At 43.5% G+C, this 144179-nt stretch overlaps 2 protein-coding genes across 2 annotated transcripts; both read right to left on the bottom strand.

The window, feature by feature from the left end:
• Positions 1–44291: 44291 nt before the first annotated feature.
• Positions 44292–103964, bottom strand: BSDC1 (BSD domain containing 1). The gene is made up of 11 exons (XM_044286496.1): positions 103902–103964; positions 103336–103396; positions 95969–96085; positions 88946–89113; positions 75275–75329; positions 74373–74488; positions 73462–73530; positions 71605–71686; positions 55618–56040; positions 47560–47657; positions 44292–45399 (listed from the first exon to the last, which is right to left on the bottom strand). The coding sequence occupies exons 1-11, from the start codon at positions 103910–103912 to the stop codon at positions 45367–45369; spliced, it is 1233 nt and encodes a 410-aa protein (XP_044142431.1). The 5' UTR covers positions 103913–103964; the 3' UTR covers positions 44292–45366.
• A 16783-nt stretch (positions 103965–120747) lies between these two features.
• LOC122930245 (oligodendrocyte transcription factor 3-like) lies at positions 120748–121533 on the bottom strand. The gene has a single exon (XM_044283461.1). It carries the CDS (start codon positions 121439–121441, stop codon positions 120812–120814), a length of 630 nt encoding a protein of 209 aa, XP_044139396.1. The 5' UTR covers positions 121442–121533; the 3' UTR covers positions 120748–120811.
• Positions 121534–144179: the final 22646 nt, after the last annotated feature.

Here is a 144179-nt window from a genome sequence, read left to right as displayed (position 1 = left end):
ACCAGAGGCACCCAAGGTAGGCGGAGACAGGCTCCCCTGTAGGATACCTAGGAAAAGAAAAAAAAAAAAAGGCAGAATTAAAGAACATGATAACCATCTTATAACATTATGGTCAATACTGGGAGACTCCAGTAAGGAGTCTAGCCTGTCCTGGAGTCCACAGGACAATAAAAAAGCAACCCCGTCCAGTTGGGGCCGGGTTATATGGGGTAGGGGCTTAATTAGCTAATTGTTAATTAGGATACTTAGGCAGAAATTTTTTTTCATTAAAATTCCGCCTGTCCTGACCAGCTTCACAGGGGCAAATACCCCACTTGTGCTGCTGGTTAGGACGTAAGGGAACCAACAATTACCTGATCTACATAGCGTAGTAAACAGTGTATGAAAATGTAGTGGAATAACAACATTTCAAAAAGTCTAGTTTTTCAGTTTAAAAGTCTTACTTGAGCAAGGCCCAGTACTGTTAAAAGTGCTTCAGGCATCTGCTTTTGCGTTTGTGAACGGTCATATTTTCTCGTTGCAAAAACCAGCAGTAGTCCCCCATCATGTTGGGATTCCAGCGGCCTTGATACCTGTTCTCCATTGTAGAAATATCTTTATGGAACCGCTCTCCATGTTCGCAGCACGGGGACCTGATGGGGAGGTAGCCTCTCTCAACACAGCCAGTACATGCCATGGTCAGTACTGACTGCTCCGTTGAGGAGCAGGAGAACGGAAAGGACGGATTCTGCAGATAACTGAGACCTAACTGAGCATAACGAAGCCTAAAAATCCCTAAAGGAGAAACGGTGATGTGAACGAGGCCTTAAACTAAGCATCAGCATCGGTGTATTCACAGCACGGGCTCAGCTGTCAGGAACAGTCAGGTCCCTGCTGCTGATTGGGCAGACACAGCTCCTGCACCCGCTTGATCAACGCACTGTACCTGTAAGGAAATTTACTTCCTGCTGCGCCATACATGTACGGCAGATGTCGGAAAGGGGTTAATTGTAAGAAGTCATCTAAGCCTTATTTTAAGATTGCCCACTGTTTCTGCCATGACCTGAGGTAGACTCTTCCACAGATTTACAGTTCTCACAGTGAAGAAGCCTTGACGACTCTGTAGACTGAACTTTTTCTTCTCCAGGCGCAGGCAGTGCCCCCTTGTCTTTTGAGGAGATTTACATGGAACAGCTTTTCACCCTATTTTTTGTATGGCCCATTTATATATTTGTATAGGCTAATCATGTCCCCCCTTAGACGTCTCTTCTCAAGACTAAATAAATGTAATTCTTTTAAGATCCTTCACCTTTTTCACTTTCTGCTTTCTATGATGTACTGCATCACCTATCTGTCTTTTATATTGTTATAAATGTGTGATAAAAATAACGGGTTGACTTCAGGACTCATGGTTTACACAGAAGTTCATGGACTTTTTTCTCTCTCTCATACAACAAAGAAATATTGCACCTGTTCAACCACCAACTTGCCTACTGACACACAGTATTTGTCTGCATATCATCTGTGTCATCCTTCCTGTTACAAAAAGACATAATAAAAATAACAATATCCATACTTAAAGGGAACCTTTCTGCAGATTCAGGCTCCCTCATTAGCTGTTTCAAGATCCGGGAACAGGGAGAAGTGTCCACGGGGCGGTTCCCCTCTGGCTTCTCCCCATCCAGCTGATCTTGATTGACAGCTCTCTCCCTATGTGTAGATGGAGAAAGACCTGTCAATCGAACAGAGAGAGCTAGGTGCAGAAATGGGGAGACCACCAAGCTGACACGTCCCCCCATGCCCAGCTCCTTTTATACTATGGTTTCTCTGCAACAGTGCTTCATTTCAGATTAAGGGCTCATGCACACAAACGTATTTTCTTTCCGCTTACGTCCCGTTTTTTTTGCGGACCGTATGCAAAACTATTAACTTCAATGGGGCTGTAGAAAATACAGAAGATACTCCATGTGCATTCCGCATAGCCGTTCCGCAAAAAAGTAGTGCTTATCTAATTATTGTCCGCAAATCACGGTCCGATGCCCCTTTCAAGTCAATGGGTCAGCAAAAAATACAGAACGCACACGGAAAACATCCGTATTTCATATATTCATATATTAGCCGTATATTACGGATCCATACAGTAGAAATGCTATGCCCAGCCCATATTGCTCATGTGTTTGGTGATTAATAAGTTACTGTTTCTGTATACGATCCGCAAAAAACTGATTAAATACGGAAACCATATGGATATGTTTTGTGCAATAACGGAACAGAGGAGGACTTAAATTAGAGAAACAAAAAACCTCAGATACGGAACAACGGATCCGTAAAAAACGGATCGCAAAACAACAACGGTCGTATGCATGAGCCCTAATATGTAGTTTTTTGTTAACAAGGAAGCCTGTTGGTAAGTCTGCTAAAAGGAGTATATGGGTTCTAAAACTGAAATAGGTAGTCAACCATTTTTATTATTTACTAAAGATATAGTTTTTTATTATGGCACTGTTCTAAAGTAGTAGACTGTTTTGGCTGTTGACTAGCGAAAAAAAGGGTTCAACCCAAGAGTGACAAAGATGGAAAGGCACCCTCACCTACATAAGGGTCAAGTGCCTCTAATCCTGGCTGACAGCAAGAGAAAGGGTTCATTGTTGTCACCTGCATAGAGATCAAGTGCCTTTGATCCTGGCCACCAGCCAGAACAAATTGGTGGTGGGCACTCAGCACTGAGGGAAATAAATCTTTATTTTTTCTTTAAGCACAATAGGTGCCTCCGTGAGAGACTGGCAGGAGACAGAATTGAGGTACTGTTGCTGCTGGAGTCCATTGGTTTGGTGGTGGTGGTGGTGGGGGGCACAATATGTATGCCGTTCTGCTTGGAAGAAACAGAACAAATCTCTGCTCTCTCAATCCTCCAATGACAAGACTCTTCGCACAGTGTTAGACCCCCTACTTGGTCACCACTACCCGGTACAGGCCTGAAAGTGGAGAATTTATTTTAAAAGAGAGTAACAAATTAAAGTATACATTTACTTTTAAGAATAAAAAGTATCACATGCAGTCCAATCTTAGCTAAAAGTGCACCAAAGGAGCCTGTGGCAGTCTCAATAATTATAATAGAAAACTTTTTGCTGCACTTCCTTTTTTCCTCCCACCAGTCACTCCTTTTGATAACAGCTATCTCTCCATTTTCCTGTCATAATCCTCCTCTTCGTCCTGGCTGCCTTTTCGACCAGGAATTAAGTTCATGAGTCACACGTTTTATGTTTCCCTTTTGTCCCTTAGGTGCCACTCGTCCGCTTAGTACCTGTGTGACATCATATCCTGGGACAGTAAGGGCACTGGTGTGACTCATTGACTGGGACATGACAGTTACATATTACACTGCTATACTTTTTAAAGGGTGGAGGCCCGATAAATCTGGAATATGGGCAAGACATTCGCATGAGCAAAGAGGTCCAGGATTATCAATGTGTGAAAAGTGAAAAGAAATTGTGTAAGAAATTCATGGAAACTGTCATGTGTAATGAAATTACAAGGGTTTGATGGGCATGGTGGTCTTCACAACTTTTCCATTAATATGTTTATCAACTGAGTTTTATCTTATAAAAGTGAAATAAATGCCATGTCAGACCTCAGAAAGAACTTGTGCTTGGCTTATAATAGTTTTTAGCATGCGAAACGCAGTGAATTTATCTTGAGGCATGCAGAGGAAAATGTATTTTCTGGGAGTTTTTTATGGATGACCTATCCTCTGGATAGGACATCAGAATCTGATCGTGGGGTCCGACTTCTAGGGCTGGCCATCTCGCTGCAAACCAAGCATTGCACTGTACATTGTACATTGGCTGTGCTTACTATCGCACCTCAGCCCCATTCACTTCAATCTAGAACAAATTTATATAGAAAGTGCTAGAACGTGTTTATCAAAAGGGGCATAGCTCTTAATAAATTAAATCAAATCTATTCCAGCCAGGAGCTGGATTAGATTTCTGGCATAATGTGCACTAGTTTTCTAGAACACATGTTGTCCAAGGACTGCAGAGTTCCTTCCCATTGCCCCCCTCCTCCAGGCTCCTTTTTTGGAAAATTGGTCAGAAAGGTTAAAAAGTAACAAATTTTGTTGAAAAATGCTAACATTTCGAGTTTTCTTTCCCAGAAAACTGGCATAGTCTTAATAAAGCTCTTTAAAGGGTTTTTCTTTTTTTTTTTTAAATTGATGAGCTATCCTCAGGATAGGTTATCAATATCAGATCAGTGGGGGTCCAACACCCGGCACCCCCGCCGATCAGATGGTTGAAAAGAAGCAATCCTATTCACTTCAATGAGACGGCTCCTTCCAATTCAAGGGTGTAAGAGTGAGCCGTCCCATTGAAGTGAATGGGACGGCTTGTAATTACACCTGCTCGCTGCTGCGGGTATTTAAAGGATTTTAGCATATGTTACTGCTGCAGCAGCATTATGCATGAAGCAATCTTTAGTTTCTTTACATGCCACTGTTTTCCTTGAGTTTTCCCCTTAGATACGGCTGTTTTAAATCCTACATTATGAGGATCTTCTAAAGATGGCTCCTCTGCCAGTTCTCTGAGGCCAAAACTGCATTCCCTCAGGTCACATACACACTTGCTGTAGCCAGCAGCTCCCTGCCAGCCAATCAGATTGGATTACTGAGAGACACGCCTCCTCACTCTGAAGCCTAACGCAGGCATGCAGTGTTAAGGACCGCCCCTCCGTCTTCCTAGCCGGAGACAGATGAGCCATAGCAACGGTCTTTTAAGGGAGAAGTGGAAAGGGACAGGAGACATTAATGAAAGCTGTCATAAGGTAATTACAGATATTTTGGCAATCATTGACAGACTAACTCAGGTATACATGCCTAGCTCTAATAAACTAGCAAATAAAATTAAAAAAGCATCTGTATAGCGACACCTGCTGTTTGCTTTTTTTCTTATTTCTTTGTCCGGCTCACTGAGATGACCGCACATGCTCAGTTTAATTGTTCATCTGCCTCGTGATAGGGAGAGAGCTCCAGGAGAATGGACACGTCCCCTGAGTAGCAGCAGAAAAAGACCCTCCCCTTGAGATGTCGGCTTGATATAAATCTAGCAGAGCAATGAACGGGGAGATCTCTGGATCCATGTGAGGTACAGGGCTGGTTCTAGTTGTGTTAGAAAGAGGTTGTCATGTACTATATGATGTCTGATTTTGATTGTTTTACATTAGTCAGGGGATAACCCCCTTAAATCCACTCAAGGGAGACTCCGGTATCAACATAAGACGTTACATAACTAGAGTATGTTGAATGGCTTGCAATCTGCTTTTCAAAGACAAAAGTGTTTTAGGTGCCATAAAGAATCACGTATCCCATGTGACGTCATCATGCCGGCTGTGCTTGAATTCCCTATAATTGGTCAGTGCTCCTGCTCACTAAGGAGATGGGACACTGCCGTCGCTGCCAGCCAGTGACCGTCAGCATCCCAAGTATCACAGAAGAGCACCAAAGAAGCCACTTCTCTCCAAGGAAAACATCAAGGACAGACTGACATTCTGCAGAAGTACAGGGATTGGACTGCAAAGGACTAGCATAAAGTTATTTTCTCTGATAAAGCCCCGTTCAGACTGCTTTGGACATTTGGAAAAATAATTGTCCAGAGAAGAAAAAGTGAGCACTACTATGAGTCCTGTGTCATGCCAACAGTAAAGCATCCTGAGACCATCTATGTGTGGGGTTGCTTCCCATCCTAGGGAGTGAGCTCACAATTCTGCCTAGGAATAATGACATGAATAAAAAATGGTATCAAAACATCCTCCAACAGCAACGTCTCCCAATGATCCAGGAGCAATTTGGTGACGAATAACGCTTTTTCCAGCATGATGGAGCACCATATCACAAGTAAAAAATGAACAAAAGATTTAAATTTTGGGCATACTCTCCAGATATGAGAACCTGTGGTCCATCCTCAAAGCGCAGGTTAAAAAACAAAAACACAGAAATTGTGGTAAACTCCAAGCACTGATTAAGCAAGGATGGGTTGCCTTCAGTCAAGATAATGCCCATAAGCTGATATCCAGCATGCTAGGGCAAATTGCAGAAGTCTTAAAAAGAAGGGTCAACAAAGTAAATATTGATTGTAAGCTTTTGTGTCTATTAATAGATTTATGCCTATTGTATGTTATGTAGGTATACCTCCTCTGGAATAAACCCAATGGAATTAACGGCACTTTCAAATAAATAATAATATTAAAGGGGTTTTCCGGGATTTTGAGATTGGCAGGGGGTCCAACACCCGTCACCTCCGCCGATCAGCTGGTTAAAGAGAAGACCACGCGCCGTGCCAGGGCAGCCTTCCCTTCATTGCTTACTTGCTCGCCATCGACATCATAGCGATGAGCAGGTATAAATAGAAGAAGCCGTCCCATTCACTTCTTTTTCACGGCTCCTTGTAGTTAGACCTGCTCACCGCTGTGATGTCGAGAGCGAGCAAGCAAACATGGCCGAGAGCGTGGCCTTCTCTTTAACCAGCTGATCGGTGGGGATGCCGAGGATAGGTCATCAATATTAAAATACTGGAAAACCCCTTTACGGCAACTTTCACATTAGCGGCAGCCTTCTCCACCATGTTGTAGTTTTATTCCGGCTGCCTTTCGGCATGTTTGCCGTGCTGCGGCCGGACCGTCTCAAAACTTTGGGCCACGACTGTACACCGTTCCCCCTGCGATGTGCTCCTTACCCTCAGGGCACACGTATAACAGGATCAAAAACCGCAGTGCACATACACATGTAAAGTTGGCTGAATCTGCCATATAGACAGGTCTAGTCAACTACCTTATATTTGGGGTATGCTGACTCTCAACCGACAGATGATGCAAGGGACTTTCAACACCCAACCCTTTTGTTGATGAGTCTGAAAGCAGCTTACTCCTGACACCCCACTGACAACACTTGCATGCTTGGCAGAGCTGGCCATAGATGTGTATGTGGGAGTTGGGAAGAATAGCTGCCAGCCATATGAGCATTCAGGTCATTGAAGGTGTATGAGCACCTTTGGTTTAAAATTCAATGTTCAGTAGGTTGTAAGTAGAGATCTATTCATCTATGCATGTTACCTGTGTGGTTCTAGAAGTAGTGAGTTCAACAAGAAGACTTATGGCAAAAGTACAAAAAAATGACAAGCAGTGAGCTAATAACAGTAGAGAGGGCTCTTAGCACTGAATTTGTTTGAAGGGTGTAATTCTATGTATATATTCTTATCTTGTTTGCTCTGCATGTTAGCAGTATTAACCTAAATCAGTCGGCATACAATGTAACCATGTAACAATAGTCATGACATTTTGGGTGTGCGCTTTGTATCTCTAATGTTACCCATATGTGACCTTCCCAGAAAAACATTCCTTGAGATTGAAATCACATGTAGGGTCAAATTTTATTTACAGTAGGTGCTTCCCTAGGGTCTTAGGAATTAGCAATTGTGCAATCTACGTGGGCTTGCCTCTTTCTTAGCATCCCATCCTCCATTTTTGCAAGGAAACTTGAGAAGTATTAAGACTAAATTGTAAAAATTAAGACAAAAAAAAGGACAAAACATAAACTAAGGGGGGTATATTTATCACTTAGTTTGCACCAGAAAATTGGCGTAAAAAAAAGTCTCAAGCTGCGTGTTTGCAACTTTTTGAATGCGACTTTTGAAAAAATAGTCCCAAATTAGCGTTTTTTACGCCATCCACGCCACTTTTCCAAAAGGGGCCTTGGGAAGGTCAGCGGGAATGGCCAGTTTTCTGGAGCAAAAGAAGCCAGAAATCTAAAGCAGCTCAGACCAGCTCTAGATTTCGGTTTAGCCGCACGAACTGCTGGAGGATGCGGCTAATTAATGACAAGGGCTGAGCCTCATCATATATAAGGTGCATCCTCCGGCAGCAAAGCGGAAATCAGCTGCCAGATACTTTTGATGGCTGGTTAATCATGTATTCATTTCCCTCGATCCGTCTCTCCTCTTATATCATGTTTCGTGGGAGAGTCAGGAGCTATCGGCTGAACCTGCCATTCTCAGTGGATTGAGCTGACAGTACACTAATATGTATGTGGGCCTTTAGGAGTATGCACATTAGCTGCCCCTACTGAAGGTGGCACCTCAGACAGCCTGTATAGCAGTATTAATTAAACATTGTATAGCAATGCTATTAGAGCATGATGTATTTGGAGCTGTTATTTGGGCATTGGTATTATTTGAGCACTGTATGGTGGCATTTTCTACAAAGGATCCAAATACGGTAATCCTAGCAAATCAAACAATATGTATGGTGAAATTGGTCAGCAATCTTTAAGAAATTAGAGCACAGGAGTACCGTATATATTTCACTAAGGAAGAAGGAAGTCTGTTATGTCTTTAATATAAACCATTTCCTTCCACTTTGCAACAGAGCTGACAATCCTGTTTGTATTTGCATACACGCACCAGAAATGCTTCTGTCTACATTTGTCTTGTAATTTACAGTTTATATACTTCTACACCCAGATGATTCCCACTCCTATACTTGCAATGACTGTGGTTAAAACTGCTCCTCCATGGGGGTGGGAGCAGGAAACCTAAGGAATTCCAAGGTCAAAAGGAAGCGGAGAGAGGGGAATCAGAGGTTTAGGAAAAGGATGTGATTAATGAAGGGGCACAATATGTGGGTGACTGTCACTGCCGTGGAGGTATGGTATATGAGAGGAGAAGGAATGCGTGAGACTACGAGACAAAGCCAAAGCAAATTAGGAAATATGATTTACGTTAAATATTGTGGATGATCAGAAAGTAAAAGTCGACCCATTCCTTTCTTATATACTGATCACTGTTCTTGTGAGTCAAGTCACATAGTTTCTGCTACTCATACTCCTATGACATGGCTTTCTCCTACTGTAGCACCACAGACTATCCTGACACTGTATAGTGCATTCAGAAAGTCTTCAGACCCTTTCACTTTTTTCACATTTTGTTATGTCGAGGCCTTGTGCTAAAATAAAAGAAAAAAACGTTTTTATTCCCCATCAATCGGCATTCAATACCCCATAATGAGAAAAACTGAATGCTCAAAATCTTTGCTAATTTATTGAAAAGGAAAAACTAAAATCTTGTATTGACACAAGTGACTTAGTTGAAGCACATCTGGCAGTGATTACAGCTTCCATTCTTCTTGGGTATGATGCTACAAGGTTTGCCCACCTGGATTCACGGATTTCTGGCCATTCTTCTCTGCAGATCCTCTCAAGCTCCCCAGGGCTGGATGGGGACTGTCAGTAGACAGCCATTTTCAGAGAAATTCGATTGGGTTCAAATCAGGGCTCTGACTGGGCCACTCAAGGACATTACAGAGTTGTCCCTAAGCCACTGCTGTGTTGTCCCGGCTGTATGCTTAGGGTCGTTGTCTTGCTGGAATTGAACCTTCAGCCCATTCTGGGATCCAAAGCCCTCTGAATCAGGTTTTCATTAAGAATATGTCTGCACTTTGCTCCATTCGACTTTCCCTCAACCCTGACCAATCTTCCCCTCCCAGACGCTGAGAAACACCCTACAGCATGATGCTGCCACCACCATGCTTCACTGTAGGGATGGTACTGGGCAGTGCCTGGTTTCCTCCAAATATGACACGTAGAATTGAGACCAAGAAGTTCAATCTTGGTTTCATCAGACCAGAGAATCTTGTTTCTCAGTGTGAGAGCCCTTTAAGTGTTTTTTTTTTTTTTGTTTTGTTTTTGCAAACTTTAATTTGTCTTTTACTGAGGAGAGGTTTCTTTCTGGCCACTGTGCAATAAAGCCAGAACGAAACCTCTCCTCTGTAACCTGTAAGATTCTCCCATCTGCACACAGGATCTCTGAAGCTCTATCCTTTCCCCTGCATCGCTGCAGTATGTATATATGAATGGCCATCTTTGTAAGACAAAGACAACTCAAGTCTGCCAGAGCAAAAATCAGTGCTGGCTACTGGCTGTCTGCTCTGGTTTACATCGGTTGTCCAAACAGGGGAGGCCCCTCTGTGTTTCTACAGTATGTGTCCTAATAGAGGTTATGGACAGGTCTTCATGAGACAACCCCTTTAGTGGTCATTATTGTTCAGATTATTAAAGGGGTTTTCTGGACTACAGATATTGATGGCCCAATATAGGTCATCAATATCAGATTGGTGGGGGCCCCACTAATCAGCTGTTTTTGCCACCGACAATCCTGGAAACAAAACAGTGGTTGGAGCTAGAAGCAAAAGCTCAGTCCCCATTCACTTGATTGCAATATCCCAGCATGGCCACTACACAGTGTATGAAGCCGTCTACCTCCAGCTCTGAACTATTTTCCAGCGCCTCAACTGCCTAAGGCCTCTTTCCCACGGGAGTGTGCACCCCGTTGCGGATCCGCAATACACGGGTGCCGTTCCGTGGGCATGCGGAATGGTGCGTAACGGAAGCACGGAACGGAACCCTACAGAAGCACTACGGAGTGCTTCCGTGGGGTTTTGTCCGGAACGGAACCCTACAGAAGCACTACAGAGTGCTTCCGTGGGGTTTCGTCCCGTACTTCCGTTCCGAAAAAAAATAGAACATGTCCTATTTTTTTGCGGAACAGCCGGATCGCGGACCCATTCAAGTGAATGGGTCTGCGATCTGCTGCCCCACGGACTGTGCTCGTGCATTGCAGCCCGCATTTTGCGGGCCGCAGCACGACCACGGGGCGCACACGCCCGTGGGAAAGAGGCCTAAAGCAGCTGATCAGTGGGGGTGTCGCATCCCCACTAGTCTGATATTGATGACCTATCATCAATATCCATAGCCTGGCGACCTTTTTAACTTTGAATGTGGCTATGCATAATAGAATAATAATGTTACGCCCTCCTTGACTAATTTATAAACATGCATGCTTGGGTTGGCGGAACATGCAAGTTTATTGCTGTAGGGACTGGTAGATCAGCGCCTCCCAGACATCTCCAGCATCCCTTATTTTCCAGAGGAGCAAATATTGGCCGGTTAAAACTCCACATTCTCACGTACATATGTTGCCGAAGAATCAAAGATAAATTAATGGGATTGCTAACATTTATCTTATAGGTTATATTTACACAACAAAATACACGTTGGAAAAATCTGTATTTATCATATTTATTTTATGCACTTATATAGCGCTGCTATATTCCATAGCTCTTTACAGACATTAGCATCAAGCTGTCCCCAGTGGGGCTCACAATCTAAGTTCCCTATCAGTATGTCTTTGGAGTGTGGGAGGAAACCGGAGTACCTGGAGGAAACCCACGCAAACACGGGGAGAACATACAAACCCCATGCAGATGTCCTTGCTTGGATTCAAACCTAGGACCTCAGCGCTGCAAGGCACCAGTGCTAGCCACTGAGCGCATATGTACTTGTCATGGAACTTGAGACCGAAATCTGAGGCTGACGGATTTCTGATGCGGATTTGTAATTTGTCATGGGGAGGATCTGACAGCAGACTGCTGCAGAATCCACATGCAGACATCTGCTGCAGTTTCTGCACAGTGTCCACCCAGAACCTGCACCACCATACAGGTTGTATAAATTGCTCATGGAAAGACTGCGGCACCTAAAGTACGCCATGCATTGAAAGCATTCAGAGGCGAATTGAGAGTAGACTGTGTAGATTTCAGCATGAAATGCGCACCAAAATAAGTGGTGAACGTACCCTAAAACCAATGACTTCTAGCATGTTATTAACACCTTGTATTATTAAATGCATGATAAGCCTTGCAATTCACTATGCGTCCAAAAACATGCCATTGATCATTTCATTGCCATAAGTAACTAATCACAAGACTAATGCTAGATGCACACGACCGTATGTGTTTTGCGGTCCGCAAATTGTGGATCCGCAAAAAAAAACTGATGACATCCGTATGGCATCTTTTTTTTTTGCGGATCCATTGCTTATCCTTGTTCGCAAAATGAACCAGAATAGGACAGAACGGAACAACGGATGCGGACACATCTTTTGCGGCCCCATTGAAGTGAATGGGTCCGCACCAAAGCTGCAAAAAAATGCGGTTCGGATGCGGAACCAAACCACGTTCGTGTACATGTAGCCTAAAAAGCGATAATTATCAAGGGAGATTCGAGCATGATCACGCTATGTGAAACCACGCTTTTAGCTTAGTCTGGGTTCACATCTGCAACACATTTTCAGTTTTTTTTCTGTTTTTTTCTGTTTCAGAACAGAAAAGCGAAAAAAAATAAACATAAATCGCAGCACTGGATCCAGCATATGTCGGACACCACCAGTGCCTGACACACCCCATTGACTATGCATACAATGGTATTTTGTCCTGCTTTATGGGCATAATCTGTAATGGAGGCATATTACACAATCATTACCTTTCCGATTTTTCGAGTAAAAAAAATCGTGAATTTTCGAATTTGCAAATATTCGACAAATATTCGCGAAATATCGCAAATTCGAATATGACCCCTGCCGCTCATCACTACTAACAGAACCTCTGCCACAGATATAAACCATCAGCCAAAACTGCCACCAATAACAATGATTTTACTCTAAGTATACAGCTGTTTGGTAAGTTATCAATAACACATTACATGTGAATATGCCATATGAGGTCGTCACCTGATCCACAAATTATTCGAGGAAAATTCCAATTTCTGACGATTCAGGACTGCTTTTCTAAAGGCCCCCATACACATTAGTGTATTGTTGGTTGAACCCGCTGAGAACGGAGAGTTCGGCCACCAGTCTAATGTATATGGCGGAGCTCCTGACTCTCTCCGACAGATGATGGATCAGGTGAAGCGAGCATTTTCACCCGCTCCGTTTGTTCTCTCAGGAGATAAATTACCGTCAGAAGTGTATGGCAGTGGTTCTCTCCTCATTGAGTATGAGTATGAGGGAGTCAGGAAAAACAGATGACCAGGGAGTCTCACTTCAGCAAATGGCATTTATCATGTAGACAAAGTTAAAGGGGTTCTGCACTTTCAATTAACTGATGATCTATCCTCTGGATAGATCATCAGCTTCTGATCGGTCGGGGTCCGACACCCGGGACCCCCGCCGATCAGCTGTTTGAGAAGGCAGCGGCACTCCGGCAGCGCCGCGGCCTTCTCACTGTTTACCGCCGGGCTGCCCGCCCACTGACGTCACGACTTGTATCAAGTAGAGTGGGCTCGGCTAAGCTCCATTCAAGTGAACAGAGCTTAGTCGCGCCCACTCTAGTTGATTCAAGTCGTGACGTCAGTGGGCGGGCGGCCCGGCTGTAAACAGTGAGAAGGCCGCGGCGCTGCCGGAGCGCCGCTGCCTTCTCAAACAGCTGATCGGCGGGGGTCCCGGGTGTCGGACCCCGACCGATGAGAAGCTGCTGATCTATCCAAAGGATAGATCATCAGTTAATTGAAAGTGCAGAACCCCTTTAATACAAGGCTCTTACTAATGTATTCTTATTATCCATATTGCCTTCTTTGCTGGCTTGATTCATTTTTTTCATCACATTATACACTGCTCATAATCCACCCTGCAATCCAGCAGTGGATACCCTGGAACACTGGTGACCAGTGATGGTCAGTTCGCAGTGTTCGCCAGCGAATACATGCGGGCTGCCATCTTTAGTATGGTAGACTCGCCCTTACCTGTGCCTGTGACGGGAGCCGGTCTGAAATCAAATTCAGTCACGGGGAGCAGGCAGTTTCGAGAACAGCCGCCGGGGGCCTTCATCGGGAGGTTCTCTGAACTGCTGTTCCCAGTGACTGCATTTGATTTCAGACCGGCTCCCGGCACAGCCACAGGTAAGGGCTTACCTGTGCATCGCCGGACGGGTGAGTCTAACCTTACTAAAGATGGCAGCCCGCATGACCATCACTGCTGGTGACCTAGTCCAACTCTGGCTGTGCTTGCACCTGCGGTCCCAGCCACCAGAGATGGCGGTGCTTTTTCCTATACTATGCAAGCACGCCCAAAGTTGGACTGGCCCACCAGAGGATCCACCTGTGGTCCCAGGCTTTCATACTATAGTGGGCCACAAAGGTCCAGAAGAAAAAAAAAAAAAACATTTGGAGCGGACTTTGGAGCCAGACACTTGCCACAAAGGCCTACTTCTTGGATTCAAAACCTGTAATTGGTAATGTGGGGAGTGGGCCCCAGGAATAATTTCCTTTGCTTGGGCCCAAGGAACCCCAGTCGAACACTGAGCTTGGCCAATGCTGTTGGATCGCAGGCTGACCGTAACCCTAGATATGAGCAGTGTATAATGTGATGGAAAAATGAATCCAACCAGCGCAGGAAGCAATATGGACAATCACAATCCATTAGTAAGTGCCTGGCATTAACTTTCTCTACATGGTGAATGCCATTTGCTGAAGTGAGACAACCCATGTAAGGAGGAGTGAGAACATTATCGTGCAGACGCATTGATTAAATGAATTATAGTTGCATAAACAGCTTTCACTCCCTACATAGGACAGTGCCAAATGCACACAAGTGTACTATGAGACTTTCTAAGTATGTATGTTTGACAATTTGATTGTAATAAAGCCGTTTTCAATAAAATAAAAAAATGATACTTTGTAGAGAAACATATGGAGAGGCCGGGGTTGCACTTTCTGTGCATGGCCTGTAATGAGGCAAACAATGTGTAGAGGTGTGCCAGCATAGGCTACATTCACACGACCGTAGTGTTTTGCGGTCCGCACATGGCCGGCACTATGGTAGAAATGCCTATTCTTGTCAGCAATTGTGGACAAGAATAGGACATGCTCTCTCTTTTTTTGAGGGGCAGTGGAGGGGCAGTGGAACGAAACAACGGATGCGGACTGCTCACGGTGTGCTGTCCGCATCTTTTGCGGCCTCATTGAAATGAATGGGTCCGCATCCGAGCCGCATTATAATTGCAGAACGGATGCGGACCCATTCATACAGTCATCTGAATGAGCCCTTACAGTAAGGCCGCATTCACATGGCAGTATTTGGAAGCCAAAACCTGGTTTTGACTTAGAGACACCAAAACAAAATACTAGGCTCGTAGGCTTCACAATCTTGGTTAGAACAATCCAAGGAATGCACCAGTTCAGATTTCAGATTTCAGTTATGTTGTGTCTGTATCTGTATGTAAGGCCTGGCATGCTTTACTAAGGGAGTAGATGCAGATTTCCACCGTTCAGATAGGGTCATTATTTCTGATGGTCAGAAAGCATGTTTCTTATCAAAAACAGCAGGACTTTTTAACTCCCATAGCCCTGACAGGAGAAGACCTTGCCTCATGAGGAGGTACGTAAATGAATACACATTACTTGAGGTTCATGATGCAAATATATTAATATCCAGCTCATGTAAATCCCCTGTAATTAACAGAGTCACAAAAAGAAGGAAGGTAAGAAGCTCTGACACATGGTTTGTGTAATGCCATTATCAATGGTATGCATAGTAGGATTTCTTTAACCCTTTTGAAGCCTGAGTGCAGTTGCCCTGTGCAACTAATATTCATTGGCATTTGCAGGGCATTTATGTTCTTTTTTCAAGGGGCTTAGAGCACTCTCACACTTGCGGCAGAGGATTCCCGCAGGCAGTTCCGTCGCCGGAACTGCCTGCCAGGTCTGGCAATCCGGACGCAAACTGATGGTATTTGTCAGACGGATCCGGATGCGGATCCATTTGACAAATCCATTGAAATGCTGGATCTGTCTTTCCGGAAAAACAGATCTGGTATTTTTTGGCATTTTTAATGGTCTGTGCATGTGCAGACCGAAAAGCCGGATCCGTTTTGCCGGAACACCTAATGCCGGATCCGGCACTAATACACTTCAATGTAAATTAATGCCGGATCTGGCATTCCGGCAAGTGATCAGTATTTTTGGACAGAGAGAAAACTGCAGCATGCTGCGGTATTTTCTCCGTCCAAAAACGTAAGACGGACTGAACTGATGCATACTGAACGGAATGCTCTCCATTCAGAATGCTTTAGTATAAAACTGATCAGTTCTTTTCCGGTATTGAGCCCCTATGACGGAACTCAATACCGGAAAACAAAAACGCTAGTGTGAAAGTACCCTAAGCAGAAGAGTTCACCACTATCTACATAAAACTTCAATAGCCCCTCCAACAGATTTTGGCCCCTGATATATAGCAAAGCTTTGCTGCTGCTCCTCCGATACAGGAGTGAATGACATCAGAGACTGTCATGGTAACACAGATGCTGTTGCCATGGAAGTGCTTTAGGGGGAGAGCTTCGAGCCCCCCAATAACGGCATCATGTCTGTGTGATGGGAGAATTCTAAACACATGGATTGCTACAGGGAGGTGGGGAAGAGGATATATAGAAGGAATGAAGGGAAAGGGTAGGAAGTGGGGGTGGGGGAAAATAGGGAGGAGGGAGAGAGATCTGGAATGCAGGACAGAGGACATGAATTTTACAGACCGGGAAAGGAATGAGGGGGAAGGGTTGGAGAAAAAGGAAAAAGACTTCTACTAAGAGAGACAGAGGTGTCCTATAGGGAGGCAGGTAGGGGAGAGGGCAGGAGAAATTACAAGCTGGAGGAGGAGGGAGGCGAGGGGAGTATGAGGAGATGTGTACTGAGGATGCTCTGCTCCTGACCAGTCACCATAGCAACAGTTTTCTCTCTACAGCTCAATGAAATCAACTGTGCAAAATTCTTCGTGGTGAGGCGCAAAGTCACCATAGAAAAATGACATGCATATATTTCCCGCACTCGTCACATTACATTCCTCCATTTTGTCTGATCTTTGCCCGAGGGATATTGCACAGAAAAGGAAACCGAACGCGGCGATATGTATGATAGTAGACAAACATATGTATGTCCAGCTGATGTGTCAGAATGCGGAAGGATTTCCCGAGGGATGTGTGCACAGCTGTATCCTGGCTGCACTGGGACAGGATATCCCTCGACCCAGCCTGGGACAGATCCAAAGTGCCCCTTCCCACCCGCAGCAGGTCACGTCACACATGTCTGTACATACTCCCAATATTTCACATTTTGTCAGGGATGGTCTAAACATCCGCTGGACTCCAGCCTTATCCTAAAGCTGAGGGGTGTGTGCCTAGAAGGAGCCAGGGAATTTGGGCTGCACGTAAAACATGCCTGTCAATAAGTGATAATAAGACTGTGTATTATATTATGTACAGTTTGTACATAAGAAAGGCACCATGACAGCGGCTGTGTGAGGCAGAGGGGGGTAATGACACTGTAGCATCATGCTGGGAGCCATATACAAAAGAAGCAGAAATGGCCACTGAGGAAAAGGCCAGGAAATCTGAGACCCAACCTCAACGTGTTACATGCACATTTTGTGGAGGATTTGGCAATGGGATGCAAATGAGCTCTTACCAAGCTCTGCCTCTATTGCCACCAGATGTAAGGCAGCTATCCTATTAGTCAATGTTCAACCCTTTAAATAGGCCTAGAGACATGGATATTAAGTTAGCCAGCATCTCATCTGCAGGGTCACTGCCCCTCATCAGTGCAGAGCATGTCAGGACTGAGATCTGCGTCAAAATCTGGAAAACGAATATGGAGCGGTATAGAACACACTGCAGCACTTCATCAAACCTACGCACTTTTTTATTTGCGGTTTGGTAAGGCCACGTACTCTTTCAAGCCCCTTTCAGACGAGTGAGTTTTCCGCCCGGATCCAATGCGTGAAGTGATCGCATAGCACCCGCACTGAATCCTGACCTATTCATTTCAATGGGTCTGTGCACATGAGCGTTTTTTCCACTCATCATTTGTGCGTTGTGTGAGAATCGCAGCATGTTCTTTATTCTGCATTTTTCACGCAGCTCTGGCCCCATAGAAGTGAATCCAGATAATCCGGATGCAATGCGTTTTGCTAGGAGATGTTGTTTGTAAACCTTCAGTTTTTTTAATGCGCGTGAAAACCGCATCAAAACGGATTGCACCCGCGCGGGAATAAAAAGGAAACACGGAACGCAATTGCAGACAAAACTGACTGAACTTGCTTGGCGAAATGGTGCGAGTTTCACTGAACGCATCCGGACAAAATCCATATTGTTCGTGTGAAAGAGGCCTAACACACAACAAATCCGTTTTGTGGTCCGCAAATCGCAGATCTGCAAAATACAGATGCAGTCCGTGTGCCATCAGCATTTTTTTTTACAGACCTTTTGGCTTCAGTGGGTCTGTGGTCCACATTTTGCAGACATGTTCTTTTTGTGGAAAGGACATACTTATACGGAGAACACACGGATCATCCGTGTGCTTTCTGCATCAGTATGTCCATTTCACACACAAAAAAGAACATGTCCTGCACTTGGCCGCAAAATGCGAACCACAGACCTTTTGAAGTCAATGGGTCTGCAAAAAATGGATCTGCTATTTGTAGACTGCAACATACATATCTGCATGAGGCCTTATGCTGTGGATTTTTGGTGCAGAACTCATGAACATGGTCTTTAAGTCTGTAGTTATCTTAAATATTTCTTTAGGCCAAGTAAGGGAATGGTTTGAAAAAGAGGAGCCCCTACTCCCATAACTCCAGCACCACTGGTGCAGTGGACCTTCGCCAGTCTATGGCTTACATTACTGAAGTGGTGGTTGCTTCAGGCAATCACTAGCTGCTGCACCAGGGAGGGAAGGAGGGTTATTCTATTTAGTTTATTTTTTAAGCCCCCAAAATACCCTTAAATAGTTGAACATTTTAGCGTATTAATATTCTGTAAATATACATAATTATCTTAATTTGCTATAGGGGTAAGGTCAAAAGGTCAGGTTTCTGAATGCAGTTTTGGAAGCCAAAACCAGGAGTCAGTTCAGAAAACAGGAGACGTTGTATCTTGTCTTTTATACTTTCTCTCCTTTTATAATCCACTCCTGATTTTGGCTTTCAAAATTGCCTGCAGAAACCTGACTGTGTGATGGTACCCTTAGGTTCATGGCTCATTCTTCTATAATTCTGTGAATTTTCCATAAATGTATTATGCTGGGCATACAGTTCAATAGCTGTCGTTTGAATGTTTGGCCAACAGCTATGTCTCCCTACTGGCTTCTCCATTTAGTCCGGCCAAACCTTGTCTCCCTCAACATCATCTGTCCGAGGAGAGTCTGGAGCTCCCCACACACATTAGAAGGTTTCGGCCAACAAAAGTATAATGTGTATGGCTAGCGTTACACAGGAAAGAGGTTTATGTACATTCAGGAAACAGTAGTCCTGTCAGCATTTGATACATATAGATAGATACTAATTATTACAGTATCAAAAATAGATAAGTTCAAATACATAAATCACACGGAAACCAGTGTATGTGCTGAGTAAGCAGTATACCATATGAATAAGTTCCAGTGCTGGCACACAGATTAGTGTGCCATAAACAGACTCCCAGAAGATATACTGTATTTTTCACCCTATAAGACGCAGGTTTTTAGAGAACAATATAAAAAAAAAATATGTTTCATTAGACCTCAGATCAGACCACCAATCAGACCCCCAATGTTAATCAGACCTAAGCTCACAGCCCCAATCTGTCAAGGAACCATGAACCAGAAGTACAACAAGAGATACGTGGAAATAAGAAGGCTTTATTGCAAATCAAGCTGTAAGCAAAAGTCCAAACGGATGGCTAAACCGGAGCAGGGTCTTGCGAAGCCAGAGGTCAGGAACCAGAAGGGTAGTCAGACGAAGTCAGGATCAGGAACCAGAAGGGTAGTCAGACGAAGCCAGGATCAGGAACCAGCGGGGTAGTCAGACGAGGCCAGGATCAGGAACCAGAAGCAGCAGCAGTCTTAGAAGCATGTGCACACAGGAGGACCAAGCAAAGAACTGAAGCCACAGACCTCCTATATATGAGCTAGGCATCCAGCTCCTCCCAGTGGGAAGGAGAAGCCGCAGGGTGGGAGGCTACAAGAAACCCAGAAACCAAGATGGCCGCCAGCACATGTCAAACGAAGGAGAACAGCAAGAAGGTAAGACCATGACAGTACCTCCCCCTCAAGGGCCCCTCCTCCGCGGAGTAAGGAACGGTTTCTGAGGGAAGCGTGCGTGGAAGGCTCGGAGCAAGGCAGGAGCATGGACATCTGCGGAGGGAACCCAGGAACGCTCCTCTGGACCATAACCACGCCAATGGACCAAAAACTGCAACCGACCGCGGACCAGGCGTGAGTCCAGGATATTGCTCACCTCATACTCTTCACGATTGCCCACTTGGACCGGACGAGGCCGAGGAACCGAGGAAGTGAAACGATTACACACCAATGGCTTCAACAGGGAGACATGAAACACGTTGGAGATCCGCATGCCAGGAGGAAGCGCAAGGGCATAGGCTACCGGGTTTACCCTGCGAAGCACTCGGAAGGGACCAACAAAGCGAGTTGCCAGCTTGGGAGTGGGCACTCGAAGGTTGAGGTTGCGGGTGGACAACCATACACGGTCTCCGACCTGGTAGGAAGGAGCGGGCGCTCGTCTGCGATCAGCCTGGAGTCTCTGGCGCTGCGCAGAGACCTCAAGGGACCTCTGGATCTGTACCCAAGAAGCACGTAGGACGGAAAGGTGATCCTCCACAGCCGGAATATCCTGGGGAGAGAATACCTCCGGTAACACGGCAGGTTGGAACCCATAATTGGCCATGAAGGGAGACGTCCCAGAGGAAGAGTTCACCGCCGTGTTTCTGGCAAACTCAGCCCAAGGCAGGAGGTCAACCCAATTGTCTTGGTGATCGGAGACATAGCAACGAAGGAATTGCTCCAAGGCCTGATTGGATCGTTCTGCGGCCCCATTGGACTGAGGGTGGTAGGCCGAGGAGAAAGAGAGATGAATCCCCAACTGGGAGCAAAAGGCGCGCCAGAACCTGGACACAAACTGACTCCCCCGATCCGACACAATCTCCTTGGGCAAACCGTGCAACCGGAAGACCTCCCTGGCGAAAATCGTGGCCAACTCTTGTGCAGAGGGTAACTTCTTGAGAGGAACACAGTGGCACATTTTGGAAAACCGATCCACAATCATGAGAATGACCGTATGGCCTCGGGATGCAGGGATGTCCACAATGAAATCCATCCCCAGGTGTGACCATGGGCGCTCCCCGGTGGCTATGGGTTGCAAAAGGCCCAACGGAAGGTGCCGAGGGGACTTACTCTGGGCACAAACGGAGCATGCCGCTACATATGCGGCGATGTCGGAACGTAGAGAAGGCCACCAGAACAGACGTGAAACAGCCCAGGACAGCTGATTCTTTCCAGGATGCCCCGCGGCCTTGGAGTTATGGTAGGTTCGCAACAACCGAGTGCGCAACTCCTCAGGCACAAAACATCTGCCGTTGGGTCTCCCAGAGGGAGCACCAGATTGAGCCGCCAAAATCTGCTCACCCAGGGGAGAGGTCAGGCTGGTACGAATGGCGGCCAGGATCTGATTCGGAGGTATGACCGAAGTCGGAATCGACTCCTCCCCGGACAGCTCGGAGTACTGCCGTGATAAGGCATCCGCTCTGATGTTCTTGGAACCGGGTAGGTAGGAGACCACGTAATTAAAACGTGACAAGAACAGAGCCCATCTGGCCTGACGTGGTGTCAATCTCTTGGCCTCAGAAAGGAAGGTCAGATTCTTGTGGTCCGTCAGGATGAGAACCGGAACCACCGAACCCTCGAGCAAGTGCCTCCATTCTTTAAGGGCCTGCACGATGGCCAATAACTCCCTGTCACCAATCTGATAGTTGCACTCCGCGGAAGACAGTTTCCGGGAGTAAAACCCACAAGGAAGCAGAGGACCCTCTGGTGTTCTACGCTGAGACAGAAGGGCGCCTACTCCCGTCTCAGACGCGTCCACCTCGAGGACAAAGGGCAACCCAGGGTTGGGATGCGACAGAATCGGAGCCGACACAAAGGCGGACTTTAGAGCCTCAAAAGCTCGGATGGCCTCGAGCGGCCAGACCTGGAAATTACTGCCCTTCCTGGTCAGATCCGTGAGAGGCTTGGCTAGCATGGAAAAGTCCCTGATGAACTTCCGATAATAATTGGCGAAGCCCAAAAAGCGCTGCAGGGCACGGAGACCACTGGGCTGGGGCCACTGTAAGACAGCCGAAACCTTCTCAGGATCCATGGAGAACCCCTCAGCGGAAATGATGTAACCTAAGAAGGTTACCTGGGATCGGTGAAATTCGCATTTCTCAAGCTTACCGAACAGCCTATTCTCTCGTAACCGTTGCAACACTCGTCTGACATCCATAATGTGGGCCTCCATGGATTCAGAATATACCAAGATGTCATCCAAATAGACCACCACACACTGCTGCAACAGGTCACGGAAAACATCGTTGATGAATTCCTGGAAGACTGCGGGCGCATTGCACAACCCAAAGGGCATAACCAAGGATTCATAATGACCGGTCCTGGTGTTAAACGCGGTCTTCCACTCATCGCCCGCCTTGATCCTTACCAGGTTATATGCCGCCCTCAGGTCGAGTTTGGTAAAGACCGTGGCCCCTTTGAGGCGATCGAACAGCTCGGAAATCAAGGGTATCGGGTAAGCGTTCTTGATCGTGATGCGATTGAGACCCCTGTAATCGATGCAAGGCCTCAACTCACCGCCCTTCTTTTTCACAAAGAAAAATCCAGCCCCTGCCGGGGACGAGGATTTGCGGATGTGTCCGCGTGAAAGCGCCTCCCTCACGTACTCCTCCATGGCCTCATTCTCCGCTACCGACAGTGGATAGACCTTGCCACGAGGAGGAACGGCACCAGATTGTAACTCTATGGCACAATCGTATGGGCGGTGCGGAGGTAGGGCAACCGCGCGCACCTTATCGAATACATCCCGGTACTCTTCGTATTCAGGAGGCAACAGAGAGTCCGAGGAAGTACACAGCAACTTGACAGGCCCATGGATGCAACTAGCCCCACACTGCGGTGACCACGAGAGGATCTCGGCCGATCTCCAATCGAAAGTCGGATTATGCTTCTGGAGCCAGGGGTACCCCAAGACCACCGAGTAGTGTGGAGACGAAATAACCTGGAGACAGACCGACTCTCTGTGAACGGCACCAATGGCTATCCCCACTGGAAGGGTCTCATGAGTCACGTGTGGCGGCAGAAGGGGTCTGCCGTCTATCGCCTCAAGAGCCAGTGGGGAACCTCGAGGCTGCAGAGGAATGGAATTGGCGGCAGCGAACACACTATCAATGAACAAACCACCAGCACCAGAGTCCACCAACGCCTGGGTCGTCACCGAGCCCCCGACCCAGGAGAGGACAACAGTGATCAGTGGTTTGTCAACACGGGAAACCGGGGACGAGGAGACTCCACCCAAGATCTGCCCCCGACAGGATCTCAGGTGCGAGCGTTTCCCGGACGGTTCGGACATGCCAACCGAAAATGCCCACCGAGACCACAGTACATGCATCGGCCCTCGCGTCTCCGGAGTACCCTCTCCCCCTCGGACAGGCGAGCAAACCCCAGCTGCATGGGTTCACCCCCAGACAAGTCATCCCCAGGAGGCGTGGGAGGAGAGGGAGGCACGGGTGGGACAGCAAACGTAGGCGCCAATCTGTTAGAAGACCTCCGCAGGCTCTCCTTAAAGGAAGGTCTCTCCCTGAGTCTGGTGTCAATTAAAATCAGGAAAGAAATAAGAGACTCGAGCTCCACTGGTAGGTCCTTAGCTGCAACCTCATCCTTCAAGGCATCCGAGAGACCATGAGAGAAAGCAGCGACCAGAGCCTCATTATTCCAGCCCACCTCTGCTGCCAGGGTACGAAACTCAATGGCGTATTCAGCTACGGATCGTGAACCCTGTCTGATGGACATAAGGAGCTTCGCAGCAGAGGCAGCACGAGCCGGCACATCGAATACCTTCCGAAGAGAAGCAACAAAACCGGAAAACTCGGCAACCACCGGATTGTTGTTCTCCCATAAAGGGCTGGCCCAGGCCAAGGCCTTGTCCGAGAGCAGCGAGATCAAGAAGCCCACCTTTGATCTCTCAGTAGGAAAGGCATGTGGCAGCAACTCGAAATAAATGCCCACCTGGTTAAGGAAACCTCGGCACTGAGTTGGCTCTCCCCCAAAGCGCTGTGGAAGGGGGGCAGAACCGATCATACCCCGAGACACCGCAGGCGCAGCAACAGGTGTCGGGGTAGACTCTGGCGCAACAACCGGAGCGGCAGTAGGAGCGGGCCCAGGAGCGACAACCGACCCATCGGCAACGGAAGCGAAATGAGCCGTGCGTTCAAGCAGGGTTTGCAACGCCACAGCGAACCGACCCAACAGGTGATCCTGCTGATCAAGTCTGGCAACCAGCGTAGGTAGCGAGGATGGCCCTGTACCGTCAGAATTCATGGCTTGGTCCTAATGTCAAGGAACCATGAACCAGACGTACAACAAGAGATACGTGGAAATAAGAAGGCTTTATTGCAAATCAAGCTGTAAGCAAAAGTCCAAACGGATGGCTAAACCGGAGCAGGGTCTTGCGAAGCCAGAGGTCAGGAACCAGAAGGGTAGTCAGACGAAGTCAGGATCAGGAACCAGAAGGGTAGTCAGACGAAGCCAGGATCAGGAACCAGCGGGGTAGTCAGACGAGGCCAGGATCAGGAACCAGAAGCAGCAGTCTTAGAAGCATGTGCACACAGGAGGACCAAGCAAGGAACTGAAGCCACAGACCTCCTATATATATGAGCTAGGCATCCAGCTCCTCCCAGTGGGAAGGAGAAGCCGCAGGGTGGGAGGCTACAAGAAACCCAGAAACCAAGATGGCCGCCAGCACATGTCAAACGAAGGAGAACAGCAAGAAGGTAAGACCATGACACAATCATATCCCCAATGTTAATAAGACCCTCAATCATACCTCAGATCAGACCCACAATCAGACCTCAGCTCAGACTCCAATGTGAATGTCCCCCAATCAGACCTCAGATCAGCCCCCATGCCACAGATCAGACCTCCATGCCACATATCAGACCCCCATCCTTCAGATCAGCCCCCATGCCATAGATCAGACCTCCATGCCTAAGACCGGCACCAATGCCTCAGATCAGCCTCCCATGCCATAGATCAGACCTCCATGCCTCAGATAAGCCCCATGCCGCAGATCAGATCCCTAACCATCAGATCAGCCCCCCCATGCCTCAGATCAGCCTCCATGCCTCAGATCAGCCTCCATGCCTCAGATCAGCCCCATGCCGCAAATCAGATCCCTAACCTTCAGATCAGTCCCCCATACCTCAGATCAGCCTCCCATGCCATAGATCAGACCCCCATGCCTCAGATCAGCCCCCAGCCTCAGCGCAAATAAAATAAATAAATCCACTCTTGCTCCGGACACCGCCGCTCTTCACATCCAAAGCTCTTCTTCTACCTGCCGTTGGCTATGCTGTGACCTGACACACACAGTGTGAGGTCACAAAGTCCCCTCCTGTACTAATGAGCTCTTCCATATTGGTAGCGCTCATTAGTATTCGCTCCATAAGACGCAGTGACATTTTTCCCTACTTGGGGGGGGGGGGGGTGCATCTTATGGGGCGAAAAATAATACGGTAGTGGCTTGACCTAACTTCAGACTTTGTAAGGCAGCTTTCTAACTGTTTTTTAATGACATTCTTGTACACTTGCATCTTTAGTGATGTTTTTTTTTTAATTAAAAACACCACTTCCAGATGGTAGCTAAAAGTTTATGGGAAATAGGAAACAAGGGACACAAAAGTGTTTTTTTTATACTAGTGTTTTGGTTAATCAGTTAGTCGATTTTTTGGGCATTTTGACATCTTCTCCATAAGGGTACAGCTACAAAATGATATGTGTCACGTGACAGTAAGTCACAGAAAAGCCATGCGACACAGAAAGGCATGGCTACATGGTGACATTTTTCGCACAACATTTCATCTAATGGAATTCGCCCAAAAAATACGACTTTGATGGATTTTTTGTTACTGTCGCATCTCAGTCACAGCATGTCGCATTGCATGAAATTACTTTCTTGTAGCCATAGCCTAAGGAAAAAAAACGACTGAAAAAAAATGTGGTACACACAGTCACATAGAAACAAATGCTGCTAAAAATTCCATAAAACCATATGTATAATGGAAAGAAATGTGAGAGGTTTCTATGTCCTTTTTATAGTGGTAAAAAACTGCCAGGGCAAATTCATGTATGTAACAACCATTAATGCTACAAAGCCTTGTATTCTGGGCATAGTCTACAATTTTAAAACGATTTGGTACTATAGGGGATGTAAATATGTCAAACATGCATTTGACTATGCTCTGTCAACTGTGTACCACTCAATCTATCGCCATCTGGTGGTAATAAAGTATATTTTTCTTCTGAGAACTTAGCAGTGCTGAATGTTTTACAGTAATAGGTTGTCCACAGCTATCTTTTCTTGGTAATCCTATTTTTCTGTCAGGCTAGGACCATGTATCGACTGTGGTTTTATTCTTTGTAATGATTTTTTAGTCAACGAAGTGTAGACAACTATATCTTTGTAGAATGACACGAGAAACTGTGACCTGTGGACTTAATTACCTGAAATCACAGGAGATCATTTTATCTGACAGCACCTTAAGGTGGATTTACATTGTCCGATATTCGGGCAGAAGAAACGTTCCTGTGAACACTCGTTCCGGACAATCTGCCCAATGTGCTGCCGATTACCCAATGAACAAGTGAAACGCTCGTTCATCGGGCGATCCTGTGATTCATTTCAGACACACCAATTATTGTTTCTGGGCTGCTGATCATGCTGGCTAAACAGCGATCTGCAGCCCAGAAACCATGATTTTGTGGTTCAATTTATTTTATTAAAAGAGCAGAAAAAGGCAAAATGTAGAACAACATCGTGTCTTGAGTATCAAATCAAAACATCACACGACAATACACAGCAGAAAAGCACAATATTAGAATGGGCAGTACAATCCAGTAAGCCAACAAAAATGGCGACGGCGAGAGCCGCCCACATTGAGAAGAATACCCAAACGAAGAGTATGATGAGACACGTATATGACAACAAACATATCGACCAGGGAAAGGGGAAAGAAAGGGGGGGGGGGGATTCTTGCACTGAAATAAACCCAGAACAGTTTAGAAATTGGTATCCACCCTGTTCAACCACGTCTGATAATCACTAGAACCCTTGTATAAAAACCAAGGAGTCCAAGTTTTGAGGTACTTTGTATAATTTCCTTCATCTTCCGCCAAGAGTTCCTCCATTCTACGGATTGAGCCAATCCCTACAGTATGGGGTGATCAAAGATTTCCGGTATCTAGGTATGACCAGGCGAGTGGCCTGCACAAAGAAACGCAAGAGACCCCTTTTCAGGGTAGATATAGAACCAGGAATAATGGACAACAGCATCCCCTCTAGTGTCCACTGTATAGACTTGCCACTAACCTGGTCATACAGATCATTCAAATTCTTCCAAAAAGGAGTTAAGCGGCTACAATACCACCATATGTGAGCCATGGCGCCTGTCTCTTGCTCACAACGCCAGCAAGTGTTTGGGCATGCCGTGTAAAAAGAGTGTAGTAGATCAGGAGTCCTATACCACCTTGACATCAGAAACAATGATTCTGTATGGGGACGAGCAATCGCAATAGTGATCCCTCATTCTCATACTATGTGGATCGGCCTCCTGAGAACCCAGGCATGTGACGCTACTTTTCTAAAAATCCAGCTTTTACCGATGCCAAGTCCTTTCCCAGCTTTCTGGCCTGGCCTATGAATAGGACATTACTTCTACTGTGGACGGGTCCAGAACTATCCTTCTGGTACAAGCACAGATGGGGTACATTCAGGGGCTGGTGCAAGGTGAATAATACTTCTGGCCTTCTCCATTGATCAGGCCAGGAAACCTGGTAAAGGATGTGACGTCAGTGGAAGCAGGTGTGATATGCCATCTATACGCTGCAGGAAAAATGAATGTCCTCAGTGGTGGTGTGTAAAGGCACGGCAAGTGAACATTGCCACTGATTGGCTAGAAGCGATTATGTGCATATAGAGGATTACACCTCCTAATAAATTTGTCACATCTTTTGGTGTGTCCATGTGTCAGAAAAGCCACTATGCACCTGCTATGAGCAGATGTACATTTTCATCATAGCTTACACCAATATCTAATGTAAGTTGTGCTAAATCTGTTAATCTGCGGGTAGCCACATGCTCTCCCCAGGGGCAGATTGGCCATAGACCTTACAGGAAAATTTCCCAGGGGGCCACCAAAGTCCTCATCTCTGCTTCTGACTGGGTACATAATGAGCTCTCAACAGTAATTAACGCTGTGAGAATCAGGTATTCATGTACCCGGCCAGTGATGGCACATGTCCTCCTGAATTGAACTGCTGTGGCAGGTACCTCAACTCCTAAGCCCTCTGCTCCATAGACGACTGAAGGAGGAGGACAGAAGATGGTAGCTATAGATGTCCACCACAGAGGGCCAGCTTTTGAGGCAGTATACTGTTCTTCACTGTATTTGGTTCTGCTGGGATTGTATTTTGAACTATGGTATTGTTGACCCTGCCTCCTTGTCTTGCCCTGCCTACAAAATGGGGCGACTTTCAGGTTTTTTTTTTTTTCCAGGGTCACTTTAAGTTCCAAGTCTGCCCCTGGCTCTCCTGCTAAACCCCACACACTTTTCATGTCACTTTCAAAAGATGGCAAAGGAAGCACAAAACAGCATAATGGTGTAAATGTTAGAACAAAATGATGTGTGTGTCAAAATTTGAAAATCTGCCTCAGAAGATCTGAACAGAACCTGAACGTGTAACGGCACTCTTACAGTGGCTGTAGACACCAAGTGCTTGTTGACCTCGTGACTCCTGCCCACCTTTGGACTGCGTTGGACTGATAGACGGCATAGATAGTAATGAAGTCACCCATGATAGCAATGCTATGAGGATACCTACTTATGTCGTGGCTGCATGTGGCTAAAACCACACCTGCAGTTTTTTCTGTCTGCCACAATTTCTGTAACAGAGTTCACTATCAGAACTGTATCATGACATGGTCAAAAGTCATACAGCTGCACTGGAGGAAATGATATAAGCACAGAAAAATCATTTTTGTGGACCCGGGTTGAATAGGTGACCTTCTGGAAAAGATGATTAGAGCCGGAAGTGACTATGATCCACTGCAGTATGACCATACTCTAATGACAGGTTTATGATGTTTTGGAGGATATTAAGAGACTGATTGTATGAGGATTGAACTCATGAACATATAACATATAAGCTGGATGAAAGGAAGAGATGGCAAAAGAGAAGTGATAAAAGGAATGTGAACTATACATTTGAATAGACAATCAACCCTTCATTCTCTGAAATGCGCAACCGACAATGCATTGATAAAGTATTCAGGCCCCTTCACGTTTTCCACATTTTGTTATATTACAGCCTTATTCCAAAATGGATATTATTATTTTTTCATCAATCTACAACCAGTAACCCGTCATGACGATGTAAAATCAGGTTTGTTGAAGTTTGTTGAAAATCGGAGCTGCCGGCCGGATCCGCCGATCAGTGTGACAACTGACAGCATTTGTAGAAGGATCCGGGTGCGGATCTGTCTACAAATGCATTGCAAGAAAGATCCGTCTCTCCGCTTGTCATGCGGATGGACGGATCCGTCTTGTAGTCTTTTTCACAGCTTTCCCGGTCTGCGCATGCGCAGACCAGAAGGACGGGTCCGTCCTTCAGTTGTTTTGCAATGCCGGATCCAGCACGAATGCAAGTCAATGGGAATTAATGTCCGATCCAGCATTCCGGCGTTTGATCAGGCATTTTGGACGGACATAATACCGCAGCATGCTGCGGTATTATGTCCGGCCAAAACACCTGACAGTGACTGAACGGAAGGCATACTGATGCAAACTGAACGGATTTCTATCCATTCAGAATGCATTGGGATATGCCTGATCAGTTCCTTTCCGGCATAGAGCCCTTTTGACGGATGGTTTATGCCGGAAAAGAATAACGCTAGTGTGAAAGTACCCTTATATATTAGATATAGCGGGATTTGAACCTAGTTCTGTGTAAGAGCAATAGGATGTGTTATTTTTCACGCTATCCTTGCTCTTTATCATTTATCACTTTTAGACCTTACACACTGCTTGTTGCTACCTGGTTTCAGCGAAAAGCATAATGCCCTGAATTTCCTTTATTTGTAACAACTGTATCTGTTTTAGGATCTTACTTTAAAATAAACAGAGATTGTATTACGGGATTGAAGTCGCTACATAAGCTATGCCTTGCTATCAGAAGCTTAGAGGCTTTCTATCACCAGATTTAACCCTAATAAGCTAGCTGACATTAGAGATGTGCTAATGTCAGCTAAACCTAAACCTAACTATTCTATTCCTACTTTTATCTATGCCCCGTTGGGTTATGGGTGTTGTTCCTGCTCCTAGAGGCTCCGTTCTCCCACCTTTGTCACCTCCCTCTGCTCGCATCTGTCTGCCAGCTCTCTGCTCTGGTGAAATCTTGCGCCGTTCAGCATTAGTGCTTAAATGCGGGAAGAAAAGGTCTCTCACCACCTATGCCCAAAACTTTTAGTATCTGACGTTTCTGTCCATAACTTATCAGATCACTTACCCAGAGCTTGCGTGCAGGACATAGTCTCAGAAGCTCTAAGTCCTCCGTGCCCATAGCGCATGTCATCGGTCTTAGTGATTTTTCACTACCTATCTCTATAGATCCTATGTCATCCTAACGTCTGCGCATGTCTTAACACTTAGTCTTTTTCCAGGATAATGTGCATGTGGCATTAGAGGAATTGGACTATATAGTTGTTTGAATCTTTCAAATGTGGAAAAAGAAATAACCTATATCAATTGCATCCCTATCTCCTCCTCCATTATATCTGAAAGCTCACTCCTTTTCAGGGCCATCTTTAATATTGATTGGACCCTGGGCAAAAATTTACTTGGGCCCCCTGGATCCCGCCTTCTCACACCTTAGCAGGCAATCACGACCTCCACCACAACACACAAATAATCCACACATGTGGTAGAGTACAGTGAATGACTGTAAATACTTCCAGTTCTGAAGACTCCAGCGGCTCAGGATCAGTGCTCTGGGCAGCTGGGCTCAGGCTGGAAGTGGGCACCGCTCTGCAGGAAGGAGACCAGGGCTCGGCTCACACTAGTGTTACAGTGGACCCCAGCACCCCACAGTATAGCACCCTATAGTATACAGTAACAGCAACCCACAGTATGCAGTATAGCACCCTATAGTATACAGCACCACACAGTATGCAGTTTAGCACCCCAAACTATACAGTACCCCACAGTATATAGTAGAGCAGTATAGCAGCCCACAGTATACAGCCCCCTACAGTATACAACACCTCACAGTATACAGCACCCCAAACAATACACGATACAGCCCCCCACACTATACAGTACAGCAGTATAGCACTCCACACTATACCGCACCCTCAGTATACATTATACAGACCCCCACAGTATACAGTACAGCAGTATAGCCCCCCCCCCCACACTATACAGCCCCCCACAGTATACAGACCCCCCCCCCAGTATACAGGCCCCCACACAGTATACAGCCCACCACACAGTATACAGCCCCCACACAGTATACAGTCCCACACAGTATACAGCCCACCACACAGTATACAGCCCCCACAAAGTATACAGCCCACCACACAGTATACAGCCCACTACACAGTATACAGCCCACCACACAGTATACAGGCCCCCACACAGTATACAGTCCCACACAGTATACAGCACCCCACTATACAGTAGTTTACAGTATATTAACATAACAGCCCCTGTCACCTTTTTCTGATGTAATCTTCACACAAAAAAGCTCCACAGTTAACTTCTGCAACACTCCACGGGACCTGTGATGACCTCATAGCCATGTGACCAGTAATTGCTAGGTTACTGGTCACATGGTTATGATGTCATTAAGGTCCTAAATCACAACTTTAACACAGTACAATCATGATGCCTGAACTCCTGGTAGAGCTGACAGCCTGACACCCGGGGCAGTGGCTAGCAGGGCTCAAGAGGCAGCTGCCTTGGGCCCCCCAGGAGCAACTGGGCCCGGGGCAGCTGCCCCTTTTGCCCCTTGGTAAAGACGGCCCTGTTCCTATGATAAATCAGATAATTTTATTCTTGGATACCTTTATAGATATTACATAAGGCATGATTTCACCTTTATCATATTTTTATTTTTATATTCTACAGTCATCATTTTATAGAAACATAGAAACATAGAATGTGTCGGCAGATAAGAACCATTTGGCCCATCTAGTCTGCCCAATATATCTGAATCCTATGAATAGTCCCTGGCCCTATCTTATATGAAGGATAGCCTTATGCCTATCCCATGCATGCTTAAACTCCTTCACTGTATTTGCCGCTACCACTTCTGCAGGAAGGCTATTCCATGCATCCACTACTCTCTCAGTAAAGTAATACTTCCTTATATTACTTTTAAACCTTTGCCCCTCTAATTTAAAACTGTGTCCTCTTGTGGTAGTTTTTCTTCTTTTAAATATGCTCTCCTCCTTTACCGAGTTGATTCCCTTTATGTATTTAAAAGTTTCTATCATATCCCCTCGGTCTCTTCTTTCTTCCAAGCTATACATATTAAGGTCTTTTAACCTTTCCTGGTAAGTTTTATCCTGCAATCCATGGACCAGTTTAGTAGCTCTTCTCTGAACTCTCTCTAGAGTATCTATATCCTTCTGGAGATATGGCCTCCAGTACTGCGCACAATACTCCAAGTGAGGTCTCACCAGTGTTCTGTACAGCGGCATAAGCACTTCACTCTTTCTACTGCTTATACCTCTCCCTATACATCCAAGCATTCTGCTGGCATTTCGTGCTGCTTTATTACATTGTCTTCCCACCTTTAAGTCTTCTGAAATAATTACTCCTAAATCCCTTTCCTCAGATACTGAGGTCAGGACTGTGTCAAATATTCTATATTCTGCCCTTGGGTTTTTACGCCCCAGGTGCATTATCTTGCACTTATCCACATTAAATTTCAGTTGCCAGAGTTCTGACCATTCTTCTAGTTTTCCTAAATCCTTTTCCATTTGGCGTTTCCCTCCAGGAACATCAACCCTGTTACATATCTTTGTGTCATCAGCAAAAAGACAAACCTTACCATCGAGGCCTTTTGCAATATCACTTATGAAGATATTAAACAAAATTGGTCCCAGTACAGATCCCTGTGGAATCCCACTGGTAACATGACCTTGTTTTGAATGTTCTCCATTGACTACAACCCTCTGTTGTCTGTCACTCAGCCACTGCCTAATCCACTCAACAATATGGGAGTCCATGCTCAATTATACTTTAATCATGATTATTCTAATAGTACATACAGTACAGACCAAAAGTTTGGACACACCTTCTCATTCAAAGAGTTTTCTTTATTTTCATGACTATGAAAATTGTAGATTCACACTGAAGGCATCAAAACTATGAATTAACACATGTGGAAATATATACATAACAAAAAAGTGTGAAACAACTGAAAATATGTCATATTCTAGGTTCTTCAAAGTAGCCACCTTTTGCTTTGATTACTGCTTTGCACACTCTTGGCATTCTCTTGATGAGCTTCAAGAGGTAGTCACCTCACAGGTGTGCCCTGTCAGGTTTAATAAGTGGGATTTCTTGCCTTATAAATGGGGTTGGGACCATCAGTTGCGTTGTGGATACACAGCTGATAGTCCTACTGAATAGACTGTTAGAATTTGTATTATGGCAAGAAAAAAGCAGCTAAGTAAAGAAAAACGAGTGGCCATCATTACTTTAAGAAATGAAGGTCAGTCAGTCCGAAAAATTGGGAAAACTTTGAAAGTGTCCCCAAGTGCAGTCACAAAAACCATCAAGTGCTACAAAGAAACTGTCTCACATGTGGACCGCCTCAGGAAAGGAAGACCAAGAGTCACCTCTGCTGCGGAGGATAAGTTCACCCGAGTCACCAGCCTCAGAAATCGCAGGTTAACAGCAGCTCAGATTAGAGACCAGGTCAATGACACACAGAGTTCTAGCAGCAGACACATCTCTAGAACAACTGTTAAGAGGAGACTGTGTGAATCAGGTCTTCATGGTAGAATAGCTGCTGGGAAACCACTGCTAAGGACAGGCAACAAGCAGAAGAGACTTGTTTGGGCTAAAGAACACAAGGAATGGACATTAGACCAGTGGAAATCTGTGCTTTGGTCTGATGAGTCCAAATTTGAGATCTTTGGTTCCAACCACCGTGTATTTGTGTGACGCAGAAAAGGTGAACGGATGGACTCTACATGCCTGGTTCCCACCGTGAAGCATGGAGGAGGAGGTGTGATGGTGCTTTGCTGGTGACACTGTTGGGGATTTATTCAAAATTGAAGGCATACTGAACCAGCATGGCTACCACAGCATCTTGCAGCGGCATGCTATTCCATCCGGTTTGCGTTTAGTTGGACCATCATTTATTTTTCAACAGAACAATGACCCCAAACACACCTCCAGGCTGTGTAAGGGCTATTTGACCATGAAGGAGAGTAATGGGGTGCTGCGCCAGATGACCTGGCCTCCACAGTCACCGGACCTGAACCCAATCAAGATGGTTTGGGGTGAGCTGGACCGCAGAGTGAAGGCAAAAGGGCCAACAAGTGCTAAGCATCTCTGGGAACTCCTTCAAGACTGTTGGAAGACCATTTCAGGTGACTACCTCTTGAAGCTCATCAAGAGAATGCCAAGAGTGTGCAAAGCAGTAATCAAAGCAAAGGGTGGCTACTTTGAAGAACCTAGAATATGACATATTTTCAGTTTCACACTTTTTTGTTATGTATATAATTCCACATGTGTTAATTCATAGTTTTGATGCCTTCAGTGTGAATCTACAATTTTCATAGTCATGAAAATAAAGAAAACTCTTTGAATGAGAAGGTGTGTCCAAACTTTTGGTCTGTACTGTATATTCCTCATTTATCTAGTTTTTATATTAATATCTAATTATAAAGAACATGATTCTAGGTTGTACCTTATAAGATCAAACTATCAGTCAAATAATTTTCAATTTTATTATTTAATCATGCTTATTTAGTTAATACTCTAATCATGTTTATTTTAATTTTATATTTAATCATATTTATTTTGATAGTACTTACCGTATATTCTTAATCTCTCTAGTTTTTATATTATGATATATAATTTTTGAAGAATCATGATTGGTACATTGTGAGGACATCCTATTAGTCAGAAATTTTAATCCAATAACCAATAATCATGATTGTCAGATGCTATTAAGAGGAATAATATATACGGTGTATATCTATATATATATATAAATATCCATGATCCAAAGTACGTGTAAACGCCATCCACTTATAACTAAAAATAGACTTCCAGATACAACTGATGAAGAAGACAAGGATTGACAATAAACATATGTACACACCATTCATTTGTCACTAAAAATAATCTTTAGTATCTACTGGTTCAAAATAAAAAATACATTTCTGTATAAGTTGAGGTGACTACTGTTCTGTCTAAGGCTTTTTTACTTTTCACTGTCATTTTTACCTTTTATAATTTTCTCCCATATTTAAGGATGAAAAATAATAAACCTTCATTAAGGCCCGTGGGACTCATTGTATTTAACTTATAAATCCAACGGGCCTCTATTTGCAGTAACTTTTTATCCAAGTTCCCTCCCCTTGGACCTAAAGACGCCTTTTCAATTCCCCAGAATTTCTAAACATTGGGGTTATGGAAATATTTTATGTGTCTTGCAATTGACATATCCTTCTTTGTTTCAATGGCACTTAAGTGGACCGATATCCGTCATCTTAATTCCTGCATTGTTTTACCCACGTACAGTTTCGGGCAGGTACATTTAGCTACATAGATCACCCCCTGGGTTTTGCAGGTTATCAGTTGTCTAATTTCATTCCGTCATCACTGGGGTTTATAAAGAATTTTGTTTTTAGAATTAATTTACAGAAGGAACAGTCACCACAAGGTGCTGATCCTTTTGGACTATCCCTCTGTTTAGATGGAGTACCAGGTTGTTCCTGATGGTGGCTATGGACCAAATAGTCCTTTAGGTTCGGTCCTCTACGATACGTTATACTTGGATATGGGCTAAGAACCATTTTTAGGTCCCTATCCGACTGTAAAACATGCCAGTGTCTTATCAAAAAGTTACACATTTCTTTTGTGTAGCCATCATATATTCCAATACATCTGATTATTTTTTCTTTTTCTGTTATTTTCGATTCCAATAAGTCTTCTAGTTTTCTTATCTTAGCCCTATTAAATTTTTTTTTTAAGGGGTGTATAGGATAGCCCCTATCCCAGAATCTAGTGAATAATTCTTTACTTTCTCTGAGGAAGGATTCTTCATTTGAACAATTTTGGTGCGCTCGGAGATAGTGACCCGTTGGTATCCCTCTTTTTAAGGGAAAAGGGTGCCAGCTTGTCCAGTGCAAATAGCCATTCGTGACATTGGCTTCCTATATATCTTGGTGCTTAAAGTTCCATTTTCCCATTTTTTATTTTCAGGTCTAAAAAATATTTCAGTTTCTTGATTCTCATGTGCATATTTAATACCTATAGTGTTATTGTTTAAAATGTGAACAAATTCAAGAAAGAGAGATTGTGTACCTTCCCAAAAAATAAGGATGTCATCTATATACCTGCCCCAAAATATAATGTGGCAGGTATAAGGCAGCATCTCCTCCGTAAACACTATGTGATTTTCCCACCACCCTAAAAAAAGATTTGCATACGTCGGTGCACAGGCCGTCCCCATTGTGGTCGCCTTCGTATGTTTATAGAAACGGTCCTGAAAAGTGAAAAAATTGTGCTCCTAAATAATTTGAAGTAGCGACAAGACAAATTATTGTGTTGCTGAAAAGTGATACTTTTAGTGTCTAGAAAATATTTTACCGCATTTAGTCCCAAGGTATGTTGTATGTTACTGTAGAGTGACTCCACATCTAAGCTGGCCAAAATGGTATTCTGAGAAAAAAACATATCATTAATCTTCAAAAGCAGATCTTTTGTATCTCTTATATATGAGGGTAATGAAATTACAAAATTCCTCAATATTTGATCCACATAATTACTTATTCCTTGTGTCAGACTATCATTTCCAGATACGATTGGTCTACCTGGTATAGGAATTTTATTTTTATGTACTTTGGGAAGAGCATAAATGGTTGGAATTGTTGGACTTTTGTTGAAGAGGTATTGAAATTCGTCTTGGCTAATCAGACTCAGTTTTTGGAAGTATCTGGTACGTTTGTCTATCATTCAGTAGTTTCAAAACCATATTCACATAGTCCCCTTTATCTTGTATGACTCTGTTACCACCTTTATCACTTGGTGTTATTACTATCATTCTGGCTTAAAGTATCCAAGGCCTTACTTTCCTGCAGTGTTAGAGTCGATCTAATACAATCTTTTTTCGCAATTTTAACGCTTTTATGTTCTGGGTGACTCAATTCACAAAGGTGTCTATTTCTTTATATTGTGAGAAAGAGGGTGTTAGTTAAGACTTAGGTTTTAGAGTAGTAAAAGGTGGTTCTAAAGTTGTTTCTAGGCCTACACTCTCTCACTAAGCTCTCCAAAGTTTCTACACATTTTTTCTCCTTATCATGCATTCTTTTCAAATAGTTTTCGTGCAAACAGGTAGACGTCTTTTATCCATGTGAATTTGTCACAATGCGGTACTGGTAAAAAAAAAGTAAGGCCTTTTCGTAATAATGATCCCTCTACTTCCGTTATTTCATATGAGGAAAGGTTAATAATCTGTTCATTTTCAATTGGGTTATTACTTTTTTCTCTATTTGTTGTAACCCCATTTTTACCGTTCCTGTAATTGGACCCCTGGGTGGCCTAAAAAACGGGGGGCAATTGCTGCATTTTTCTCCCCATCCAAGATGGGTTTGAGGTTTGAGCTGCTTGGGTCAGTTGTGTACTCGGTAGTCGGATTCAATGCTTGTGAGAAGACAAAAGGCTGTAAGCCACCAAGAGATACCTGGGGGGCTATGTTGTTATTTACATGTATTTCTTTTGTATTTGGACCTGAGGTTTGTGTCCACAACTATGTTTGTTTGCTTGTTCCTATATCCGGATATATTTGTCTTGTATCAGCTTGATCTTTAGTTTGTCTATTTGATGTTTGGTACCTTCTCTTTTTACATTTTCTTTTTATACCTCATCTTTGTTTTTGTACTCCCGATTGTACCGAGCCCTCTGTACCTGAAGTTTTTGTATCTGAAAAATCTGTGAACCTTTGAGATGTACCTCTAAAATTCTGCCTCATTTTCCAAATATATACTCGGTCACCCTCAATATCTGCGCGGTCCCTAATGTATTTTCTATGCTTTCTTTCATCTCATTCTGTAAATACATCCCAGCGGCTGCTTTTAAAGGGAACCTGTCACCGGGATTTTGTGTATAGAGCTGAGGACATGGGCTGCTAGATGCCGTTAGCACATCTGCAATACCCAGTCCCCATAGCTCTGTGTGCTTTTATTGTGTAAAAAAAAACCTATTTGATACATATGCAAATTAACCTGAGATGAGTCCTGTACATGAGATGAGTCAGGGACAGGACTCATCTCAGATTAATTTGCATATGTATCAAATCGTTTTTTTTTTTACACAATAAAAGCACACAGAGCTATGGGGACTGGGTATTGCAAATGTGCTAGCGGCCATCTAGCAACCCATGTCCTCAGCTCTATACACAAAATGCCGGTGACAGGTTCCCTTTAAATGTAAGAACCCTGAGGAAGCTGTGATATGCATGGGGCCGAAAATGTGTGCACTTTTAGCCTGAACATTCTGTTTTACAATATGGGTATGGACCAGGCTCGGACTGGCCAATAAGGGAACAGGTGAATCCCCCAGTGGGCCCCTGTACCCCATCCCCTGCACAAGTGGCACATGATACAGTAGACAGACTGCACTACATACGGAGGCAGTACATAACGTTTCAACCAGCCTATGTTCATATAAAAAACGTGGCAGATTATTTAGTATATTACTCAGTTTATTAGTAAAGATGCATCTGGTGGCGGATATAACCTCTAGGCACAGAGTCAGGCCAGCCATTATCCTCTTTCCCCAGGGACTTGCCCTCTCAAAGTTAAGGGCCCCCATGATTAATCATCTTGTGCGTCTTGCTGCCACTACGTTGGCAGTTAATATTTGCATGTAGCTGTACAGTGGGCCCCCAGTATAAAATTTACTGGTGAGTCATAGGCACCACAGTCCTACACTGGTATTGTACCCTTTATCTTTGGTATTGGATGTCACACTTTGTTACTCTAGTCCATTTGGATATGGGTATTTATCTAGGAACATCTGGGTTCCACTTCTGTTCTTGTTTCGAACTGGGTGCACATTAAAAGGAAACGTGTCACCAAAAATGTTATCTGCCAGTAGGGATGAGCGAACTTCCGTCCTCCCCTGCATAACAGAAATTGGACGGATCCGTTATACTGGCCATAGACTTCTATTACGTTATGTATTTCGTCATTGAATTGCGTTATGTTCTGTGGTAACGGAATCTATAACACAATTCAGCGTAAACCTGAACGTCAAAAAAAGTTTGCTCATCCATATCTGCCAGTTAAAATCAGATAGTAGCACATTTTTTTTTAAATCTGTTTTTATTCTCTGATTGTAGATTTTTTATATTCCATTTTCTGAATATGATTATGGAGGCGGCCATCTTGCCTGAGCTGTTCTTAACAGCATTTAGAAAGCATTAAGAAAAGTGCTTTATGACAACCATATTGACTTCTATGGGAGAGTTTTCTAGGCAGCTCAGTGCCCTGTGCAGAGGTCATTGTACAAGGAAAGAATAGAGGAGCTCTTACAATCACCTGTTGTGAATGGAGGATCCAGTCTTATCTATACACAGAGATTATATAATTACAGGCAGGGTTAGAATGAGTTAGTGGCGCCGATTATTAGACATAGTGGCCACTGCAAAAACTGCATTTTTTTTGTTTTGTTTACATATATGGAATACATTTAAAATTAAAAACATCATCATCAAACATTCTTCAAAAACAAACATAAAGCAAGTGTTAAACATAAGCAAGTGATTTAAACAGCAGGTTATTTTCTGATGACACATTCCCTGTAGTATCTAGGGACTGATTTTGGTCCTTCATAGGATTCCTATTATATACAGTATTGTAACTTTTTGTATTGGTGGCTTGAATAAAAATTGCTATATTTTTGGATGTGCGACTTTCTAAATAGGTGTTCTTTCCTATTATATGCTTATGATTGTTTGTATGGACTATTAGTATTTCCCTCCTTCATACCATCAGGATAGGTTATCAATATAAGATTGGTGGGGGTCCAACTCCTGGGACCCCGCAATTCAACAGTTTGAAGAATGTGAGATACTTGTGCAAATGCTGCGTCCTCTTCACTGTTTAAATCGCACACCATCTAGCTTGTACTGGTGGTATAGTATAGCTACAACTACTCATCCAATTCAAGTGAATGGAATAAGTACCGGTAGTTACACGGCACTGCTGCTACTAGCTAGACGGCGTGCAGTGAAACAGTGAAAAGGACACAGCTTTTGTATGACTGCTGCAACCACTTCAAGAAGCTATTCTGGTATTTTGAGGATAGGTACCGTAATCAGTATCGTAGCACTACACAACCCCTTTAAGAGACCCCATACACGATAAATAAAGACATTATCAACTATAAGAGTGATCAACCAGTAGGTTGTGTATGTTTAAATTGAACAATTTAAACATACATAGCACCATTAAAGGCCTCCATATTGTTCTGCCAACAGTCTAATGTCTAAGGGGAGCTCCCGACTCTCCTCTGACAGATGATTTAGGGGAAGAGAAGGATTGGGCAAAGTGAATATTTTTGCCCGATCCTTTTGTTCTCCCAGAAAAATAAGTCATCAGAAGTGTCTGTCAGTGGTCTCTTCTCACTGCATACACATATACGGATGAACCGAACGTGTGCGCGCGCGCGCGCGCGCGTGTGTGTACGGGGGAGTCAGGAGAGATAGCCGTCGGCCAAATCATAGTTCAGAACTTCAGCCGACAGATATTGAATGTGTATGAAGTCTTGAGGCACGCTAATCCTGAAAGCGATATGCTCCAATCAAACTGCATTGCGATTAGCACATAAGAATACATCCTTCAGCACCAGGGTTGCCAACTGTCCAGAAACTGGATAGTCTGTAAAAAATAGGTGACTTTTTTCCTGTGTCCGTGATTTTTTTTTTTTTCTAGGCTGGTGGTACTTGACTAGATTATTTTGGTGGTAATTATCATTTTACAGCTCACAGTAAATGATAGTAATGAGTTCTTATCAGTATATTAAGCTATAGACATGTATTACTTAGAATCTTTATCATTTATTATGGTTTTCCAATTTGTCCGTAAAAAATGTTGGCTGTCTGTGATTTTGGGTTGGCAACCCTGTTCAGCACAAGAATGTGTTTTTATGTGCTGATTGGAGCACATCTACTTAAGGACAGATGCTTTGCTTTAAGTGATGACTTATTGGATTTTTTTTGTTGTGTTCCCTAACTCCATCCACAATGTATACAGTATATTTATATTCCAGCCTCTGATGGCCTGTGCAGCTGAAACAATTTTACATGGTCCGGTCCTCTTTAAAAAGAGATCGAGCTGAACTGTGTAAACCCAATTTTTCTGAAGTGACAAGGATATGATATCATCAGCTCCCTGTCACAAAAGTTGCATAACACAGCGCTTAAAGTTAGCACTATGTTCTGTAGTATGACCCAGATACAGGAAGCCTCCTTCCTCCTTTCAGGTCGTTGCCATGGAAAGTGGTGATGTCACAATGACATCATGGGCATCTGACGGATACGGAGATGATCTGATCTGTGTACTCCTAGCATTCCTCTGTATGCAGGTTACTCCTAATATTATCGGCTATTATCGGTGGTCTGCATACACAGGAATGCTGGGATAACGCACATCATTTTATCCTCGCTTTCTCCAGAAACAGGAAAATATAATGAAAAAACAAAAATAAAAGAGAAATAATACTTCCCTGTTTTATACTAATGACCTATCCTCAGTGCCACCACCTACTCATCAAGTTCTAGCTCTTCATTCTCTTCCACTTCTTCCTACACTTGCAGCTAACCAACTGGCAGATGGTGGTGAGCAAGGTGTGGAAGTTATTCTTCCACCATCCCTTGTTACATCAGTGCTCCAACATAAATATCAGGTGGATAACATTGTTGATACCACTGTTGTCCCTGCTCACAAATCTGGTGGACTCTTCAAAGGTCCTGGGTACACGACATGCATACCTGGTAAGCTGCCTCTGCCTGAGCTCAAAGTGGAACCAACATTCTGCCCTGTTTCTGTTTGGGATGGGAGGATGTCCATTGAAGAACACATGGAGGAGATAGATAAGCTCCACACATGGGAACCACACCTGCAGAACCATGAAGGTGTCAGTAGCACCTGGTGGTGCATCATTACCATTGCCGCACAAAACTGACTCAGCCAATAAAGACATGTACTGTGTCTGACTGAACTTGCGGCACAGAGACAATTCCACTTGAGAGTACAAGGCAGGGATGGGTTTTTATGAGAAATAATGTTAGCTAGGTATCTCAATTGAAGCTAAGTATGCACCATCAGTTGCCTATAGGCAGTGATATCCACTAAGTCAGGCATGCTCAACCTGCGGCCCTCCAGCTGTTGTAAAACTACAACTCCCACAATGCCCTGCTGTAGGCTGTTCAGGCATGCTGGGAATTGTAGTTTTGCAACAGCTGGAGGGCCGCAGGTTGAGCATGCCTGCACTAAGTGGTACAGCAGCAACATAGCCAGGTGGGAGTTCATTCATTATAAATGACAGAAGGTGGCGCAAGGGAGAGCAGTAGCACAGTAGATGTTGACAGTGATGATGATGACAATGTGGCCTAGATAGCAGAATGACAAAGGGGAGGAAGACGGTCTTGCTCACTGTGCTGGTCAGTTCAATTTTCCCACGTGAACCTGATGCCGATTCATGTGCTGAAGGAGATCTACAGGTGAAACTCGAAAAATTAGAATATCGTGCAAAGTTCATTTATTTCAGTAATGCAACTTAAAAGGTGAAACTAATATATGATATGATATTTTAAGCCTTTATTTGTTATAATTTGGATGATTATGGCTTACAGCTTATGAAACCCCAAAGTCACAATTTTGAGGTACACTTTGCTCAGGGGATATGGATTAGCTAGCTGACTAGAATATTGAACCTTTTCACAAAATTCTAATTTTAAGCTGCATTAATGCAATTCCTTTTAATTTGCATTACTGTCTCAAATGGACTTTTGCACGATATTCTAATTTTTTGAGTTTCACCTGTACAGTTCTCACATTTGTTGTTAAACAGCCACATCTTAGGCTAGGGCTACACTATGACATTTGTCGCGCGACAATTTTTAGAATGATAGTCTATGGCAGGGCTGGCCAACCTGCGGCTCTCCAGCTGTTGTAAAACAACAATCCCCACCATGCACTGCTGTAGGCTGAAAGCTGCAGGCTGTCTGCGCATGCTGGGAGTTGTAGTTTTGCAACAGCTGGAGAGCAGCAGGTTGGCCATCCCTGGTCTATGGTGTCGCATTGCGACATGCTGCGACTGCGACACGACAGTAGAAAAAAATCCATCCAAGATGGATTTTTCTGCGACTGTCGCGTTGCAGTCGCAGCATGTCGCAGTGCAACACCATAGTCTATCATTATAAAAATTGTCGCACGACATTGGTGTGACATCAATGTCGCGCGACACATGTTGCAGTGTAGTTGTGCCCTATGTGTCGCGCGACACATGTCGCTCTGTAGCCCTATTCTGCAGAACTTACACACTGCGATATTGTTTGCTGGCAATGTTGTCAATAATTCCTGCACAGACTCACCGCCACCACCAGACCTTGCCCTAGGTCGGATAGCTTTTGATTCTACTCAACAGCAGTTGCATTACCGGCTTCCAAAGCTGAAGTATAAAGTAAAAGCAAATCTCCTTGAATTTTTATATCCATATGTCAACTCCACTCGATTGCAGCCACCACCACCCTCCTCATCTCATGTTAGCCCCAACCGCTCCGATATTGATGACCTATGCTTACAGTTAAAGGTAAAGATCGGGGTCAAAGGGAGCCCCTTCTCTCTGTCTAACCAGTTGGATGCCACAGTTGCTATTCACTGCGGCATTAGAGCGGTTAAAGGTCTGTGATCAGAACCATCTCTGATCAAGGACACTGCCTGCATGTATCAACTGTGTAACACAGCTTGCACCCACCAGCTATGGGTTAAACACAAATGTACATGACACAACATTGGAAATAAATAAAAAGAAACACGCAAAAGAAGTAGAAGGTTGCTTAATGTACTTTATTTACTATAAAATAAAAGAGCTTTTTGTTGGATTTCTAAGGGCAAAGAGAACAACTGTCATCCAAACATTTCTGTCTCAACCTCTAAAAGCAAGACTGGTGTAAGCTTTGGGAGGGAAAAAAAAAGACCAAGAAGCAGTTTCCTTATGGGATTTTCTCCTAAAATGTTGCTCTTCCTCCACCTTGCTGCCATAATAAATAGGAAATATATATTGCACGAACAAATGACAGGGATAGTAGGATGAGTTGATAATTATTAGAGAGGCTAACATAACAAGAGCCTATTTTCTATACACATCAGAATCTGGTCCCCACAGCAAAATTACTGCTTGACCCACACAGAAATAAAGAGATAGTTTATTAGTTTATAGCTTATAGTCTTCCGATTCATTTGGCAAATATTTCTGTTTTTAATGTTTCTAACTTTGAGTGAAACTATCTGATTCAATATATGTCGAAACATTCCAATATGGGAAAATTCCCTAACATACCCTGGAGAAAGGTATAAAAGCCTGGAAAAAACTAGTCTAATATGAAGCAAGCGTTCTGTAAGTATGGTGATTGTGTTTCATGTTGGGCATATCCATACACACAAACCAAATTACCCCAAAATTAGCAAGATCAAGGTGAGGTTTTTTCCCTCCCTATATTGGAATGAAATGAACAGTTCGGGGTTATGTTCCCAAATCAGAATCTATTCAAGCATTTTACAACACAAAAAAGCAGCTACTAAGCAGTCCTGCCAAGGAACATCACATCCACATGCAACTGCCTCCAGATAGCAAGAAATGTCAACTGGATTGAAAACCTGCTTTCTATCCAAACAGGGGAAGGCAAGGTTATAGGGAGAAAGGGCACACTTTAAAGAAAATATTCAATTAAGCCTTAAAACCCTGCTATGCCAGTGCACACTGATTCATTTGCTCTCGACATGTGCCACCCAGCGCAGACCAAAGCAGCATGATAGATGTCTGGCAGATGACGTTGGAGGAAAAAAAATTCAGGTCAGAGTGTAGTGTCCAGGAGAAGAAGAAGTGACCTCTCTCCATCAGTTATTCCCAATTTTCCCAGTCTTCATCCTCAAGCTGAAAATATGTACAAAGGAAAGTTAACCTCTTTGATGCAGAATAAGTTGTGTATCACACAATGGGCACTGTGTAGAAGAACTGAGACAGCAGCAATGCCTCTATTAATCCTAATAATCATGTGGCAAATCACATGATCACAGGGAGGAAAGTGACATAAATAGAATGTAGATCATATAGTGGCAGATGATGGTGTCACAATGTCTATGTTAGGGCTATTTTTACTTAACTGTACTACTCTACCTCTATTAGGATATAATGAGGTCATAGTGAAAAATTATCTTTAGAAGATATGTTTTCCAACTTTCTAATATATTTAGTATTTCCTCACCATTTTCAAGATGTTTACTTGCTGTTAGTGAACCATATAAGTTAAATTTATCAGCCTAGACTCCACTTAGATCAAACTCTCAGCATCTGGACAAATATAAAATTACTTCAATTTACTGACAAATATCTTAAAAAGATCTGTAAAGAATAAATCAAGGCAACTGGACTTACTGTAGATTTCTTGAAAATGTTTCACTCGTTCTTCCAACGAGCTTTCTCAATTCTGAGTGACTGTACAAGAATTCTCTGGGAATAAATATGTAACTGAATCAACATCTGGTAATTATACCCAGCATGGGGTCATGGGGTATAATTACCAGATGTTGATTCAGTTACATATTTATTCCCAGAGAATTCTTGTACAGTCACTCAGAATTGAGAAAGCTCGTTGGAAGAACAAGTGAAATGTTTTCAAGAAATCTACAGTACGTCCAGTTGCCCTGATTTATTCTTTACAGATATACCATGACCTGGATAAATGAGAACCTTCACAGACATCTTAAAAATAGTCAGAAATTGAAAAAATGTTCCGATTTTTTCTTTGTACAGTGACTGGACTGACGCTAAAGGGATTGTCTCATCTCGCCATTACTAAGGCAAGATGAGACACAGTCCTGACCACCAGCCGGCTGGGAAACAGAACAGTAGAGATCATTGATGCTCGCTGTTTCAGTAGCTCACATTGGGGTGCATTAGAGCTAAGGAAACAGTGTAGCATAGCAAGCTATGTTATTTCTGAGTTAGGGAGACAGTATAGCTTGCTCTGCTACGTTGTTTCACTAGCTCTCATCCATGGCAATGACAGCTACTGAAAACAGCAGAGCGCCGGAGCACTCTGCTGTTTCCCAGCCGGCTGGTGGTCAATACAGTGTCTCAGCTCACCTTAGTAATGGCGAGATGAGACAACCCCTTTAAGACTGCAAAAGCACTTTAAAGGGTTGTCTTAGTATGACAAACCCTCTAGATATGTCCTACTAGGGCACACAGACACTTAAACCCTCTCTATGAGCCAGTGCGGAGATACGGTATGTTACATAATGCATTACATAAGCTTTCATTTAAATGGCAACCATCTCTAGAAAAATGTATAACCAGTTGCCCCAGGGAAGACTGATGGACGATTTGATAATGATGACCTATCCTAAGGAAAGGCCATCAATACTGACAGACTGGAAAACTCCTTCAAAAAGCGGTTGTCCAGGTTTCTTATTTCTTTTAAAATGTGAACATAACCCAAACCCCCCCCCCCCCCCCCCAAAAAAAACCCTGTCATCGGGATGTGTAAAGAACTCCATACTCAAATGGCCCCTGCCACTTTTGGTCTCTGTCTGTCAACTTCCTGTACAGTCTGAGACACATGCACCACTGCAGCCCATGACTGGCCAAAGTAGTGACATATCCCCTAGCAGCACGTGATCCAGCAGTGAAATGCTACTTGGAGACACGTCACCTATGAGTCCACTAATTGGCTGCAGCAGTGCATGTGTCCCCATCAGAGCAGGAAGTTTACAGACTAGGGCCAGAGGTCCAGTGAAGACAGACCATGAGCCAGGGAACCGAAACAGTGGCGAGGACCAGTTGAGCATGGATTTCTCCACAAGACTAGTTCTTTGTTGGGCGGATAAAAAAAAAGCAGCCTGGACAACCCCTGTAAGGCCAATTCAGAGAGTCCTTAAGGGGTTAAAACACACTTTGTGTGTGTACAAAGTGTAAGAATGATAATGTTAATGACAATTCCAATGATGAACGTACCTCTCTAGGTATCCACATGGTTTCTGGCTATGTAAAAAAAACTCAAGAAAAAATATGATTCTGACTTCAAGCCCTCACCTCTCCAGATACCTCCACCCGGGAAAGTGCCAGCTGTACTTCCTCTTCTGTCATGTCGAAGTCTTTCTCCCAGTCCTCACTGACATCTGTACTCGACCCTGCAAGAAGAGAAGCCCAACGTAATTAAACCAACCAGACAACAGTTAAAGGGAACCCGTCATCAACGTTATGCTGCCCATACTAACAGCAGCATAAAGAAGAGACATGTGGGTTGATTTCAGCGGTCTGTCATTTATAAGTAAAAAATAAGTGGTTGCCAAAAACCAACATCACAATCATTGCAGACTGGGCCTGGAAAAGAGCCCCGGCCACCTGAGAAGAGTCATGGTTATTCATGACTTCCTGCTCTCCCGCCACCTGCTGATGACTGACAGTCTTCTACCTAGTTTTCTCCCTTTCTCTCTAGTAGAGCACTGACAATCAACAGCAGATGGGTAAAAGAGCAGGAGATTATGAATAACCAGGACTCTTCTCAGGTAGATTATGATGCTGGTTCTCAGCAACCACTTACTTGTAGCTCATGAGTGACACATCGCTGAAATCAGCATTTCTGTCACTATTTTATGCTATCCTCAGTGAGATTAGCATAAAGTTGATGACAGGTTACCTTTAAAGCAACACTACAGCTGGGCACTTTTCATTCAGCTCCGCCATTCTTTTAGAAATTGTATTGTGCCAGTTGGGAAAGCGGTAGTTTGAGACACTCCCCTTGGCTGTTCTGCCACCTAACCCCTTAAGGACCTGGCCAATTTTCATTTGTGCAGTCTTGTTTCTTTCCATCCCACCAGCTGTAATTTTTTTACATTTTCTGTTCACATAGTCGTATGAGGGCTTATTTTTTGTAGGACAAGTTGTATTTTTTAATGGCACCATTTATTTGCACTGTAATATAGGAAACAAGTCTTTGTTGGGTGATACTGAAAAAAATGCAATTATGCCATTGTTTGTTAGGTTTTACTTTTACAGTTTTCACTGTACTCTAAAAATGTTATGACAAACTTATTCTGCCAGTCAGTACAAATACGGCAGTACCAAACTTCTATACCGTATTTCCACTGTGCTACACTGGGTCACAGCACAGAGCGGCAGAAAGGGCGCTGAATCTCCCAAGTGGTGGCGGCATCAGGAACAGGAGAGGCAAGATGATTTATTATTGTTCTTTATTCTTTATTTTTTGTCTGATCTGGAGTATGATTAACATTGGAAGTCTGATCTGGGGTCTGAGCTGAGGTCTGGTTAACACTGGGGGTCTGAGCTAAGATCTGATTAAACACTGGAGGTCTAAGTTGAGGTCTGATTAACATTGGGTATCTGTGTTGAGGTCTGATGAAAAATATTTTTTTCTTATTTTCCTCCTCTAAAACCTAGGTGCATCTTATGGGCAGGTGCCTCTTAGATGGCGAAAAATAGAGTTGTTTTCATTGTTTTTTGAAAAAAATATTTGCATTGCCATATTATGGTTAAATTTTTTTCCTCTACAGAACTGATCCATTGCTTGTGTATGGGGGACAAGCTGTAGGTTTTTGTTGTATCATTTAGGAGAACATACGACTTTTTGATCACTTTTTTGTGATATACCCCTCCTGCAGACACTGAGCTAATCAGTTTGTACAAAAGCAGTAGGAGCAGCCAACAGAAAACAATAAAAAGGAAGAAAACCGGAGATGGGTCTTTATCCAGGACCCATCTAGGAGAACCAGCAATGTACATACAGGGTTGGAGCTGTGTCCCCCAATGAACTCAGCGAGAAAATAACTTTACAGGTAAGCACAAAAAATCCTATTTTCTCGCTCATATCATTGGGGGACACAGAAGACCATGGGACATTAAAAAGCAGTAGCATAGGGAGGGAACAAGAACAGAACAAGTCCAAGGCCGGCCATAAGGCCCCGCACAGAAATGCGGGGGAAAGACACACCAGGAACCCTGAAAAGGGACAGGAAGACCCATTCCCCAGAATGCCAGCCAGAGAGCAGCTGAATACGCAGAGGCTCTGGCTGGGGAGAAGAAAGAACAGCCCAGGGAATATAAGTCACGGCTTAGGAGACTTCAGAAGAAGTGGAGAGCACACAGAATATCTACAAGATGGAGAAGAATGAAGACAAGACAGTCACCAGAAGCAACGGAGCGATTGAGGAGGATACAGGAGAGAAATATGTAGCCTGGATCCGGAAGACTTCTAAGGAGTGATGCCCATGGATCGAAACTCGAAGGGAAAACAAAAAAAAATAAAAAACAAAAAATGAATGAAAAGAAGAAAAAAAAATGAAAAAAATTAAATAAAATATAGAAAAACAAACAAACAACAACACTGATTGGAATACTGATTGGAAGAAGACAAACTGAAAATGGCGTCTGGATATCAAGGGCCAAAGAACTGCAGATGTGACAAAACGTGCCCCCCATGGGGGAAGAAATAGGGATGACCGAAGGCACCACACACCATACCGGACTGCTAGAAAAGAAGAACACTCCATCAGGACCATAACGAACAAGTCAGAACTAGAGAACTTGGAAGTCAGGCATGAGAATGTCCCACAAGAAAAAATTCTTGAGGGAATGAATAAACGCAAAAGGGAACAAGGAAGTGGAACAGACCTAAAACTGACAAAAAAAAATTGGGGAGTAACCTGACAGGGAAAGGGTGTCCTCCGGGATCAAAAATGTCCCCTTAAGACCTACGGCCAAGGAGGTTTCTTCATAAGAATGTTTTCCCAGGAAGCAGAGGCATATAGAGGAGGATCTTAAATTCCAGAACAAAAGAGTAGAGAAGTCGTCTGATACTCCATGGCAGGCTGCCTGAACTGGCAGACCTAATCGGAAGCTGCAGACAGGAACCAGAGATAGGAAAATACTGCGCCAGGACGGGAGTGTGGACCCCGAACGCCACAAAGCCCCAGAAAAAAAAAACTGGTAATAGAACCAACACCACCCGCACAGGCACCCCACAGCAGAAAGGGGGCATACGAGAAGCCAATGGCTATGAACACTGACCGAGCTGGCAGTAACAGTATGTGGGGGAGCGCAACTACTTGCCCTGCGGACGGGGAGAAGTAGAAGCAGCCAATGCGGCTTACTAGAAAACCAACACTTAGGGGTGACAACAAGGGCAGTACGACCGCTCGACCCGGTGAGGGGAGCCATGCAGACAACCCACATATGCAAACTGAATAAATGCTTACCCAAACTCCACAAGGAGGAAATGCTGATGCTGTCACCATAGTAGATTGTAGAGGCAATGCGTGCATGTAAAGGGAACAATGTGCTAAGCCAGAGCCATAGAAATCTGTAGGTTTTCCCAGGTACAGAAAACTTACTAATGCCCAGCAGAAGTTATCAAACCCCTCAGCCGCAGCGTGTCATGGCAGAACATTAGCAAAGTGCCCCCTGTGGAAGAAGGAAATGTAGACACGATCACAACTACAACTAGCGAGAAGGCACCATGCCTAGAAGGAGGAATGCTGTGTAGATACTGACAGAATGCCAGGGCCGATACTCCACATGGAGGAAGGGGATGTGGAGAAAACCATAAATGTAGTGTCCCCCGCCTATGCGTCATGTAAGCCGCAGTTAAAGGATGAACACTAAAATTCCCCCTGGAAGGGTTCACACAGTAGTAGCCACGGAACTGGAGTAGCCAGAATATCTATGGACAGCGCAAAGACTACCTCATGGGGGGAAGCGATAGCAACAACTATAGCCTCTAGGGTCAGAGGAGAGACTCCACCTGAAAATGAGGACAACAGCAATAGCCAGCAAGAATTGGCAATCAGAGCACACGTTCCACCTACGGAAGGAGTGTGGAGTGCCAGGGACAATCAACCAAATGAGAAGGCACAAGGAAAGGTATGAGGTAAGCCAACGGCCTGTTAGAGTTAGGTTGGGTTCACACGGGCGTGTCCGGATGCGTCCCGGTACATTGCGGAAAACCCGCGCGATTAGGTATGCAATTGCAGACAGTTTTGACTGCGATTGCGTTCCGATGTTCAGTTTTTATCGCGCGGGTGCAATGTGTTTTGCACTTGCATGATAAAAAAACGACTGTGGTATCCAGACCCGAACTTCTTCACAGAAGTTCAGGTTTGGGTTAGTTGTAGTGTAGATTGTAGTATTTTCCCTTATAACATGGTTATAAGGGAAAATAATAGCATTCTGAATACAGAATGCTTAGTAGGTGATCAATTGAGGGTTAAAATAAAAATAAAAATTAACTCACCTTCTCCTCTTGATCGCGTAGTTCCCGGTCTCTTCTTTACTTCTTTAATGATGAACTACCGGCTAGGACCTGTGGTGATGTCAGATCACATGCTCCAATCACATGGTCCATCACCACGGTGATGGACCATGTGATTGGAGCATGTGATCTGATGTCACCAAAAGTCCTTTAGCCGACAGCTCATCAGAAGAGACCGGGAACTACGCGATCAAGAGGAGAAGGTGAGTTAATTTTTTTTATTTTTTTTAACCCTCAATTGACCACCTACTAAGCATTCTGTATTCAGAATGCTATTATTTTCCCTTATAACCATGTTATAAGGGAAAATAATACAGTGAATAGACTGTCACCTAGCAACCATGCGTGAAAATCGCACCGCATCCGCACTTGCTTGCGATTTTAACTCAGCCCCATTCACTTCTATGTGATAAACGCACAATATAGAGCATGCTACGATTTTCACTCAACGCATAAGTGATGCGTGAAAAAAATCACAGCTCATGTGCACAGCCCCATAGAAATGAATGGGTCCAGATTCAGTGCGTGTGCAATACGTTCACCTACCGCATTGCACCCGCGCGGAAATCTCGCCCGTGTGAACTCAGCCTTACAGGCCGACCTGAAGATAGAGGCTGCCACACACCAATCCAAACTAAGACTACCTGAGGAAGGGGGTAGTGTGAAGCAGTCACAGTATCCACAAGTAGTGCCAAAATACCACCTATGACGGGGGATAAGGCCATTGTAGGTACCACCCATGGAATGGGATTGCCATGTGACAAGGAACAAATGAAAGTAGTCGCAGTAGACAATGTTGAAGCAATTACTCCACCCAAGAAAGACGGATAATGTAATGGGAGGAACAGTTTCCAGTGGTAGTTGAAATACTCCGCCGACGGAAAGAGGGGAACCGAAAAGATGTACAGGGTCCACTGGTTGTGCAACTACTCCGTCAATGGGGGGAGGTTAATGCTACAGGATCTATAGCACGCAATTATGGTGCAACTAATCCCCCAATAGAAGGGGGAAAGCCGATGATATCCAGTATGAGAGCAATTACTCTGCTTGCAGAGGAGTTTATGCAACAGAACGTATGGTATCCGGTGGAAGTGCAATACTCCGCCTAAGGAAGGAGGGTAATGCAACAGTCTGTACAGGATCCAGTGATAGTGCAATTACTCTATAGAAGGAGGATAATGCTACAGGATCTACGGTATGCAACTAAACCACCTATATAAAAAGGGAAAACCAACAGGACAGGTGATATCCAGCATTAGGAGGGTAATGCTACCTGAAGCATAGGATCCAGTGGAAGTGCAACTACGCTACCGGATGTACGGTATCCAGTGGTGGTGTAAATATTCCGCCCATGGAAAGAGGGCAATTCTACCAGATGTATAGGAACCAACTGAATGTAAACACTCCGCCAATAGAAGATTACTCTGCCCATAGAAAGAGGATAATGCTAGGGGCTGTACAGTACTCAGTGGGGTGCAATTACTACTCCTACGGAAGTAGAGTAATGGCACAGGCTGTACAGTATACAGTGGTAGTGCTATTACGCTGCCTATAGAAGGAGGATAATGCAATGGGCTGTACAGTATCCTGTGGTAAAGCAAGTACACCGCCTAGGAAGGAGGGTAGCGCTACAGGCTGTACGGTATCCAGTTCAAGGGCAATTACTCCGCCTATGGAAGGTGGGTAATGCTACAGGCTGTACAGAACCCAGTGGGGTGCAATTACTTCTCCTACGGAAGGAGAGTAATGGCACAGGCTGTACAGTATACAGTGGTAGTGCTATTACGCTGCCTATGGAAGGAGGATAATGCAATGGGCTTTACAGTATCCTGTGGTATAGCAAGTACACCGCCTAGGAAGGAGGGTAGCGTTACAGGCTGTACGGTATCCAGTGCAAGGACAATTACTCCGCCTATGGAAGGAGGGTATGCTACAGATTGTACAGGGTCCAGTGGTGAGAGTACATATTCCGCTTAAGGAGGAAAGGGAATGTGACTAACTCACAGAATTCAGTGGTAGTGTAACTACTCCGCCTATAGGAGAGGAGGAGGGTAAGTTACAGGGAGTGCAGTATCCAGCGGCAGTGCCAGGATTCCGCTTACGCTATAGGAAATATGTATCCAGCAGTAGGGTAAAGAAATTCTGCCTACAGAATGGCGTGGGAACTAGGTCCAGAAGGATTAGATTTTAATATATAAATATATAGTTTTTTTTTACATTTACAGTTCAATTCGAACAAAACTAGCTAGGGGAACTGAACCCACATTCGTATGTACTAATGACCAACACTGTAAGCCTCAGCAGAGAGCCCAGTAAGCACTTTCCTCAGCAAAGTAGTACTGAGGCAAGGAAGGGGTTAAGCAGAAGGCAGGGCTGGAGCTTATTAGGCAACTGGTGGGGCGAAGGCATGGGTGCACTCTAAAAATACAGATCCCGCTCCCGAAACACGTTGGGAGGTGCGGCCTAGTAGGCCGCAGAGCCGGGGCCTCGAGTACAAGCGGGGCTGACCGGAAGAACTTGCGGTTGGGGCAGCGATGTAGGGAGGGAGCGGAGTGCACTGGGAAACAAGGAAACCGGGAGCGGGCATACCGATGCCCCAAGTAGAAATGCGGTGGCCGTCCAAGGAGACATGCGACCGCTGGGACTGGCTCGCAGGTCATGGATGGGGCCAGGGACCAGAGGTGGCGAGTCACCAGATACAGGGGCCAAGGTCTAGGAGAAACAACATATATTCCTGTGTTCACTTAGAGAAGACAGGAGAAGGGGGGGGGGGGGGGGCCCACAGGCACAGGGGGGGAGAGCAGGGGAGGTAGGTAATATACTTACCCAGACGGTTTCTGCACACCCTGATTCCAGCAGTGTCACCTTCCTCAGTGTGCTGCCCCTTGGGGAGGGCAGCTACACCGGTAACAGGGGGAACTTTCAGAAGTAGTAACCAAGGTGACACTGTAGCTGGCGGGTAACAGCGGATTTGAGATACACTGTTCCTCCTCGTCTTCCAGAGGTGAGGAATGAGCAGCAGGCTTGAGGACCCGCTGGTCTCCCCCCCTCAAGTGTGGGAAAAACAGAAAATAAAAAATAAAAATGTGGCAGACCTGCAGAAAAAAAATGTCTGCCTCCTACGGACACTAAGCTAAAACTGATTAGCTCAGTGTCTGCAGGAGAGGTATAGCTGAGAGGAGGCGCTAACACTTTATTTGCTTAGTGTCGCCCCCTAGTGGCAGTAGCCATACCCATGGTCTTCTGTGTCCCCTATAGCAAAGCTTAAAAAGCAGTTTGTTATAGCAGCCCTGGGAGCCTTTATAAGTACCCATGCTGCCACATTAACAGACTGGAACCCCTGGTTGCTCTGACTAGAGGACAGAGGGAGACTCCTCCCTCTGTCTAGCCTCATAGAAGCTGTGGGATCTGAGGGGTTAAATGAACAGGATTGATGTTATGTCTGATCCTGGTCATTGCAGCAGGCCATCAACTGTATTAAACAGCCAGCACCCGCTGCTTATGGAGCAGGTCCAGCTCAATATTCTCCACACTATATATTCCCCATGCACCTATGACAGATATATCAGCCATGAGTCAATAAGAAGTCCATTTAGTAACTCCACTAGGGCAGGCACACAGAAAATGGTCCACCAGTAACCACCCACTCTACTCAGCAGTGGTGGGTATAAAGAGCCATGCCAGGACATTGTGGGGAGGTATGAATGTCTTTTACTAGACAGTTACTTTAATCAAAAGGCATTAAACATTGTCAAACATTAATGAAGAAACTAGCGTAACACTTTAAAAATGGCTGATCTATTAAGAAAAGTTACAATACATACCTTTCTGCCCATTATTAGAAGGTGTGGATTTCCCACTGTCGCTATTGAGCTCAAACACACGAAGGTCAGAAGGTGGCTCACGAACTGCATTTTGCGTGTTTCCTTTGGCCAATTGTTCTTCAAAGTTTGAAGAAGACTGCTTATCTGGTTTGTCTTCTTGCAAATCATCAGTTACTGGAGATGGACTGGCAGGGTTTTCAGCTGGTGCAGTAGGACCATGGTACGCTGGATTGTCAATCTGAGTGATGGGGGAGAGACTTTCACTGCTCTCTGAAGGACTTGTGACACAGACAGTTTCTTTGCCAGGTTGTTCTGGCTCCTCAGAACTGCCTTCCACATTTAGAGTTGGAATGGCAGAAGGCAATATCCTTAAATTATCTTCGTAGCTGGTGCTGCGAGGGGAGCCTGCTTTGACTAATTCTTCTGCAGAAAAAACAAGAAAACCTTTAAAGCTTGGATATGCTTAAAGCTGATATTTCCAGTTAAAACACCAGTTTACCAATATCATTAACCCCTTGCCAATATACACTGTACATGTACGGCAAAGTTGCATCTTTAGAAATGGCACCCAATGACTGCAATGGTAGACCTTGGGATCACAAGTTCAAGTCCCTTAGAGGGTTTTTCCAAATACATTAAAATGGTTTCTGTCATGAGAAATAACGTTATGTAGCGATGTCGCAAAAGACAAACTCATAAAACAATGGTGGAATTATGTTTGTGGTTTTTCCCCAAATTTATCCCCATTTGGAATTCGTTTCTAGCTGCCCACTATATCGAAGGTATGACTTGTCCCTCATAAAACATGCCCTCATACAGCTAGGTGTAAAAAATAAAAAATAAATAAAAAAATTATGATTTTTAGAAGGCATGAAGTAAAAAACAAAAATTAAAAAACATAAAAATTATTTATGGCAGGAAGGGACTAAAAGCAATGAGCTAAGTGGTCAATTTATGAATGGTGGGGGTTCCTACCTCCCGGACCCTCACCGATCCTGAGAATGAGGGGGATGCAGTGCTGCAAAGACTGACGATTTGGAAAATAGATTGTGCCGCAATAATATACGGCTAGCTGGGGTCCCTGAGCCACTGGAAGGCACTAATCCGGACTCCTACTTCGCGTACTGGCTGCTTTAGACATTTGGAAAGGAGACATTGTCTCATTTATTTGCTGTAGAGTGAGCTCAGAGTCCCTACCTGAACGGGGATGCCAGGCAGATCACTGCATCCAGTATAGGATCGCAATCTGATATTCAAAAGGCTTGTGATATAAAATAGAGTTTGCCACAACTGCAAGTCTCCTATTTCATAGAGTATCCGGCCAAACTAGAAATTGCCTTACATTGGCTGGATGCACATGAAGCACAACTCCACCAAGATGCTCCAAGCTAGATTTATGGAGATCGTGCCTTAGATAACCAATGTGACTTTGGCTGTTATAAGGACCCATGTGCGAGAAGATTGTGATTACCACTAAGTCACTAACACTGACTCTCTGTATCTGCCACTATTTTATTTTGTTGTGCTTCCCCCCCCCCCCCCCCCCAGAATTGGTTGCATGTAAAGGCCTGTTTTGATACCATTGTTTATATGTCGATCGTTATGTCTATAGATAACGATCGATTTCTGCTCCTATGTTACTGCAGATCAGTGTAATGGTATGTTTCTTTCAGATAGGACTTTTCCTGCTCTTATGCTGGATGGCACGTTACAACATTTTGAGGAGATAGAGAGCAGGGCGCCTACTGCTACAATAGCAAGAGCACAGTACCAAATAACGGGTCCAAATGGGCAAGTTGTTGATACAACCGCTAACATTCTGTGGGTGTTCTGCCAATTCTATACGGATCTGTACAAGGCTAGGGTAAATTATGATAGACAGGGGATACAAGCCTATTTAGATACTGTTACTTTGCCGGTTCTGTCGGCAGAGAAGAAAGATCGTCTGAAGACTCCTATAAGCTTGGGAGAAATACAGAGGGTGGTTAGTAGTATGTCTAATGAAAAAGCCCCCGGCCAGGATGAGCTACCAGTGAAGCTGTATAAACTTATGGGACATGACCCATTGCCTAAATTGTTAGATGTCTATAAGGATGTCTATATGACAAGACATTTACCCTCCTCTTTCTATAAAGCTACTATGGTGGTCCTACCTAAACCAGGAAAATACCATAATATTCCCAAGTCCTACAGGTCGACCTCAGTACTTATGAAGTTGAATGGGCCTCGATCCGTCCCGGCCGCCACACGGACGTTGCCCGTGCAAATTGCGGTCTCCAATGCACGGAACGGATGCACAACGTTTGTGTGCAAGAGGCCTTAATCTCGTTCTCTTATTAGACAAGATAAAACATTAAAGTTGAGGCCTGGATTAAATTTACCCTTGCCAGTTTTGGGAATGAGCTAATTTAGCTAAAATGATTCTGATGTCACAACTGGTTGTATGTACTGCACAATGCTCCGGTCTGGATTCCTTACCATTTGTTTAAACAGATCGGTGTAATCTTTAGACCTCATATTTGGAACAATGGGACCCTGTAAATTAAACTGTGTAAGATACAACTTGCCACTCGCCCGCATCTGTGGTCATGCTTCTTAGCTGCACAGCTGCAACAGCCACGGGGTGGTAGTTACAAAGAATACGACTCCAAGGAAAAGACTGTTCAATTTTTAGTACCAGAACATCAGATAACTGGTGACAGCACATAAGTTACTATCTCCTGGTTTACCTACTTTACTTCTACTGGCAGACTAGGGAACTGTTACGGATTGAAGGATGCACTAAATATATATGCCTTTACGGGAAATGTTTAAATTTGAGGGGGTTTAGAGCTGGGATCATAAAAGGGATACAACTGTATGATAATGGACTGCTTAAATCTTTTCAGCAGCTTTCAAGAGTGTGATTTACAATGCAGTGTTCTACCAATAGTTGCAGATACAGCATGCGGCATAGAGCCAAAACCATACTGCTCCCATGTCCTCTACTGCGCTTTTTTTTAAATCAGATCATCTTTATTATCAGTTTTTGTCTTTTTTAAACATCAATAAGACATTGTTTACAGACAATGGGCATGTACAATATCAGTCATATATGGTATGAACAATATACAGGTCCTTCTAAAAAAAATTAGCATATTGTGATAAAGTTCATTATTTTCTGTAATGTACTGATAAACATTAGACTTTCATATATTTTAGATTCATTACACACCAACTGAAGTAGTTCAAGCCTTTTATTGTTTTAATATTGATGATTTTGGCATACAGCTCATGAAAACCCAAATTTCCTATCTAAAAAAATTAGCATATTTCATCCGACCAATAAAAGAAAAGTGTTTTTAATACAAAAAAAGTCAACCTTCAAATAATTATGTTCAGTTATGCACTCAATACTTGGTGGGGAATCCTTTTGCAGAAATGACTGCTTCAATGCGGCGTGGCATGGAGGCAAGCAGCCTGTGGCACTGCTGAGGTGTTATGGAGGCCCAGGATGCTTCGATAGCGGCCTTAAGCTCATCCAGAGTGTTGGGTCTTGCGTCTCAACTTTCTCTTCCCAATATCCCACAGATTCTCTATAGGGTTCAGGTCAGGAGAGTTGGCAGGCCAATTGAGCACAGTAATACCATGGTCAGTAAACCATTTACCAGTGGTTTTGGCACTGTGAGCAGGTGCCAGGTCGTGCTGAAAAATGAAATCTTCATCTCCATAAAGCTTTTCAGCAGATGGAAGCATGAAGTGCTCCAAAATCTCCTGATAGCTAGCTGCATTGACCCTGCCCTTGATAAAACACAGTGGACCAACACCAGCAGCTGACATCACTGACTGTGGGTACTTGACACTGGACTTCAGGCATTTCGGCATTTCCCTCTCCCCAGTCTTCCTCCAGACTCTGGCACCTTGATTTCCGAATGACATTCAAAATTTGCTTTCATCCGAAAAAAGTACTTTGGACCACTGAGCAACAGTCCAGTGCTGCTTCTCTGTAGCCCAGGTCAGGCGCTTCTGCTGCTGTTTCTGGTTCAAATATGGCTTGACCTGGGGAATGCGGCACCTATAGCCCATTTCCTGCACACGCCTGTACACGGTGGCTCTGGATGTTTCTACTCCAGACTCAGTCCACTGCTTCCGCAGGTCCCCCAAGGTCTGGAATCGGCCCTTCTCCACAATCTTCCTCAGGGTCCGGTCACCTCTTCTCGTTGTGCAGCGTTTTCTGCCACACTTTTTCCTTCCCACAGACTTCCCACTGAGGTGCCTTGATACAGCACTCTGGGAACAACCTATTCGTTCAGAAATTTCTTTCTGTGTCTTACCCTCTTGCTTGAGGGTGTCAATGATGGCCTTCTGGACAGCAGTCAGGTCGGCAGTCTTACCCATGATTGCGGTTTTGAGTAATGAACCAGGCTGGGAGTTTTTAAAAGCCTCAGGAATCTTTTGCAGGTGTTTAGAGTTAATTAGTTGAATCAGATGATTAGGCTAATAGCTCGTTTAGAGAACCTTTTCATGATATGCTAATTTTTTTAGATAGGAATTTTGGGTTTTCATGAGCTGTATGCCAAAATCATCAATATTAAAACAATAAAAGGCTTGAACTACTTCAGTTGGTGTGTAATGAATCTAAAATATATGAAAGTCTAATGTTTATCAGTACAGTACAGAAAATAATGAACTTTATCACAATATGCAAATTTTTTTTAGAAGGACCTGTACAACACATGACTACAAAAGACATGGCATATACATCTATGCATAGATTCAAATGGAATATGCAGTTTTAACATAAACCCGTAACCACCCAACACCAAGTAACCCTACAAACCCACCCCCCACCCAGACCCCATAAGAGCAGGACATAATCACGGTGGTTTCTCTTCAGCTCCACATCCCTTGAGCACCGGCATCATACCAATATATCCTATATTACCAATCAGCACCAATTCTCAGTCACCTATACATCTAAAAAGGTATTATTATTCAACCCCTACACCGTATCCTGCTAACATATAGAGCAGTCTTCAGCCATTATCAGCATATATCCATCACACACCTGACTAGCTTTGGATTACCGTTCCCTTTTTCCACACTCAGAATCACACCTCAGGTTTACGTACAATCTCTTCCATCAACATACTCAACGAGCACTCAGCAGACTTCTTGTAAGCGCTAACCAGGGGCTACAGCATCCAGAGTGGTCTATCCAGCTACCCCATATTGCCTCAAATTTAGACAGACATTTCCTTTTTTGATAAACCACCCCCTCTCAAGGCGAATCACCACATTCAATCTAGCAATATATTCTGAGATAATTGGGGGCACTGCCGGGATCCATTTTGCCGCTAACGTTTTCCTCGCCTGATATAGCATTCTCTCTATCCCAGTAGCTATCATAGATTGTAGATTATCTTCTGGCAGTAATCCTAAAATGCTAATTTTTGGGTCTAGCTTAAACTTGGTGCTATATACCTTATTTATAAGATGTAATACTGCCTTCCAGTAAGATGTCAATGAGGGGCACGACTACATCATATGTAATAGATCAGCTTCAACACCTCCACATTTCGGACAATTTGAACTCTCTCTGTAGCCTATTTTATGTAAAAACACCGGGGTCTTATACACTCTGTGAATTAAATATAGGTGGGAAAGACGAGCAGCTTCACTAAGAGCTAGTGTAGGGGTAAGTTCTATTACCTCTGACCATTGTTCATCCGTGAGCTTACCTAGATCCCTCTCCCAGTGATGTCTGCTTTTCAATGGATGTCCTTTAAGAAAATCCTCCAATAAATTCTGATACACCACAGAGATCGCTCCTTTTACTGATCCAGCAGCTACCACTGTGCTCAGTGTATTATTAGACGCAAACACTATCGGAGCTACTTTGGATTGAGCATCCAATGCATGCCTGAGTTGTAAGTACCTATAGAATTGTGAAGAGGGTAGTCCAAATTCAGAACACAGTTGCGGATACTGTTTTAGGATTCCACCAGAGTAGACATGACCTAAGTTCCATAATCCTTTATCATTCCACCTAGAGAATCCATTCAGGCCCTCCAACTCATGGAGCGCCGGATTGTTCCAAATAGGCGAGATATTGGTTAATCTCACTATCCCTAAAATATTTCTAGCCTTATCCCATACCTTCCTCATGAGTATCAATATTGGGACACGCCCTACATCCCCTTTCACTTCTCCTTCAATAGCTGCCAGCGGGGGAGATCTATTTGACACCCATCTCATCAGACGACCACTCTTCCCATCTGGGTCACCTATCACTCCCCATCCCTTGAAGTGTTGCAATTGGGCCGACAAGAAATCCAGCATAGGATTAGGTAGGGAGAGACCTCCTGCATCCTTATTCCTCTGCAATACTTCATACTTTATTCTGCCCCTATTATTTTTCCATATAAAGAAACGGAATAACTGTTGTATTTTATGGAAGTAATGCACAGGGATCCATATTGGGGAATTGTGTAGAATATAGAGCAATTGAGGCATGAATATAATTTTTAGCAGATTGCCTCTACCTATTAATGACAGAGGCAATTTATGCCATACAGCAATCTTGCTTTTAAACTTCTCTATCAAGGGTAGGAGGTTATTGGTAATGTATGCTACAGGGTTCATTGACACAATCACTCCGAGGTACTTAAAGGGAGTCTGTCACCACATTTTAGCATGTTAGACCGATCAAATAGGGTTATGTGATCCACCCAGAACATAAAAACTGTACCTTTGTTGTAGAAAACAGACTTTTCTTTTTGCCGAAAATGAATTTATAAGATTATGTTCTGAGCCCTCTGAAGTGCCCAGGGCGGTCTCTCAATCCTCGGAGCCCCAGGCAGCACCTCCTAAACGGCTCATAACCCCTCCCTCCGTGCGCCTCTGCCCGCCCGTTTACTCCCCTCCCCTGTCCTTTTCCACTGTGGCTGTGCGGTCCAAATCGTAGCGGGCGCATGCGCAATGCGATGCCCGCTCCTGGCAGGGCATCGCAATACCTACTGCGCATGCGCCCGCTACGATTTGGACCGCACAGCAGCAGTGGAAAAGGACAGGGGAGGGGAGTAAACAGGCGGGCAGAGGCGCACGGAGGGCGGGGTTATGAGCCGTTTAGGAGGTGCTGCCTGGGGCTCCGAGGATTGAGAGACCGCCCTGGGCACTTCAGAGGGATCAGAACATAATCTTATAAATTCATTTTCGGCAAAAAGAAAAGTCAGTTTTCTACAACAAAGGTACCGTTTTTATGTTCTGGGTGGATCACATAACCCTATTTGATCGGTCTAACATGCTAAAATGTGGTGACAGACTCCCTTTAAAGGAGTGTACCACCTTAAGCTCAGAGAAAGCAGCAGAACGAGACGGTATCTGAGAAGATACTGGGAGAATCACCGACTTATCCCAATTTATGAGAAGTCCAGACTGGTCACCAAATTGAGACACCAGAGATATAATAGAATCCATGGATCTCTCTAAGTCACTTACATATATCAACATATCATCCGCGTATAACGACACGTGTTCCTCAACAGAACCCCTCAATAGACCTCCCATCAAAGATGTAGAATGTAAAAGACATGCCAAAGGTTCGATTGCTATTGAAAATAACAAGGGAGACAACGGACAGCCTTGTCTTGTCCCTCTCTCCAGGGCAATTGCTGGTGAAAGATGACCATTCACCCTGATCCTAGCCCTAGGCTCACAGTATAAAAGCTTGACCCAATTAAAAAAACTAGCACCAAAGCCCATCCTAGTCATAACCGCCCATAGGTATTTCCATTCAACACTGTCAAAAGCTTTGGCAGCATCAAGAGAAACTACCGCAGCTCTATTATCCTGAACATCCCTTCCTTCTATCTGGAGATTTAAGAACAGTCGTCTAATGATTCAAAGCCGTGGATTTACCAGGCATGAAGCCAGATTGATCATCATGAATAATGGTTTGAATAACTCTATTTAATCGATTGGCCAAAACTTTAGCTAAAAGTTTTACATCCACTGTCAGGAGAGAGATGGGCCTATATGAATCCACCAGTGAGGGGTCTTTACCTGGCTTGGGTATCACTACAACTATCGCCTCCCTCATGGAGCAGGGTAATCTACCATTACTATAAGCATCATTAAATACCGTTAGAAGATGTGGAAGTAATACCTCCCCATGTTTTTTATAAAATTCCCCAGGAAGACCGTCCCCACCAGGCGCCTTTTCATTGGGTAAAGAGTTCAATGACATTTCCAGTTCCTCCAGGGTTATGTCTACTGCGCTTTTTGATCATATAGTGAAGGCCACTACTCTAGTATGCTCTCTGTATAGGTCCATATTAGTTAGGTGTTTAAAATTAGAGGGTCTCAAAGAAAAGTAGGGCACTGAACAGTGGAAAATATATTACCAGCTACACCTACCTCTTCCCTGTGCACTGCGCAGCATCGCTCAAGCTTTTCTTGCTACACAGGGTGTATGACCCCACAACTGTTATCTAAAATGAGATGCAGAACCAATGCACAATACCCTCATTGCGCAGAACCAGATCTTAGGCATATGCTATGGTCCTGTCCGGCCCTAAACGCATTATGGACTGGGGTATTTGATTTGTTGGATGGGTTGTATGACATCCAGATTCCTAGACTTCCATTAGTTGGGTTTATAGTATATGTACATGAACTGCAGACAACTGACTGGATATGGGTGGGTTCACATCACATTTTTTGCCTCCGTGTAACGTATAGGTTACAAAAATAAAATAAAAAAAATGCAAAAACGCAGTACACCACGTTCTTGTATACTGCACAGTCCAGTATACATTTTTTTTCTTTTTTGCAATGGAACTCTAGTGATGGTCACTCCGTTTAACATAAGTTTTTTGTATACGTTAAAAGGATGAGAAAAACATGATGTGAACCCACCCTTAGATTCGCTATTGCTAAAATATTGTACATAACTCATACGTTAATAGCTAAGTATTGGATTAACCACTTCAGCCCCGCTAGGTGAAACCCCCTTCATGACCAGAGCACTTTTTACACTTCGGCACTGCACTACTTTCACCGTTTATCGCTCGGTCATGCAACTTACCACCCAAATGAATTTTACCTCCTTTTCTTCTCACTAATGGAGCTTTCATTTGGTGGTATTTCATTGCTGCTGGCATTTTTACTTTTTTTGTTATTAATCAAAATGTAACGATTTTTTTGCAAAAAAATGACATTTTTCACTTTCAGCTGTAAAATTTTGCAAAAAAAACGACATCCATATATAAATTTTTCGCCAAATTTATTGTTCTACATGTCTTTGATAAAAAAAAAATGTTTGGGCAAAAAAAAAAAATGGTTTGGGTAAAAGTTATAGCATTTATAAACTATGGTACAAAAATGTGAATTTCCGCTTTTTGAAACAGCTCTGACTTTCTGAGCACTTGTCATGTTTCCTGAGGTTCTACAATGCCCAAACAGTAGAAAAACCCCACAAATGACCCCATTTCGGAAAGTAGACACCCTAAGGCATTCGCTGATGGGCATAGTGAGTTCATAGAACTTTTTATTTTTTGTCACAAGTTAGCGGAAAATGATGATGATTTTATTTTTTTTATTTTTTCTTACAAAGTCTCATATTCCACTAACTTGCGACAAAAAATAAAAAATTCTAGGAACTCACCATGCCCCTCACAGAATACCTTGGGGTGTCTTCTTTCCAAAATGGGGTCACTTGTGGGGTAGTTATACTGCCCTGGCAATTTAGGGGCCCAAATGTGTGAGAAGAACTTTGCAATCAAAATGTGTAAAAAATGACCGGTGAAATCCAAAAGGTGCACTTTGGAATATGCGCCCCTTTGCCCACCTTGGCAGCAAAAAAGTGTGACACATCTGGTATCGCCGTACTCAGGAGAAGTTGGGGAATGTGTTTTGGGGTGTCATTTTACATATACCCATGCTGGGTGAGAAAAATATCTTGGTCAAATGCCAACTTTGTATAAAAAAATGGGAAAAGTTGTCTTTTGCCAAGATATTTCTCTCATCCAGCATGGGTATATGTAAAATGACACCCCAAAACACATTCCCCAACTTCTCCTGAGTACGGCGATACCAGATGTGTCACACTTTTTTGCAGCCAAGGTGGGCAAAGGGGCACACATTCCAAAGTGCACCTTTCGGATTTTGCAGGCCATTTTTTACACATTTTGATTGCAAGGTACTTCTCACACATTTGGGCCCCTAAATTGCCAGGGCAGTATAACTACGCCACAAGTGACCCCATTTTGGAAAGAAGACACCCCAAGGTATTCCGTGAGGGGCATGGCGAGTTCCTAGAATTTTTTATTTTTTGTCACAAGTTAGCGGAAAATGATGATTTTTTTTTTTTCTCTTTTTTCCTTACAAAGTCTCATAATCCACTAACTTGCGACAAAAAATAAAAAATTCTAGGAACTCGCCATGCCCCTCACGGAATACCTTGGGGTGTCTTCTTTCCAAAATGGGGTCACTTGTGGCGTAGTTATACTGCCCTGGCAATTTAGGGGCCCATATGTGTGAGAAGTACTTTGCAATCAAAATCTGTAAAAAATGACCGGTGAAATCCGAAAAGTGCACTTTGGAATATGTGCCCCTTTGCCCACCTTGGCATCAAAAAAGTGTCACACATCTGGTATCGCCGTACTCAGGAGAAGTTGGGGAATGTGATTTGGGGTGTCATTTTACATATACCCATGCTGGGTGAGAGAAATATCTTGGCAAAAGACAACTTTTCCCATTTTTTTATACAAAGTTGGCATTTGACCAAGATATTTTTCTCACCCAGCATGGGTATATGTAAAATGACACCCCAAAACACATTGCCCAACTTCTCCTGAGTACGGCGATAACAGATGTGTCACACTTTTTTGCTGCCAAGGTGGGCAAAGGGGCACATATTCCAAAGTGCACCTTTCGGATTTTACCGGCCATTTTTTACACATTTTGATTGCAAGGTACTTCTCACACATTTGGGCCCCTAAATTGCCAGGGCAGTATAACTACCCCACAAGTGACCCCATTTTGGAAAGAAGACACCCCAAGGTATTCCGTGAGGGGCATGGCGAGTTCCTAGAATTTTTTATTTTTTGTCGCAAGTTAGTGGAATATGAGACTTTGTAAGGAAAAAAGAAAAAAAAAGAAAAATCATCATTTTCCGCTAAATTGTGACAAAAAAGAAAAAATTCTAGGAACTCGCCGTGCCCCCCATGGAATACCTTGGGGTGTCTTCTTTCCAAAATGGGGTCACTTGTGGCGTAGTTATACTGCCCTGGCAATTTAGGGGCCCAAATGTGTAAGAAGTACCTTGCAATCAAAATGTGTAAAAAATGGCCTGCGAAATCCGAAAGGTGCCCCTTTGCCCACCTTGGCTGCAAAAAAGTGTCACACATGTGGTATCGCCGTACTCAGGAGAAGTTGGGCAATGTGTTTTGGGGGGTCATTTTACATATACCCATGCTGGGTGAGAGAAATATCTTGGCAAAAGACAACTTTTCCCATTTTTTTATACAAAGTTGGCATTTGACCAAGATATTTTTCTCACCCAGCATGGGTATATGTAAAATGACACCCCAAAACACATTCCCCAACTTCTCCTGAGTACGGCGATACCACATGTGTGACACTTTTTTGCAGCCTAGATGCGCAAAGGGGCCCAAATTCCTTTTAGGAGGGCATTTTTAGACATTTGGATCCCAGACTTCTTCTCACACTTTCGGGCCCCTAAAAAGCCAGGGCAGTATAAATACCCCACATGTGACCCCACTTTGGAAAGAAGACACCCCAAGGTATTCAATGAGGGGCCTGGCGAGTTCCTAGAATTTTTTTTTTTTTGCATAAGTTAGCGGATATTGATTTTTTTTTGTTTTTTTCTCACAAAGTCTCACTTTCCGCTAACTTAGGACAAAAATTTCAATCTTTCATGGACTCAATATGCCCCTCACGGAATACCTTGGGGTGTCTTCTTTCCGAAATGGGGTCACATGTGGGGTATTTATACTGCCCTGGCTTTTTAGGGGCCCTAAAGCGTGAGAAGAAGTCTGGAATATAAATGTCTAAAAATGTTTACGCATTTGGATTCCGTGAGGGGTATGGTGCGTCCATGTGAGATTTTATTTTTTGACACAAGTTAGTGGAATATGAGACTTTGTAAGAAAAAACAAAAACAAACAAAAAATTTCTGCTAACTTGTGCCCAAAAAAATGTCTGAATGGAGCCTTACCAGGGGGGGGTGATCAATGACAGGGGGGTGATCAATGACAGGGGGGTGATCACCCATATAGACTCCCTGATCACCCCCCTGTCATTGATCACCCCCCCTGTAAGGCTCCATTCAGACATCCGCATGATTTTTTACGGATCCATGGATACATGGATCGGATCCACAGAACGCATGCGGACGTCTGAATGGAGCCTTACAGGGGGGTTATCAATGACAGGGGGTGATCAGGGTAATCAGGGTGATCACCCCCCTGTCACTGATCACCCCCCCTGTAAGGCTCCATTCAGACATCCGCATGATTTTTTACGGATCCATGGATACATGGATCGGATCCACAGAACGCATGCGGACGTCTGAATGGAGCCTTACAGGGGGGTTATCAATGACAGGGGGTGATCAGGGTAATCAGGGTGATCACCCCCCTGTCACTGATCACCCCCCCTGTAAGGCTCCATTCAGACATCCGCATGATTTTTTACGGATCCATGGATACATGGATCGGATCCACAGAACGCATGCGGACGTCTGAATGGAGCCTTACAGGGGGGTTATCAATGACAGGGGGTGATCAGGGTAATCAGGGTGATCACCCCCCTGTCACTGATCACCCCCCCTGTAAGGCTCCATTCAGACATCCGCATGATTTTTTACGGATCCATGGATACATGGATCGGATCCACAGAACGCATGCGGACGTCTGAATGGAGCCTTCCAGGGGGGTTATCAATGACAGGGGGTGATCAGGGTGATCACCCCCCTGTCACTGATCATCCCCCCTGTAAGGCTCCATTCAGACATCCGCATGATTTTTTACGGATCCATGGATACATGGATCGGATCCACAGAACGCATGCGGACGTCTGAATGGAGCCTTACAGGGGGGTTATCAATGACAGGGGGTGATCAGGGTAATCAGGGTGATCACCCCCCTGTCACTGATCACCCCCCCTGTAAGGCTCCATTCAGACGTCCGCATGATTTTTACGGATCCATGGATACATGGATCGGATCCACAGAACGCATGCGGACGTCTGAATGGAGCCTTACAGGGGGGTTATCAATGACAGGGGGTGATCAGGGTAATCAGGGTGATCACCCCCCTATCACTGATCACCCCCCCTGTAAGGCTCCATTCAGACGTCCGCATGATTTTTACGGATCCATGGATACATGGATCGGATCCGTAAAAATCATGCGGACGTCTAAATGGAGCCTTACAGGGGGGTGATCAATGACAGGGGGGTGATCAATGACAGGGGGTGATCAGGGAGTGTATATGGGTGATCACCCGCCTGTCATTGATCACCCCCCTGTAAGGCTCCATTCAGACGTCCGTATGCTTTTTGCGGATCCGATCCATGTATCCGTGGATCCGTAAAAATCATACGGACGTCTGAACGGAGCCTGACAGGGCGGTGATCAATGACAGGGGGGTGATCAGGGAGTTTATATGGGGTGATCATGGGTGATCAGGGGTTTATAAGGGGTTAATAAGTGACGGGGGGGGGGGGTGTAGTGTAGTGTAGTGTGGTGTTTGGTGGGACTGTACTGACCTACCTGAGTCCTCTGGTGGTCGATCCTAACAAAAGGGACCACCAGAGGACCAGGTAGGAGGTATATTAGACGCTGTTATGAAAACAGCGTCTAATATACCTGTTAGGGGTTAAAAAATTCGGATCTCCAGCCTGCCAGCGAGCGATCGCCGCTGGCAGGCTGGAGATCCACTCGCTTACCTTCCGTTCCTGTGAGCGCGCGCGCCTGTGCGCGCGCGTTCACAGGAAATCTCGCGTCTCGCGAGAAGACGCGTATATGCGTCCAGGAGGAGTAAAGCAACCACCTCCCGGACGCATATACGCGTACAGCGGTCGGGAGGTGGTTAAACAGACCCGACCCAGCCAGTCATAGGTGAAATGACTAAGATTCAAATTCTATGATTCCAATGTAATGAGGAGTATATATCTAAAAAAAAAAAACTGTGTGAACCCTGGTTGGTGTCTCCTGCTCTCTTGAGATTTAGTTTATTTAATAGCCTTATGCTATTAACTAGATCTGTTTGCTGGGGGAAGGGTTAGGGTAATCTTTGGAGTTATGCATTATAAAATAGATTATGCACATATTTTGGCTTTGACTCAAAATATAAGAGAGACACTAAGTTGTCCCATGAGGACTTCAGTAGCCATGCCCATAAAGCAATTTCAAGAGCACCTAAAAATGTCCTGTAAAGGTGGCCAAACACATTACATTATTGTTGGTCGGTCCATAAACATTAGGTGGATTGGCTGACTATCTAATGTATATAGGGATAAAAAAAAAAAAATGCTTTATTATGCTGGATTTCAACCTGCCAGATCCTTTTGTTCTCAAGGAACCTAAGCTACTTCCAGTGTCTGTCAGTGTCTTCCCTTAGAAAGCTCATGCAGATTTGAAGGGTCAGAAAGAATAACCATCAACTAAACAAGAAAATGTATAGGTATACAGATAGAACTGTGCTTATTCAGACATCAGTTAAACTTTACACTGCTCACTTAAAGAGGACCTTTCATGTTTGTTTAATTAAATACCTTTCATTGCTACGTAGGAACTCAGCAAAAAAAAATTGAGGCAATTTGGTCCTCGTGGATTTCTCACTTTAATCTGTCCTAATATATGTTAATGGAAGGGGAACTGACGGGTCAGAAGTGGGTGAGGTGGGTATATGTGAGTGGGGTGTGGTACGAATGGGGGGGGGGGGGGTGTGAGGTGTGCGTGTAGTGGTATGCTAGTTGGAATAATCTTAAAATTGTGAGAGCGTTCGGATGTCCCATAATATGTTGTAGGAGACTATATTATGATACTCTTGGATGGACTTGTCGATCACAGATATGGACTATAATATGCATCTTCTAAGTGACTGTGCTTTGGGTTGGGGGTGGGTGGGGTTATAAATGTTGTTTTTGCAATAAAAATCATCTGATGTAAAAAAAAAAAAAAAAAAAAAAAAAAATACCCTTCCTTGCGGGGTACCCCCCCGCTGATGCTGCCACCCTGCCTGTTTTTTTTCCAAATATCTCTCCTACGCCCCTCTGTGCCCCCCTGCAGTTTTCCCTCTCAGTATGTTAATACTGATCATCGGTACAGGGAGGAGGAGACGCCAGGGTTTCTCAATGGTCGTCTCCTTCTCCCTGGCTGTGTCACGATCCAATCACAGCAGAGAGCGTCACAGCCAGGGAGAAAAAAAAAAGCTCACCTTCTCCCTGTCTGTGATGCTCTCTGCTGTGATTGGACAGCTCACAGCCAGGGAGAAGGAGACACCCAATGAGAAACCCTGGCGTCTCCTCCTCCCTGTACCGATGCTCAGTAATATAACATACTGGGCGAGAAAACAGCAGGGGGGCACAGAGGGGCGTAGCGGCGGTAGTTAAAAAAAAAAAAAAAAAAAAAAAACAGGAAGGATGGCAGCACCCGGCAATTTTTTTTAAATTAACTAAAAAAACAAACAAATAAGTAAATAAACATAAAAGGTCCTCTTTAAGTGAGCAGTGTAAAGTTTAACTGATGGTTAAGCAAGGCAAAGACACTGAGAACAAGAAGGGAGACACTGGTTGAATTTCCACAGTTCATCAAATCCAACTTGTATAGAGTAGATAAGCTAATAGACCGTGATTTCAGTAAATGGATGAAAAAGTATGCAACCATCTGGACTGTATAGATGTATAGAGAAGCAAAGCATAAAATTATTACTAGAAATACATATACATATTTCTTTTGTAGACAAGAAATGTGCTCACCCTCTTCCTCCTCCCATCCTGGATCTTCAAAATGTACACTCTGTTCTGCTCTCTGCTTCAGAGCATCTCTCCGAGCTTCTTCCTGAGAACATAAACTCCACATAATATCTTCTAAAAATCCACATATATGCTGCATTTAGCTAGTCCCCACCCTGCTGTAAACACCATAATGAGCCCCACCACAGTCTGATGTAAAGGTGGCTTCACACCCAGCATCACTGAAAAACGTAACTGCAGGTTTTGAGATGGTGTTTTAGAGAGGACCCACCAGCTCTCCTGACTGTCTGTATAGTAAATACTTGCTTTATCCATGTGATAATTCTGGAGCATATATTCTTAGAACTATGTTCTGCCACTCATTTATTATTCCTTCTAGAAGTTCTTGGATAAATTGCCAGCAGTTTGCAATGAAGGCCCCTCTTGGTGTTATGATTTGGGGGTCAGACACTATACAATCTGTGGTTTCAGTAGCAGACTGTGAAGGGACACATCCCCAAACTGCTGGCAATTTATTCATTACCTAGCAGGAATAATAAAAGGTATAAGACAACAGAGTCACAAGAACAGATGTTCCAGAACAGTTATTACATGGGAAATGCAATTAGTTACTAAAATAGACTTGCTTTAAAGCCAAAGCCAGATGTAGATCTAAAAACAAAGAAGAATAAAGAACTAGTAAGTACTTACTGGACAGATTCCATGCCACGGCTCTGGCTCTTCCAGCCAGGCTTTTATTTGGCGTTACGTTCGACAACAATCTGGCCCCAGCAGTGAACACAAGGCCAATGATTGGCTTCAGTGGTCACCTGTTGATGATGTCACATTACCGTTGCAGTGGGTGTGTATTTACAAGTTCTTTATTGCAAGCGGATCCCAAGGGTAGTGAAGTTTCTTCTTGAAACTGGACAACCTCTAATATTTCTAATTCATTTTGAAAACACTTCTGGCTTTAGATCATAAAACTGTAGCATTTAATAAAAAACTATGTTCTGTGTGAAACCAAGCTTAAAGGTTTTCCCATCTCAGACAATGGGGGCATATCGCTAGGATATGCCCCCATTGTCCAATAGGTGCGGGGGCCCGCACCTACAATGAGAACGGAACAGGGAAATGAACGGAGGGCGCACTACGCATGCGCAGCCGCCCTCCATTCATGTCTATAGGGCCACCAAAAATAACCGAGCACTGGCTCGGCTATTGCCGTTTGCCCCATAGAAATTAATGGGAGCATAAACTGTGTCCGAACTATTAAAGGGGTTTTCCCAAGATTTTTATACTGATGAACAACACCCAGAACCCCCGCCAATCAGCTGTTTCAGAAGGCACTGGCGCTCACAGTAGCACAGCGGTCTTCTTTCAGCTCACCAAGCACAGTGCTGTACATTGTATAGCGGCTGTGCTTGGTATCCCAGCTTACCTCCATTCACTTGTAAGGGGCTGAGCTGCTCCTAGGCCATGTGACTGATGAACATGACATCATATGGCCTAGCCAAAGCTAAGAGAAGGCCATGGTACTACTGCTAGTTCCGGTGCCTTCTCAAACAGCGGATCGGCGAGGGTCATGGGTTTCGGACCCCCACCAATCAGGTACTGATGATCTATCTTGAGGATAGGTCATCAGATAAAAGCGAAAAAAGAGCAGCATAGTCAAGATGATACAATGGACACTGGACGTAATGGTAATGAGTAACGCTAACTTATTGACCTGCATGCATGATACAATATTTTGGCCACACAAAAACACTAAATTCCCACCATATTATAAACAAAACCTAAGTAATCACATTAATGTAAAAAAAAAAATAATAAAAAAATACCATGATCAATCAGAGCATTAAAAAAATATTTCATACATACCTGTTCCAACTGATGCACTTTGTAGAAATACCTTTGCCAGAATTCTGAGTGTGAAACAGCTGCGGGTACCTATAAAATAAATTCATCGACAGAGTTATGAAAAAATAGGTAGGTATCGGCACAAATGCACTGCTTTCCCAAATTACCTCAAAATGTTGTGGTCACGCTAAAAGTCTATCAGCAGAAAAGTCTGTATGCAACTTCGATCTTTACAAATGCCATGTTAAAAGTTCACGCATAAACTAGATAAGGAAAACACCCTATAGCTCCTGTATCCATGTACTTGAAACTGGTGCTACCCACAGACTAGCAGAGTGACAACTGCAGAACACAGGAATACACGGGGCTACTAAATAACTGCAAGCATATGTAAATTTGGTATAACCCCTATGAAAAAAGGAATAGGGTCATATGAATCACATATAGACAATCCTTAAAGGGGTTATCCAAGTTCTCAAACAGCCCCCCATGTGCCGGGCTCCTCACAGGTAATATATTTACCCTGCTCCGTCTCCCTGTACATGGATGAAAACATCTAGTGTCGGGAGCAGCCCACGGCAGGAGGGAACGGGGAGGAGCCTCCCTAGCGTCACCCGCGATGCTAGGGAGGCTCATCCCCAGCTGCTTCGACCCCCCTACACCGGCAGGACTAGGAGAGTGGCGAGGTGCAGGGTAAGTATATTACCTGTTAGTGGCCCGGCACATGGGGGGGCTGTTTGAGAACTTGGATAACCCCTTTAATGGGATTGGCAGTAATTTTAAAATTAAGCCTCCCAAGCACCATGCTGTGCACAAACTGAAGGGAGTAGCTCTGTTTCCATAGATAGACGGATAATTCTATGTTTAAACATAAGAAGTATATGCCCTGTATATAAACGACAGCAGTATAGAAGAAATGTATAGAGAAATACCATTTTGGTGTAGAGTGCTCGGATGGAAGGGCTGGAAACCAGCAGTTCTGAGATTTCTGCTTTCCTTTCCTCTGAGTCCCAGGAGGTCAACCATTCATCCAATAGTTCCAGGGGACCTGTCATTCATGAGAGATGTTAAAGTAGTTTATTGGTTAAAAGGAATAGACAGAAATATTATCACCACAGTTATTACTTGGTCATTATAAATAAAATAAAATAAAATAAAATAAAAGTATACCTTTTTTTTACTGGACTGTGCAGGATACAAGAACGTTATGTGCTGCGTTTTTGTATCCTTTTTTTTTTCTAACGTATACATCAAACAGGGGCATAAAATGTAATGTGAACCCACTCTAATATGGATTTGTGTGGTAAGAAGTCATAGACTGCTTTAGGGCAGTGTGTTCCTCTTTAAATACGATGATGGCCGTAAGTGTGGAACCAGAATTAAAAGGGTTGTGCAGGGGTTTTATATTGATGACCTATCAATATTTGACCGGGGTCCGAAACCTGGCGCCCCTGCTGTTCAGTTGTTTGAGGAGGCAGAGCTCAATGCAAGCGCTGCTTGCTCTTGATTACACTGAACGTCGTCTTGCTAGCGAGTGAAGCTACAAGTACTCACTCCGTTCACTTGAGTGGAGCGAGTACTTGAAATTACATCACATCACCGCTACAGGGGAGATGACGAGCAATGTAATGAAGAAGCAGCAGCACGCGCATGAAGCGCCACCTCCTCAAAGGACTGATCAGGGGGGTGCCTAGTGTCAGACCCCCGCAGATCAGATATTGATGACCCATCCTGAGGACAGGTCATCAATATAAAACCACTGCAGAATCCCTTTAAATCTACCCCCCCCCCCCCCCCCCCGCTACATTTTGCTGTTGTATGAAAAATTATATACCATCAGGTTCATTGCAGTATGTTGCTGGATCAGATTGCAGACTGTACAGGCGCGCCTGTAAGACAAAAAATAAATTAAAATCTGTAAATTGCAAATCCTTACAAAATAAAAATGGGGTTATCCCATGAAAAGTTTTATGTCTAGTCAAATAAATATATCATCACCTAGCATTTCAGCTCACTTGATAGCGCATCCACTTTTGTGTGTGTTCAGTGGTGGATATGAGTACCATTTATCTGCTCGGTCACCTCATCTTTTGCAGTGCTGTCAGTAAACAGGTTGTATAATAATCTTCAGCATTTTTCAGTTTGTCAGGTAGAGAACCCTATTGCGTATGTTCAGCATCTGCTATACAGGTGGGGTCTGCCAGAATGGCACTTCTTCTTGGTTCAAAAAAGAGGATCCTGAGTGGGTCCTCTGTATGATAGCTATGTGCCCTAACAGGGTATATGATCAGGGGTTCCCTAAAGGGGGTTATCCCACAAAAATTATAATACTCATCCACAATATAGGTAATAAAGAATAGAAGCATCAGCCCCATTGAAGCGAGTGGTGTGGCAGACAGAAATGCACACTGCTGCTCCATTCAGAGAGGGGGCTCGGGGACCGCTCATTCTCAAGATTTTCAAGGACCCCTACAATCTGTTATCACCTATCCTGGGGTATATGCTTTTCATTGGATAACCCCTTTAATGTGAAGATCCCTTTAACAGAAAAAAGATGATGTACCGTATTTTTCGCTTTATAAGACGCACCTGATGATAAGACGCACCACAGATTTTAGAGGAGGAAAATAGGAAAAAATATATTTAATCAGACGTTATATTAGCGCCTCAGATCAGACCCCCATAAATATCAGGACATCATGTCAGATCCCCATATCAGCCCTCAATGTCAGACCCCCATCAGACCTCAAATCAGCCCTTTATTTCTGACCCCCATCAGACCTCAAATCAGCCCTTTATTTCTGACCCCCATCCCGGCACCTAATGTATACTAGTAAGCACTTCCATAAAGAGAGGATCCTCTGCCCAGGACAGGAAACCCACAGATATTTAAGAAGGAGGGGCGCCTCTCCATTCCTTAGTGGTCTTCAGAGACAAAGAGCATCCCGACAATTATCCTTCTAAATCCATTGCATTTAATTCATTGAATTTTATTATTATTATTTTTTATTTGCTGCGCACCCTTTGCACCATAATCAAGACCCATCGCCAACACCAAAACCAAGGGAGGGAATATAAGGGTGCTGTTATGGACTCTGGAAAATCAAATTACCAGTAAGACAGCACCAGGAGAGATCTCAGACATAGAGAGCTAGGGTGGGATAACAGCCTTCAAGACTTTACACCCAAAGGAAAGGTCAGAGACAGAAGCAAGGTCCAGTCTATAGTGCCTAGAGAAGGTTAGAGCAAAAACCAGGTAGCCGCTTTGCAAATGTCGAGAATAGACGCTGCTGTGCTTCTTCATAGGTATATAACATTTATATCTAAATATAATTATAGTGGATTTAATTTTAATATATATCACACACACACTCACCTAAAGAATTATTAGGAACACCATACTAATACAGTGTTGGGACCCCCTTTTGCCTTCAGAACTGCCTTAATTCTACGTGGCATTGATTCAACAAGGTGCTGATAGCATTCTTTAGAAATGTTGGTCCATATTGATAGGATAGCATCTTGCAGTTGATGGAGATTTGAGGGATGCACATCCAGGGCACGAAGCTCCCGTTCCACCACATCCCAAAGATGCTCTATTGGGTTGACATCTGGTATTGGAATTGGAGATATATTTTTCATACAAGGTCTTGGTTGCTATGTATGATTGTTGTGTTCTTTTTCCATTTAATAAAAATAGATTCAACAATATTGGGTTGACATCTGGTGACTGTGGGGGCCATTTTAGTACAGTGAACTCATTGTCATGTTCAAGAAACCAATATGAAATAATTCGAGCTTTATGACATGGTGCATTATCCTTCTGGAAGTAGCCATCAGAGGATGGGTACATGGTGGTCATGAAGGGATGGACATGGTCAGAAACAATGCTCCGGTAGCCCGTGGCATTTAAACGATGGCCAATTGGCACTAAGGGGCCTAAAGTGTGCCCAGAAAACATCCCCCACACCATTACACCACCACCACCAGCCTGCACAGTAGTAACAAGGCATGATGGATACATGTTCTCATTCTGTTTACGCCAAATTCGGACTCTACCATTTGAATGTCTCAACAGAAATCGAGACTCATCAGACCAGGCAACATTTTTCCAGTCTTCAACAGTCCAATTTTGGTGAGCTTGTGCAAATTGTAGTCTCTTTTTCCTATTTGTAGTGGAGATGAGTGCTACCCGGTGGGGTCTTCTGCTGTTGTAGCCCATCCGCCTCAAGGTTGTGCGTGTTGTGGCTTCACAAATGCTTTGCTGCATACCTTGGTTGTAACGAGGTTATTTCCGTCAACGTTGCTCTTCTATCAGCTCGAATCAGTCGGCCCATTCTCCTCTTACCTCTAGCATCAACAAGGCATTTTCTTGCCTACAGGACTGCCGCATACTGGATGTCTTTCCCTTTTCACACCATTCTTTGTAAACCCTAGAAATGGTTGTGCGTGAAAATCCCAGTAACTGAGCAGATTGTGAAATACTCAGACCGGCCCGTCTGGAACCAACAACCATGCCACGCTCAAAATTGCTTAAATCACCTTTCTTTCCCATTCTGACAGTGTTTGGAGTTCAGGAAATTGTCTTGACCAGGACCACAACCCTACATGCATTGAAGCTACTGCCATGTGATTGGTTGACTAGATAATCGCATTAATGAGAAATAGATCTGCTGAGTGTATATATACACATATATACATACATATATATATATATATATATATATATACGGACAGCACATCCAGTAGAAAATGTATTCAACCACAGTGGCACTTTCTATTCTTTTCTACTGGATGTGCTGTCCGTTTTCATCTACATTTTTATGGGTAAGCAGTGACAACCCTGGACATAGCGCCTGCTACTTTTCATTGTGAATTGGTGCTGCCACATTTTTCCCTATACATATATATATATATATATATATATATATATATCTCACAAATATTGCAGCAGCACAGTCAGACGTAGTAAACTGGGTGCAATTCCCCACAGAGGCCGGCCCCTCCTCCACGATATATACTTAAATGACGAGGCAGCACTTCCAGCTTTAGGTGACAGGGTGAAGACCCCAAAACTTTAATCCCAGCAATGTTTCGGCCTGCACAATGAGGCCTTTATCAGCTTGAAACGTTGCTGGGATCTCCATATTCACCATTTTTTTAATGTATTTTTTTTGGCCGAAACAGGTTAATGGAAAGGACACTGTTCATGAGGTTTCTTCTCTATAGATGTACCAGTCTGAGAAGAGTAATTCTTGTCTCCTTCTAGATTTAAGACTGAAATAAAGATATTCTCTAGACGTATCTAGTACTAATTACCCCTACAGTTGATGTCTATTGGTGAAGCAGGAAATCTGTGATGTCTGTATACACGTATAATGAATCTTATTTTAGTTTTTTTTATATAAGATAATCAATAGGACGCATATGTTGTTTTATGCTGTTAAATATTATGAAGGACGTCAATGCATCTATTATCTTATATATTTTATATATACATTATATACATTATATATTTTATATATACATTACACCAACAGCAGAAATGCATTCTGGGTAATACAGTGACATCACAGTCGTTTATCATATATACACGCCTAACCGACAATCATTGGAAAACTCCAAGCTAGGAAGGTGTGTCTAACTGATAAGTTTTTGGATTAAAAAAATCCACATACAGGAGGGAAGAGGGAGATAGAGAAAGAAAAGAAAGGAGGTACACCCCAGAAGAAAAACCCCAATGATCAGAACAGACTTTAGAGCTGACTTCCCTTAGACTCTGCATATCATCTGCATTCTCGGGTAACATATAACTTTATTATGTGTATGTGTAGTACTGATTAAATTGATATTTAGTAATTCCCCGCTTTAGTGCAGATGTATAATGCTAAAAGTGCTACATCAATATTATTACTATTCAGTAATATTACTGAATAAAAGATCTAATATTGATATCAGAGAAACTCTCCAATTGGAATATTCACATTCCATAGTCAATATCAGGCCTGGGTTTGAGCAGAGCAAGGGTTCGTATCTATCTTTATCACTATTAAGTTACTGTGCATAGTCAACTGATAGCATATCTCATAATTGTGGTTGAGACGGTTGTATTACATTTTATGTTTAAGAGGTAATATGGAACACTGGTATTTTTGTTAAAGCCATCTAGTGGCGAATTTAGGGCACTGCGTATCACTGTGGTTTTGCATATTATAGAATTTTATATTGATTAAGCTTTGATTGTATTCTAAGTTATTGTATAATAAATCATTTATATTTTTGCATAGACGCTTGTAGCATGCTTTTACTGATTGCACAATATAATTAAATTAACGACAAACTCTTTTTTAGGTGTTTTATATGTCCACCTCTAGGATCAATTCCCTTTGAACTTTTTCCTTTGATCCTTTCTTTTATATAAAGCATTTGCTTTATATCCCTGACAACACATCTGCTCTCTCTGCCCACAAAGTATATACCACTCTTGTGGTGTGCGCCGTCCAATCCATAGGTACTGGTTTCTGTAAGGAAACATAAGCTAGACAGATAGCTTGCTTAATCCACTTGGCTGTGGAACTTTTGCTAGCAGCCTTTCCTTTATTAGGACCTGAATACTGGACAAACAAGGCCCCTGACTTCCTCCATTCTCTTGTAGCATCCAGATAGTCTAGAACACATCTCCTAACGTCCAAGTAACTAAACTCCAATTCCTTCTGACACCTGGGATTGGTACCAAAGGACAGAAGAACTACCTCCTAAGATTTATGGAAGTTTGACACTACCTTGGGATGATAAGCTGGGTCGGGTCTAAGAACAATTCTATCCTCCTAGATGGAAGTATATGGGGGATTGATAGACAAGGCCTGGATCTCCCCTATCCTTCTAGCTGACGTGATTGCTACTAAAAAGGCATATTTAAAAGTCAACATTCTGATCGAGATCTTAGAAATGGGTTCAAAGGGTCCTTTCTTTCATCAAACACTGTAACACTAAATTTAGGTCCCAGGGAGAAACTTGGAAAATCTTAGACGGAACGTCCCTTGCAATTGCTTTACAAAACCTCATGATAAGAGGATGGACAGCTAATCTAACATCAAACAAAACGCTTAAAGGGGTTGTCCGGGTTCGACATACCCATATTTTCACCCAGGCAGCCCCCCTGATGTTAGCATCAGAGCATCTCATGCTCCGATGCGCTCCCTTGCCCTGCGCTAGATCGCGCAGGGCAAGGGCTCTTTTGTTTACAATAATATTGTCTGACAAAACCTTTAGATGACTGTTCTCGAGCAAAAGCAAAATCTCCTGCAATGCTTGAAGAACCGCCATCAACTCTTTTACACATTTGAAGAAGCTGCACATATCAATCTGTCCCAGGGGCCCTGCAGAACCCTGCCCTGGACGTGAGCTCCCCAGCCAAATGGACTGGCATCCGTGGTTACTACTATTGGATCCACAATCCTCCAGGGAACACCCTGGACAAGATTGACTGGATCCAACCACCATCTTAAGGAACTTCATGTTTGACTGGAAATAGACATTTTTCTGTCCAACTCTTCTCCCTTGCCTGACAAAGTATGGAGAATCTCCCATTGAAGGATCCTGAAGTGAGCCTGAGCCCACGGAACCGTTGGAATGCAGGAGGTTAAAGTTCCCAGAGCTGACATGCCCTTTCTGATCGACAGAGTAGGATTCTGATTAAGTTGATGTATTACTGACCTTATTCTCTGGAGCTTTTCAGGAGACAGAAAAGATTTCTGAGATGTAGAATCCAGTAATATGCCCAGGAACTGTTGAACCTTCTGAGGAACCATTCTGCATTGAGTATTCACCCCAGAGAGTTCAGAATGAAGATCACCTGTGTCATCTGGGTGAGAAAGGCCTGTTCGGACTGGGGTATAATCGGGAAATCGTCCAGATAAGGCACAAACAGAATGTCTTTTTCTCTTATATAGGCTGCTATCTCTGCTATGAGCTTTGTGAAGATCCACGGTGCCATGGAGATTCCAAAGGGTAGCACCTGGAACTGAAAATGTCTCAGACATCCCTGCATCTTCAGTGCCACTCTCAGGAACTTCTGATGAGCTGGGTATATTGGGAGATGGTAATATGCGTCCCTGATGTCCAGGACCACCATTGACTTCATTGTCTCTATTCTGAATTTTCTGTATACTAAGAACTTTTTTTAATTTCTTTAACTTTATGATAGTTCTGAATTCTCCATTGTTTTTTTTTACCAGAAAAAGGTTGGAGTAGAACCCCATACCTTTTTCTGAGGGAGGACAAGAGATAAGCGCACTTTTAAAATAAGTTTCTCTACCTCCTTTTCTAGACCCTCCTGAGCCCTCAGGCCTACATCTGTTACCCAAAGATTTTCTGGGGGAAGACTCTTGAATTCCAGTCTGAATCCCTCCCGCAAGGACTGAAGAATCCAGGTACTGTTGGAAATCTCTGACCAGGCTGGGAGGAAGGGCAGTATTTTTTGGCAGTGATGGAATTACAGCCTCTGAACAAGAACCCTTTGGATTTGGAAGAAGAGAACTTCCACTTGGAATCTCTCTTATTCGGACTCTTCTCTGTACCTGAGAGTCTTCTATTCTGGCGAAAGGAGGTATTCTGCTTACAAAAGGAAGAGGGAAATGCTTTCTTTCTATCTCCTGCTTTTTCAAGAATATGGTCTAAGGCAGACCCGAACAAGTATTTCCATTCACACAGAATTTTACATAGTCTATTCTTAGATGTGACGTCCCGTGACCAATTCTTAAGCAAAAGGGCTCTGTGAGAAGAATTAGCTAGGGAAGATGAACGAGCAGACAATCTAACGGCATCGGAAGAAGCATCCGCCAGAAAGTCAGCCGCTTTGGCACTAACTGGGATAGATTCTAATAGCTGGTCACTAGGAGTCTTATCCTTAATCTGGTCCTCTAAATGCTTAACCCATAAGATAAGGGCCCTAGCAGTACAAGTGGCCGCTATGTTTTGTTTAAGGGAAGCCCCTGCTGACTCCCATGTTCGCCTTAGGAAGCTATCTGCTCTCCTGTCCATGGCGTCTTTAAGCTGCCCTAGGTCATCAAACGTCAAAGATTATCTGCATGACACTTTAGCAATTGGTACGTCAATTTTCGGTGCGCGGTCCCAGCGTACTGAATCCGCGGCATCAAAGGGGTATTTGCGTTTAACCGACGAGGGAATAAAATTACGTTTGTCTGGATTTTTCTACTCGTTCGTTATCATGGCTGCCACGGTTTTATGAATAATAAACAACCTCTTTTTCCTTCCTTCCAACCCTTCAAACATTACGTCCTGGACTGATCTTACTTTCTTGGTGTCCTCAATATTCATTGTAGCTCTAACTGCTTTCAGAAGTTGATCAACGTCTTGAATGGGAAAGAAGGGTCTACCACCTCTATCCTCATCCGAGGATGATTCGGATAAAACCTCCCCACTTTCCACTAACGTATTTTCATCCGAACTAGAGACGTCCGAAAACCTTTGCTCAGAAGGGGATCTGTCTTTGCTTCTATGGGCTACTTTTTTAGATTTAAGGGCATTACCCACTTCTTCTCTAATCAGTCTTTTCATACATTTGAACATTGAGGGGGATTCTTCCGTTAGTGTTTTCTACGCAGGAGCGACAGTAGCTTAACATAGGAAGGGGGCAATTTGGCCTTGCAAATTCCACATTCCTTATGCTGTGTCTTAGCTGACACTTTCCTGGGTTTATCCTAAAAGACAATATGCCATAATAAACCCAATTTAAAAGGAAACCCAAAGAAGGGGGATAGAACCCCCTGCCATACATACCCTCCAGCCATGCAGGGGTAGATAGGTCCTTCTGTGCCTCTCCAGCGTCCTCCATGCTGACAGAGGTCAAACACATGCCTTGGATCAGGTCTTTCACGGCAAGGATCTACAGGCCGCTCTAGCTGGGCTAAATATGCCGGAAATAAAAATATCCCTCGCTCCAGCACCCAGGAGATGAAGTATCGCAAGATCTCGTCCTTGGTCTCGCGACACTACGGACGGGAAGCGCTACGTTCGCAATCCCTGCGCTCCCGTCCCTTGCCGATGGAGCCCATACCACAGACGGGGAAGCGCTATGTCTAGACAGAAAGGAAGGACCTCTGGAGTTTACAGGTATGCCCCCACAGTCTTCAGGGAGCGCGTAGCGGGGAACTCACCCGACACACTCCCCAGTCCAGCCGGCTAGGTTAACTTAGAGAGAAACTAATCCCCAGCAGACGCTTGTAGGAATCCTCTCCTAGGACAAGAAAACCACTGAGGAATGGAGAGGCCCCTCCTTCTTAAATATCTATGCGTTTCCTGTCCTGGGCGGAGGATCCTCTCTCCTGGTGCTGTCATAGGACGAAGGGAAAAATACGGTATTTAGGAACAGCAGATACAATCATTACAACAGAATGTATCCAGGCAAAAGCCCCTCTATTCTAATAGTGTTTAATCCTGGATATATTTTAGACTGAAAGGGGTTTTCCAGGCTTTTGATATTGATGACCAGTCCGACACCCTGAACCCGCAACGATCAGCTGTATGAAGAGAAGGCATGCGCAATGCGCAAGTGCAGTCTCCTGTCTCTCTTCCTGCTTGCCATAGAAATAGCAGCAGCGAGGAGGAAGAGACACAAGACTTCTCTTTTTAACGCTGATCGGCAGGGGTGCTGGGTGTTGGACCCCCGCCAATTTGATATTGATGACCTATCCTGAGAATAGGTAATCAATATTAAAAGTCTGTAAAACCCATTTAACATGTCCTAGAAAAATTGTCATTTTGTGTATACTGCATAACAAATGTAGGTTATACAGACTTAAAATTATTAAAGGCACGCTATACCTAAAGAATTGCAGAGTAGCCATTTCTTTAAACACAATTTACCCTGCATGAGACTGGCATATCGCTTTCATTAACCCCTCATTTTTGCGTTTTCATTTTTCTTCCCCATCTTCCTAGAGCCATAACTTTTATTTTTCCATTCATATATCCATATGAGGGTTTGTTTTTTGTGGGACAAGTTGTTCTTTCCAATGCCACCATTTAATATGGCATACAATGTAGAGGGAAGCCGGAAAGAAAATTCAAAATAGTGTGGAATTGGGGGAAAAAACGCAATTCGTTCTCTGTTTTACGGGTTCTGTCTGCGTTCCCTTTGCAGCAAAACTGACCTGTGCCCTTCATTCTCTAGGTCAGTACATTTAAAATGATACCACATATGTATAGGTTTTTTTTTATGTTTAAATAGTGTAAAAATTAAATTAAAACTTTAAGAAAAATATATATATTCTCTTGTTGCATCATCATATTCTGACCCCCATAACTTTTTTATAGTTCTATCTACTGAGTTGTGTCGGGGCTCATTTTGGGCGGGACGATCTGTAGTTTTTATTGACACCATTTAGTGTAACTTTTTTATCACATTTTATTACATTTTTTGGATAAGAGAAGCGATGAAAAATAGTGAATCGGCCATTTTGACCCTTTTTTTCTTAGTGTTATAATATAAATATATACAGTACAGACAAAAAGTTTGGACACCTTCTCATTCAAAAAGTTTTCCTTATTTTCATGACTATGAAAATTGTAGATTCACACTGAAGGCATCAAAACTATGAATTAACACACGTGGGATTACCGGGAGTGCAGATTTATTAGGCAAATGAGTATTTTGACCACATTATCTTCTTTATGCATGTTGTCTTACTCCAAGCTGTATAGGCTCGAAAGCCTACTACCAATTAAGCATATTAGGTGATGTGCATCTCTGTAATGAGAAGGGCTGTGGTCTAATGACATCAACACCCTATATCAGGTGTGCATAATTAGGCAACTTCCTTTCCTTTGGCAAAATGGGTCAAAAGAAGGACTTGACAGGCTCAGAAAAGTCAAAAATAGTGAGATATCTTGCAGAGGGATGCAGCACTCTTAAAATTACAAAGCTTCTGAACCGTGATCATCGAACAATCAAGCGTTTCATTCAAAATAGTCAACAGGGTCGCAAGAAGCGTGTGGAAAAACCAAGGCGCAAAATAACTGCCCATGAACTGAGAAAAGTCAAGCGTGCAGCTGCCAAGATGCCACTTGCCACCAGTTTGGCCATATTTCAGAGCTGCAACATCACTGGAGTGCCCAAAAGCACAAGGTGTGCAATACTCAGAGACATGGCCAAGGTAAGAAAGGCTGAAAGACGACCACCACTGAACAAGACACACAAGCTGAAACGTCAAGACTGGGCCAAGAAATATCTCAAGACTGATTTTTCTAAGGTTTTATGGACTGATGAAATGAGAGTGAGTCTTGATGGGCCAGATGGATGGGCCCGTGGCTGGATTGGTAAAGGGCAGAGAGCTCCAGTCCGACTCAGACGCCAGCAAGGTGGAGGTGGAGTACTGGTTTGGGCTGGTATCATCAAAGATGAGCTTGTGGAGCCTTTTCGGGTTGAGGATGGAGTCAAGCTCAACTCCCAGTCCTACTGCCAGTTTCTGGAAGACACCTTCTTCAAGCAGTGGTACAGGAAGAAGTCTGCATCCTTCAAGAAAAACATGATTTTCATGCAGGACAATGCTCCATCACACACGTCCAAGTACTCCACAGCGTGGCTGGCAAGAAAGGGTATAAAAGAAGAAAATCTAATGACATGGCCTCCTTGTTCACCTGATCTGAACCCCATTGAGAACCTGTGGTCCATCATCAAATGTGAGATTTACAAGGAGGGAAAACAGTACACCTCTCTGAACAGTGTCTGGGAGGCTGTGGTTGCTGCTGCACGCAATGTTGATGGTGAACAGATCAAAACACTGACAGAATCCATGGATGGCAGGCTTTTGAGTGTCCTTGCAAAGAAAGGTGGCTATATTGGTCACTGATTTGTTTTTGTTTTGTTTTTGAATGTCAGAAATATATATTTGTGAATGTTGAGATGTTATATTGGTTTCACTGGTAAAAATAAATAATTGAAATGGGTATATATTTGTTTTTTTGTTAAGTTGCCTAATAATTATGCACAGTAATAGTCACCTGCACACACAGATATCCCCCTAAAATAGCTAAAACTAAAAACAAACTAAAAACTACTTCCAAAAATATTCAGCTTTGATATTAATGAGTTTTTTGGGTTCATTGAGAACATGGTTGTTGTTCAATAATAAAATTAATCCTCAAAAATACAACTTGCCTAATAATTCTGCACTCCCTGTATATACATAACAAAAAAGTGTGAAACAACTGAAAATATGTCATATTCTAGGTTCTTCAAAGTAGCCACCTTTTGCTTTGATTACTGCTTTGCACACTCTTGGCATTCTCTTGATGAGCTTCAAGAGGTAGTCACCTGAAATGGTCTTCCAACAGTCTTGAAGGAGTTCCCAGAGATGCTTAGCACTTGTTGGCCCTTTTGCCTTCACTCTGCGGTCCAGCTCACCCCAAACCATCTCGATTGGGTTCAGGTCCGGTGACTGTGGAGGCCAGGTCATCTGGCGCAGCACCCCATCATTCTCCTTCATGGTCAAATAGCCCTTACACAGCCTGGAGGTGTGTTTGGGGTCATTGTTCTGTTGAAAAATAAATGATGGTCCAACTAAACGCAAACCGGATGGAATAGCATGCCGCTGCAAGATGCTTTGGTAGCCATGCTGGTTCAGTATGCCTTCAATTTTGAATAACTCCCCAACAGTGTCACCAGCAAAGCACCCCCACACCATTACACCTCCTCCTCCATGCTTCACGGTGGGAACCAGGCATGTAGAGTCCATCCGTTCACCTTTTCTGCGTCGCACAAAGACACGGTGGTTGGAACCAAAGATCTCAAATTTGGACTCATCAGACCAAAGCACAGATTTGCACTGGTCTAATGTCCATTCCTTGTGTTCTTTAGCCCAAACAAGTCTCTTCTGCTTGTTGCCTGTCCTTAGCAGTGGTTTCCTAGCAGATATTCTACCATGAAGGCCTGATTCACACAGTCTCCTCTTAACAGTTTTTCTAGAGATGTGTCTGCTGCTAGAACTCTGTGTGGCATTGACCTGGTCTCTAAGCTGAGCTGTTGTTAACCTGCGATTTCTGAGGCTGGTGACTCGGATGAACTTATCCTCCGCAGCAGAGGTGACTCTTGGTCTTCCTTTCCTGGGGCGGTCCGCATGTGAGCCAGTTTCTTTGTAGCGCTTGATGGTTTTTGTGACTGCACTTGGGGACACTTTCAAAGTTTTCCCAATTTTTCGGGCTGACTGACCTTCATTTCTTAAAGTAATGATGGCCACTCGTTTTTCTTTACTTAGCTGCTTTTTTCTTGCCATAATACAAATTCTAACAGTCCTATTCAGTAGGACTATCAGCTGTGTATCCACCTGACTTCTCCACAATGCAACTGATTGTCCCAACCCCATTTATAAGGCAAGAAATCCCACTTATTAAACCTGACAGGGCACACCTGTGAAGTGAAAACCATTTCTGGTGACTACCTCTTCAAGCTCATCAAGAGAATGCCAAGAGTTTGTAAAGCAGTAATCAAAGCAAAAGGTGGCTACTTTGAAGAACCTAGAATATGACATAATTTCAGTTGTTTCACACTTGTTTGTTATGTATATAATTCCACATGTGTTAATTCATAATTTTGATGCCTTCAGTGTGAATCTACAATTTTCATAGTCATGAAAATAAAGAAAACTCTGAATGAGAAGGTGTGCCCAAACTTTTGGTCTGTACTGTATATACAGTACAGACCAAAAGTTTGGACACACCTTCTTAAGCTGTAAGCCATAATAATCCAAATTATAACAAATAAAGACTTTTAAGCGCATTACCGAAATAAATGAACTTTGCACGACTAATTTTTCAAGTTTCATCTGTATAATAAATAAATATATATATATATATATATATATATATAAATTTTTTTTTTTTTTACTTCTGCTACCTGCCGGCCAAAATAAAAATTGCAGATCCAATACCCTGGGTCCCTTCAAAGAGACCCAGCGTATTGCAATCAATTACCAGCCTCCTCATTGGCCACAGGGGATGCATGTAAGAATCCCAGAAGCATGTGCTTTCGTGTTTTCTAGCTTTTAGATGCCGTGATCACACTTGATCGCAGCATCTAAAGGCTTTAGCGACTGTGATTGGCATTATTGCAGGTTGCGGGCATTAGCTGCGGGTCTCTGCTGTTTGAAGTATGTTCAGCGGGCGCAGTGTTTACCCATCGCTGTACTGTCCAGTGCTGGTAGCGAAAGGGTTAAAGGGGTTGTTTACCTTTACTGTCCTTTCTACAGACCTCACAGCGGTAATCAGATTTATCTGATTCTGCTGCTGAGTACCGGCTCTATCACTGCCCTGCTGGCTCTGCAGGTCCCGGGTCTCCCAGCGACAACATTTATTTGGCGGGAGGTCACCCATGCAGTGGGGCCTGTAGAAAAGTGTACTAAAGTTGAACAACCGCTTTAAATAACTAGACAACTAAGTGTCCATGGTACCTCATCAGTGATCTCTGGAAATGCTCAGGATCCTATACCTTGGTGCCGTCATAGAGTTCTGTAGTCCCAGACGGCGTGGCCATCAACGTGATAACATCACAGTCAATTGTCTTGTCGGGAGATGGCGCAAAAGTGTCGGAGATCACTCCCAGAAAATCTGAAAGACTTTTCTTCACTTTTTCTGTAGTCCCTGAGGAACCTTCCACCTGCCCGGATAGAGAGTACAAGCATTCAGAGAAAAGACAGAACATCTGTTTCCCAATAGTTTACTATTATCCTAATGAAGACTATTATTGATGAATGCACCATGTCATTCTCACCTAGATGTGAATATTAAGGCAGGATTATACTGCCTTTCTTTACTTCTAAATAAGATGCATATAAAAGATTAAATGTTTACACTCTAAAAAAGGGTTTCCCGAGATTTTTTTAAGTTTTGAAAATACTTTATTCTGATTCATGAGCAGAAAATACAAAAGATGCATCCACCCCACAACAGTGCACTTTTTATACAAATCATACAATCAGAGATGTAAACATATTTAAAGAAGAGAGGGAAGAGACAGAGGAGTGAAGGTGGGGGGGAGGGGGGGGGGTTTAAGGGATTCCTACTTTCCCTAAATCACCTGCTGAAAAGCTCTGTCCATGTTAGGAGGAGAAGCCTCTACATTTTTTCCATGGGGACCACGTGGCCTCGAACACCTGTGACCTGTTGGACTCCCGACCTTCAATCTGCTCCAATCTATACAGTGCATCACACTTCGCAGTCCATTGGGAGATGGACGGGGCTCTGCGACTCTTCCAATTAAATGCTATAAGAACCCTCGCAGCCGCTAACAGTTGGCCTAGTAAGGAGGTAATATGTCTTTCCTTTAGCTTCACCCAGTAAGCCTAGCAAACACCCTTTAGCTGAGGGTGCAAACTTTACACCACTAATCTGTGAACATATTGCGCAAATCTGTTTCCAGTACCTGGAAATATCAGGACAAGACCACCATATGTGCATTAGGGAGCCCTCTGCATTAAGACACCTCCAGCATCTTGAATCACAGTCCGGGTAAATGAGATGTAATCTTTGGGGTGTGAAGTACCACCTAGTGATCAACTTATAAAGGTTTTCCTGCAATTTAACACATCTGGATACCCTGGGTGTGTTAGAGCAGATCTGCGCGACTTGCCTGTCCGAGAAATGGACATCTAAATCCTTTTCCCACTTACGGATGAAGCAATATGAGTCTGAAATCTCGCGCCTGCGCCATCCGTCTCTGCATTCGGCGGCATTCTGCGCAGTGGAAATGTCTGACCGCTCCCTGCTCAGACATTTCCACTGCGCCTGCGCCGAATGCAGAGACGGACGGCGCAGGCGCGAGATTTCAGACGCCAGAAGCAGGGGAGGATCGAATTCACTAGGAGATGGGCGTGCTGGAGCGACGAGCTGGGCAGCAGTTTATGAAGGTAGACGGAGCCTCTAGGTGCTGAAAAGACACCCACATAGCACCTAGAGGCTCATTTGCATAAATATAAAAGTGCTTTTTTAAACAAAACGGCCGAACAGAATAAGATAATACTTAGCTTCTATTGTACATCAGACACTAGCAGATCACTAGTGTCTGAAAACGAAATGGGTGCAAAGCAAGTGGTAGAAACCCTTTAATATCCTCTGACCTCATTCCAATTTCCGTCGCACTACTATTCTCCCTAAGGTTATATAGCGAGCTGTAATAGGTACAGAATTGCTTTGCAATAAGGTCAGTAGACATAAGTGGTCTAGCAGATGCATCCTGAATAGAGTGTATATAAGACTTGACATCATGAACTTCGATGCCTTATCCCCATGCGCATAGTATTTAAACTGCGCCGACAAATAAAGTTTAGCCACCCGGTTATTCAGTATGTTCTTAAGCTCCGCCCTCAACCTGTTCAATCTATCCAATACTTCTGGCGAAATCAGTTTTTTGTGCAATAATTCCAATGCTTGTATCTGGTCCTGCAACAACACTATAGAGGCTTCCCTTTTCTTTTTGATATGTGAATTCAGTGCAATAAAATGCCCTCTCACAACAGCCTTGTGAGCCTCCCAGACCAGACCCGGCGACACATCCTCCGTCTCGTTTAGACTGAAGTATTCCTCAAGATGCTTACGTATACCTAGAACATAATCATGTTTGCTCAGCAAAGTCTCATCTAATCTCCATGTAAACTGCGTTCTGGGGAGAGACCTAACCCTAATTGCCTATTGTAATTTTCTGGTTACCTAAGGACCCCTTCAAAAACAGGTAACGGCCTTCTTCATCTTGGAGGGTTGAATGCACCACCAGCAGAACATTTTTATGAATCGCTATAGAAACCCCTTTTGAGGCCCCAGAAGAGGAAGTACTGTGGAACCACTGGTTGTATATCATGTGTGATAGACGCGGAACATGTTCTCTCTTGAAATGGGTCTCCTGCAAGAGAGCGATGCTCACTTTTTGTCTGTTAAGAAGCTGGCAAATTTGAGTACGCTTGGGTGGTGCATTCAACCCTCTCACATTATAAGTACACAGTTTTAGCTCGGCCATACTGTAGTTATGGCGATCATTACATGCCCATAATACCTAGAGCCAATGTACCATCGGGTTATTACCTCGGGAGTAGGAAGGAAGGGAAGGAAAAGGGGGGGGGGGTACAAAATATACAAAACATATAAACCTCATTAAGATTTTCAGTGATAAAGCCTCAATGACCCACTGTCTGATTTTAACAGCGCATTTGAAAACTCAAAATGCTACTGTGGTCATCAAGAGGGGGTAGAGGACCAGAAAACGGGTCCTAAATGTGAAGAACGAGTATAAAGATGTAAATGGTAAGACACATCTATAAAATCGCATGTCATTAGAAACAATAGTGAAATCACCCTGCAGCAAGATAAAAGAAAACGCCCAGGGGGCAATGCTGGTACTGTCGCAGCACAGGTAATATAAACATATCCAACTAAGGCTACTTTCACACTAGCGTTCGGGGCTCCGCTTGTGAGTTCCGTTTGAAGGGGCTCACAAGCGACCCAGAACGCTTCCCTCCAGCCCTAATGCATTCTGAGTGAATGCGGATCCGCTCAGAATGCATCAGTCTGGCAGCGTTTGTCCTCCGCTCCGCTCAGCAGGCGGACACCTGAACGCTGCTTGCAGCGTTCGGGTGTCCGTCTGGCCGTGCGGAGGCAAACGGATCCGTCCAGACTTACAATGTAAGTCAATGGGGACGGATCCGTTTGAATATGACACACTATGGCTCAATTTTCAAACGGATCCGTCCCCCATTGACTTTCAATGTAAAGTCTGGACGGATCCGTCTGAGGCTACTTTGACACTTTGACACAATTTTTTTTACAATATAATGCAGACGGATCCGTTCTGAACGGATCCACCGTCTGCATTATATGAGAGGATCCGTCTCAGACGGATCCGCTCTGAACGCAAGTGTGAAAGTAGCCCAAGAAGGATTATCCCTAGCAAAAACTTAACTCCCAACTGTCCATAGTGATGGACAACTCACGGGAAATCAGGCACCGACACAGGCGCTGTCAGGCCCTTAAGAAAGTCCCACATCAGATGAGGAAAGTAGCGAGACTCTTCACTCTATATCCATTCCTGGTGCCGCCAACATGGGGTCTCCCGACTTCCTACCCCTGCGGCGATCCTTCGGACGGCTCACCGGGATCCACGGTTCCACTCCCGGTAAGTCCGGTAAATCAGTCAGGTCTCTCGCTGAGTGCCAGTTAGGGATGTCCATAGAGTCCACTCCCAAAACATCGCACACTACTGGAATGTCTGCCGGAGAGCGCACAGTTAACTTTCGGCCTGGCGCATTAATCAGTAATCCGAAAGGATGGAGCCAACGATAAGTAATGCTCTTGCCTCTTAGAACGTCCAGGAGAGGTTTCAGCATCCTTCTTTTCTGAAGGGTGATCAGGGATAAGTCCTGAAAGATCTGTACCTCCGCATCTCCAAAAGGGATAGATTTCTTGGCTCTGGCTGCTCTCATTATCTGGTCTTTAGATAAGAAGCTTGATAACCGGTAAATCACGTCTCTTGGAGGTTCCCCCTGTTTCGGAGGGGGGCGCAAGGCCCTATGTATTCTATCCATGGTGAGATCCCCCACAGAATCGGGGCCCACCAGCGCTGTGAACATTTCAGTCACCGCCCCTCGCAAGGCCTCAGGCCCTATGTCTTCCGGCAGGCCTTTCAGCCTGAGATTATTGCGGCGACCGCGATTGTCCTGATCCTCCACCATCTCATACAGGTGATTAATGTGCGCCTGTGTTCTGTCTAGGCTGCCAGCCACCGCCGCACTATGCAAAATGATAGCCTCTTGCTGACTTTCAACCCCTTCCACCTTCTCCTTCACTTGCCTGAGATCCCACTCAAAGTCCTGCAGGTCTTTACAGAGGGGGGGAAATAGTGTCTGCCAGGAGTTCCTTTATAAACCTCTGCGATATCGGCAAGTTTTCTCCTTCCAGCTCCTGCTCGTGGTCGCTTTCTCTGTCGGAGTCTGCCGAAACCTCCGATGCTGCAGGGGTTTCCGCTCTCGGTGCCATCTTGGAAGCCTGCTTGCCTCCAGCCGCGCTCTGTTTGCGGACAAATTTGTCCATTTCCCCGTGCCCGGAGCTGGGTTTGTTCGGTCCTGGAGTGTCTTTGGACCTATCTCTCAACGTCTTGCCCATTTTATGGCTTGTAAATGCTCAATGAGAACTCGTTTTCACAGGACCCAGAGCAGAGCTCACAGCAGCATGTGTGTCTCGCTCTGCTGCCAAGCTCCTCCCCCCGGTTTCCCGAGATTTTAATACTGATTACCTATCTTCTTGGGTTGAAAAGGTCATCAGTATCTGATCGGTGAGAGTCATCAGTATTAAAATCTTGGAAAACCCCTTCAACTTATTGGCCCAAACCCTGAGGGCTGCATTAATGAAAGATTCTGATAATGTGACCCATATTATTTCTGAAAGGTGCAGTGCTGTCACAAAGATCTTGTGTGAATCCAAACCACCAAATACAATGATGTCCCCTACCTATACACACATTTTGCCATCCTGCAAGCCAGACATGACATTTAAATCTCTCAATAGTGCAGCCTACTGGAGAGAGATCTGATAGTATTTCATTAATATCAAAATCTTAGACAACCCCTTTAAAGGACATCTGTCAACAACACAATTGGGACCAACGCAGATGCCTTCAGCTGTCAAGTGCAAATGCAGCAGGTCAGCCAGTTTCATAGGTACACATCTGATAACAGTTGCCCTTTAAAAGAACAGAAACCCCCCCCAAAAAAGCATTTCTGCAATTATCACAATTAGATTCATTGGTGTAATATTGGCATCAGACATGCTCAATAAGTAGTTCAATGATAGTTTGTGTGACGAATATCGCACCTCACGTCGAGCTCACGAGATACGGTATAGTCACTGGTTACCAAGATGTGAGGTTACGCCCTCCCGGAGGAGCAGGTAAGGCAAGTTTAGTACAGTTTACACAGTTGCCTCCTGTCCACACAGGCACTGAGAGGCAGAGGGTTAGAGACACTCGCTCACAACCCTGACAAGCTGAGAGCGCCTTTTCACTGCCCCAGTGAAACAGCGCTTCCTCAGCCCGGGTATACTGCCACCAGCTTCTCGTTTGATATAAGCCCGGTCCGCTAACGGGATTATATAGGGCGAGAAACCAACCCGCGGTAGCGTATAACTATGCCGAAACACGGACGTGTGGATTGGTGATCGAACTACAGGACAGCAGAAGATTAAATTATATATTTAATCGCCTTAAGGGCTCACTAGACAGTACACAATATAACAGAGAATATATACAGTGGTCCGATGTGCAGAATACAGGTGGTATGGTACAAAACAGGATTAAACAGAGCAAAAAGTCAGTTTATCAGATGGATGAGTCCTTTGGGTTGATGAATAATGGTTCCTGTAATCCTTGGCTGTCGTCGTCACATGGGAGGCAGTGATGTCAGCAGTTTTAAAATGTCCCTCCAAACACGATGCTCAGCATGAGCCTCCTTCAGAGAAAAGACGCTGGACTCCGCCTGCATGGGTCTTTTCACCTGTAGTCGGCCACGCCCCTCCCTGCCTCTGGGAGGGGTCCCCCCTCCCTCCTGGTCCTGGCAGCCAAACGACCCACAAAACCCATTAGGGCCCATAGCTCTAGACCAGAAGGTCACAGGGAGATGGTTCTGGGACCAACGGGTCCGCCTGGGGTCTGGCTACAGGTAGAGTCCACACATAGTACCGTTATTAGGTTTTTGTGGGGAGATCTCTGTATCTCCCCTCCCTGGCACCCTACCACCCAACTACGAGCAGAAGCCAGTCCATCTTGGCCACAGGGTCGCAAATATATATTTGGTTTATGCCTGTGATGAACGGGCGATTGATAATTCCTTATGAATCACAGGTTCCATGATGTCCAATAGTTGCTTTTGTTCTGAGGAATGACTTAGACCCCCTGCAAGGAAGTTTTCCTGCAGGATCCGTGCTGTCTGAATGGAGGTGTGAAATGTAACCAAAAGTGGCCTGCTAGGAGTTTTTTGCTATCTGGCTGTGCTTTGAAGCAGGGCCCGCTGTGTGCAGAGCAAACAGACATCACCCTATTCTCAGTGAAATGTCAGATATGCTCAGCGTGACTCCATTCTATCATCTTTGTATAATTTCTGTACTGTCTGCAAGCCTCTCCTGTCGAAAGTAAAGAACACATGACACAAACTTTCCACTTTATTTTTAACACTCAAGTCAATGAATGACGGATAGAAATGGGAGGTGTTCCACTTGTATCTGTTATTCGATCCGTTCAAATAGATTAGTTTTTTTTTCTGTTGTTACGATGGACAGACAACCGACAAGTCAACATAGAAGTGAACTTATCATTAACATACAAACTCCGAATTTGATTAACTTACAGCATTTTTCACTGTGCATTCTGAACCTACTGCAATAGATACTGTGTAGATATCTGCCATGCTTGAATGGCTTCTCTCATTTGCAGACTCCATTTCGTTGGCATCCACACATTTATCCATCTAAAACTCACCGCCAGTTTCTCCTTGACAACAGTTGCGGTCGCTGCAATCGTGCACGCCGTATCATGCTGCACAACTCGTGTAAACTCCGATAGGTCTCTCTTCATAAACTCCAAAGCCTCTGCAGACTGAACACACCAGGAAAATCACATTAAGTTTACAACACCAACACTTTATAACTCTCATAATTCTTATTTAACGTGTAATTCAAGTATTTGCTAAATCCTGTTTCTCAGGAGAGATGAACTTCATTTTTCATAATGGACACTAGATGTCAGCATAAAACAGTCTGGTAAAACAAGATATATAAACGACTCACAAAAAGTTAGGGATATTTGTTTTGTGGGTGAAATTTCCTAAAATGCACTCCAACCTTTACAGGTGAACTTAAAGGGGTATTCCCATCTGAGACAATGGGGCATATCGCTAGGATATGTCCCCATTGTCTGATAGGTGCAGGTCCCACGAAGAACGGAGCTGGGAAGGTGGTGGCCAGAGGACCCCAGGTTTTCCCGGGTCCGGCCACCACAAGCACTTTCTCCGTAGTAGTGAATAGGAGTACGCCGGGCGGAAATAGCCCAGCAGCCCCATATAAATGAATGGAGGGCGGTTGCACATGCGCAGTCCGCCCTGCACAACTTTCAGGACTCCGTTCTCGGTGAAGTGCGGGTACCAGAGGTAGGACCTGCACCTATCAGACCATGGAGGCATATCCTAGCGATATGCCCCCACATTGTCTGAGATGGGAATACCCCTTTAATATTACGTCTAAACTTTTTAATGCACATATCCAACTGTTCAATGCTTCAGTACTTTTTGCACAACTTGCTGTTCTCTAACAAGGAGCTTAATTCACAACAGGTGTTTGATCCATGAATCACCCAATACATTTCCTGGTTCAATTAGAATTGGTATTTAAAAAGGGAACCTGTCACCTGGATTTTGGGTATAGAGCTGAGGACATGGGCTGCTAGATCGCCGCTAGCACATCCACAATATCCATTCCCCATAGCTCTGTGTGCTTTTATTGTGTCAAAATAAAGAGATATTATATATATATATATATATATATATATATATATATATATATATATATATATGGATACTAACGTTTCCAGAGCCCAGCCACGCCCACTGTGAAGGAGCCCAGCACCGCCCTGCATACTCTAAATCTCCACCTTGCTCCCCGACGTCACAAAGCTAGAGCGCCGTAATATCGCGATGCGCAAGCTACCGCATGCGCAGTGTCGGCATAGTGTTCCTTTCGTGTGCTGGCATCAGCCTCAGGAAGAGATTACGGTGCTCTAGCTTTGTGACGTCGGGGAACAAGGAGAAGTTTCGGAGGATGCGGGGCGGTGCTAGGCTCCTTCACAGTGGGCGTAGCTGGGCTCAGAGTCAGAGAACGCAGGACTCATCTTTCAAGCATGGAGGACGCAGGACTCATCTAAGGCTCATTTACATATCTATAAAATCTTTTTTTGACACAATAAAAAGCACAGATAGCAATGGGGACTGGATATTGTGGATGTGCTAGCGGCGATCTGGCAGCCCATGTCCTCAGCTTTATACCCAAAATCCAGGTGACAGGTTCCCTTTAAACAGTCCGCCTCATCATTCTGTTCACATTTTGACATCACGAGACCAAGATGACACCTAACAATTAATCAACAGTACCTCCCCATTGTGAAGCTTCAAGCAGGATGTTCTCAGATAGAAGTGGCTACTGGGCTTAGAGTGTCATCAGCAAGTTGAAACAAAGAGACTGGAAGAGTCACAGAAAGTGGACGTCCTTTGGACAAATCCCATACTGATGACCGCTTCATTGTGAACAATGCCCTGCGGAACCGGATGATGAATGCCACACAACGCCAGGCACATTTAACCTCTTCAGGACACATGACGTACCGGTACGTCATGTTGTCCTGGTACTTAAGGACACATGGCGTACCGTTACGTCATGTATGGTTCCGATCACCGCCGCCCGGTGATCGGAACCCGGTGCCTGCTCAAATCATTGAGCAGGCACCTTGGCTAGATGCGCCGGGGGGTCCTGTGACCCCCCCCCCCCCCCATTTCCGCGATCGCAGTGGACCGCAGGTCAATTCAGACCTGCGGTTTGCTGCACTTTCTGATCGCCGCGGTCCCTGACCGCGGGGATCAGAAACTTTAAAATGCCGAAAAAATAGATTCCCCCCCCCCACCCCCCCGCACCCCTGAGCGATTTTATGCCGGCGGGTGGTGCAGGGGGGGGGGGGGTTGCAGGCGGTGCGGGAGGCGGGCGGTGCGGCAGGCGGGATCGCGACAAAACAGATAATCAGACAAAACAGATATATAAAGGAAACAATATACCGCGGCGCCCAACGGTACATTGTTTCCTTTATATACCCGTTTTGTCTGATTATTTTTCACCTGTTGATGAAGGCATGCTAGCCGAAACGCGTCCTGGGTGTAGGACATATTGATTTGATGCAATAAAAAACAACATACTATTAAGACACGACGATTGCTGGGATTTCTTCTACACAACTCTGGTAAAAACGACTGACATCTGTATGGAAAAGGTTAACAGTCAGGGAGCTCCCATCCTTCCCCTTCCCCGTCTGCTCAGTTGTGGCCGACGGGGAAGGTTCCCATGGCAACAAAACGCCTTCTCAGGCATCCTGCTGTCCATGGTGCTGAACAGATCTGTGCTAAAGGCAGAGACCTGTTCAGACAAAGTGTAAGTAAAATACAGTACAATACAATACACTATATAGTGTACTGTACTGTATTATACAGACATCAGACCCACTGGATCTTTAAGAACCAAAGGGGTCTGGGTCAAAAAAATTTAAAATAAAAAAAAAATGTGAAAAAAAGATTACTAAAAAAACCACATTTAATCACTGAATAAAAATAAAAAAATAAAATATAAAATAAAATATAAAATACACTACACATATTAGGTATCGCCGCGTCGGTAACAACCTGATCTACAAAACGGTCATTGTTACTTTCCCCGCACGGTGAACGCCATAAAAAAAAAAAAACTATGAGGAAATTGAAATTTTGCCCACCTTAATTCCCCAAAAAGGTAATAAAAGTGATCAAAAAATTTGCATGTACGCCAAAATAGTACCAATCAAACAGTCACCTCATCCTGCAAAAAATGAACCCCTACATGAGACAATGGCCCAAAAAATAAAAAAAACTATGGGTCTCTGACTCAGACTATGAAGACACTATAACATAATTTTTTTTGTTTCAAAAATGATATTATTGTGTTAAACTTAAAAAAATCAAAGAAAGTATACATATTCGGTATCGCCAGGTCCGTAAAGACCTGCTCTATAAAAATATCATATGCCATAACCCCTCAGGTCAACACTGTCAATTTTTTTAAATAAAAACTGTGCTAAAAAACATTTGTTTTGTCACCTTACGTCACTAAAAGTGCAACACCAAGCGATCAAAATGGCGTATGCCCTCCACAATGGTGCTAATCTAACAGTCCTCTCATCCCGCAAAAAATGAGCCCAAAGAATTTAAAAAATATGGCTCTCAGACTATGGAGACACTAAAACATTTTTTTTTGTTGTTTCAAAAATTATATTATTGTGTAAAACCTAGATAAATAAAAATAAAAGGTAGACATATTAGGTATTGCCACGTCCGTAAGAACCTGCTCTATCAAAATACCACAAGACCTAACCCTTCAGGTGAACACTAATTTAAAAAAAAAAAAACGGTGTAAAAAAAAAAGCTAATTTTTTGTTACCTTACATCACAAAAAGTGTAATAGCAAGCGATCAAAAAGTCATATGCACCCCAAAATAGTACCAATCTAGCTGTCATCTCATCCCGCAAAAATGATACCCAACCTGACACAATCGCCTAAAAAATGAAAAAACTATGGCTCTCAGACTATGGAGACAATAAAACATGATTTTTTTGTTTCAAAAATGATATTATTGTGTAAAACCTAAATAAATAAAGTATACATATTAGGTATCGCTGCATCCGTAAGAACCTGCTCTATAAAAATAGCACATGATCTAACCTGTCAGATGAACGTTGTAAATAATAAAAAACAGTGCCAAAATAGCTATTAATTTATGGCACATTTTCCTTTTTAATAAATTTTTTCCCGTAACAAAGCAATGGTTAACAGCCAAACAAAACTCAATATTTATTGCCCTGATTCTGTAGTTTATAGAAATGCCCCATATGTGGTCGTAAATTGCTGTATGGCCACACGGCAGGGCGCAGAAGGAAAGGAGCGCCATATGATTTTTGGAAGGCAGTTTTTGCTGGACTGGTTTTTTGACACCATGTCCCATTTGAAGCCCCCCCTGATGCACCCCTAGAGTAGAAACTCCAAAAAGTTACCCCATTATGGAAACTACACCCCTCAAGGTATTCAAAACTGATTTTACTAACTTTGTTAACCCTTTAAGTGTTCCACAAGAGTTAATGGCAAATAGAGATGAAATTTCAGAATTTATATTTTTTGTTACTTTGCCTCACAAGTGTAATATAGAGCAACCAAAAATCTTATGTACCCTAAAATAGTACCAACAAAACTGCCACCTTATCCCGTAGTTTCCAAAATGGGGCCACTTTTTGGGAGTTTCTACTCTAGGGGTGCTTTAGGGGGGCTTCAAATGGGACATGGTGTCTAAAAACCAATCCAGCAAACTCTGCCTTCCAGAAACCATATGGCGCACCTTTTCTTCTGCGCCCTGCCGTGTGCCCGTACAGTAGTTTACAACGACATATGGGGTGTTTCTGTAAACTACAGAATCAAGGCCATAAATAATGAGTTTTGTTTGGCTGTTAACCCTTGCTTTGTTACGGGAAAAAATGGAAAATTTGCCTGTTAACCCTTGCTTTGTAACTGGAAAAAAAATATTAAAATGGAAAATCTGCCCAAAAATTTAAATTCTGAAATTTCATCTCTATTTGCCAATAGGGTTAAAGGGTTAACTACATTTGTAAAATCAGTTTTAAATACCTTGAGGGGTGTAGTTTCTTAGATGTGGTCACTTTTATGGTATTTCTACTCTAGGGGTGCATCAGGGGTTCTTCAAATGTGACAGGGTGTCATAAAAAAAAAAGGCCATCAAAATCTGCCTTCCAGAAACCATATGGCGTTTCTTTCCTTTCGCGATATATTGTTTTCTATATTTGGGGGGAAGTTTAAACTTTTTTTTTACTTTTTATTTAAAAACTATTAGCCTCCTTAAGGGCTAGAATCCTTGTCATATTCACCCTAATAGAGCTCTATTAGGGTGAATAGTACTTTACACTCTCCCTGCTGCCCTGTGCTTTGTGCACACAACAGCAGGGAGCTGACCATGGCAGCCAGCCTCTCATGTGCCCCCCAGCCTCTGATCCGCCCCCCGACCTCTCATGTTCCCCCCAGCCCCTGATCCGCCCCCCAGCCTCTCCCTCTTATCAGCCCCCTCTGGTAACTCAAACCCACCCCCCCTCCCTCCCCAGTATTAATCATTGGTGGCAGTGGCCACAGGGCCCCCCTCCTCCCCCCATCATTGGTGGCAGTGGGCGGTTCAGATCGGAGTTCCAGCAGTGCAATGCTGGGGCTCCGATCGGTTACCATGGCAGCCAGGCCGCTACTGAAGTCCTGGCTGCCATGTTATGTTAGTGAGCAGCATTATACTCAAGTGCGCCGTGGCCGCCGGGCGCTCCTTCTCTTAGGTCTGTGGGGCGCATTGCTAATGCTATAAGCATTAGCAATGCGCCGCGCAGACAGAAGAAGGAGCGACCGGCGGCCACGGCGCACGTGAGTATAATGCTGCTCACTAACATACCATGGCAGCCAGGACTTCAGTAGCGTGACTCCTGGCTGCCATGGTAACCGATCTTCACTACCGCTACGTGGTCATATCGCGGCCCGGCGATATGCACAAAATCCATATCGTGGCACAAATTTATATCGCATATTGCCTATATCGCCCACCCCTACTGCGACACATATGATACTGTAACCAGCGTAAGATCATCTTATGCTGGTCACAGTATCCTATGTGTGACAGTATATTGTCCCTGTGTGACTAGTGACCCTCATTACATAAGATGCTATATGTGTGTCATCCACAGATCCCCCCCCGATAACAGCGAGTCATCCACAGATCCCCCCCGATAACAGCGAGTCATCCACAGATCCCCCCCGATAACAGCGAGTCATCCACAGATCCCCCCCCCCCGATAACAGCGAGTCATCCACAGATCCCCCCCGATAACAGCGAGTCATCCACAGATCCCCCCCGATAACAGCGAGTCATCCACAGATCCCCCCCGATAACAGCGAGTCATCCACAGATCCCCCCATAACAGTGCATCATCCACAGACCACCATTAGTTCAAAGCCCACCAAAAGCACAACTTTTGATTCAAAATATTTTTTCTTAATTTCCTCCTCAAAAATCTAGGTGCGTCTTAAAAAGCGAAACAAACAGCATATCCACTACCCAAATAGTGACCTGTGGAAGAAGTGTTGGTCCGAGCCCAGGTCTAATTTGTGGATGATACGGGCGCATTCAGGGGCAGCACAATGTATTGATATATCCAACAGTGGGTGTTAGGCCACATTCACACATACGTGGACCACGGTCCGTGAAAACCCGTCCTGCTGAATGCATGGCATCATTGGTTGCTATGACGCCGTGCGCTTCGTGCAGCGCTGTACAGTAATACACTTGTATGATCTATACCAGTGTATTACTATACATTGGCGGCAAGAAGCGCACAGTGTCATAGCAACCAATGACGACGTGCACTCAGCAGGACGGGTTTTCATTGACCGTGGTCCACGTATGTGTGAATGAGGCCTTACACTGAGGGTTAAAGGAACTCCAAATTAGGACAGAGTAGAGTAGTGGTCATCTGGGCGACTGCAGCCAATCACTGGCTTCAGCAGTTATGAGCCGCTCAGGAACATGTCAGGTTCATGTGACCACAGATGGAAAGTCACAATTCAAATCCACCCGGACTAGAAGTAGAAGAGATGGGAGCCTCAGCACTAGAACTAATAGGCATTCAAAAAGGTGTTTTATTTTCTTCTTGCAAACAGTTTCCCAAGTCTATCTAAATACATTTTTGGATCTCTTAATACAGCTCATACATAAAAAATAATTATATATATTAAAGGGGTTATCGAAATCTTTGTAACAGATGATGACCTATACTCTGGATAAGTCATCAGCATCCAGTCGATGGGGGTCTCACATCTGGAACCCTGCCCATTATCTGTTTGAGAAGGCACTGGTGCTCCTGTCAAACAGGTTCCAGGTGTGGGACCCTATGCTTATGACCTATCCTGAGAATAGGTCATCAGTCACAAAGAGTTGGACAACCCCTTTAAGCAATGGCTACATACCTTGTCTCGTACGTTAGTGTAGCTCTGGTGTAACCAGCTCCTCCACCAACCCCCATCCTCCCTGCCAAACAAATCACAAGTGATTAGGTAAATGTACACCAAGAAATGGCAACACCGACAGACCATTACATACAAACGTAGCAGAGTAGAGTTTGTCACTTTGGAGAATTCATCACAATGTCTTGTGTGGTAAGGAGATATTGTAATAGCAGCACACAGAACACATTCAGCTCTGCTACATCTGAAGATAGTACTGTGTTTCTATAATACATGATACGTTTGTTCACATTGCACACCTAGCTGTGCCATGGCAGCCTGGGGTACATGATCAGTACATATACACGAGATCATAACACATCTCCAAGTATAGAGACACTAGGCTTGTCCGACATATGTGAGCTATGGAGACTCTGCTGGCACAGGACTGGGAGTGGGAAGCGCCACCATCTATGTACATAGGGTGACAGTGTGGAAGCCCTGGCCCCTCCTGCCTAGGAATAAGCTATGGTCACAGAGCAGGATAAACAAGCCGTACGGGAAAGCCGAAAGCAAAACACCATTCTCACCCTTCCGCCATGTCGGCTGCGTGACATCACCAATATTTACCGACCTCTGACCCCTAATTCCGGCAACACCACAGCGGAAGTGTGTGGGCGGCCGCTCGCGGTGGGCTGTGCTGCCACCTGGCTGTAAGGAGGCGTACTGCGCGGCGCTGTGTATACTGGCTCTATACTATATCGGATGAAACATATACATAAAGTACCTAAATAACCAAAACCTCTAGATATATACATACCCCAAACCAGACCCTAAATGAATATGCACAAAATAAAAACATATCCCAAACCAGACCTTCAATAAATACATACCCCAATGCGGGCCCTAAACAATCACATACCCCAAACCTGACCCTCTAAATAAAAACACACCAAACTAGACCCTCAATAAAAGCATGTCCCAAAAAGATGCTCTAAATAAAACCTACCTCAAATCAGACCGTAATCTACACGCCCAAAACCCCACCCTCTCAATAAATGTATACCTTAAAAAAAGACCATCTAAAAATACATACCCCCAAACCAGACCCTCTAAATAAGTACCCCCAAACCGGACCCTCTAAATAAGTACCCCCAAACCGGACCCTCTAAATAAGTACCCCCAAACCGGACCCTCTAAATAAGTACCCCCCAAACCGGACCCTCTAAATAAGTACCTCAAACCAGACCCTCTAAATATGTACCCCAAACCAGACCCTCTAAATAAGTACCCCCAAACCGGACCCTCTAAATAAGTACCCCCAAACCGGACCCTCTAAATAAGTACCCCAAACCAGACCCTCTAAATATGTACCCCAAACCAGATCCTCTAAATAAGTACCCCAAACAGGACCCTCTAAATAAGGCCTCATGCACACAACAGTATGTATTTTGCTTTCCGCAAAAAAACGGATCAGCGAAAAATACGGATGACGTCCGTGTGCATTCCGTATTTTGCGGAACTGAACAGCTGGCCCCTAATAGAACAGTCCTATCCTTGTCCGTAATGCAGACAATAATAGGACATGTTCTATTTTTTTGCGGAACGGAAATACGGACATGTGGAAACAGAATGCACACGGAGTAACTTCCATTTTTTTTGCGGACCTATTGAAATGAATGGTTCCATATACGGTCTGCAAAAAAACGGAAGGGACACGGAAAGAAAATACATTTGTGTGCATGAGCCCTAAATATGTACATCACACCAGACCCTCTAAATAAATTCATACCCCAAAACTGACCCTCTAAATAATTACATACTCCAAACCAGACCCTCTAAATAAATATGTACCCCACACCAGACCCTCTAGTCTAAATGAATTGATACCTCCGGATCCGTCTAACAAATGCATCCGTTTGCATCCAGATTGCCGGATCCAGAAGGCAGTTCCAGCGATGGAACTGCCTGCCGGAATCCTCTGCCGCAAGTGTGAAAGTACCCTAATACTTTTTGTTTCTTTACATTATACCCGGTACCTGCCCTTTGCCCATTTTTAAGAAACCTCAGGAAACCTCTTTAGGCTGAGTTCACACAAGCGAGATTTCCGCGCGGGTGCGATGCGGGAGGTGAACGCATTGCACCCGCACTGAATACCGACGCATTCATTTCTATGGGGCTGTTCACATGAGCTGTGATTTTCACGCATCACTTATGCGTTGCGTGAAAATCGCAGCATGCTCTATATTGTGCGTTTTTCACGCAATGCAGGCCCCATAGAAGTGAATGGGGCTGAATGAAAATCGCAAGCATCCGCAAGCAAGTGCGGATGCGGTGCGATTTTCACGCATGGTTGCTAGGTGACAGTCTATTCACTGTATTATTTTCCCTTATAACATGGTTAAAAGGGAAAATAATAGCATTCTGAATATAGAATGCTTAGTAGGTGGTCAATTGAGGGTTAAAAAAAATAAAATAATTAACTCACCTTCTCCTCTTGATCGCGTAGTTGCCGGTCTCTTCTTACTTCTTTAATGATGAGCTGCCGGCTAAAGGACCCGTGGTGACATCAGATCACATGGTCCAATCACATGGTCCATCACCGTCACACCATTTTGCAAGCAAGTTCAGGCAGTTTTGTCTGCGATTGCGTTCAGTTGTTCAGTTTTTTCCACGCGGGTGCAATGCGTTTTGATGCGTTTTTCACGCACGTTAATAAAAAATGGATGGTTTACAAACAACATCTCTTAGCAACCATCAGTGAAAAACGCATCGCACCCGCTCTTGCTTCTGGATACAATCCTTTTTACTGAAGCCTCATTCCCTTCTATGGGGCCAGGGCTGCGTGAAAAACGCAGAATATAGAACATGCTGCATTTATCACACGTGAAAAAAACGCTCATGTACACAGACCTATTGAAATGAATGGGTCAGTATTCAGTGCGGGTGCTATGCATTCACGTCACGCATAGCACCTGCGCCAAAAACTCGCTCGTGTGAAAGGGGCCTAAGGGTTATCCAAGACTTTTATAACAGACCTCTTCAGAGTGTCATGTGACCGCTGCAGCCAATCAGTGGCATGTGATCCAGCGATGCAGCCGTAATCCAGTAGCGTGGACCAGGTAAGTATGAACACTTTTTGCAGATAGGATGGGGACCCATTCATTTCAAAGGGTCAGCAAAAAAATGCTGATAGTTCACCCGTTTGTGTTCCGCGTCCGTTGTCCATGTTCCCCTTCAGCCCAAAAAATAGTGCATGTCCTACTTTTTTCACATTTGTGGACAAGGATAGGCATTTATTACAAGGGATCTGTGGAAAAAAACGGATCCTCCAAAAAAAAAAGGATGGCGCCGTGTAAAAGTAGCCTAACCCTGTTAGGACTGGGGCAATTTTTGTTTTTGAATATTTTTTTTTTCTCCCTGCCTTCCAAGAGACACAACTTTTTAAATGTTTCTTTCGCATAGCCATTTGGGGGGTTATTTTTTAAAGGTACCACTTTAATTTTACCATATAGTGTATTGCAAAACGGGGAAAAAATGGTTGGGTGAAATTAAAAATAAATAACAACACAATTCTGCCAAGGTATTTTGATTTCTGTTAGGCCCCCTGCACACGAACGTGTGCACCCCGTGGTAGTGCTGTGGGCCGCAATGCACAAACACAGTCCGTGGGGCAGCCACGATGAAGGCCCCCGGCGGCTGTTCCCGGTGACTGCATTTGATTTCAGACCGGCTCCTGACACAGGCCGGACGGGTGCATCGCCGGACGGGTAAGTCTAACCTTACTAAGGATGGCAGCCCGCATGTGTTCGCTGGCGAACACTGCGTACTGACCATCACTGGTCGTAACCTCTAGTTATAATGTAATGGAAAAATTAATCCAGCCAGCAAAGGAAGCAATATGGACAGTCACAATACGTTAGTAAGTGCCTTGTGTTAACTTTATCTGCATAATAAATGTCATTTGCTGCAGTAAGAAAACCCCTTTAGGCTTTTCACAACTTTCTAATTCTTCTACACATGAAGAGGGGCATTCAAGCGATCTGATCATCTTCTTTCTCTGCACAGTTTCTGACTTCATAAACTCTCCTCTCCCACTCTATGACCACAACCTTCCTTTTCTGATAACAAAAATGCTCAGCCTCTAACCTACTGAAATCTACATCCCATCAACACTTTCTACATTTACACAATACCAGCTTACAGACACTCTACGGCAGGGATGGCCAACCTAAGGCTCTCCAGCTGTTGCAAAACTACAACTCCCAGCATGCCCACACTGCTTACAGCTATCAGCCTTCATGGTGGGAGTTGTAGTTTTAAAACAGCTGGAGAGCCTCAGGTTGGCCATCCTTGCTCTACAGTCTTCAGTGTCCCCAACCTTTTCCCTTTTCTGTCCAAATCTGGCTGCCAAATATTCCAATGAAACACTCAAAAGTACCCGGACAAAGTAGCACCCCTACAATCCGAAACTCTTAAGACAGAGAGCAGAAAACCTTAGCACAAGTCTCCTTTCTTGAAGAAGTGTGGTCACACCTCTCCCAACCAGGTGTGTACACAGACTTCATAGGGCGGGCCCCATAGAAATACTTAGTAAGGCCCCCTGCTCCACCCATTTTCCCATCCCATGTGCGTCAATCACTCCAGGCAACGCAGAATGCAAAGCACAATGCCCCAGATTTCTGATGAACTGGCTTCGTTTTTAATGACGTGGAAGAAATTTAAATGAAAAAATTGTAAATAAAAAGTTGTCCTTGGTCTCACCCACTTTATCCTACTTCTTAGTCAGTAAAGTAGTACAAGTACTTCATAAATATGGCTGTTATTCTGACCACCATATTTCTCAATGTATTGACATCAGACAACTCTCATACAGTCAGGTCCATAACTATTGGGACATCAACACAATTCTAACATTTTTGGCTCTATACACCACCACAATGGATTTGAAAAGAAACAAACAAGATGTGCTTTGACTGCAGACTGTCGGCTTTAATTTGAGGGTATTTACATCCAAATCAGGTGAATGGTGTAGGAATTACAACAGTTTGCATATGTGCCTCCCACTTGTTAAGGAGCCAAAAGTAATGGGAAAATTGGCTTCTCGGCTGTTCCATGGCCAGGTGTGTGTTATTCCCTCATTATCCCAATTACAAAGAGCAGATAAAAGGTCCAGAGTTCATTTTAAGTGTGCTATTTGCATTTGGAATATGTTGCTGTCAACAATCAAGATGAGATCCAAAGAGCTGTCACTATCAGTGAAGCAAGCCATCATTAGGCTGAAAAAACAAAACTAACCCATCAGAGAGATAGCAAAAACATTAGGCGTGGCCAAAACAACTGTTTGGAACATTCTTAAAAAGAAGGAACACATCTGTGAGCTCAGCAACACCAAAAGTCCCAGAAGACCACGGAAAACGACTGTGGTGGATGACCGACGAATTCTTTCCCTGGTGAAGAAAACACCCTTTACAGCAGTTGGCCAGATCAAGAACACTCTCCAGGGGGTAGGTCTATGTATGTCAAAGTCAACAATCAAGAGAATACTTCACCAGAGTGAATACAGAGGGTTCACCACAAGATGTAAACCATTGGTGAGCCTCAAAAACAGGAAGGCCAGATTAGAGTTTGCCAAACGACATCTAAAAAAAGCCTTCACAGTTCTGGAACAACATCCTATGGACAGATGAGACCAAGATCAACTTGTACTAGAGTGATGGGAAGAGAAGAGTATGGAAAAGGAAAGGAACTGCTCATGATCCTAAGCATACCACCTCATCAGTGAAACATGGTGGTGGTAGTTTCATGGTGTGGGCATGTATGGCTGCCAATGGTACTGGTTCTCTTGTATTTATTGATGAAGTGACTGCTGACAAAAGCAGCAGGATGAATTCTGAAGTGTTTCAGGCAATATTATCTGCTCATATTCAGCCAAATCCTTCAGAACTCATTGGACAGCACTTCACAGTGCAGATGGTTAATGACCCAAAGCATACTGCAAAAGCAACCAAAGAGTTTTTTTAAGGGAAAGAAGTGGGATGTTATGCAATGGCCAAGTCAATCACCTGTCCTGAATCCGATTGAGCATGCATTTCACTTGCTGAAGACAAAACTGACGGGAATATGCCCCAAGAACAAACAGGAACTGAAGATAGTTGCAGTAGAGGCCTGGCAGAGCATCACCAGGGATGAAACCCAGCGTCTGGTGATGTCTACTCGTTCCAGACTTCAGGCCGTAATTGACTGCAAAGGATTTGCAACCAAGTATTAAAAAGTGAAAGTTTGATTTATGATTATTTTTCTGTCCCATTACTTTTGGTCCCTTAACAAGTGGGAGGCCCATATGCAAACTGTTGTAATTCCTACACCGTTCACCTGATTTGGTGAGCCAAAAATGTTAGAATTGTGTCGATGTCCCAATAGTTATGGACCTGATTGTATATATATATATATATATATATATATTCTGAAATTGGAGCAATACAATTATCCAAGAGATGCACCTTTATTAATGGTGCATTTCTGATGCGTTTTTGTCAGCAGTGTTACTAATAAGAAATTGAATCAAATATACAGGCAGATGTACTATGATGTTCCTATTGTAAATGTAATTTCAAACAGTTTGTAAAAGGGGACAATATAGATTAATGTCCTATATTTGCTCTATTTCTGTTATCATTTATCTTTTATCCTATTTCCGTTTCTGTTATCTATTTTCCTTTTTCTTATTCAAATAATAATCACATAAATGGAAAAAAATAAAAATAAAATAAAACAAAAATAAAAATAGGATAAAGAATAATATATATTATGCTAAAGAGACAATATGATTATCTAAAAAACACACCTGCGTTAATGGTGCGTTTCTGATCCGTTTTTTGTCATTAAAACTTCTAATTGTAAATATATTCTCAACAGTTCGTGCAAGGGATAAAGATATGTTCATGTATTGTTTTTGCTTTTTTTGTATTTTTCTTTTATCTTTTTATTTTTTATTCATTCTTTTTTTTTTTGTTTGTTTTGTTCTTATTTTTCTTTTTCAGGTGAAGATCACGTAAGTAAAGGAATGGAAGATGGATGGATAAAGGGATGGGGCACGTAGCTCCAAAACACGTTTGGTAGATGTACTATAAGCAGTGAAATAGTAGTAACTATAACAGACTACAACCTCCAATCTTGGCAGGATGTACTGATGTACTGGAAGCGATCAACATCTTAACATCCATGCAAACCAGCCTCTTGTGATTGGATAATGCTATAACTCCCGACCACGTGGGACATCACGTGGTAAGCCAGTAAACAGAGCAGCAAGCACACATTGAGCTTAGCAACATAGTTGCTGATTCGGAGATACAAGCCGTCTTCCACGGGATTGGTAACATACTGTTAACTAGCTATAAAGCCATAATTAATAAGAGATCACTTACTACTGCGGTATATTGAACACCCTGAGATTTTGCAAGTTCTCTCACTTAGAAATTATGGAGGGGTCTGAAATTCACATTGTAAGTGCATTCCCACTCTGAGAGACAGAATACATTTTTTTAAAAAAATCTGGAAATCATATTGTATGATTTTTAAAGAATTTATTTGTCTTGCACTGCTGAACATAAGTATTTGAACACCTGAGAAACAGCAAGAATTCTGGCTCTCAAAGACCTGTTACTGTGCCTTTAAAAAGTCCACCTCTACTCGACTCATTAATCTAACTTAGTAGCACCTGTCTGAGCTCTTTAAAGACACCTGTCCACCCCACAGTCAGTCAGATGCCAACTACTACCACGGGCAAGACCAAAGAGCTGTCAAAAGACACCAGAGCCAAAATTGTGGACCTCCACAAGGCTGGAAAGGGCTACGGGGCAATTGCCAAGCAGTTTGGTGAAAATAGATCAACTGTTGGAGCAATTGTTAGAAAATGGAAGAGGCTAAAGACGACTGTCAGTCTCCCTCAGACTGGGGCTCCATGCAAGATCTCACCTCGTGGGGTATAACTGATGATAAGAAAGGTGAGGAATCAGCCCAGAACTACAAGGGAGGAGCTGGTCAATGACATGAAGAGAGCTGGGACCACAGTTTCAAAGGTCACTGTTGGTAGAACACTAAGCCGTCATGGTTTAAATCATGCATTGCACGGAAGGTTCCCCTGCTCAAGTCATCACATGTCCAGGCCCGTCTGAAGTTTGCCAATGACCATCTGGATGATCCAGAGGAGGCATGGAAGAAATTCATGTGGTCAGATGAGACCAAAGTAGAATTTTTGGGTCTAAACTTCCCTCGTTGTGTTTGGAGGAAAAAAAAGGATGAGTTGCATCCCAAGAACACAATCCCTACTGTGAAGCATGGGGGTGGTAACATCATGCTTTGGGGGTGCTTTTCTGCGAAGGGGACAGGACGACTGCACTGTATTAAGGAGAGGATGAATAGGGCCATTTGTTTTGAGCAACAACCTCCTTCCATCTTCAATGCTCTGACTAAGGGGTCGTGGCTGGGTTTTCCAACATGACAACGACCCGAAGCATATCAAGGTTCTGGAGTGGCCTAGCCAGTCTCCAGACCTAAATCCAATAGAACATCTTTGGAGGGAGCTGAAACTCCGTGTTACTCGGCGACAGCCCCGAAGCCTGACAGATCTAGAAGAGATCTGTGAGGAGGAGTGGGCCAAAATCCCTGTTGCAGTGTGTGCAAACCTGGTCAAGAACTACAGAAAACATTTGACTTTTGTAATTGCAAAGAAAGGCTTCTGTACCAAATATTAACACAGATTTTCTCAGGTGTCCAAATACTTCTAAGTGGGAGAACTTGCAAGATCGCAGGGTGTTCAAATACTTCTGTTCCTCACTGCATAAAAAGAGGAACTCCAACCATTCTCTACCATCCAAAACGATACAGGTGCCTTTTCAATACAACTATAAATGGTCACCAGCATCTAGGCAACTCAGCGTTATATCAACATAGACCAATACAATAATAACATAATTTGGAGCTCTAAATAGAGACTTCATTTGCCATCTATATATTACGATCCTATATGCCAGCAGGCCTAATATACATTGGAACACTGCATTGGGACACTGTAACGGAGCTATATTTAAAGAGGACCTTTCACTACAATAAAAAATCTAAACTAAGCATACAGGCATGGAGAGCGGCGCCCAGGGATCTCCCTGCCCTTACTATTATCCCTGGGCGCTGCTCCGTTCTCCCGGTATAGGCTCCGGTATCTTCATATGTTCGACTCAACTGGGAGGAGCCTGCTGGTGTCTCCTTCTCCCAGGCTGGAGTGCTGGCCAATCGCAGCGCTCAGCTCATAGCCTGAGAGAAAAAAAAGAAACTCTCAGGCTATGAGCTGAGCACTGCGATTGGCCAGTGCTACAGCCTGGGAAAAAGAAGACACCGGCAGGCTCCACCCAGTTGAGCCGAACATATGAAGATACCGGAGCCTATACCGGGAGAACGGAGCGGAACTTTTCGTCTCCTACTGGGCAAAAACCATTTGTCATATACTAAATCGAGTGTGCGCATTACAAATCTGAAATCAGAATTGTTGTAACACATCACAAAATTTTACTATGCATAAGTATGCCTAAATGAATTAAGCACTTGGAAAGCATTGAATAATTTTGAACAGAACGAGTTTTACTCCAACAATTACCTGATGATCTACATAGCGTAGTAAACAGTGTATGAAAATGTAAGGGAATAACAACATTTCAAAAAGTCTTGTTTTTCAGTTTAAAAGTCTTACTTGAGCAAGGCCCAGTACTGTTAAAAGTGCTTCAGGCATCTGCTTTTGCGTTTGTGAATGGTCATATTTTCCTGTTGCAAAAAAAAGCAGTAGTCCCCCATCATGTTGGGATTCCAGCGGCCTTGATACCTGTTCTCCATTGTAGAAATATCCTTATGGAACCGCTCTCCATGTTCGTCACTTATGTGTCCCAAATTGGGTGGGGAAAGGCAAGATGGGAATGTAAAAAAATGCACTTTCAATGACATTTGGCAGTCAAGTTGTTCATATGCTGTAAGCATGTTGTCTACTGATCCAGCATAGTTTGCAGCTCGTCTGTTCCCAAGTAAGTTCTGTACTACTAGTACAAATGCATCCCAAGCTGCAAGTTCCAGAGGGTTGAGTTTTGTTCTGAATGTGTCATCATGCATTAGTTTGTTGATTTCAGGGCCAATAACAATTCCGGCCTTTATTTTAGCATCAGTTTTCAGTGTGCTAAACTTCTCCTTCAAAAACCATTTCCATCACGATCAAGTGCAATTACAAAATCTTTCATTAAGCCAAGTTTAATGTGAAGTGGTGGAAGATAAACTTGAAGTGGATCGACCAGTGATTTGTGTTGTACATTGTACTGACCAACTGTGTGCTCAACTCTGAGAGGCCATTGTCTTTGTAGGCCAAGCAGCAGTGCTACCACTTTCAGGTCAGCAGAAATTTTCCATTTATGTTCTGAGTATTTGATAATTTTAAAAATTAACTCATTTTCAAAATTCATTCCAACCGCATGAGCCAATGGAACAGATGATTTTTCGTTACCATTGCGCAACAAGACAGCTTTCAAACTTGTTATGAATAGCCTCCATTCATCGGAAACATGTGTACCATCTAACTCCATCATAAGACCATTTACATTAGTACAGAAACAGACATCGCTTTCCATTGCATAGTATGCAGCTAACTTGGTGTGTCGATGATGAAAGTGTGAAGTTGTGGTGCCTCATTGTAGCAAATTCCATTCCTGAAGTCTAGAAGCTATCAGTTCTGACTTTTCTTTAGATAATGACAGATCTCTTACCAGATCATCTAAATCTGATTGGCTCAGCAAGTGCGGCTGACCCTCCAATTGTTCTGGATCGGAAATACATTGTGACAATCAACATCTTCTAGTTCATCAGGATCAGAACCGTCTGTTTCAATTGCCGTTCCTGCTATGGGAGGGGCAGGCACTGGATTTTCTACATCGTGTGGTACTTGTTTATGAGCAGACTCACAGTCAGGATACACAATTTGTGACTTGTTTCTCTTTGAATATCCAGCGATTTTAGTCATGCAACAGTAACAGTCTGAATGGTGATTTTTCTGCTCACGCCAAACCATAGGGACTGCAAAAGCCATTCCTTTCCTTTTACCATTCAACCACTACGTTAGCCCAGAGTAACAAACATGAGGTGCCCAGCTTTTATCTTGATCTCCAATTTTACAGTCAAAGTAATACTTGTAAGCAAGACGCACTCACTTTGTCAGAATCTTGCGCTGATCGTAAGTAGTGTATTTGCCACATATGTAGCAGAAATTGTCTGGATCATTAACACATTTGCGTTTATCAATCTTAAGTTTCAAAACTTATAGCACTATAACAGATCACGTTATCAAAATCTGTCCAGCTTGCCTTATATACTTACTGCTGGCGTCAGCCTGAGTGTGTCCGAACAGGTCTGGACATGTCCATGTCCATATATTGGAGACATGTCCATTGGAATATCTCCAATATAATGCATTAATAGTATAACTAAATAGGCTTTGCATGTATAACTTAAAATCTAGACGTGTCAGGCAGATTCTGAGTTCATATTTGGAATCAGTGTGCTCATTTTAGTATAAATCACGTGTTTTTCTCTCAGTAGCAAAATCATTGTTGCGCGGTGCATCCACACATTACATTTCTGTATATTGTTATTTGTAATTTTGAATAAATATTTTTTTTTTCCATATAAGCTGATCATTTATAATTCCATACTGTACTGGATAGTTCAGTGCCACCCAACTATTTCTTCAACTTTTTTTCCTCATCGACAGTGGGTGTGTCATTGGGAGTGCACCGAACCATAATTTCTCAGGTTGGTTGAGCCACTAGCTTTCTACTTGGTAAAATAAAAACGTTATAGCTTTTGGAAAGCGATGATGAAAAAAGGAAGAAAAACGCTTGGTCATTAAGGCCTAAAACAGGCTGGTCACTAAGAGGATAATAATTATCACATTGGCAACACCCCCCAGGACATCTCGTATACCACTGTGTTAGGGCTCATGCACACGACAGTATGTATTTTGCGGTCTGCAAAAATAGATTGGCATTCCGTATTTTGCGGAACAGGACAGCTGGCCCCTAATAGAACAGTCCTATCCCTGTCCGTAATGCGGACGATAATAGTATATGTTCTATCCTTTGGCAAAACGGACATACGGAAACAGAATGCACACGGAGTAACTTCTGTTTTTTTGTGGACCCATTAAAATGAATACATTCCGCAAAAAAAAATGGAACGGACACGGAAAGAAAATACGTTTGTGTGCATGAGCTCTTATACAATATCTGGACCCCATATAAGCTGTACTCCCTTCATGTCATGATTAGCGTTGGGCGAGCATGCTCAGCCGAACCCCAATGTTTAATCGAGCATCGAGATGCTCGGCACATCGTGGTGTTCGGCTGGACATGGCGTGTGCTCAAGCGTGATGCTCAAGTCTCCTCCCCGCATGTTTGTTGGCTGCTACGCAAGTGATCCCACACTCAGATATTCTGAGGAGCTCTTTTTAGCCCATTCCTTGATTTGGGCCTCTCGCCAAGCCTGCTTGAAGAGGGACATGAGGAGATCTTGTGCACTGATTCCTAAACTCTTGAGCATCCACAGTCAGAAGAAGATGATGGTGGGGAACGGCAATTAATGTTTTACAAGGTGGATGATGATAATGAGACACAGTTGGCAATAAGTCAACGGCAATTAGTGTCTCAAGAGGTTGATGATTAGGATGAGACACAGTTGACAATAAGTGAGGTTCTTGCTAGGTCAACAAGTCAGGAGGATGACCAGAGTGAGGAAGTGGAAGAGGAGGTAATGGACGATGAAATGACTGACCCAACCTGGGAAGATGGCAAGCCGAGAGAGGACAGCACTGCAGTGCTTAAACTAATTTGCTTAGGTGACAAACAGCACACCGCCGCAGAGCTGTGGCAGGGTATAAAGGGATCAGACTTAGCTGTGGTTCTCGCCACTTAACCTACAACCAGGCATTGTTTGTCTGATAATGGCCGTAACTTTGGAGCTCGGCAAGCTCACACACATACCATGCCTAGTCCATGTGTTCAACTTAGTGGTTCAGCAGTTTCTCAAAACTTACCCCAATTTGCCTGAGCTACTGGTGAAGGTGCACCGCTTGTGTGCCCATTTCCAAAAGTCATCTACAGCTGCCGCAGCAGCGCTTGCAATTGCCAGCTCACTGACTGTTGTGCGATGTGAGCACGTGCTGGAACTCCACGTTCCACATGTTGGCCAGGCTTTGTGAGCAGCAGAGGGCAGTACTGGAATACCAGCCACAACATGTTCGTCACCTTTCCAGTCAGCTTCCGCTCTTTACAAGTGACGAGTGGGCATTGATGTCTGACCTCAGTGAGGTTTTACGCAACTTTGAGGAATCAAACAGATGGTGAGCGGTGATGCCGCTATTATCAGCGTAACCATCCCACTTCTGTGTCTACTGAAACACTCGCCGCTCACAATGAAGGCTGACGCTTTGCATGTGGAAGAGGTGGAAATTGGGGAAGACAGTACACAGGGTGATAGCCAGACCACCCTCAGTTCGTCTTCTTAGGGCGAATTAGATGATGAGGAGGGGGAGGAGCAGGAGACGGTTGCCGCCGCTACAGATGGTAGTACCCATAGCAGGTTTATTCCATCTGTTCAGCGTGGATGGGCCGAAGAGAAGGAAGAGGATGAGGAGATTGAGAGTCATCCTCCTGATGAGGACAGCGAAGTCTTGACTGTTGGGACTCTGGCACACATGGTTGACTTTATGTTATGCTGCCTTTCCCATGATCCTCGTGTTATACGCATTTTGTCCAACACCGATTTGTTAACCCTTCTTGACCTCCCATCCTCAGTGATCCCTCTGTGCCTTACAACTATTGGGTACGAACTGGCGCTCTAAGCCTTGGAGGTACTGGCCTGCCCCACCGCCAGCGTTTTGTCAGAGTGGGTATTTAGTGCTGCTGGGGGCATAATAACTGATCCACCTGTCAACTCAAAATGCTGACAGGTTGACTCATCAAAATGAACAAGGCCTGGATTGCCCCTGACTTCTCTACTCCACCAGAGGAAAGCGGCTGAACATAAAGCCACTTTAATGTGGCTTTTATGGTGTATTGAATACACTGTATTCCCATGCACCCCTTCCACCACAAAAAATGGTATATGGTTCAATCTTCCTTTTCTCGTCCTCCTCCTCCATCATATCAACATGCTTATTAGGCTGCCCTCAGCAGCAGACCCTCACCCCTAATGTTTTAGAGGGTCACCAGTAGGCCCTTGCCCATAATGTTTTAGATGGTCAGATCAGCAGCAGGCCCTCACCCCTAATGTTTTAGAGGGTCTGTTCAGCAGCAGACCTTCACCCCTAATGTTTTAGATGGTCAGATCAGCAGCAAGCACTCGCCTCTAATGTTTTACCCTAAGTTCAGACCTGAGCGTTTTACAGCACGTTCCTACGCGCTGTAAAACGCTCAACACAGAGAAACCAATGATTCCCTATGGGAATGGTTCTCACCTGGGCGTTTTACAGCGCATACGATCGCGCTGTAAAACACCCGACGCTCAAACAAGTTCTTGAGCTTTTTTTTGGGCGTTTGTCGCGCGTTCCCGCACATAGATATTCGGGAACGCGCGACAATGTGTGAACGCCTGTCTCTGTATGCGCGATTGTAAACGCCTGTACAATCGCGCATACAGAGCGCTCGTTTCAGAACGCTCAGGTCTGAACCCCCTGTCAGAGTCAGTTCTGCAGCAGACCCTCACCCCTAATGTTTTAGATGGTCAGATCAGCAGCAGGCCCTCGCCCCTAATGTTTTAGAGGGTCACCAGCAGGCCATCAATCATAATTTTTCAAGGGTGTGTATGATGCCCTCCATTATGTGTAACAAAGGGTGTATTGGAGTGCCGGTTTCTTGTAATTTTTGGCAGCCCTTTCACTTAGTGCATAGGCTTTATGAGTGTAGGAGTCCCACTACCTGAACAATTGTACCACAATGTGAATGAGGCCCTCCTTTATGTGATATACAGGTGTTATCGGAGTGCCTCTTCCTTGTAATTTTTGGCAGCACTTGCACTTTATATACAAGTAAATATACAGAAAAGAATGTTTCCTAACAATTTTTCCTCTAAAATTGATTTTATCTTCGGTTTTGTGCGTATGATTGTCAGTCTGTAAAAGTGGCGTACTACTTAGACAACATCGTTCCCAGCAGCGACCTGGGTGTCTAAGATGCATCCAGACATCTCCCTATGATGTTCCCGAACAGTTGTGTTTCCATCAATTTCTGACCTTTTCCTATGAACCAGACACCCTCCCTCTTCAGAGCAGGGGGTGCTGGTTTAATGCTCTGGGTCTCCCATTGACTTCCATTGTGCTCGGGTGCTCTGTAGAACACCCGAGCATCCCAAAGTGTTCTACTCGAGAACCCGAGCACTTTAGTGCTCGATCAACACTAGTCATGATGTAATGTACTTTCTGCTGGCCCCCTCCACTCCAGGTGCCCCCATTCTTGTCTGAATGTAATTCTATACAATGCTTCTATATATTCAGCTCATAACTAGATTTCTATACCCACCCATTCAGCCTCCCATCCATGTCCTCTTTCTGCTCTTCTTCATTATCGTCCTTGCTATTGGACATGGAACATGTCTTATATCGATTGTTCTGAAACGGACATGATGTTATCTAGCACCCGATTTATTCCTGTTCTTCTCGGTCTATAAAATAAGATGCATCTCTCTGGCTATAATCACTGACACTTCACTTGTCCTATTATTACACACACTGACATTATATCAGAATGTAATATCAAGTATAATGACTGGAACCCCTTTATCACCTGTACCCCTCAGGTCACCTCTGTACCCCTCAGGTCACCCCTGTATTGTACAATATGCTACATGACCGGTGCCTATGTTTATAGATGGTATATGTGGTGCCATGTTTTATACCATCTTCATTCCAATAAAGCAAATTATTCCAAAACGATAATTATAATGAGAGTCTATTAGACACGAGAAATATGGAACTTATCCGTGTTCTGTCAGTGAAAACAGTTTTGCTTAGTGTTTTTTCTACAAATCTGTTAAGTTCTTGTGTTTTTCTGAGTTGATGTCAGTTTTTGATGTGTTTTTCACAAGCATGAAGAAAAGCTGAAGAATAAAACACAATATGTCCTTGCAACCATCAGCAAAAAATTTTGGCTGTTCTTGTTTTTCTTTTTTTTTTTACTGACCCATTAACATGAATGGACCATTTCTGCATGAAGTCTGAATTTTTTTTTGCGACTGCTGTAATTTTGTGGTGTCCATCCATGCTATATATTATCTAACTATGTTGTATTATATTTGTATATCACATGGGTGGTTTTTAATCACTGTACACGTGAGATGCTTGTGTTTTTTCTTAACTAAAAGCTATTCTTTTTTTTTTTATTAGAGGTGCTGTCTTAGGCTACATGCACATGACCGTATGTGTTTTGCGGTCTGCAAATTGTGGATCAGCAAAAAAAAAAGATGACATCCGTATGCCATCCGTTTAATTTTTTTTGCGGATCCATTGAAACAATGCCTAAAACTGACAAGAATAGGACATGTTCTATTTTTTTTTGCGGGGCTACGGAACGGACAGCACACGGTGTGTTGTCCGCATTTTTTGCGGACCCATTGAAATGAATAGGTCCCCATCCTATCCGCCAAAAAAATGGAACGGACACGGAAACAAACAACATTTGTGTGCATGTAGCCTTAAGTGCATGTTTTTTGCTCTTGAGTTTTTAACTTTGGACTTTTATACAAAGTGATGGCAAATTGCTATAATTTTGTGGTGCCCATCCAGTCTATATATTATCCAACAATAAAAAAAATCACACTGACTAGGACTTATTATAGAACACAGTTTGGGGGCACATTAGGTAATAGGAGCCCATGCACATAGCTGAAGGACAGATCCATGCGGTACAGATCCAGAATACTGAACCCATATAGTTAAATTGATCTATCTCCATCTCCTTGTACCTCCAATTTAATACAGAGACACAACTTTTTATTTCACAAAGTTGAATGCATTTATAAAATTGCGCAGTGATGCATGCTATATTATTTTTGTTTTGGGTGTAGGGTGTATGCAGGAATCCTCTATGTAAGAGTAAATGTTCATAAACAGTTTACAATATTATATAAATATTTATATGACTTAATAAAACTATAGACACTTCACAATTGTACTTTTTCCTCTAGTTTATTTACAAAATTGCTACATTTCCAAAAGAATATACAGTTCAACAACATTCACAAAGCAGAGTATATTGGTAAGTAAAACATATTCCCATTTAGCAGAATGAGCTGTAAATAATCAGCTTCATGAATAGCTATTTTGATTGTCTTTAGGCTATATACATAACATTGAGATCCACACCAGGAATGAGAGCAGATATGATTTAAATTATATACATACAAATATATAAATGTCTCATTATTTGCCAGGTCTTGAGGCTGGCAGGGCAGAAGCAGTCCTTGACAGTTGGTGTGGGAATTGCTGACACATGGCACAGTGGCAAATCAGTCCTGAAAATTGGTGATAAACAGTGTTGTGATGTGCATCTGGGGGCATTAATCCCATGAAGCTTCTAACATCAGGGGATGACACAGAGGGTAAGACATGGGGTAGAGGAGTCACATGCTGGGGATGCAAAGAACTTGCACAGCCGGAAAGATGGTGGGCACCATATACTTCGCTCACAAGTTTCTTCATCTCCTCCAGAGAGTTGGATAACATAAGGATATAATTGCGAGCAAGCAGCAGGGTTGAAATCTTAGACAGCTTACGTACTGATGGTCCATGAGAGTAGGGCATGACTTCCCGGAGGCTATCCATCGCTTGGTTAAGATCGTGCATTCGTTGACGTTCACGACTATTCACCTTTAAGCGAACCTCATGCAGGTCTTCTTGACTATCTCTTCTCCTGCTGGATCTTTTATCTCGAGATAGCATTCTTTGTTCCTGGCACAGTTTTTGGAACATTTGTTCAGGCTTCATTTTGAGGATATCTTTTCTCTCCAGCTCTGGAGAGGAGGATCTGCTGGACTGACTATCTGAATCCATTAGTAGCAGTGATTAGTCAGTTAATGCCGTGGTCAGCAACTTGATGGAAGCTGGGTCAGTTTCTTGAAGGAGGCTAGGTCAGATGTAGTATGAATTGCAAATGTCTTGAGAGGCCAGCCTGTTCTTCAGAAGAGACCCTTAGTCACTAACCCTCTAGCTGTATGGGGGTCCCTGCAGTGTCTGTGTTATTTATATACTACAATACACAATGGACACAAAGAAAGAGAAAGGGAAGCCTCTAACTTCAGTGGTTAACATTTAGCAGGTCTTTTATACATTAACTTGGCCACTAAGATTTCAATCTAAATTCACCATTAGAAAGTATGTAAAAAATGATTAGAATATTTCAGACTGAGACTTCACAGAATAATAAGTTGTTATATGAAGTTGTTAACTTATAACGTATAAAGCCCTTTTAGTAAGTGTGATGGGTTTTATTATATGTAAGCCATACACTTCTTAGCTCATTGAATGATTAAAGGGGCATTTCATCTTAGCTATTCATGGAAATATAATTTAGGCATTAAAAATGCTCTAGATCTATTTGATTGAGAATGAGAGGTCTGTTTCCACTAGCAGGTTGAACATTACCAGTTAAAAATTACCACCTTCTACTTCCTAAGATCACTGCAAAGAATGCTGTGCAAAGTGCAGTGATAAATGTGACTTTATTACATGTACATTATTATTCCCTGAAGACCGCTAACGAGGAGTCACCATTCCAGGGAGTGCACAATTATCTATTCCTGCTTCATCCAGCATTACAAATATTAAAATATAATTATCTAGATTAGTGTTTCTCAAAGTTCTGAAGCCATTTAGCCCATGCTCAAACAATTTACAAAGAAATTCCCCAACGGTGATGAAGATAGGACAGCGTGAGTATCCCGGAGTTACATATACCACAGGTTGATAACCTAGGATCTAGATTCCCTAACGCTTCAGTTAACAGAGCAGATGTAATTAAGACCAGGGATGTACATAGAAATCATGTGGCCCCATGGAAAAGCTCAAAATTAGGCCCCCCATCCCTACATGGAATGGGTTAAGAATTCTAATAGTGCTTGAGGATACCCCTGTGTATTTAAAAAAATTTATGCCAGTTTTTTTTTTCCGGATTGGCTGCTGCTGAGTCTCAAACCTAGGACCTGCTCTACTGAAGGCAAAAGCCTTAGGCCCTTTGCAGACGAGTGTGTCCAGATTATGTTCGGATGGGTTGCAAATGCGTTCAGTGAAAACTATGTGATTTCGCAAACAAAGCCATTCAGTTTTGTTTGCGATTGCGTTCCGTTTTTATTGCGTGGGTGCAATGCGATTTACTGCGTTTTGCACGCACGTTATAAAAAACTGAATGTTTACAAACAACATCTCTTAGCAACCATCCAAGAAAATCGCATCCGCACTTGCTTGCGCATGCAATGCGAATTTTACAAAGCCCCATTCACTTCTATGGGGCCAGCGTTGCATGAAAATCACAGAATATAGAACATGCTGCGATTTTCACGCGACGCAAAAGTGATGCGTGAAAACCACAGCTCATGTACACAGACCCATTTAAATGAATGGGTCCGGATTCCGTGCAGGCTCAATGCATTCGCATCACGCATTGCACCCGCGTGGGATTCTCGCTCGTCTGCAAGGGGCCTTAGCTGTCAAGCCACAGGCTTTATGATCAACAGAATAATTTTCTCTTACTAAAGCCTCTCTAGTATTTCTCCCATGTATAATGTAGTGATATCTACAGATACATCTCTATACACTCACCTAAAGAATTATTAGGAACACCTTACTAATACGGTGTTGGACCCCCTTTGGCCTTCAGAACTGCCTTAATTCTACTTGGCATTGATTCAACAAGGTGCTGATAGCATTCTTTAGAAATGTTGGCCCATATTGATAGGATAGCATCTTGCAGTTGATGGAGATTTGAGGGATGCACATCCAGGGCACAAAGCTCCAGTTCCACCACATCCCAAAGATGCTCTATTGGGTTGAGATCTGGTGACTGTGGGAGCTATTTTAGTACAGTGAACTCATTGTCATGTTCAAGAAACCAATTTGAAATGATTCGAGCTTTGTGACATGGTGCATTATCCTGCTAGAAGTAGCCATCAGAGGATGGGTACATGGTGGTCATAAAGGGATGGACATGGTCAGAAACAATGCTCAGGTAGCCCGTGGCATTTAAACGATGGCCAATTGGCACTAAGGGGCCTAAAGTGTGCCCAGAAAACATCCCCCACACCATTACACCACCACCACCAGCCTGCACAGTGGTAACAAGGCATGATGGATACATGTTCTCATTCTGTTTACGCCAAATTCAGGCTCTACCATTTGAATGTCTCAACAGAAATCGAGACTCATCAGACCAGGCAATATTTTTCCAGTCTTCAACAGTCCAATTTTGGTGAGCTTGTGCAAATTGTAGTCTCTTTTTCCTATTTGTAGTGGAGATGAGTGGTACCCGGTGGGGTCTTCTGCTGTTGTAGCCCACCTTTCTTTCCCATTCTGACATTTGGAGTTCAGGAGATTGTCTTGACCAGGACCACAACCCTACATGCATTGAAGCAACTGCCATGTGATTGGTTGACTAGATAATCGCATTAATGAGAAATAGAACAGGTGTTACTAATAATTCTTTAGGTGAGTGTATATACCAGTACACTGTATGGGATAACAGCAATAGTATAATTTATTTAGTAATTACAAAAAAATTTATGGAGCAAAGTAAATTACAATAAACACGTGTGTGTGTACAAATATATGTACAGTAGTATTTGAACACCCTGCGATTTTGCAAGTTCTCCCTCATGGAGGGGTCTAAAATTCACATTGTAGGTGCATTCCCACTCTGAGAGACAGAATAAATAAAAAATATTTTCAGGAAATCACATTGTATGATTTTTTAAAAATGTATTTGTCTTGCAATGCTGAACATAAGTATTTGGACACCTGAGAAAATCAGTGTTAATATTTGGTACAGAAGTCTTTGTTTGCAATTACACAGGTCAAACGTTTCCTGTAGTTCTTGACCAGATTTGCACACACTGCAACAGGCGTTTTGGCCCATTCCTCCACACAGATCTCCTCTAGATCTGTCAGGTTTCGGGGCTGTCGCTGAGCAACACGGAGTTTCATCTCCCTCCAAAGATGTTTTATTGGATTTAGGTCTGGAGACTGGCTAGGCCACTCCAGAACCTTGCTATGCTTCTTACGGAGCCACTCCTTGGTTATCCTGGCTGTGTGCTTTGGGTCGTTGTCATGTTGGAAGACCCAGCCACGACCAATGTTCTGACTGAGGGAAGGAGGTTGTAGCTCAAAATCTCACAATAAATGACCCCATTCATCCTCTCCTTAATATAGTGCAATTGTCCTGTCCCCTTCGCAGAAAAGCACCCCCAAAGCATGATTTTACCACCCCCATGCTTCACAGTAGGGATGGTGTTCTTGGGATGAAACTCATCCTTTTTTTTCCTCCAAAAACGACGAGTGAAATTTAGAACAAAAAATTCTATTTTGGTCTCATCTGACCACATGACTTTCTCCCATGCCTCCTCTAGATCATCCAGATGGTCATTGGCAAACTTCAGATGGGCCTGGACATGTGATGACTTGAGCAGGGGAACCTTCCGTGCAATGCATGATTTGAAACCATGACGGCGTAGTGTTCTACCGACAGTGACCCTTGAAACTGTGGTCCCAGCTCTCTTCATGTCATTGACCAGCTCCTCCCTTGTAGTTATGGGCTGATTCCTCACCTTTCTTATCATCAGTGATACCCCACGAGGTGAGATCTTGCATGGAGCCCTAGTCCGAGGGAGACTGACAGTCGTCTTTAGCCTCTTCCATTTTCTGAAAAAAAAAAAAGCTGCTTGGCAATTGCCCTATAGCCCTTTCCAGCCTTGTGGAGGTCCACAATTTTGTCTCTGGTGTCTTTTGATAGCTCTTTGGTCTTGCCCATGGTAGTAGTTGGCTTCTGACTGACTGTGGGGTGGACAGGTGTATTTAAAGAGCTCAGACAGATGCTACTAAGTTAGATTAATGAGTGGAGAAGAGGTGGACTTTTTGAAGGCACAGTAACAGGTCTTTGAGAGCCAGAATTCTTGCTGTTTCTCAGGTGTTCAAATACTTATGTTCAGCAGTGCAAGACAAATAAATTCTTTAAAAATCATACAATGTGATTTCCTGATTTTTATTTATTTATTCTGTTTCTCAGAGTGGGAATGCACTTACAATATGAATTTCAGACCCCTCCATGATTTCTAAGTGGGAGAACTTGCAGAATCGCAGAGTGTTCACATACTTCTGTTCCTCGCTGTATACATATATAGTGTAAGGGATCGCTGTCTCTAAGGGGGTCGTAATCACTGATTTCTCCTCTGACAACGGGGTTCAAGTCCAAGTGGTGCTTTATTTTTGGCACTTCAGCACCATCACAAACATAAACATTTAAAAAAACACCTGCCCATCTGGGCTCTACCTAATACACGTGTCGTCTCTATCTCACCTATAGAGCGCAGTTCACAAAACAGGTTATTAGATCCGGCTTTCCAAGTCCTACTGGACTCCTAAACTGAGAGCTGGTTTATCCCCCCAGTGATTACATCCAGTTGGCCTCACCTGTAGTGGAAATGAGGTGTGGACTGGAATATCCACCCCCTCCAGACCTCTATCAAGTATGAGGCCTGTCACTGCCTCACAATAGAGAGAGAGAGATAAAAATGTGTATTTATTGTAATTTATTTTACACCATTACATTTTTGTAATTGCTAAATAAATTATACTTTTGTTGTCATACCATACAATGTACTGGTATATTTAGAGATGTACCTGTATCAGTACATTATATATTAGAAGACTCCTAGTGAGTTTTTTAGATAGAGAAAATCCTTCCATTGGCTACAATTTAACCTGTGGCTTAGCTGGTAAGGTTCCTGTCTTTAATACAGCAGGTCCTGGATTTGAGACCCAGCAGCAGATGATCTTTAGAGAAGTGCAGGAACGCTTTACGGTGTCCTGGGCTGGGCCCCATACCAACTGCCTGGTCTGCCTCCATTGACAGTAGGCCATTGGGTAAGACTAGCTTTGCATTCTATGTTTCTTTGTGTGTGATATTCATTTCACTTGTTTAACAATAGTAATATGTGTAAAGCCACCCTATCTTGAGTGATGTCAAACTTTACAAAATACATAAATTGGTCTAAATATTTTAAATGGTTTTTCCACTACTCTTTATGTGCTTTATAAGGGTATATGGTTGAAATAGAGAGGGGGTCCTCTTTTAGATGCCCTTTAACAGATTTTGAGAAAATAGCTGTGGCAAAAACTTTCGTTTCTGATCTCACCCCAAATTCTTGAAATTATGGTCCCCCTGGCTCTTGACATTCCAAAGGCCCTAAAAAGTGGGTTATATTCAAGATTACACTGAGCAGAAACCCCACTTTCTTCCTTTGAATCCTCTATCTTCTAGCATTTAGTAGTCTCATTCTCGTGCATTACCATTCATGCTATTTTGATCCTAATCTATGGTCTGTGTTGCCTCCCTCTCCTTCCTTTCCCTTTCCATCCCTACCACTTCCTTTTTTATATGTTATACTGTTATTTTATGCCTTTATGGGAAGTTATGTTTATCAAGGCTTAGTATTGGAATTGTGATCTTCCTATCTTTCTAGCTTTGTTGGCTATGCTTATTGTTTGCTCTTTATTTGAAAACTAAATCAAGATTTTATAATAAAAAGAAGTAGAGTGGGCTCTCTGTTAATAAAGACAGAGAACTAGAGCAAAGTGTCAAGTGCTGACCTGTTGCATGTGCTCTTGGCAGCTGAACGCATCTGTGTTGGTCCCATGTTTATATGTGATCACGTTGCTGAGAAAAATTATGTTTTAATATGTGCAAATGAGCCTCTAGGAGCAATGAGGGCATTGCAATTGCACCTAGAGGCTCTGCTCTCTCTGTAACTGCTGCACCCTCTGCGCTTTGAGTAACAGGTCCAAGCATAATCAGCTGTCAAGTGCACATGCAACAGGTCAGCCATTTTCATAGGTACAAATATGCTGATAGGTGCCCTTTAAAGTCTTTAGGATAAGCCATAAATGCATTATCTGTGAACATCCTATCCTCAGAACCACCACCAATAAAAAGAAGGGACAGCTGGACCACCCAGACTCATTCACTACAGTACCTGGCACAGCACTGTCCATACCAGTGTGATACTGAAGCTCAGCCCATTCAAATGATAAGCCATTTATTTATGCCATGAAAAAACCCTTTAAAGCTGCTTTATAATATTAATTTTCAAATATCCTGTTATGGAACTCTAAGTGAATAGAAGGAGCCCTATTTAGGACCTTCAGTAACAAAGAGAGTATTTTAGAAGGAAATGTGTAATCCCTAAAGGGAAAATTCAATATAAAGCTACAGGCACTGTGTTATAGAGCAGTAGGAGCTAAGCAGAATGATATATAGTTTTAGTTATAGATTCTGTAAAACGTGTATTTCATTCATTTAAAGGGGTTCTCTGGGAATAATTTAAAATGGCCACTAGCAACCTGTCCTAGAGTGTGAGCGGGGTGGGCCCTCACTACACACTACACTCTGGAACTTGCATACTTACCAATCTTTAGGTTGGTAAAACTCAGGACACTAAAAACTCTGCCCCTAGAAATTCCTGACCCCACCAAGAAATAACCATTTATGGTCTGGGTTGCCTCAGGGTAGCCCCACCCATTTTCAGCCCAGGAAAGCCCAAATTTTCCAGGCTGTCTCTGAAAACCAGCAGCAGTCCCTGGAAATTCAGGACAGTTGGAAACTATGAACTTGCATATACTGCATATTGGTGAGTATTCCTGTCAGGCTGTTCAGCCATGATTGCATATCACAGACTGGATCACATCATTACCATCTATTGTAGAGCAGTGCAGTGTGTAGTGAGACATCGCAGCTGTGCAAATGGAAGACAACCATTTCTGTTCACATTCTAGGACAGGTGGCTGGCAGCCATTTTAAAATATTCCTTGAGAACCCCTTTAAATTCTGACTCTTTCTGGGCTTTGAAGTCAAGGAGGTAGTCGTGTCAGCGATTGACAGCTATCTGTGTATACTCAGTCATAGAAGAAAGGCTGTCGATAATTGAATAGCACCACCTCCTTGACTTCAAAGCCCAGAATGAGCAGGAAGTTAAGTGTATATATAACAATTTATACTGAATATTTTTTTTATAAAACTATCTATCAATCTGCTCAGCTTCTCTGAACACCATGTTCAACATGACAGGTTCCCTTTCAACATGACAGGTTCCCTTTAATCTTCCTGTGGTGGCACTGTTGAGTCTTTGAATACTTGCTGCCACACTTTTCTATACGTGTCACGGTGGGGAGTGAGGGGGAAACTCCCCACGAACACCGAAGGTAAGAAGTAACAGAAACTAGGCCAGGACACCCGGAAAAGGGAGCAAGTAACCGCCTAAAGCATCCATAATCCTCGCCCTGACACCTAACAGTATGAGCGGACCCAGATGGTAGGAGGGCTCATACACAGGAACCTCGAGCCCTACTAACCCTAAATATCCCTGGAAAAGAGACAGGACTGAGGCGACCTGTTCTTCCAAGACACAGATGAACAGGAGTTTCCACCGGCCTAGGTGCAAGAAAAGGGGAAGACAGTGAAAAGCAACTGGATCGGCAGGTAAGAACTCAGTGACAAATGTATCAAGGGCACCGGGATCCTAGGCACTTACCTGCCGCAACTACAGGAAGGAAATCCAGCATAACAGTAACTGCCTGGACCCCCATGCGAACAGGGTGCATGGCAGCCCCAGGCAGAGCTGCTCACTGACTTGTTGTTCCCACTCCAGGGAACCCAGGAGCACTCTTACCGAAGGCACAGACAGGGGACATGTCTAGCATCCATGCAGCACTATACACACCATGTACATGGAACAACAACTAGACATACAACACCAACCCATACATACCACACCACACATAGAATAGGGAAAGGAAGGAAAGGTGACATAGAGATGTGGCCCTCAAGGACCACACCCACCTAGGTAGTTAACCCCACAAGCACCAGACAGGGAAGGGAAACTAAACTTAAAGGAGAGAGTATAAACATGCTGCAACAGCTACACGTTGCCCAAGGCAACCAGCATGCACAGCAAAAGTGTCACGGCCAACAACACAGAGACCGTGACACCGCCGTGACAATACGTTATTGATTATCGATCATTGTGGGTTCTACCGAACCCAGAAAAAATGACATGTGACTCACAGTCTAATGTGTACAGGAAGCTCCTAAATCTCCACGGACAGAAGATGTCCTGGGAAAGAAGGATCGGGCGAAATTAATTTTTTGGGCTGTTTTGTGCTTTGTGTTCTGAAGAAGTGTCTCACAGTGGCTTTCTCCTTCCTTCCCCTTAAAGGGGTCATCAGTAGCTGATTAGTGGGGTTGCAATTCCTGGCACTCCTGCCGATCAGCTGTTTGAAGAGGCAGCACTGCTCCAGTGCATGCCGCAGCCTCTTCCTAGGCCAGTGACATCATATTCATCAGTCACATTGCCATGGCGCATTCAAAAGAATGCGTCTGAGCTACAATACTAAGGACAGTCACTATCCAATGTATGGAGCTGTGCTTGGTAAGCTGCGAGGAGGCCTCTTCAAACAACTGATTGGCAGGGGTACTGGGAGTTGGACCATCACCAATCATCAGATACTGGTGACCTATCCTGAGGATAGGTCTTCAGTATAAAACATTCAGCAATAGATATACACTCAGCCAAACAAACGTGTATGTACATGGGAGAGTTGGGAGAGATAACTGTCAACTGGATGTATATGGCCAGCTTTAGATTTCCAGCAACAGCATACCCTGTGATCAACTTGTTAATCTATCAGAATTTTTCTAAGTGAATAGCTGGTGTAAGGACTGCTAGGGTCCGCATAAATATACAGGCGGATCTCAATAAATTAAAATATTATTGAAAAGTTAACTTTTTTCACTAATTCAATTCCTAAAAAGTGAAATTAATATATTATATAGATACATTACACACAGAGTAATCTATTTCAAACGTTTATTTTGTTTAATGTTGATTATTGCTTACAGCTAATGAAAACCGAAAAGCCAGTATATCAGAAAATTTGAATATTATGAAAAGTTCAATATTGTAGACTGTAATCAGTCCATTAACAGAAAACACCTGCAAACATTTCCTATGCCTTTAAATGATCCCTTGGTCTGGTTCAGTAGGCTACACAATCATGGGGAAGACTGCTGATTTGACAATTGTCCAGAAGACAGTCATTGACACCCTCCACAAGGAAGGTAAGCCACAAAAGGTAATTGCTAAAAAAGCTGGCTGTTCACAGAATGCTGTATCCAAGCATGCTAAAGGAAAGTTTAGTGGAAGGAAAAAGTGTAGTAGAAAAAGTTGCACAAGCAACAGGAATAACCTCAGCTTTGAAAGGATTGTCAAGAAAAGGCCATTCAAGAATTTGGGGAAGATTCACAAGGAGTGGACTGTGGCTGGAGTCAGTGCTTCAAGAGCCACCACACACAGATGTAACAAGGACATAGGCTACAACTGTCGTATTCAATGTGTCAAGCCACTCGTGACTCACAGACGTCAGAAGCATCTTACCTGTGCTAAGGAGAAAAAGGACTGGACTGTTGCTCAGTTGTCCAAAGTCCTGTTTTCATATAAAAGTAAACTTTGCATTTAATTTGGAAATCAAGGTCCCAAAGTCTGGAGGAAGAGTGGAGAGGCACACAATCCAAGTTGCTTGAGATCCACAGTGTGAAGTTTCCACAATCAGTGATGGTTTGGGTAGACATGTCATCTGCTGGTGTTGGTCCACTGTGTTATATCAAGTCCAAAGTCAGTGCAGCCATCTACCAGGAAATTTTAGCGCACTTCATGCTTTCTTCTGCTGACAAGCTTTATGGAGATGATGGTTTCATTTTCCAGCAGGACATGGCATCTGCCCACAATGCCAAAAGTACCAATACCTGGTTTAATAACCACAGTAACACTCTGCTTGATTGAGAATCTATGGGGTATTGTCAAGAAGAAGATGAGAAACACCAGACCCAACAAGCAAACTGGGCTTCCATAACACCTCAGCAGTACCACCGGCTGATCGCCTCCATGCCATGCTGCATTGCTGCAATAATTTATGCAGAAGGAGCCCCGACCAAGTTTTGAGTGCATATGCTGTACATACTTTTCAGTAGGCCAATATTTCAGTATTTAAAAAATCATTTTTTAAATTGGTCTTATATAATATTCTAATTTTCAGACTTTTGGGGTTTCATTAGTTGTAAGCTATAATCATTAAAATTAAAAACGCTTGAAATAGATCACTCTGTGTGTAACGAATCTATAGAATATATGAGTTTCACTTTTTGAATTGAATTACTGAAATAAATGTACTTTTCAGTGATATTCTAATTTATAGAGATTCAGCTGTATATTCTGTATATTTATATATTTATCGGTTAAATATGACCACAGATAGGGCATTGTGAATACTTGTGGTCTGTGTATTGATTCTGAATATGTTTATTACTTGCAGATAAAAAAATAAATAATCTAGACTACTCTAAAGTCCATCTGACAATTACATTAACTCTCTCTTCACGGTTGTTTTCACTAAAGATAAAAGGTTAAACGTGCCTTTTCTTGTACCATTCACAGCCACTATGCTTCAAAAGAACCATTAAGTCTCTCATCACCTTATAATGTGTGCGTCTCCTAGAACGTGTGCCTACCAATGCCAAGGCACAAATATTTGTATCCTTTCATTCCCGTGCATGCTTCTTTACTAGGGAGGAATAATAGGACACTTTTATTGTTGTATGGCTCAGGGGAAGTTTCTAATGGTGATTTGATTTACAAGGATGCAGAAGGCACACAGTAGAGACCTGGCATACATTGATTTAAAGTGTATTAAGGGCTTGTAGTGTTGTGTCCAAGTGCAACTGAGCAGAAACTTTTTATAATGAGGAAGTAATTCCAATCCCATTGTAAACGGATGCATTGTTGCATAGGAGAAAAGGAAATCAAAGAGTGAGGCTACCAAGAAAAATTGAAGGAAATGAGGTGGAAAAAGTAAAAAAATAATAATGGACTTCTGAACTGAAAGTTAATAGCTTATAAAAGCTAATTTATGGCTGGAATTCACTAGAATGTATGTAAAAACTCTATATTGCTTATATTCACCTGTATGTACAGAAAAGTTTCTGGAGGCCCTTAGAACTGGACATGTGTGAGAAAAGGTAGTGATCATAGAGGTGGACAATTTTCTGGGCTATGTTTTTTTTTTAAATGGGGAGATATCTGGTTATAATGAGTGCTGACCTTCCTAGGCCAGTGATGTTGGCACTTATCAGTCACATAGCCTAGGTGCAGCTTAGTCCTATTCAAGTGAATGAGCCTGAATTGCAATACCAAGCATAGCAGCTATCCAATGGACTGCGCTGTGCTTGGTAAACAGCTGATCGAGTTGGTGCTCATTAGGGATGAGCGAATTTCATATTTAGAAATTCGAGTTCGGGTTGTGGTGTAATCTGAATTGAGTTATGGATTCCGTTACCATGGACCGTAACGCAATTCCATGATGGAATGCATAATGGAATTCCTTTAGAGGCATTCCGTTATTCATTCCGTCATAATAGAAGTCTATAGCCTGCATAACAGATCAGTCCGGTTTCCGTTATGCTGGAGTCCTCTCCTGCATAACGGAAACAGGACGGATCCTTTATGCAGGCCATAGACTTCTATTATGACGGAATGCCTCTAAAGGCATTCCGTTATGCATTCTGTCATGGAATTGCGTTACGGTCAGTGGTAACGGAATCCATAATGCAATTCAGATTATACCACAACCCAAACCCGAACTCGAATTTCAACATATGAAATTCGCTCATCCCTAGGGCTCATATAAAGGGTTTTTTGGACTTCCTGATGCAAACTGTATGGAAATGAATGAGATTGTTTGCTCACCTTACAGTTTATATATTGTTGGCAGCACATGCACAAGCCTACAACAATGATTTTTAAGCCAGTATAAAAAGGGCAATCTGTTGACAAAGAAGCTCACCAGTCGGCTGATTGCTGCCATGTTTTAAGTGGTTATGCGACACTAACAAATGCCCCCCACATGCAGGGCCCCTCACAATTCTACTTACCTGGCTCCCTGCACCGCTCCTGGTACCCACACCGCTGCTTCTCCCCGTGTGCGGATGAAAACATCTGGTGTTGAGAAGGGGGGCAACCAATGGCAGGCGGGGGGGGGGGGGCTCGTCCTCGTCACCGCCTGCCATTGGTCGCTCCCTTCCCCTGACACCAGATGTTTTCATCAGAGCAAGGGGAGACCTTAAGCCCTTCCAGACCAGCTGTGTACAGTTACGGCGCTAGGCGGGACTTTAAGGCTGGCACCCACCACTGAACGCAGCCGGCACGACTAATGCATGCAATTGACAATAACGACGATTGAATACTTTTAACCCTTCAGATGCTGTGGGGAAATGTGACCATGGCATCTTGGAGTACAAAAACCTGGAAGCATGCGCTAGCGTGGATCGGGGGAGCCAAAGAGTGTGTGTGGCAGCCTCTTTATTCCTGGATGATATGAGGCTGCCGCACATTAGTTCCTATGGAGCCCCTCCATAGTAACATAGTATAATCCTCATAGACTCGAATGCCAATGCATTGGAGTCTATGAGAGAAGCGATCTGATGACTGCTTGCTATAGTTGCCTATGAGAACTACAAAAAAGTATAAACAAAAGTTTTTATAAATATATAAAAATATACAATAAATATTCAAATCACCCCCCTTTCCCCAAAATCAAAATACATAAACAATAAAAAAAAAAACATCATGGGCATGGCCGCGTGTGTATATTTATCCCATACAGCAGGGATGCTCAACCTGCAGCCCCCCAGCTGTTGTAAAACTACAACTCCCACCATGCCCTTCTGTAGGCTGATAGCTGTAGGCTGTCCGGGAATGATGGGAGTTGTAGTTTTGCAAGAGCTGGAGGGCTGCAGGTTGAGCATGCCTGCCATACAGCAAATGACAAAACGAAGAAAAAGTCAAAATGGCCGGTTGCTTCACCTCCCACAAAGAATTTAATAAAGTGATCAGAAAGTCATACACTCCCCAAAATGGTATCAATAAAAGTACAGATCACCCTGAAAAAAATTTGCCCTCACACAGATCCATACACATAACTACAAAAAGTTATAGGTGGAATTGTGTTTTTTTTCCAATTTCACCCCATTTGTAATTTTTTTACAGCTCCCCACTACATCGTATGCAATATTAAATGATTTGATTAAAAAGTCCAACTTGTCCCGCAAAAAAACAAGACCTCATATGGCTATGTGAACGGGAAAAATAAAAAAGTTATTGCCCTGGAAAGGCAGGGAGTGAAAAAAGAAACCGCAAAAAAAACAAAAAACATCCAGGGATGAAAGGGTTAATGAGGTTTTCAAGTTTTATGTAACTAAAGCAGAAATGTAGGTATATAGGGTGCAGAGGAAGCAGCCACAACGGGCTCTTGTTTTTAATGTGATGACTGCATTTCCCAAACCAATCGTGGCTCAGCAGACCCCAACTAGATGGATGATAGTGATCTATAATGCCTGAAATTCCAGCCCAACCATCATCTGAGAAGGTGACGAGACACAAAAACAGGTATTTGGGGAAACATTACAAGGTATTATAGGGAAGGTGGTACAATTGAAAAAATTGGTTCTGTTAGGGTGGTAAAATGTGCCATAATATGGTATTGCTGGCCCTGCCCTCCATCAATTTGGACCCGACTACAAAATGGGGCCAATTTTAGTATTTTTTTCCAGGGCCACTTTAAGTTACAATATGCCACCAGAACTTCCAAACAGTAGATGAAAGATGGTCCCCAACTCCCCATGATGCAGTGTGGCTCGCTAGTTCATTATTTTTCTCAAAATTTAGCATTAGTTGGGTCTTTTATGATATGAAATGTAAAGTTTTATAGACTCAACATGATAAATGAAGGTCCTGATATTACCTTGCTAGACAGTACTCTAAACTAATGGCATCTTAGAAGCGTCCATTGTGTAAAGTCTTCGGCAGACATGTATTACTCCAGTGTCTGTTCACAAAAAGGCTCTGCATGGCTGCACACTCTGAAATGGGATCACTGGAGGAAAGACTTCAGTCTTCAGTTTATGACCACTCACATAGGAAGATGCTGCCTGCCACACTTCCAGACATCTCTTCATATGACTCTTATGTCTTTGAAGACATAATTCCCGTTTGCCCTGATTCTTCTTGGTTACACAAGAAACAATGGGCACTAGTGTGTCTATTATAGACAAGTCTTCACCCATGACATCTGCCAGTCCATAGCCTTCACCTACATCTGGCTGTCAATGATCTAAGGTCATTTCTGTCCAATCATAATGATTCGGGGTCCTGTTAGTCATTGTGTTATAATTAACCTCAATGCATGTGGGCCACAGAAAACACTTGGCAAGGCATTAGGAATAAAACTAGCCACACTGCTGGACTATCACATGAGTGAATGAACATGTTAAATGTCATGAAATACAATTTTGTAAAAATGAATCCATACTGCACAATTTTTATGCTACTGATATTTTGTAGCATGGTTAATATTCACACAATATTGGCACAAAAGAACGTATTTCTACTGTAAGGCTGGATTCACACATGAACCAGAAAAAAATGAAGATGTTTGCCATTAATCTTTAGGAAAATATGATGGGAGGATACTACTAAGGAAAACTGACATAGTTGCCCATAGCAACCAATCAGATTCCATGTTCCATTTTTTAAAGCTCCTTTAGTTGCTATGGGCAATTGAGTATCAAAAAAGAAATAATTGATTTGCAGCTCACCCAGACTTCAGATACAAGTAACAATCACCCTAGGATGGTAGATCTGCAGGATGGATAGATCCTTGGACAACGGCAGTCACCATAGCCTTGAAATGATTATAAGTAGAAAATCCAGCGCCAAAAAAGCTAAAACTTTACTTTTAATGCTGACATGTTTCATGCGTACTGTGTAAGTTTTATCTTTTTTTGGCACTGGTCAATAGATCAGGTTTAGTAACTTACAGAAACAGTAACATAGTACTGGAATTGGAACCATACTAGTGGCAAGGACCATCCATTGGAGTTATACATCTGGAGGATCTCCAATTATTTGCCACTGCATAGGCATTCATGTTAAAAAGTCAATTTTTTTTATGATGCTTTAGCAAGAGGGCTCATACACACAAAAGTATTTTCTTTCTGTGTCCATTCCGGGTTTTTTTTGCGGACCATATGCGGAACCATTCATTTCATTGGGTCCACAAAAAAAACGGAAGTTTCTCCGTGCGCATACCATTTCTGTATGTCCGTACGTCCAGTCCGCAAAAAAATAGAACATGTCCTATTATTGTCCGCATAATGGACAAGGATAGGTCTGTTCTTTTAGGGTCTAGCTGTTACGTTCCGCAAAATGCGGAATGCACACTGACATCATCTGGATTTTTTTGCGGATCCGTTTTTTGCGGACTACAAAATACAAACGGTCGTGTTGGTCAACACAGATTTTTTTACGTTACTTTAGTAAACTTCGTTTGCACTTTATGCAACTTGTATCTCCATGCACCCTCCTGTCCTGACACCAAATTCTGGGAGGAGGCTTCTTCTAAAGTCATGAGACATCACACTGCATTAACAATCTTTCCTGAATGTGTTTTTAGAAATGCAGGCAGAGTAAAGGTTTGCACAAGATGGGCACATTGAAGGCTGGCCATTGAACAACGAGGAGAATATATTATTGCCTTTTCCAGCTTCTGGACCCAAGCAATGGTCTTTTATTCCTACAGCCCTCTGATGAGTTCAAGAAGATAAAGACCGTGTGGAGGGTATTGTTGTCACTTTACTAGTGTCCTAAGCTCTAATGAATGCAGGGCCATAAAATTAGCATTTCTGTAATTGCTGATTATGGCCTGATTCCTTCTTGTGTTTTATGTCTCCTGTGAAGAGAGAAAGGTTACACTGTACCTTAGGCCTCATTCATTTAACGCACATGCATACAGTAATCACATATTAAAGGCAATTTGTTTTATTATAGCATTGTATTTATTTTGAGCTAAAAATCTTTTTTTACAATTGGTTTTTATTAAAAATATGGAATCCTTTTGTTGTGTATATAGCTGTGATGTTCTACCAGCTGCTTGTGGATTTTCTGTCTTTTCCGTTATCTGGGGAGCAGACGACTCCTTATCTCTGACCTTATAAACACTCATTTTTTATAACAATTTTTCTCTCTCTTCTTTTTTTTTTTTTTTTCAACGGCTCCATAGCTAAAGCAAAAAGCAGGGGGAAAAGGGGACACCCCTGTCTAACCCCCCTGCCAATATCAATATTATCAGAATATTCCCCATTTAGTACAACTTTAGCTGAAATTTCGATATATAACAACCTTACCCATGATATAAAATTATCACCGAATCCCATTTCCTTCATTGTTGTAATTAAAAAGGGCCATTCTACAGTATTAAATGCCTTTGAAGCATCTATGGTAACAATCAGTCGTTCACCGCAATTCGTGGGCTCAAGCTGGGTGTTAACGAAGTAGCGCATGATATTATCGGTTTTAAAATTTTCTTTTTGTTGTTGTGCCAGTAAGAGATAAATCCCGTCTGATCCTCATGAACAAGTCCTGTGACAACACTTCTGAGTCTAGCTGCCAAAATCCTGGCCAGTATTTTGTTATCTGTATTAAATAGTGAAATGGGACGGTATGAGTCCGGAAGGGTTGGGTCTTTCCCCGGTTTTAAAATCAACGTAATTATGGCTTTTCTCACAGAATCTGGCAGCTTCCCTACCTTCCTCGAGTCCTCCCACATTGTCAATAGTTTGGGAATGAATAATTCTTTGTATTGGGCATAGACTTCAAACGGAATACCATCTATTCCTGGGGCCTTATTTTTTGTGATCCTAGACAATATTTTATCCCCTTCTGAAACATTTAGGGGGACCTGCAATTTTTGACTTTGCTCTATTGTTAGCCTAGAGATAGTTATATCCTCCAGGAAGTGCTGTATTTGTGTCAGACTCTTGTTTATCTTACTACTGTACATATCTTGAAAATGTTCTTTAACCACTTCAGCCCCGCTAGGTGAAACCCCCTTCATGACCAGAGCACTTTTTACACTTCGGCACTACACTACTTTCACCGTTTATCGCTCGGTCATGCAACTTACCATACAAATGAATTTTACCTCCTTTTCTTCTCACTAATAGAGCTTTCATTTGGTGGTATTTCATTGCTGCTGGCATTTTTACTTTTTTTGTTATTAATCAAAATGTAACGATTTTTTTGCAAAAAAATGACATTTTTCACTTTCAGCTGTAAAATTTTGCAAAAAAAACGACATCCATATATAAATTTTTCGCCAAATTTATTGTTCTACATGTCTTTGATAAAAAAAAAATGTTTGGGCAAAAAAAAAAATGGTTTGGGTAAAAGTTATAGCATTTAGAAACTACGGTACAAAAATGTGAATTTCCGCTTTTTGAAACAGCTCTGACTTTCTGAGCACCTGTCATGTTTCCTGAGGTTCTACAATGCCCAAACAGTAGAAAACCCCCACAAATGACCCCATTTCGGAAAGTAGACACCCTAAGGTATTCGCTGATGGGCATAGTGAGTTCATAGAACTTTTTATTTTTTGTCACAAGTTAGCGGAAAATGATGATGATTTTATTTTTTTTATTTTTTCTTACAAAGTCTCATATTCCACTAACTTGTGACAAAAAATAAAAAATTCTAGGAACTCGCCATGCCCCTCACGGAATACCTTGGGGTGTCTTCTTTCCAAAATGGGGTCACTTGTGGGGTAGTTATACTGCCCTGGATTTGTAAAAAATCTGTAAAAAATGACCGGTGAAATCCGAAAGGTGCACTTTGGAATATGTGCCCCTTTGCCCACCTTGGCATCAAAAAAGTGTCACACATCTGGTATCGCCGTACTCAGGAGAAGTTGGGGAATGTGTTTTGGGGTGTCATTTTACATATACCCATGCTGGGTGAGAGAAATATCTTGGCAAAAGACAACTTTTCCCATTTTTTTATACAAAGTTGGCATTTGACCAAGATATTTTTCTCACCCAACATGGGTATATGTAAAATGACACCCCAAAACACATTCCCCAACTTCTCCTGAGTACGGCGATACCAGATGTGTGACACTTTTTTGCAGCCTAGATGCGCAAAGGGGCCCAAATTCCTTTTAGGAGGGCATTTTTAGACATTTGGATCCCAGACTTCTTCTCACGCTTTAGGGCCCCTAAAAAGCCAGGGCAGTATAAATACCCCACATGTGACCCCACTTTGGAAAGAAGACACCCCAAGGTATCCAATGAGGGGCCTGGCAAGTTCATCGAATTTTTTTTTTTTTGCATAAGTTAGCGGAAATTGATTTTTTTTTTTTTTTTCTCACAAAGTCTCACTTTCCGCTAACTTAGGACAAAAATTTAAATCTTTCATGGACTCAATATGCCCCTCAGCAAATACCTTGGGGTGTCTTCTTTCCAAAATGGGGTCAGTTGTGGGGTGTTTGTACTGCCCTGGCATTTGAGGGTCTCCGCAATCATTACATGTATGGTCAGCATTAGGAGTTTCTGCTATCCTCCTTATATTGAGCATACAGGTAATGAGATTTTTTTTTCCGTTCAGCCTCTGGGCTGAAAGAAAAAAATGAACGGCACAGATTTCTTCATTCGCATCGATCAATGTGGATGAAAAAATCTCTGCCAAAAAAAAAAAAATGGAGGGGAAAGGCGTCTGCCAGGACATAGGAGCTCCGCCCTACATCCATACCCAACTTAGCTCGTATGCCCTGGCAAACCAGATTTCTCCATTCACATCAATCGATGTGGATGAATAAATCATTGCCGGGATTTTTTTATTTTTTTTTATATACATATATATATATACAAAGTGCTTGCCAAAGCATAGGAACGCCGCCTCCTCCTCAGCTCGTATGCCTCGGCAAACGTATCTGTCACTGCAGAGGAGAAAATCCCGTCTTGCAGCGCCGCATACACCGACTTGCGTGTAATCTGACAGCAGCGCAATGCTTCTGTCAGAATGCACATCGGTGCTGCAGCTAGTCAATCGGTTGGTCAAAAAAGAAAAAAAAAAAAAAAAAGAAAAAACCAGGCCGCAACGCAATAATTTTATTAATTTTGCAACAGAACATAAAAACTTTAACTTTTTTAACTGAACATTAACGTGTTTGCTTACTGGTGTGTTGTTTTTTTTTTTTTGTTTGTTTTTTACCTTTATAGAACAAACCTCTCCTTCCCCATGGGTCAATGTGCAAAGAGCAAATCGGCCAAAGATGTGGCGAAGTGCGTTATGCACTTTGTCCCATGTGAAAGGAGACGTTTGCAGCAGCAGTGAGTGAATGGGCCCTAATAGCCCTGTGTGCCTATCCTGGTGAGATGATCCCTATGCTAATAGTGTACCTGTGAGTGGTACTTCCGGAAACACTCTCCAAAGCATAGGGCAGGGTGGTCCGGACAGTCAGGACAGAAATAGCGGGTGTCACGCCTTATTCCACTCCTGCTACAGACACAACATCTTTTTCGGGGTGACTGTTGGGTTGAGGTACCAGGAACGACATTGGGGAAATGTCGCTCGTGTAGACGGCTAACTACACTGGTGGTTGGGGCCACGGAACCTCCTGGATACAGGAGGTTCTCGATGATCTCTTCCTGAAATTTGAGGAAGGATCCAGTTCTCCCAGCCTTACTGTAGAGAACAAAACTATTGTACAGAGCCAATTGAATTAAATATACAGACACCTTCTTATACCAGCGTCTGGTGCGTCGGGAAACTAAATACGGAGACAACATCTGGTCATTGAAGTCGACCCCTCCCATGTGGAGGTTATAGTCGTGGACTGAGAGGGGCTTTTCAATGACACGGGTTGCTCGCTCAATTTGTATTGTCGTGTCTGCGTGAATGGAGGAGAGCATGTAAACGTCACGCTTGTCTCTCCATTTCACCGCGAGCAGTTCTTCGTTACACAGTGCGGCCCTCTGCCCCCTTGCAAGACGGGTGGTAACGAGCCGTTGGGGGAAGCCCGCGCGACTAGTTCGCGCGGTACCACAGGCGCCAATCCGTTCTAGAAACAAATGCCTAAAGAGGGCCACACTTGTGTAAAAATTGTCCACATAAAGATGGTACCCCTTGCCGAATAAGGGTGACACCAAGTCCCAAACTGTCTTCCCACTGCTCCCCAGGTAGTCAGGGCAACCGACCGGCTCCAGGGTCTGATCTTTTCCCTCATAGACCCGAAATTTGTGGGTATAGCCTGTGGCCCTTTCACAGAGCTTATACAATTTGACCCCATACCGGGCGCGCTTGCTTGGGATGTATTGTTTGAAGCCAAGGCGCCCGGTAAAATGTATCAGGGACTCGTCTATGCAGATGTTTTGCTCTGGGGTATAAATATCTGCAAATTTCTGGTTGAAATGGTCTATGAGGGGCCGAATTTTGTGGAGCCGGTCAAAAGCAGGGTGGCCCCTGGGACGGGAGGCGGTGTTGTCACTAAAGTGCAGGAACCGCAGGATGGCCTCAAAACGTGCCCTGGACATGGCAGCAGAGAACATGGGCATGTGATGAATCGGGTTCGTGGACCAATATGACCGCAATTCATGCTTTTTTGTCAGGCCCATGTTGAGGAGGAGGCCCAGAAAAGTTTTAAGTTCGGAAACTTGGACTGGTTTCCACCGGAAAGGCTGGGCATAAAAGCTTCCCGGGTTAGCAGTGATAAATTGTGTGGCATACCTGTTTGTTTCGGCCACAACTATGTCTAAAAGCTCCGCAGTCAAGAACAGCTCAAAAAATCCCAGGGCCGAACCGATCTGAGCCGTCTCAACCCGAACTCCAGACTGGGCAGTGAAAGGGAAAACTACAGGTGCGGCTGAAGTTGGGGACTGCCAATCAGGGTTTGCCAGCACCTCTGGGATTCTAGGGGCTCTACGGGCACGTCTTTGCGGTGGCTGCGACGGGGTCACTACTGCACGTGCCACCGTACCAGCTTCAACTGCCCTTCTGGTGCTCGCTACTTCACCAGGTTGTACGGCAGGGCTGGTACTAGGTCCAGGGAGGGCTGGGCTGCTGGTGTATGCCTCACCACGTAATCCGACAGCACCAGCCCCACTCTGCTGCTCTTGAAGCGGATCCTGCGCAACCTGCGGTCTAGCGACACGGGGCCGGGTACGCCTGGTGGTATCAGGGACCTCAGCCTCCTCGTCCGAACTTTGGGTCAGAGAGCCACTGCTTTCTACAGGTTCGTATTCTGACCCGCTGGATTCATCAGATGAGGGTTCCCACTCCTCATCCGACTGGGTCAGAAGCCTGTAGGCCTCTTCAGAAGAATACCCCCTGTTAGACATGTGGGCAACTAAATTTAGGGGTATTCCCTGAGACTACCCAAGAAAAAAAAAGCAAGCCTGTCTTACAAAGGGGAGGCTAGCGAAGTACCGGAGGCCGCTGCGGTTGATAAAAAATATCAAAACAGATTTTTTTATCGCCGCAGTGCGTGTAAAGTGAATGTGCAGTGATCAAAAAAATATTTTTTTTTGTCACTGCGGTGGGGCGGGTGTGGGCGAACGCACGTGTGGGCGACCGATCAGGCCTGATCGGGCAAACACTGCGTTTTGGGTGGAGGGCGAACTAAAGTGACACTAATACAATTATAGATCTGACCGTGATCAGTTTTGATCACTTCCAGATACTATAAAAGTACAAATGCTGATTAGCGATACGCTAATCAGCGAATAACGGACTGCGGTGCGGTGGGCTGGGCGCTAACTGATCGCTAACTACCTAACCAAGGGACCTAAACTATACCTAAAACCTAACGGTCAATAACAGTGAAAAAAAAAAGTGACAGTTTGCACTGATCACTTTTTTCTTTTCACTTGTGATTGACAGGGGTGATCAAAGGGGTGATCAAAGGGTTAATTGGGGTTCAGGGGGGTGATCAGGGGCTATAGTGTAGTGTTTGGTGTACTCACTGTGAAGCCTGCTCCTCTGCTGGATCCAACCGACGAAAAGAACCAGCAGAGGAGCAGGCAGCCATATAACAGATCATATTTACAAATATGATCTGCTATCTGGCACTTTGATTGGATTTTTTAAAAATCAGCAACCTGCCAGCCACGATCATTGGCTGGCAAGCTGATGACGAAATACTTCTGTGCGAAATGCCGGCGCGAACTGCGCATGCGCGCGCGCATAGTCGCGTCATCTCGCGTCTCGCGAGATGATGCGTATATGCGTGACTGTGCGCAGCGCTGCCACCTCCGGAACGCACATGTGCGTTAGGCGGTCCGGAGGTGGTTAAGTAGTTCTAATTTAGCCATTTGTTCAGTGATTTTATGCCCTGATTTATCAGTTAAACAATGAACATAGTTGTTGTTTTTTATCTGGGTCCCCACCAAAGCCGCTAACTTTTTGCTCGGTATATGTGCGTAAATATAGTTGTCCCTCACATAATTTTCTTTTTGTTGTTGTGCCAGTAAGAGCCGCTCATCTTCCAGTTTCGATACTGCCTCTATCCATTCTTTGTAATTTTTATCTATAGGGTTTCCAATATACTTATTTTCGTATTTTCCCGCCTCTTGTTCCAGGTCCATTATTTTTTT

The sequence above is a fragment of the Bufo gargarizans genome, chromosome 3 (genome assembly GCF_014858855.1).
Source record: "Bufo gargarizans isolate SCDJY-AF-19 chromosome 3, ASM1485885v1, whole genome shotgun sequence".
NCBI lineage: Eukaryota > Metazoa > Chordata > Amphibia > Anura > Bufonidae > Bufo > Bufo gargarizans.
This window is presented reverse-complemented; position numbering and strand designations above follow the sequence as displayed.

Excerpts from the sequence above, each read along its gene's own strand:
- BSDC1 (XM_044286496.1), bottom strand. Across the intron at positions 89,114-95,968 it reads TTGTCAAGGAGAAACTGGCG|GTGGAAGGTTCCTCAGGGAC; the intron begins GTGAGTTTTAGA and ends CTATCCGGGCAG. Across the intron at positions 74,489-75,274 it reads ATACTGCAATGAACCTGATG|GTCCCCTGGAACTATTGGAT; the intron begins GTATATAATTTT and ends CATGAATGACAG.
- LOC122930245 (XM_044283461.1), bottom strand. The coding sequence starts at position 121,441 with ATGGATTCAGATAGTCAGTCCAGCAGATCCTCCTCTCCAGAGCTGGAG.